The 144,179-nt window shown below is 43.0% G+C and overlaps 2 protein-coding genes across 2 annotated transcripts; one reads left to right on the forward strand and one right to left on the reverse strand.

Moving 5' to 3' along the window:
- The first annotated feature begins 9,256 nt into the window (after positions 1-9,256).
- On the forward strand, positions 9,257-31,162 carry BTBD17 (BTB domain containing 17). The gene is made up of 5 exons (XM_040436307.1): positions 9,257-9,662; positions 13,361-13,460; positions 13,780-13,891; positions 28,974-29,250; positions 29,781-31,162. Exons 3-5 carry the CDS (start codon positions 13,879-13,881, stop codon positions 30,859-30,861), a joined length of 1,371 nt encoding a protein of 456 aa, XP_040292241.1. The 5' UTR covers positions 9,257-9,662; positions 13,361-13,460; positions 13,780-13,878; the 3' UTR covers positions 30,862-31,162.
- A 3,625-nt stretch (positions 31,163-34,787) lies between these two features.
- KIF19 (kinesin family member 19) lies at positions 34,788-107,106 on the reverse strand. The gene is made up of 20 exons (XM_040437587.1): positions 106,942-107,106; positions 101,270-101,350; positions 94,108-94,218; positions 70,787-70,874; positions 64,042-64,178; positions 56,283-56,408; positions 55,742-55,936; positions 54,426-54,572; positions 54,217-54,339; positions 51,612-51,768; positions 51,344-51,518; positions 50,965-51,163; positions 50,297-50,567; positions 49,385-49,506; positions 49,093-49,262; positions 48,361-48,466; positions 40,038-40,122; positions 37,426-37,826; positions 36,953-37,100; positions 34,788-36,729 (listed from the first exon to the last, which is right to left on the reverse strand). The coding sequence occupies exons 1-20, from the start codon at positions 106,978-106,980 to the stop codon at positions 36,566-36,568; spliced, it is 3,045 nt and encodes a 1,014-aa protein (XP_040293521.1). The 5' UTR covers positions 106,981-107,106; the 3' UTR covers positions 34,788-36,565.
- Positions 107,107-144,179: the final 37,073 nt, after the last annotated feature.

The following is a 144,179-nucleotide window of genomic DNA, read 5'->3' on the forward strand; positions in this document are numbered from 1 at the left end:
GGGATTGCTCCTATATACAGGGAGTGCAGAATTATTAGGCAAGTTGTATTTTTGAGGATTAATTTTATTATTGAACAACAACCATGTTCTCAATGAACCCAAAAAACTCATTAATATCAAAGCTGAATATTTTTGGAAGTAGTTTTTAGTTTGTTTTTAGTTTTAGCTATTTTAGGGGGATATCTGTGTGTGCAGGTGACTATTACTGTGCATAATTATTAGGCAACTTAACAAAAAACAAATATATACCCATTTCAATTATTTATTTTTACCAGTGAAACCAATATAACATCTCAACATTCACAAATATACATTTCTGACATTCAAAAACAAAACAAAAACAAATCAGTGACCAATATAGCCACCTTTCTTTGCAAGGACACTCAAAAGCCTGCCATCCATGGATTCTGTCAGTGTTTTGATCTGTTCACCATCAACATTGCGTGCAGCAGCAACCACAGCCTCCCAGACACTGTTCAGAGAGGTGTACTGTTTTCCCTCCTTGTAAATCTCACATTTGATGATGGACCACAGGTTCACAATGGGGTTCAGATCAGGTGAACAAGGAGGCCATGTCATTAGATTTTCTTCTTTTATACCCTTTCTTGCCAGCCACGCTGTGGAGTACTTGGACGCGTGTGATGGAGCATTGTCCTGCATGAAAATCATGTTTTTCTTGAAGGATGCAGACTTCTTCCTGTACCACTGCTTGAAGAAGGTGTCTTCCAGAAACTGGCAGTAGGACTGGAGTTGAGCTTGACTCCATCCTCAACCCGAAAAGGCCCCACAAGCTAATCTTTGATGATACCAGCCCAAACCAGTACTCCACCTCCACCTTGCTGGCGTCTGAGTCGGACTGGAGCTCTCTGCCCTTTACCAATCCAGCCACGGGCCCATCCATCTGGCCCATCAAGACTCACTCTCATTTCATCAGTCCATAAAACCTTAGAAAAATCAGTCTTGAGATATTTCTTGGCCCAGTCTTGACGTTTCAGCTTGTGTGTCTTGTTCAGTGGTGGTCGTCTTTCAGCCTTTCTTACCTTGGCCATGTCTCTGAGTATTGCACACCTTGTGCTTTTGGGCATTCCAGTGATGTTGCAGCTCTGAAATATGGCCAAACTGGTGGCAAGTGGCATCTTGGCAGCTGCACGCGTGACTTTTCTCCGTTCATGGGCAGTTATTTTGCGCCTTGGTTTTTCCACACGCTTCTTGCGACCCTGTTGACTATTTTGAATGAAACGCTTGATTGTTCGATGATCACGCTTCAGAAGCTTTGCAATTTTAAGAGTGCTGCATCCCTCTGCAAGATATCTCACTATTTTTGACTTTTCTGAGCCTGTCAAGTCCTTCTTTTGACCCATTTTCCCAAAGGAAAGGAAGTTGCCTAATAATTATGCACACCTAATATAGGGTGTTGATGTCATTAGACCACACCCCTTCTCATTACAGAGATGCACATCACCTAATATGCTTAATTGGTAGTAGGCTTTCGAGCCTATACAGCTTGGAGTAAGACAACATGCATAAAGAGGATGATGTGGTCAAAATACTCATTTGCCTAATAATTCTGCACGCAGTGTAATGATGTTCCCATTACCCCCAGTCCTGCCACGCTGCCAGTCCCTGCCCGCTGATGGACAGGACAGCGCTGGCATCAGGAGGATCTGGAGATGTTGGACAATGTCTTATAGGATATTCTGTCTATAATAAGAAGTAATAACCACCATCTTGTTTCTTTATTACCAGTCACAAGCTTTGCTGTGAATCTGTACCGGCAATATCAAGTATACTTACCTTCTTGGGCATCATTACATGCTGGTGAGTGTCCATCTTCTACTTCTCTACAGATCACATTCTTCTCTATAGGGAACTGCTATATAACATGGGTCTGCACTTTACTGTCTGACCTACAGGGGGCGCAATGACTGGAGCAGCCAGGCTATACCCCAGGGGCTGGATCAGGCGGTGCTATAATCAGATGTCCGCTGCTCTTCCTCTCCTGGTATTATGATGTAATATACACCAGGACCCCATATCCTTCCTGCCTGGTATACACTGCACCTTTATATCTGCCCCTCTGTAGTGGGGGAGGGGATCAGGGGTATATTCTGGGGGTAACTGAATATTGTCATATCTGCCAGTTTATGTAAGGACATTTCTCTGTGTTACAGCTACAAGTGTATAAAAAAATACCAGCATGTCATACTAGACCACCTAATGGAAGTGGTGGTGGAGCGGACAGGTTGGGGTCAGGTTAGGTCTGCCTCTTATAACCAGGGGTTCAAACATTGGGGGGTCCTTCTAGCACCATAGAAATCGGCAGAATGCAGCGGTCAGACATCTTGTGTTTGCTGATGAGAGACACTGAGAACGTTCCTGCAACCTCCTTGCTCATATTCTTACAAGGATAGCTTCTGCTACATCAGCAACCTACTGATAGTTTCCTTTTACACTGCAGTTCGAGAAGCTGTGACTAAGCTGGAGAAAACAGCCCGATATTTGAAACCTGGCCACTTTCCAGGAGCTGGATTAGAAACACCAATGATCTGTGCAGGAAAGATAGGCCTGAAACACATACAGAAATGTATGAACAAAAAGAAAGATCAGAAGAGAAGAGGAAGCGGCTGAGAAATATACTGACGAAGATGTGCGGCATATCCCTTTACCATCACTACACATAAGAGATAAAAGCTGTGTGAAAAATGTCTGTAAAAAGCACACAAACAAAAAATATATATAAAAAAAAATCTTTTCCAGCACCTAAACTTTTACTAAAGAAAACATTGAAACAGTTCTTTATCAGGATTCGAACCGCAGACCTTCTGTATGGTAGGCAGAAGAGGTACCATTACACTACAGACCTGCTGGGTTTTCTATGCTTAGAAAGCTACTTTCTTCAGAGGCATGACACCAAATAAATAGTATATTCCTGAAATGAAGAGAAAAAACAAAACAATCACGCCATTTGCTAATCACCATAAACAATGTATTCACTTTTTTATACAGCTTATTATGATAGAAGAGGTAGGAGCCTAAACACTGCATTTTTATAAATACCGAGGACTAAACAGGGGAGGATGGGGAACTTAAAGTGGCCCTGGGTAAAAAAAACTAAAAGTGGCCCCATGTTGTAGGCATGTCTAAATTGACGGGACAACCCAACTAGGCGGGGTCAGCAACACCACAGCGCAAAATACCATCCCAGCAGAACCATGAACCACAGTGCAGCACAACATATTGCCCCAAAAGTTGTCCCTACGTGGTGCCCATCAATAGCTGCCTTTTTCTGTCCTCCTTATCCAGTTGTCCCTGATTAAGATATGGAGACAGGGGCTTAGGAGTTGAAATGCCGCCACAACAGTTGAATTGAGGAGCGCAGTCACTGCCCGTGTACATGAGTACCTGATTCTCCGCTGAGAGCCCCATATGTACCTGGCCAGCGGCAGAGAGGAGGGCTTGGGTGGCCCCGTTGAGCATCGGCCCACCGGAAAATTTCCCTGTAGGGTCTATGGCCAATCCTCACGGGGACCAAATATACTATCCCTGGAGTACTGTGGTCCCTTCTACATGTTATTATGATTACAGGCATAGCAAATAATGTTTTGTGATATTTCATAGTATGTTACAAACACTGGATTGGTTCTTCCTTTTTTTTAGCCATTATGGCTGTGCAGAAAATTGTAACTTTTACCTTAAGAGAAAAAAGCTGGAAAGTAAAAATGTTATTTCTCTGCCATAACTTTTACCATAAAGATTGTTTTACAGACCCTCTATGGAATAAACAGGTGCATTGCCCACTGTTGCATCAGTCATAATATAAGTGGTGTCCATGTGCACAGTTCAGATTATGAACATATTATTTACAGTTATTGGTAAACAGCTTAAAATGAAGTGTGTGTGTGTGAGAGGGACACGGTTTGCCTCTATAGAGCCCTGAAATTCCAGATGGCAGCCATGGATCCAAGCCTGGAAAACCCCTGCCCTAAGGCACAGCATCATTGCTGACATCATGAAATCATGTCTACATGGTAGGGTCCAGGAGCAGAACACCACCCTGAAAGGCAAAGTCTTTGATGATGTTCAGTCTACAGAGCAGAGCCTTACACCTGAGATGTGATGTCATCGGGATAGGGAGCAACTGGAATACGTCATGTGAACATGATAGAGTTCAGGAAAATATATACTATCTGGGTGCTGGATACATTATTTATCTGATTGATGTATACATTACAGTATTTATCTGGATGCTGGATACACTATTCATGTGGGTGATGTATACACTGTTTATCTTGGTGATGTATACATTAAACTATTTATCTGGGTGCTGCATATACTATTTATCTGGGTGCTGTATACACTATTTATCTGGGTGCTGTATACACTATTTATCTGGGTGCTGTATACACTATCTGGATGCTGTATTCACTATTTATCTGGGTGCTGTATACACTATCTGGATGCTGTATTCACTATTTATCTGGGTGCTGTATACACTATCTGGGTGCTGTATACACTATCTGGATGCTGTATTCACTATTTATCTGGGTGCTGTATACACTATCTGGGTGCTGTATACACTATTTATCTGGGTGCTGTATACACTATCTGGATGCTGTATTCACTATTTATCTGGGTGCTGTATACACTATCTGGGTGCTGTATACACTATTTATCTGGGTGCTGTATACACTATATATCTGGGTGCTGTATACACTATCTGGGTGCTGTATACACTATTTATCTGGGTGCTGTATACACTATTTATCTGGGTGCTGTATACACTATATATCTGGATGCTGTATACACTATTTATCTGGGTGCTGTATACACTATTTATCTGGGTGCTGTATACACTATTTATCTGGGTGCTGTATACACTATTTATCTGGGTGCTGTATACACTATTTATCTGGGTGCTGTATACACTATTTATCTGGGTGCTGTATACACTATCTGGGTGCTGTATACACTATTTATCTGGGTGCTGTATACACTATTTATCTGGGTGCTGTATACACTATATATCTGGATGCTGTATACACTCTATATCTGGGTGCTGTATACACTATTTATCTGGGTGCTGTATACACTCTATATCTGGGTGCTGTATACACTATCTGGGTGGTGTATACACTATTTATCTGGGTGCTGTATACACTATTTATCTGGGTGCTGTATACACTATTTATCTGGGTGCTGTATACACTATTTATCTTGGTGCTGTATACACTATTTATCTGGGTGCTGTATACACTATTTATCTGGGTGCTGTATACACTCTATATCTGGGTGCTGTATACACTATTTATCTGGGTGCTGTATACACTCTATATCTGGGTGCTGTATACACTATTTATCTGGGTGCTGTATACACTCTATATCTGGGTGCTGTATACACTATCTGGGTGGTGTATACACTATTTATCTGGGTGCTGTATACACTATCTGGGTGATGTATACACTATTTATCTGGGTGCTGTATACACTATCTGGGTGATGTATACACTATATATCTGGGTGCTGTATACACTATCTGGGTGCTGTATACACTATATATCTGGGTGCTGTATACACTATCTGGGTGATGTATACACTATTTATCTGGGTGCTGTATACACTATCTGGGTGCTGTATACACTATATATCTGGGTGCTGTATACACTATCTGGGTGATGTATACACTATATATCTGGGTGCTGTATACACTATCTGGGTGCTGTATACACTATATATCTGGGTGCTGTAAACACTATCTGGGTGCTGTATACACTATTTATCTGGGTGCTGTATACACTATTTATCTGGGTGCTGTATACACTATCTGGGTGATGTATACACTATTTATCTGGGTGCTGTATACACTATATATCTGGGTGCTGTATACACTATCTGGGTGCTGTATACACTATCTGGGTGCTGTATACACTATTTATCTGGGTGCTGTATACACTATTTATCTGGGTGCTGTATACACTATCTGGGTGCTGTATACACTATTTATCTGGATGCTGTATACACTATCTGGGTGATGTATACACTATTTATCTGGGTGCTGTATACACTATCTGGGTGATGTATACACTATTTATCTGGGTGCTGTATACACTATATATCTGGGTGCTATATACACTATCTGGGTGATGTATACACTATTTATCTGGGTGCTGTATACACTATATATCTGGGTGCTGTATACACTATCTGGGTGATGTATACACTCTATATCTGGGTGCTGTATACACTATCTGGGTGATGTATACACTATTTATCTGGGTGCTGTATACACTATATATCTGGGTGCTGTATACACTATATATCTGGGTGCTGTATAAACTATCTGGGTGATGTATACACTATTTATCTGGGTGCTGTATACACTATCTGGGTGCTGTATACACTATATATCTGGGTGCTGTATACACTATCTGGGTGCTGTATACACTATTTATCTGGGTGCTGTATACACTATCTGGGTGCTGTATACACTATTTATCTGGGTGCTGTATACACTATCTGGGTGATGTATACACTATATATCTGGGTGCTGTATACACTATCTGGGTGATGTATACACTCTATATCTGGGTGCTGTATACACTATCTGGGTGATGTATACACTATTTATCTGGGTGCTGTATACACTATATATCTGGGTGCTGTATACACTATCTGGGTGCTGTATACACTATATATCTGGGTGCTGTATAAACTATCTGGGTGATGTATACACTATTTATCTGGGTGCTGTATACACTATCTGGGTGCTGTATACACTATCTGGGTGATGTATACACTATTTTTCTGGCTGGTGTATAGATGACAGTATTTATCTGAATGCTGTATAAACTATTTATGTAGATGTTGTATACACTATTTATCTGTGTGGTATATACACTATTTATCTAGGTGCTGTATACACTATCTGGGTGCTGTATACACTATCTGGGTGCTGTATACACTATCTGGGTGATGTATACACTATTTATCTGGGTGCTGAATACACTATCTGGGTGCTGTATACACTATTTATCTGGGTGATGTATACACTATTTATCTGGGTGCTGTATACACTATCTGGGTGCTGTATACACTATCTGGGTGCTGTATACACTATCTGGGTGATGTATACACTATTTATCTGGGTGCTGTATACACTATCTGGGTGCTGTATACACTATCTGGGTGCTGTATACACTATCTGGGTGCTGTATACACTATCTGGGTGCTGTATACATTATCTGGGTGCTGTATACACTATCTGGGTGCTGTATACACTATCTGGGTGCTGTATACACTATTTATCTGGGTGCTGTATACACTATCTGGGTGATGTATACACTATTTATCTGGGTGCTGTATACACTATCTGGGTGCTGTATACACTATCTGGGTGCTGTATACACTATCTGGGTGATGTATACACTATTTATCTGCGTGGTGTGTAGATGACAGTATTTATCTGAATGCTGTATAAACTATTTATGTAGATGTTGTATACACTATTTATCTGGGTGCTGTATACACTATTTATCTGGATGCTGTATTCACTATTTATCTGGAAGCTGTATACACTATTTATCTGGATGCTGTATACACTATTTATCTGGGTGCTGTATACACTATTTATCTGGATGCTGTATTCACTATTTATCTGGGTGCTGTATACACTATTTATCTGGATGCTGTATTCACTATTTATCTGGAAGCTGTATACACTATTTATCTGGATGCTGTATACACTATCTGGGTGGTGTATACACTATTTATCTGGAAGCTGTATACACTAGTTATGCTACATTCATACTAGCGGCACAGACCTCCGGGAGGCTGTTACGTCGGGTGAACAGCCTGTCAGATCCGTCTAGTGACCGTGTGCCTTCGGACTGCCGCTCCGTCCCCTTCGACTATAATGGGGCGAGGGCGGAGTTCCGGCGAGGCACGGCAGCACACCGCGAGAGGCTGCCGGAATAAATGTTGGACATGTCGTAGTTTTATTCCGGCAGCCTCTCGCCGTGCGCTGTCGTGCCTCTGCCGGAACTCCGCCCCCATTATAGTCAATGGGGACGGAGCGGCAGTCCGGAGGCACGCGGTCACTCGCGGCAGGACGGATCCGACAGGCTGTTCACCCGACGGAACAGCCTGCTGGAGGTCCGTGCCGCTAGTGTGTAAGTAGCCTTATCTGGATGCTGTATACAATATTTATCTAAATGCTGTATACACTATAGCGGTCATTTATTAACCTGAAATACTCCTACAATGATACCACATTTAAATAGTTTTTCTTGTGTTTTAATCTAAAAAAAATTTTTTTTTTTGCTTTACATCACCATATTGTGACCCTCATATCTTTTTTTTTATCACCTTATATTACATTTTTGGTATGTGAAGCTATGGAAAAAATGGTAAATTGGCCATTTTGAGTTTTTTTCCTTTTATGCCACGGACGCTCAACCTGTGGCCCTCCAGCTGTTGCAAAACTACAACTCCCAGCATGCCCTAATAGCTGAAGGCTGTCCAGGCATGCTGGGAGTTGTAGTTTGGCAACAGCTGGAGGGCCGCAGGTTGGGCATCTCTGTGTTATTTGCCATATGGGATAAATGATTTTTATATTAGTTCAGGCACTTTGGGATGTGGCGGTGCCCATGATCTTTATGATTTTTCTTGTTTATTTTTATTTTAATTCTGGGAAAGTGGGGTGCAATTTTTTTTTTTTACGTTTTTTTAAAACTTCTTTAACTTTGTTTTTACCCTTCTTTTTTTTTTTAGCTCCCCCTCCCCTCCCAAATCCTGCCACCAGCAGGCCTCCATAGTAATAACAGCTCGGATACGCTGGGTCTCTCCATAAAGCTAAAGTGCATCAGGGCAAAGGAACGGCTCCCCCGATCACTACATGGGGGAGCCATTCCTGACCCGGAAATGCCGCGGTCACATTTGGCCACAGCATCTACAGGGTCAAATGTCTGCATTCGGCATTATCGCTGGTCGCAGACATTAGTCCTAGGCCTCTGCTGTTTGAAACACCAGAGACCCTGGAAGCTCGCGAGCAGGCACCATATTTAAAACCCCTGACTGTGTATACTCATTATCTGGACTCTGTATGATCACATTTTACCCTATTAGGGCTCATGCACGCGGCCTTAGCCGTTTTTGCTGTCTGCCAATTGCGGTGTGTGCTGTCCGCATCTTTTGCGGCCCTATTGAAATGAATGGGTCCACATCCGATCCACAAAAAATAAGGATTGAATGCGGACAAAAACCATGGTCGTGTGCATGAGCCCTTATGCTGTATACACTATTTACTGCATTATTATTTTTGTACTATTCTTTTGCCCCACACAATACATCTTACAGTTTTCAATCAGGATCAATATTGCAGTTACATCCATGTCATGGAGTCCCAGAGCCACCAGATTGGTCATTTCCCTGTGACATCTCACCTTCCTGCTGCCCTTGGATTAGATTTCTCACCCTTTTTCTCCTCTACCCTAGATTAATTAGTATATTAAGTCCCTGCGGTGAGAACTCTGTGTGGATCACACATCACAGGAGAACAGTATCTCTGCCGTCATCCTCCATACTGTAAGATGAGAGAAGGGTGGAGGCCGTGTAATACAGAACCAACGGCACTTGCTGCGTCAGATGGTGGCTGGCAGATGGTCAATGTAATTTTACCAAAAAGTGTATATCTTAAATAGGTTGTTGTCTGATTTTTTATATTAATGACCTATCCTCAGGATAGGACATCAATATCAGATCTACGGGGCTCTTCTTACGAGCGCTGCCTTTTCTTCTCTGCTTAGCTGCTCGCCATTGCAACTGCGGTGGTGAGCAGGTGTAATTACAACAATGGCGTTCCATTCACTTCAGTGAAACGGCTCCTTCCTGTTCAACTGAATGGGACAGAAAACATCCCACTGAAGTGAACGGGGGCGCCATAGTTGTAATTGCACCTGCGCACCACAGCAGTTGCAATGGCGAGCAGGTAAACATCAAAGAGAAGGCAGCGCTCGCTTTCTCTTCAAACAGCATGGCTATATTAAAGGGGTTGTCCGCTTTTTTATATTGATGACCTATCCTCCTGACGCCTGATAGATGGCCCCGACACACGTTTGATCATAAAACCACTTTAATTCAGAATAATCCCTATTCCCCAGTTTCATTGTTTGTATGTGTAATGTGCTGCCGTACATTTTTTTGTTTGCTTTCTGCATCCTAGCTTTATGGATGTGGACCTGCGACTATGAATGTGCTAGTCTGAATGTTCTTGTACTATCCTCAGGATAGGTCATTAATATCAGACCGGCGAGGGTCTGACTCCTGGCACCTCCGCCCATAGGCGTGCGCACGGGGTGTGCCGGGTGCGCCTGGGCACACCCTAATCAAGCCAACTTGAGGTTCTATCACCTCTGTGCTGCCCTAGCTGTCTCGTTTGTAAGCAGGGCCGGGAAGCGCTGAAAGCACTATACTCACCTCGTCCTGGTCCTGGGCGCTCCACTGTGAAGGCTGCGCACAGTGTGAAGCTGCGCTGTGACCTCAGACTGTGCGCGCCCACACAGCAGACTGTACAAGAGGATTACCGAGCGCGGGCAGTGAGGAGCGGCGGCGTCCAGAGCAGGAAAGATAAATGTTTTTTTTATTTTATTTGGGGGCTGATGAAGCCACTGGGGGCTAAAGAGGAGCACTGGGGGGCTGATATGAGGCACTGGGGGGCTGAAGAGGAGCATTGGGGGCTGAAATGAGGCACTGGGGCTCTTATCTGAGGTCTGATTGGGGGTCATTCACATTGGGGTCTGAGCTGAGGTCTTATTGGGGTCTTATTAACATTGGGGGTCTTATTGGGGCTGTCAGCTGAGGTCTGATTAACATTGGGGGTCTGATTGGTGGTCTGGTGTAATGAAAATTTTTTTTTTCTTATTGTCCCCCTCTAAAACCTAGGAGCGTCTTATAGGGCGAATAATACAGTAAGTTTAAAAATATTTTCCTCTCCCTTCATTATATTGATAGTGCTGGTCTGTATGTATGCCGAGTGTATTTGTGTATGTATATATATATATATATATATATATATATATGTGTTTCTATGTGTATATAATATATACATAATAAAGCCCACTATAATGCCCCCCCCCCCAGTAGTAATAATTCTCCTTATAATGTGACAGTGCAAAAATACCCCCTTGTAATGCCCCCAGTTGAGCTAATGTCCCCATAGTGCCCCCATAGTGCCCCCATAATGTCCCAGTATAAAATACCCCTATATAGTGCCCCCAGTAAATTCCCCCATAGTGCTCCTCTCCCCCCTTCCTGCTAGTGCCCCCCATAATGTACCAGTATAAAATGCCCCATATATAGTGCCCCAGTAGATGCCCCTCAGTGTCCGGCCTCTGATAGGCTGCCGGCCTAGTGTCCCCCATAATGCCCCCCAATAATGTGCCAGTAAGTGTCCCCATAGATGCCCCCCATCATGTGCCAGTATCAAGTGCCTCTCTCCTCCCCCCCACATGTCCCAGTATCATAGTGCCATCTCCCCCCCCCCCAATGTGCCAGTATCAAGTGCCTCTATCCTTCCCACCCCCTATGTGCCAGTAGCATAGTGCCAAACCCCCCCATGTGCCAGTATCAAGTGCCTCTCTCTTCCCCCCCATGTCCCAGTATCATAGTGCCATCTCCCCCCCCAAAAAAAGTGCCACTATCAAGTGCCTCTCCCCCCCATGTGCCAGTATCAAGTGCCAACCCCCCCCACATGCCAGTATCAAGTGCCTCTCTCCTCCCCCCATGTCCCAGTATCATAGTGCCATCTCCCCCCCCCCACACAAAAAAAGTGCCAGTATCAAGTGCCTATCTCCCTCCCCCCATGTGCCAGTATCAGGTGCCAACCCCTCTCCCCCCCCATGTGCCAGTATCAGGTGCCTCCCCCCCCCCCCAGGTGCCAGTATCAGGTGCCAACCCCCCTCCCCTCCAGGTGTCAGTATCAAGTGCCTCTCTCCTCCCCCCCATGTCCCAGTATCATAGTGCCATCTCCCCCCCCCCCACAAAAAAAGTGCCAGTATCAAGTGCCTCTCTCCCTCCCCCCCCCCATGTGCCAGTATCAGGTGCCTCTCTTTTTTCAGTCAGCAGCAAGGCAGCTTTTATGGCCTTGTGGTTAGGTGCTTTGCCTCTGATACAGAAGGTCGTGGGTTCGAATCCTAGCAGAAACTTTTCAGAAATACAAGCACTGAATCCATATATGGACATACAGGGCGGGACACAGGAAGAGGCTGCATCGCATCACTGACATGGAGGTAAGTAGAAGTGTTTATTTTTATTTTTTTTATTACCCGACTGTTACTGCCATGGGGTGCCAACCCCCCTCCCCCCCCAGGTGCCAGTATCAGGTGCCAACCCCTCTCCCCCCATGTGCCAGTATCAGGTGCCTCTCTCCCCCCCCCATGTGCCAGTCAGTATCAGGTGCCAACCCCCCCCCAGGTGCCAGTATCAGGTGCCAACCCCCCTCCCCCCATGTGCCAGTATCAAGTGCCCCCCCGCTCCCCCCATGGCAGTAACAGTCGGGTATTAAAAAAAATAAAAATAAACACTTCTACTTACCTCCATGTCAGTGATGCGATGCAGCCTCTTCCTGTGTCCCGCCCTGTATGTCCATATATGGAGTCAGTGCTTGTATTTCAGAAAAGTTTCTGCTAGGATTCGAACCCACGACCTTCTGTATTAGAGGCAAAGCACCTAACCACAAGACCATAAAAGCTGCCTTGCTGCTGACTGAAAAAATATGAGACTTCTACTGTTATAGCTGGCTAAGTGTACATCTATACACATGACAGCTGCTCATATATAGAGATATAGCAGAGCTGAGTGTGCTGGGACAGCTGTCATATAGAGTTATAGCAGTGCTGGGTGTGTTGGGGCAGCTGTCATGTGTATAGATGTACACTTAGCCAGCTATAACAGTAGAAGTCTCATATTTTTTCAGTCAACAGCAAGGCAACTCTTATGGTCTTGTGGTTAAGTGCTTTGTCTCTAAAACACTAATACATTGGAGGTTGTGGGTTCGAATCCCAGACACATTAGGAGACAGTAAGATTAGATCACATTAGCGAGGGGGCCTGGTCAGCTGCTGCTGCTGTGAAGGCCCTGAACATTAAGACAAGAATCGATATTTAACTAACTTGAAAATAAACTGTCACACGGGCCCCGAAGCAGCTGCTTCCCTGGTAGTTACGCCGCTGTCTGTGTTAATAAAAATAAAGAATGCGGTCCGGACGGGCCCCATAGCCACTGCTATGGTTGCTATGGTGATTCCTACGCCACTGTCTGATCTGAGCTCTGATAAAAAATTATTTTCTTCTTTTCCTCTAAATCCTAGGTGGTCTTATAGTTCAGTGCATCTTATAGTCCAAAAAAAACAAACGGTAATACCTGAATGCCATCAGGTCATACAGCTGACATCTGAAATATCAAGTGAAGTAAGTGCAGTAAAAGAATATATATATATATCAGCATTGTCGTCTTTTAGTCATTTCGCCTTTCCAAAAAAATGTAATAAAAAATTATCAAAAAGTTGCATGTCCTCCAAAATTGTATCAATATAACTTACAACTAACAGTGCTAGGGAGTGGAAGTATCAGTCTTTCCTTCATGTTTCTTCTTCTTTTTGGATCCACTCCTGGCACTGGATCAAAAAAACAACGCACCATATTGTAAAATCTAACATGAAGCATTCAAATAATACCGCCATATAGTTCCCGCATAAGACTATAACTCAAGGATTATCATATTCTTCGGGTGAGAAGACCGATGCCAGAGCTGTGGTAAAACAATTCAATCATTTCCGATCCTGGTCCATCTGACCTTTGACCTTCCAATTACAGACTGTAAAGAGAGATGTTTGCACAAGGTAAACACCAGATCATTTCCATCTCACGTAGGTTTAGTAACTCACCCTAGATCTGCCACATCATCAGCGGGAGGGTCACTAGGCCTGATGGGAATGATATTTGCGCACATATTACGGTTAGCGGTGGTCTGTAAGGTGCGCTAACGTCTGGTAGCCTCTCGTAAAGCCTCCAGCATTTTTCAGTAGATCACATCTGGCTCTGCAGCTCCCAAATGTGGCATCTCTGGGCATGGGGCACAGATGTGACATCATGACGGCATAGTCGGCAGCTGTGCCCAGTGTCAGCCAAATGCTTTTGGTGGTTCTTTGCCATTAGGCCAAATATTAGCAAAGCTGAGCAACAATATTACTAAAAAATAATGTGATGATGCTAGTAATTATGTTAAATGACACTGTAGTAAACCCCAAAATCCCATTACCTTTATTTAAAACAATGGTCCAGGAAGCTGAGATATGAGGAGCTGTTTGATAAGGTTCTCACTCTGTTGAGCTCCTGTAGCTGTCACCCCCTCCAGTATCAGGATGTAACCCTTGGCACATAGATCAGTACCCTAGATGAGGCAGAGTGGCTTTTTGGCCATGCCACACTGGACCCATCCACTAGCTAAGCCCCTGTTGCAACACCCTTACAGTGGTGTACCTCACAACCAGACAATGCAACCACTGCAGGGCCCATGGTGGCAAGTAGCTTAGTAGATACACAATCACAGGATTTACCTGCAATCACCACTAGGGGGAGCTCACTGCACACAGATTGGTTTTTTTTTACAGCCTGCTGTAAAAACCCATATACAGTGAGCTCCCCCTAGTGGTGGCAGAAAGAATCCAATTCTACAACATTATGGCTGTGAATGGAAGCAGGGAAGCAAATAAAAATTTTTGTATGTAATTATGGTGGGCATTAAAATGGTGCATATCGCTGAGCTACCAGTGGTGGGTTTTTTGCTGTCAGGCCCTATGATTACTGTGATCGCCCCTGACCAATATCGCATTTTCTTGGATCAATATGAGTATGGTAGAAAAAAGAGATATTGCAGTAATCTACAATCAGTCTATTCATAGGGTGTGAGTCCTGTGCATTCGCCTAGGGCTGCTCCTGCTGAAGGGAGCACCACTAATTACTGTACAGGGTGGGCCATTTATATGGATACACCTTAATAAAATGGGAATGGTTGGTGATATTAACTTCCTGTTTGTGGCACATTAGTATATGTGAGGGGGGAAACTTTTCAAGATGGGTGGTGACCATGGCAGCCATTTTGAAGTCGGCCATTTTGAATCCAACTTTTGTTTTTTCAATAGGAAGAGGGTCATGTGACACATCAAACTTATTGGGAATTTCACAAGAAAAACTATTGTGTTCTTGGTTTTAACGTAACTTTATTCTTTCATGAGTTATTTACAAGTTTCTGACCACTTATAAAATGTGTTCAATGTGCTGCCCATTGTGTTGGATTGTCAATGCAACCCTCTTCTCCCACTCTTCACACACTGATAGCAACACCACAGGAGAAATGCTAGCACAGGCTTCCAGTATCCGTAGTTTCAGGTGCTGCACATCTCGTATCTTCACAGCATAGATGGTATTAAGCACTGTGAGGCACTTGCAGTGCTACATATTCAGGCAGCTGTATGCAAGTGTTATTTTGGCCAACATAAGGCACTGTTATTTGGGCACTAGATTGTATGGCACTAAATAGGTACGGTATTATATGGTTATTTGTAAACTGTATTGCAGTGCAACATATTGCGGAAGACGGAAACAACAGAACACAAGTCATCATTCAATTTAAGCCTGAACAGGATTTAGCATTAAAAAAAATCTGCAATTTTGCTGCATGTGATATTCTTTTTACCTTTATGCTATATTTCCCTATTTAGTTTCATGGAGATAATGAAAAATTCTAAGGCGTCCCGGTTTTCTATAAAGGCAGTTCTAGGTAATTTAGTCATTAGAATATGTAGATATTTTTTTATTTGATGCAACTTCACCTTTAACGACCGGCTAGAACGGATGCAAATATTTCTAGGGATGAGCGAATCGACTACGGATGAAACATCCGAAGTCGATTCGCATAAAACTTCGTTCCAATACTATATGGAGCAGGAGCTCCGTACAGAATTAGAATGTATTGGCTCAGATGAGCCGAAGTTATTGCTGCGTAAATAAATTTGTTCTGTAAAAAAACATTTCCCGAACTCGGGTTCAGTTCCAAGGTACCACTTGGAACCGAACCAGAGTTCGGGAAATGTTTTTTTACTGTACAAATTAATTTATGAAGTTATTACGCAGCAATAACTTCGGCTCATCGGAGCCAATACATTCTAATACTGTACGGAGCTCCTGCTCTACATAGTATTGGAACGAAGTTTTATGCGAATCGATTCGCTCATCTCTAAATATTTCCATTGTGGCTTCTGTTAGTTTTATTCCAAGCAGCTACTGCCATCTAGTGGTCACTGTATGTAAATACTCAAACATATATAGCTTTCAATAAAAGCCTTGACGGAGTGGGGTCTGGCTGCAGGGATCCCCAATAAATATGCAACATGCTAGTGCAAATGTATTCAGCCTCAAGGCACGCATACAGGACACACACTTAGTGGCATTGTCCATGGAGCACATGTTTAAATGGGGATGTACAGTAAAGAAGGAAAACAGTAAATAGGAGTTAGATTTAGACTCTGCTGTAATTGGAAAACTTGCTAGAATCAAGCAAACAACACACAAAGAAAATCTATCAAACCTTAGTTTGTTGCTCCTTGTCCTAAACTCCAGTTCTTTAAACTCCACTTATTCAGAAGTCCACTTAGTAAAAAAAAAATGTATTTATTTATTAATAATATCGAGGACGGGATTAATAGCACCATTTCTATTTTTGCAGATGACACTAAGCTGAGTACTGTACAGTCTATGGAAGATGTCCATAAACTACAAGCTGACTTGGACACTCTGAGTGATTGAGCATCAACTTGGCAAATGAGGGTCAATGTGGATAAATGTAAAGTTCTGCATCTTGGTAGTAATAATCTCTGTGCTTCATATGTTCTAGGGGATGTAACACTGGGGGAGTCACTTATAGAGAAGGATTTGGGTGTCCTTGTAGATGGTAGATTAAATAACAGCACACAATGTCAATCAGCTGCTTCTAAGGCACCAGGATATTGTCATGCATTAAACAAGGCATGGACTCGCGGGCAGGGATGTGATATTACCACTTTACAGGCGTTGGTGCCGCCTCATCTGGAATATGCAGTTCAGTTCAGGGCACCAGTCCATAGAAAGGACGCCCTGGAGCTGGAAAAAGTACAGAGGAGAGCGACTAAACTGACAAGGGGCATGGAGGGTCTTAGTTATTAAGAAAGATTAAAAGAACTGAATTTATTTAGTCTTGAGAAGAGACGTCTAAGAGGGGACATGATTAACCTATACAAATATATAAATGGGCCATACAAAAAATATGAAGAAAAACTGATCCATGTAAAATGCCCTCAAAAGACAAGGGGGCGCTGCCTCCGACTGGAGAAGAAAAAGTTCAGTCTCCGGAAGCGTCAAAGCTTCTTTACTGTAAGAACTGTGAATCTGTGGAATAGACTTCCTCAGGACGTGGTCACATCAGGAACAGTGGACGGTTTTAAAAAGGATTTAGATGAATTCTTAAAAGTAGAAATCTGAGTCTCACTTCCTTCTGGGATTCCCATCCCCACTGATCCCTTGGTTGAACTTGATGGACTTATGTCTTTTTTCAACTGTATTAACTATGTTAGAAAGGGCGCCAAGCTTTGATTTCCAGGGAATGATGACCCCCATTCTTAAAGTGCTACACCGCGTTTCATGTTTGTTCCCCCAGACTCAAAATCTGAACAGTCACGTGTGGCTGTAGTTACCCCAATATCCCCCACCCATCCTAAATCTGACATATGGGGTGCTGTTTGTGTGGCCCTCATAATATAGAGCTGCTATATATCATGTTTGTGGGGCCCTCATAATATAGAGCTGCTATATATCATGTTTGTGGGGCCCTCATAATATAGAGCTGCTATATATCATGCCAACATTTGAATTGCAGAATATTTGGGCTGAGCTCCGCTTAGAACACCCCGAAAAATGGCTAGTAATTGCCCTAACCACAAAAACTAGCACACAGGTTCTCTTTTTGGGGTCCATTTCATGGGGCAAGTATATACCAGCCCCTAAGATGAAGGGGACATATAAGGGTGCCCAAAGACCCCTCTGCCCCATAAGAAGGCACCAGTTTTATGACCCTGGGCCCCTGCAGTACCAGCTTCAGACGAATGGTCATCCGTGTAATACACTGAGAGTTGGAGTTCGCCATCAAGGAGCTCCTCTTACAGAGCATTTCTCCATTATGGCTTACAAAGTGGGGGTCCCGAGCGGTGGGACCTAAATCTATCTGCTCAGATAAGGAGGTTGTAAGGCAACCCCTTTGCACCAGCTTTTCAGTGTGAGCACCCCATAGCTCAGCTTCCCTGTGAGTAAATTGGGGTGTCAGGTGATCCCCATTCTACTAGTTCAGGAAGCATTACCTTGAATCGCTCTGTCTGACCTGAGCAGTGGGTACAGAGGATGCCAGTCACACCAGCTGGCATCTATGGGCACGCATGGCATAGAGAGCAGCTGTCTGCTTTGGGTTGCGTTGCTGTTGTTGGCACAGAAAGCACTGCCCGCAGGACAACCACATCTGACAGCGCCTGATCAATGGAAAGCAGGACAAACAGCATTAGAGGGCAGCATAGGACGCAGCCATTAACCCTTTCATGAAGCAGAGCAACTTGGATCTGGAAAAAAAAAACTGAGGGTGGGAGGTTAGTATTAACCATGAATTTACTTTCTAAGGGATTGTATGAGATTTGTTTTTCACAAACAGCGCCACTCTTCTCCACTGGTCATGTCTGGTATGAGAGAATCCTGCAATACCAGAGTCAGGATGTAACTCAGGATCAGTACAGGATAAGTAATGTATGTACACAGTGACTGCACCAGCAGAATAGTGAGTGCAGCTCTGGAGTATAATACAGGATGTAACTCAGGATCAGTACAGGATAAGTAATGTAATGTATGTACACAGTGACTGCACCAGCAGAATAGTGAGTGCAGCTCTGGAGTATAATACAGAATGTAACTCAGGATCAGTACAGGATAAGTAATGTAATGTATGTACACAGTGACTGCACCAGCAGAATAGTGAGTGCAGCTCTGGAGTATAATACAGGATGTAACTCAGGATCAGTACAGGATAAGTAATGTATGTACACAGTGACTCCACCAGCAGAAGAGTGAGTACAGCTCTGGAGTATAATACAGGATGTAACTCAGGATCAGTACAGGATAAGTAATGTAATGTATGTACACAGTGACTGCACCAGCAGAATAGTGAGTGCAGCTCTGGAGTATAATACAGGATGTAACTCAGTATCAGTGCAGGATAAGTAATGTAATGTATGTACACAGTGACTGCACCAGCAGAATAGTGAGTGCAGCTCTGGAGTATAATACAGGATGTAACTCAGGATCAGTACAGGATAAGTAATGTAATGTATGTACACAGTGACTGCACCAGCAGAATAGTGAGTGCAGCTCTGGAGTATAATACAGGATGTAACTCAGGATTAGTACAGGATAAGTAATATACAGTACAGACCAAACGTTTGGACACACCTTCTCATTCAAAGAGTTTTCTTTATTTTCATGACTATGAAGGCATCAAAACTATGAATTAACACATGTGGAATTATATACATAACAAACAAGTGTGAAACAACTGAAAATATGTCATATTCTAGGTTCTTCAAAGTAGCCACCTTTTGCTTTGATTACTGCTTTGCACACTCTTGGCATTCTCTTGATGAGCTTCAAGAGGTAGTCCCTGAAATGGTCTTACAACAGTCTTGAAGGAGTTCCCAGAGATGCTTAGCACTTGTTGGCCCTTTTGCCTTCACTCTGCGGTCCAGCTCACCCCAAACCATCTCGATTGGGTTCAGGTCCGGTGACTGTGGAGGCCAGGTCATCTGGCGCAGCACCCCATCACTCTCCTTCATGGTCAAATAGCACTTACTTTCAAAGTTTTCCCAATTTTTCGGCTGACTGACTGACCTTAATTTCTTAAAGTAATGATGGCCACTCGTTTTTCTTTACTTAGCTGTTTTTTTCTTGCCATAATACAAATTCTAACAGTCTATTCAGTAGGACTATCAGCTGTGTATCCACCTGACTTCTCCTCAACGCAACTGATGGTCCCAACCCCATTTATAAGTCAGGAAATCCCACTTATTAAACCTGACAGGGCACACCTGTGAAGTGAAAACCATTTCAGGGGACTACCTCTTGAAGCTCATCAAGAGAATGCCAAGAGTGTACAAAGCAGTAATCAAAGCAAAAGGTGGCTACTTTGAAGAACCTAGAATATGACATATTTTCAGTTGTTTCACACTTGTTTGTTATGAATATAATTCCACATGTGTTAATTCATAATTTTGATACCTTCATAGTCATGAAAATAAAGAAAACTCTTTGAATGAGAAGGTGTGTCTAAACTTTTGGTCTGTACTGTATGTACACAGTGACTCCACCAGCAGAATAGCGAGTGCAGCTCTGAAGTATAACACAGGATGTAACTCAGGATCAGTACATGATAAGTAATGTATGTACACAGTGACTGCACCAGCAGAATAGTGAGTGCAGCTCTGGAGTATAATACAGGATGTAACTCAGGATCAGTACAGGATAAGTAATGTATGTACACAGTGACTGCACCAGCAGAATAGTGAGTGCAGCTCTGGAGTATAATACAGGATGTAACTCAGGATCAGTACAGGATAAGTAATGTAATGTATGTACACAGTGACTGCACCAGCAGAATAGTGAGTGAAGCTCTGGAGTATAATACAGGATGTAACTCAGGATCAGTACAGGATAAGTAATGTAATGTATGCTCACAGTGACTCCACCAGCAGAATAGCGAGTGCAGCTCTGGAGTATAACACAGGATGTAACTCAGGATCAGTACAGGATAAGTAATGTATGTACACAGTGACTGCACCAGCAGAATAGTGAGTACAGCTCTGGAGTATAATACAGGATGTAACTCAGGATCAGTACAGGATAAGTAATGTAATGTATGTACACAGTGACTGCACCAGCAGAATAGTGAGTGCAGCTCTGGAGTATAATACAGGATGTAACTCAGGATCAGTACAGGATAAGTAATGTAATGTATGTACACAGTGACTGCACCAGCAGAATAGTGAGTGCAGCTCTGGAGTATAATACAGGATGTAACTCAGGATCAGTACATGATAAGTAATGTAATGTATGCACACAGTGACTGCACTAGCAGAATAATGAGTGCAGCTCTGGAGTATAATACAGCATGTAACTCAGGATCAGTACAGGATAAGTAATGTAATGTATGTACACAGTGACTCTACCAGCAGAATAGTGAGTGCAGCTCTGGAGTATAATACAGGATGTAACTCAGGATCAGTACTGGATAAGTAATGTTACACCATCAGAGCCTAATATGGGAATACCCCTTTAAGGACAGAAGCTGATATAATTATATACAATACACAGATGTATGGATGGTCCTCCAGTGACTTTGTTCTTTGCATTATGTCCTGCTCATGTAGGGGAAATTGATTAAATGTTTCCACCCTGCTGGAGAGCAGAATTAATGGCAGAGCAAATATCTCTCGTTCAGTGACATTCCCCCTGGCTAGAGACATGGGACGTGGAGCCACCTCTGAGCATGCTGCCGGCTCTGTCTGTGTGAGGGGAGTTCAGTCCCCGGAGACAGTCATCCTAAGCTGACCCAGACTGTCCCCCTGGGGTGTGCGCTCCATCTGCTCCCTACGTGCAGCTGTGCCTCGCTGTAACCGCACATCGCCCTGTCACATTATAACGCTCTCCCATGCTCCTGCTCTGTGTCATCCATTATACATACACCAGGGGCCAAACATGGGACCCTCAGGGGGTGTAGCTATAGAGAGCGCATCTGGGCCTAGTACATGTGGCGGTCCAAAGGCTCCTCTGCCACATACATCGCCAGTATTATAAATAGTACATGGTAGGCGGGGGCCTGCACACATTTAAAGGGCATGTATATACTGTACTCATGTCTATGTCTGGACTTGCCCTTTAATATACAGATGCCACAAATATAAGTGTGTCTTCTTTTCTTAACAAAGTGTCCCAGTTAAAGGGGTATACCAACAGTTGGGGGGCTGTGCACCCCTATTCTAGCCTTTGTCAGAGCCCCTCCAATCTAATATTTATGACCTATTCAGTAGCAAGGTGTTAAATGTTTGTGGCTGGAATATCCCTTTAAAATCTAAAAAATTACATTTAAAGGGGTTATCCAGGAATTTGATATTGGTGGCCTATCTTCAGGACAAGTCATTAATATCAGATTGGCGGGGGTCCGATTCCCGGACTGTTTGAAGAGGCCGCTGAGGAGGCTGATGGCACTCGCCGCTTACCTAGCATAGTGCCGTGCACTGTATAGTGGCTGTGCGCGGTATTGCAGCTCAGCCCCATTCACTTGAATGGGACTGAATTGTGCCTAGGACATGACTGATGAAGGTGATGTCACTGGTCTTACGGAGCACTGTGGTCACTACAAACAGCTGATCGGCGCGAGTTCTGGGAGTCAGACCCCTGCGGATTTGATATGGATGCCCTGAGGATAGGTCATCAATATCAAATTCCCGGATAACCCCTTTAAAGGAACATTACAGGCTAAGCTGATATATTGTTATGTATAGGACGGCTCAGGTAATTCAAAGTCCCCCATAGAGACAATACTAGTGTCATGCTGAGCCTAGCTGCATTGCCTATTGGAGTCTGCGGTAGTCTGGAGTTCCTTTTCTGCCTCATTAGAGGCTCAGCCTGCTGCCCCCTTGCTTTACACTGCAGATCTGCTTTTTAAAGGGGCTTAAGATAGGTGATAAGTATCTGATCAGTTGGGGAGCAAACACTTAGACCCCCAGCGATCCCAAAAACAGGACCCCAAAGTCCCTGGAGTGAAGAGAGCAACGGTTGGACATGTGCCCTGCGGCACCATTCATCTCTGTGGGAGATAGTCGAGGGCTGTACTCGCCTTTGCTTTGGCCGATCTGTAGTCGTGGTGGAACAGCAGCGCACCTGTCTGACCATGGCTCCAGGAGCCCTGTTATTAAGATTGGTGGGGGTCCCAGGAGTCAAATCCCCCCCCCCCCACTGTGATCGTGTAGATAGGTTATAGGCTCTTAGGGTGGGACTATCCCTTTAAGCTACATCTAGTTCATGAATACAAAGAAAAACTACAGTAGGGACTGACACAGTGCAGTAGAACAGATGGAAGTGACAACCCTAATGGCTCCATTAGTGGTTGTCACCCAGCACTTTACATTTATATGGTAAACCCTCGGTTATTAAAGGAATCAAACCCTCTTGAGGTTAAGCAAATTGTTAATCTTCAATTTTCTGTGCAAGTGGATGCAATCTATTGTTCCCTGTTATCAGTCATATTAGAATAAGGGCTCATGCACACGACTGTATGTATTTTGCGGTCCACAAAAAAACGGATCCGCAAAAAAAAAACAGAAAGAAAATACGTTTGTGTGCGTGAGCCCTAAGGAGGAGGCTGACTCTTGTACCAGAAGTCCAGGAAAAAATCTCGGCCCCTCTATGATCTCTGCTGCTTCTCCAGGGCTGAGAACATGGAGTACTGATTTGGGTTAGTACCACTTTAAATTGACTGTCTCTTTCATGCAAATTAGCCTTAATCTCCCCAAAGGGGAGAGGAAGCTTCTGTTACATTAAGAATGGAACTTTCATAGCATCATGAATGCAAACACTGGTTGCCATGACAACCGGCAGAAGCACCAATGACTGACGAGTGACAACCCGAGAGGATCAGAGCCCAATATAAATAGTGAGAGCCCAGACTTCTGCGAGAGAAGAGGTGACAGGATGGAGAGGGGGGATCGCCGTGTCCGGGGAGGGAGGTGGCTGGCCTTGCTACCACTGCTTTTCATTACTGCAGAAGCAGGTAAGCTGGCTAGGAGGACTACAAGTCTCAGCAACCCTCGACTATGGTCTGGCTGCCATCATATGTCATTTGTACTGGGGCCTAGCTATATGATCATTCTGCATATTAGAATGTAAAAACGACAGTAGAAATAGATAATTTATGGAAAAATAGTAGGGCGATTATTTTTTTATTTTGTGCTTTATTTTACTCTGCGGATCTTTTCAATCTACTCCTGGTTCAAGATTAGAATGCAAAAACTACAGTGAAGACTGACACCCAACAGAAATAGACATGTTCAAAATTAGGATTTTTTTTTTTAAGTTCTAGCCATGTATTTTTTTGTTTAGTTCAACTGTGGTTGAATATTTGTATTTCCCAGTTTTAGGTTTAAAAATAAATAAATAAATTAAAATATATATATATAAATGGCTATATTTGTAATATTTTCTTGATTGCAAGTGTGATTTAATTTACTGTTAAACATTGGACGGGAAATTTTTATCTTCTGGTTTTAGGTAAAAAAAAACAAAAAAAAACTTTAAAAATATCCATGATTTTTTTTATTTTTTATCTATTATTTTGGAGGAGGTTGTCTTAACTTTTATGCTGTAAACTTTTTAATTTATACATATATATATATATATATATATATATATATATATATATGTGTGTGTGTGTTTTATTTATTTTCTTTTTGTTTCAGTTATTTACTAATATTTTTCTAATATGTTCCTCTATTATAAAACAGCATATCATTTTTATTATTCCACGTATACACAATTTTTAAGTGAAAATAATAAATAAAAAATGCCTATTTAATATATATATATACTGTATATATATATATATAAATATTTTTATTTATTTCTTCTGGAAGGAACTGGTCTTTCACGATGCAAACTTTATTTATTTATTTTTTTATCTCCTTTTTTTTATCTCCTTACTGTTGTCTTTATCTTTTTTTATCACCTTTTTCTCAGCTGTTTTTTATCTTTTTTAGCCCCCCTTTGCCCTTTCTAAATGTCCCTCTGATATATAATTTGCTCCATTCATTTATTTTTAGGCTGTTGCCACTTTATATCATGGCGTATCAATTTATTATTTCATCTATATAGTAAGAAAAAAAAAGTTAGATATATACTGTATGTACACCGTATGTATTTGCTCGCATATCATGTATCATTAGATAATGTCTGTGGCAAGGAAGAGGTTAAGGATGGGGGGAGTAATCTCATCACCAGCGCTTTGTACCATCTATCCGCCAGTCTGAATGGGATCGGGGGACAGGCCTGATGACAGAGTTTGTTTGTGTTGCCTCCTGTGAATAGATCCTAATCCTTTGTATGTCGCCCAGTTGACTCTTAAAGCCAAATTGTGAGGGGTGGTGGGCAGGGAGGTGGGGGCTTGTGCCCGTTCTACCACCACCACCACCACCACTGAGATGAACGTAATGGGTTACTGGGTTGGGAACCTCTTTTGTGCTGTCATTTATGGGATGTAAATGAGTTTTTGGCAGAGATGGACCTGAAGAGCAGATTGTGCGGCCATCAAAACAAAGCTCAATATTCAATGCCCTGGGAACATGTGGCGAGGGGGGCAGCCTCCTCCGGTTTAGAGGGCAGTATAAAGGGCATAAAGCTTTAATTTTAAGGATTATGCACTTGGGCGATATTTTGGGTTTTTCTCTGCCGTTGAATGCTCTCTGTTATCAGCCATGTCAGGCTGGAGCAAGGCGGTCACTATAATGTTCCTCAATGAGATGAATGACAGGAGGTCAGTGGTCAATTGGCTCACCCACACATTCAGATTTTTGGCCATGACTCCATAAAACTGTGGCAAAATAGCACGGTGGGGGGGGGGGGGGGGGGGAGACCATTGGCTGCACAATCGTGAAGGTATTTCCTGTTTTACTTGGAAAATTGTGTGGCTCTTGGCCACCACATGTTGAGCCACACCTAGATGCCACAACGCGTGGCCATACCCCGCGCCAACCTTCAAAGTCACTTGTTGATTGGTCACATGTGGATGCCACAACATCTGTCCATACACTTATTACATAGTGTCTAACAGTGCCTAACTTGCCAAGATGATCCAAAAAATGGACGGGGCTTATTTAGCCCATAGGTGGCCATTCGCAATTGGATATGGTACGTGAGTCCGTCACAGGTTGAAGACCTCTGATGCATATAGTAAGCCATATACGTAGGCCCAAGTAGCAGAACTTGGTAAGGAACCCTTACTTATAGAGCGGCTCTATAGCTGAACCTAATTTGCTGTACAGGCAAGATTTATGGTGACTATATGACCAAATGTATGGGACAGAAGAAGGAAGTTCAAGCAGGTTTGGTTCTGTAGTCCACACCACACCTGAGACCTACCTGAGCAAGTCAGCAACTACAGTAAATTAGGGGCATGCAAAAAAATGCCACAGTAAAGTACTGCCATACTGTACAAATAACTAATGAGATCATACAGTACTGCCATACTGTGGACATAACTAATACCACAATACTGTACTGCTATACTGGACACATAATGACATAATATAGTACTGCCATACTGTACAAATAACTAATGAGATCATACAGTACTGCCATACTGTACAAATAACTAATGAGATCATACAGTACTGCCATACTGTACAAATAACTAATGAGATCATACAGTACTGCCATACTGTGGACATTACTAATACCACAATACTGTACTGCTATACTGGACACATAATGACATCATATAGTACTGCCATACTGTACACATACGTAATGACATCATACAGTACTGCAATACTCTCATAACTAGAGAGGAGCGAATTTCAGGTTATGAAATTCGTTCATGCTTCATATACTGGTAAAAGGTGAATTGCGTTATGGATTCCATGACCACGGACCATAACGCAGTTCTATGACGGAATGCCTGTAGAGACATTCCGTTATTCATTCCGTCATAATAGAAGTCTATGGGCTGCAAAACGGATCGAGTCCTCTCCTTCTCTTTCATAACGGAAACAGGACGGATCCGTTTTGCAGCCCATAGACTTCTATTATGATGGTATGAATAACGGAATGCTTTTAAAGGCATTATATTATGCATTCCGTCATAGAATTGCGTTATGGTCCGTGGTAACGGAATCCATAACATAATTCACCTTTTACCAGAAAAGGAAGCGTGAACAAATTTCATAACCTGAAATTCGCTCATATCTACTCATAACTAATACCACAATACAGTACTATCATACTGTATATATAACTAATACCACAATACAGTACTGCCATATTGTACACATACTGTAATTAATGCTACAATACAGTATTGCCATACTGTACACATAACTAATACTACAATACAGTGCTGCCATATTGTACATAATACCACAATACAGTACTGCCATACTGTACACATAACTAATACTACAATACAGTGCTGCCATATTGTACATAACTAATGTTACAATACAGTACTGCCATACTGTACACATAACTAATACCACAATACAGTACTGCCATATTGTACTCATATCTAATACTACAATACAGTGCTGCCATATTGTACACATACTGTAATTAATGCTACAATACAGTATTGCCATATTGTACACATAACTAATACTACAATACAGTGCTGCCATATTGTACATAATACCACAATACAGTGCTGCCATACTGTACACATAACTAATACTACAATACAGTGCTGCCATATTGTACACATACTGTAATTAATGCTACAATACAGTGCTGCCATATTGTACACAAAACTAATACTACAATACAGTGCTGCCATATTGTACACAAAACTAATACTACAATACAGTGCTGCCATATTGTACACAAAACTAATACTACAATACAGTGCTGCCATATTGTACACAAAACTAATACTACAATACAGTGCTGCCATATTGTACACAAAACTAATACTACAATACAGTGCTGCCATATTGTACATAAAACTAATACTACAATAAAGTGCTGCCATATTGTACACAAAACTAATACTACAATACAGTGCTGCCATACTGTACACATAACTAATGCCCCAATACTGTACTGCCATACTGTACACTTAATTAATGACATCATACAGTACTGCCATACTGTACACATACCTAATGCCACAATACTGTACTGCTACTGTAAACTTTGCACAGCAGACTGAGGAGTAGAGAGATTCCCTATACCCACAATACCCTCCTTTGTCTACACTTCCCCGCTACTGTGTAGTGACTAACACCAAGGCTAACTGTCTGGCATTTTAGTGTTAAGTTTAATCGCTGGCTCTATGGTCAGAAAATATTAACATCTAGCAAGAGAAAGTTTGACTGTTTTCATTGACTTTTCAGTGACTTTAGTATTGAAAAATAAAAAATCACTCATTGCTACCTGGAAACCATCAGCAAGCATGTTACCTGTTGCTTATGGATCTTATTAAGACTTTATATTAATTGCAGAGTGGCTTAGCTCAATATCACATGGATACTATTGGTTATTAGGACATTATTTGGGGGGTTAATGAGACAGACAGGTCAACTGGAAACCATCAAATCCCCTGTATGTAATGATTATGTGACAAAATATGAATCTGTGACAAACACACAAGAAATATTCTTCTACACTACAAAAAGTAATATTAAACCAGAACACAGAGCAGATCGGATGCATCATGTGATGCCTAAGGGAGCGGTGCTTGACACAGGGAGTCTTTTCTGATTTTCTTAGAATTCTTTTTGTCAAGCACCGTCCCCTTAGGCACAACTTAATTTTTTCCTGAAGTGCTCGTTTTCTTACTTATTATCCACTATTGCTTCTGGAGCTCCTGCTCCCATTTTGGGTGAAGCAAAAAGCAAAGTAAAAATCCAGAAGTTTAGAACTGGACATGACTGCTCTGTAATACCTTGGTATTCCTGTGGGGGTGCTATAGATAAACTGTGCATCTCAGGTGCTGCAAACAGTAGATCTAAGACTTTGGAAAGAGGTCAAAACTGTGATCCGTCTAGAGGCATAGAACATATAAACATGTATCTTCCTATTTTCTTCCTCCTGCAGCTCACAAGTCTGATGCAGGCGGTGATGCCGCAACCACCCTCATTAATCACTCCTCCATGGTCATCCAGCGCCTGCAGGAGCTGCTCCAGAATGGCAACGCCAGTGACAGCACGCTACGTGTACGCACCACCAACTCGGATGAGGTGAAGATCATCCACACCCATCAGCTCTTGCTTATTCTGCAAAGTGATGTCTTTGAAGGACTCTTAGGAAACCAAAGCGTGGTGTCCCTACAGGAGCCCCCAGAGTGCGCTGTTCTGTTTGAGAAATTCATGAGGCAAGTTCCAAAGCACTTCAATAAACATATACAGTGATATATTGAGTAGTACGGGCAGAAATTAATGCTACTATGTGATACTAAGAGATGGAAACCATCAACAAGCTGCCATTGACAGATTATTTCTTTTTACATCACAGTTGTGCGCCTTCGGTCTTTAATAGTGACTGAATGAGTAATAAAATCTTAAAGGGGGATGTCTGATCCGCAGCAGGTGAAATATATTTTTGCATGGCAGCCATTCAGTCCAGTATATGGACTTCTGGGTCCTAGAGGGAGGTGCCAGACCAGGAACACACCCTCTATGACAACCATATGCCCTAATAGGGTATAAGGATAGGGTTTGTCTTCATGTAACGACTCCTTTAAGACCCCCATACCTCATATACACATAAATTGGTTTGTTAACAAGACTATTTGGATTTATATGTTTTAATCATCCAGGCTTGTTCATGGTTTCAAGGAACCAAAAGATCCTGAAAACAGTAAGATCCTATCAAGTGAACTCAGTATTCATGTCTGTCTTGTAGGTATTTCTATTGCGGGGAGATCTCAGTCCAGTTAAATCAAGCCATACCGCTGCATCGTTTGGCCAGCAAGTACCATGTCTCTGCTCTACAGAAAGGCGTTAGTGATTATATGAAGACCCATCTTGCCAGTGAGTCAACTCAGGGCCACGTAGTCAGCTGGTACCATTACGCTTTAGGGATTGGTGATGAAACACTGCAGGAAAGCTGCCTGAAGTTCTTGGCCTGGAACCTTTCCACGGTGATGAATAGCAACGAGTGGGTGACGGTGAGCGACGACCTCATGGTTTCTCTTCTACAAAGATCAGACTTGGTATTGCAGAGCGAGTTAGAATTGTTTGCTTCAGTTGAAGAGTGGGTGAATCGGAACAACCCGAATGTGTCCATTATTGAGAAGGTCCTGAGATCTATCAGGTACCCCATGATTCCTCCAAGTCAACTTTTTCAAATCCAGAAGCAGTCGATGTTATTGGCATCCTATCAACATCTTGTCCAGGATCTTCTCTTCCAAGCCTTCCAGTTTCACTCAGCTTCCCCTCTACATCTTGCAAAGTATTTTGATGTTAACTGCAGCATGTTCATTCCTCGGAATTATCTATCTTCATTTTGGGGGTCCCAATGGATCATTAACAACCCTGCCAGGGATGATCGAAGCCTCAGCTTTCAAACTCAACTTGGCCCGAGCAACTATGATTCCAGTAAGAAGATTACCTGGAATGCGCTCTTCTCTCCACGTTGGCTTCCCGTCAGTCTCCGTCCTGTCTACTCAGAGTCTGTGTCTGCTGCTTCTCAAACAAACCGTCTAGAAGATGGAAGGCCACGGTTGGTGATCACTTCGGCCATGAGCGGCCTAGATTTTGCGGGAGTCACTTTCCAGAAGATTATACTGGTGGGAGTGAGGAGACAACAAGGCAAAATCTTTGTGAAGCATGTGTACAGTGTCCACCAGAGCACAGATGAAGTGTCTGACTTCCTGGCCCATGCCGATCTGCAGAAACGGACCTCGGAGTATCTGATCGACAACTCCATTCATCTCCATATTATCATCAAGCCCATCTACCATTCTCTAATCAAGGCCAAGTGATACAGAAATTCAGCATTAGCTTATCTAGGGGTGTGATGCTCAGTGCAGGACCTGCACATTACCATGGACCCTTATTGCTAAAAAATGCTGTTTCTCCAGTATGGTTGGTTAAGATGTGCTACTTGCCAGGTCCAAGCCTGACCAAAAACTTGGAAGGGTATCTGGACCATAAAACATCATCTGACATGCTACTGACAAATAATCTTTGTTGAAGGCTCAATAATTGATAGGACGGCATGACCCCTCAGCTTCACCCAATCAAAGATTTATAGTCCTGCAAATTTTAACAGGAACTTAGTTTTTCGCATCTCTGTTTATAGATATGGAAACCTCGTAGTGAAGCCAACAGACATTAAAAGGACATGGCACTCACTGGAGGTCTTAGCTTCTAGATTCTGATGGCAGAGGATATATAAAGGAACACATACCCTTTAAGACAAAAAATAGAATTTGGGCCATAGATCAGTGGTAGGTAGCGCTCCAGCTGCTATGAAACTGCGATTTCCTGCATGCCTTGACAGCCTGAGAATCAGGCCCCTTTCACACGAGCGTGACGGATTAGGTCCGGATGTGTTCAGGGTGTGTTCAGTGAAACTCGCACCATTTTGCAAGCAAGTTCAGTCAGTTTTTTCTGCGCGAGTGCAATGCGTTTTGATGCGTTTTTCACATGCGTGATAAAAAAAACGGAAGGTTTACAAACAACATCTCTTAAAAACCATCCGTTAAAAACGCATTGCATCCGCAATTGCTTGAGGATGCAATGTGTTTTTCACTTAAGCCCCATTCACTTCTATGGGGCCAGGGCTGTGTGAAAAACGCAGAATATAGAACATGCTGCGTTTTTCACGCAACGAAGAACTGATGTGTGAAAAAAAAAACGCTCATCTACCCAGACCCATTGAAATGAATGGGTCAGGATTCAGTGCGAGTGCTATGCGTTCATGTCACACATTGCACCCGTGCAGAAAACTCGCTTGTGTGAAAGGGGCCTTAGGCCCCTTTCCCACGGGCGAGTATTCCGCGTGGATGCGATGCGTGAGTTGAACGCATTGCACCCGCACTGAATCCCGACCCATTCATTTCTATGGGGCTGTTCACATGAGCGGTGATTTTCACGCATCACTTGTGCGTTGCGTGAAAATCGCAGCATGCTCTATATTCTGCGTTTTTCACGCAACGCAGGTCCCATAGAAGTGAATGGGGTTGCGTGAAAATCGCAAGCATCCGCAAGCAAGTGCGGATGCGGTGCGATTTTCACGCACGGCTGCTAGGAGACCATCGGGATGGAGACCCGATCATTATTATTTCCCCTTATAACATGGTTATAAGGGAAAATAATAGCATTCTGAATACAGAATGCATAGTACAATAGCGCTGGAGGGGTTAAAAAAAAAAAAAAGATTATTTAACTCACCTTAATCCACTTGATAGCGCAGCCGGCATCTCCTTCTGTCTTAGGCTACTTTCACACTTGCGGCAGAGAGATCCGGCAAGCAGTTCCGTCGCCGGAACTGCCTGCCGGATCAGGCAAAATGTATGCTAACTGATGGCATTAGTGAGACTGATCAGGATCCTGATCAGTCTTAAAAATGCCTGATCAGTCGAAAAAATGCATTGAAATGCCGGATCCGTCTTTCCGGTGTCATCCGGCAAAAACGGATCCGGCATTTATTTTTTCACCTTTTTTTTCAGTCTGCGCATGCGCATACCGGAAGGACGGATCCGGCATTCCGGTATTCTGAATGCCGGATCCGGCACTAATACATTCCTATGGGAAAAAATGCCTGATCCGGCATTCAGGCAAGTCTTCAGTTTTTTTAGCCGGAGATAAAACCGTAGCATGCTACGGTTTTCTCTTTTGCCTGATCAGTCAAAACGACTGAACTGAAGACATCCTGATGCAAACTGAACGGATTACTCTCCATTCAGAATGCATGGGGACATACCTGATCAGTTCTTTTCCGGTATAGAGCCCCTGTGACGGAACTCTATGCCGGAAAAGAACAACGCAAGTGTGAAAGTAGCCTTAGCTGTGTGCAGGAACAGGACCTGTGGTGACGTCACTCCGGTCATCACATGATCCATCACATGATCTTTTACCATGGTGATGGATCATGTGATGGACCATGTGATGACCGGCGTGACGTCTCCACAGGTCCTGTTCCTACAATCAGCAAAGAAGGAGACAGAAGGAGATGCCGGGCTGCGCGAGCAAGTGGATTAAGGTGAGTTAAATTATTTTTTATTTTTTTTAACCCCTCCAACGCTATTGTACTATGCATTCTGTATTCAGAATGCTATTATTTTCCCTTATAACCATGTTATAAGGGAAAATAATACAATCTACAGAACACCGATCCCAAGCCCGAACTTCTGTGAAGAAGTTCGGGTTTGGGTACCAAACATGCGCGATTTTTCTAACGCGAGTGTAAAACGCATTACAATGTTTTGCACTTGCTCGGAAAAATCGCGCGTGTTCCCGCAACGCACCCGCACATTTTCCCGCAACGCCCGGGTGAAACCAGCCTAATAGTTTTGCAGCAGGTAGAAGGCCCAGGTTTGGAGACCTTTGCTGTAGACCATTTGTTAAAACATTGTTGTAAGGCCTCATGCACACGATCGTTGTGTGTTTTGCGGAACTGCACGGACAGCCAATAATATAACTGCCTATTCTTGTCCGCAAAAAGCGGACAAGAATAGGACAGGTTATATTTTTTTTGCAGACGACGGAACGGAGCAACGGATGCGGAAAGCACAAAACAACGGCCGTGTGCATGAGGCCTAAGTCACATCTCCCACATTTTACCATAACAAAATTCCCTCTATGCAGACACTGAACCAGCAGGGGCCGGTGTGAAGTATAAGGTTTTGCTGCCTCATTATGAATACCACAGAAAGCGTGCATAATAAAAATAGTTTATCAAAACAGGCTATTTTGAGGTAAATCATTAAAGAGGTTGCCCAGGATTAGACAAATATGGCTACTGTCTTCCAAAAACAGCATCACACCTGTCCATGTGTTGTCTCAGGTATTGCAGCTCAGCTCCATAAAAAAACAGTGCCACTACCCATGCACAGGAGTCGCACTGTTTCTGGAAGAAAGCAGCCATGTTTTTGGAATCCAGGACAACCCCTTTAAGTATATAGATGTAAAACTTGAAAAAGGTCCAGTCCAGTGATGTCACTGAGATTATTTTATTCAAATTAAATTTATATAAAAAGACAGTCAACAACAAAAAAAAAAATCAGTACAAAGAATACAAAGTTGTGATCCAGATACTGAAGATAAAAACTTTCAGACCAGGGAGGATAGTAAAAGGCTAGCACGGTAAGGATGTTCAATCTTGGGTAATTTAGATCCTGATTATGTGTTTTTTTTTTTTAGTTTATAATAAAACACATTGGTTTACAAGGGTGTGAAATTCTTTAACATAAAGTACTAAAGGGGTAATATTTTAATAAATAATATCCCTGGTGGACTAGTGGGGCTTTCAGGTCTGTATTAATAGCACGGATGGTTTCTTGTGGCGAAGAGGGTTATTTTAAAGGGGTTTTCCGGTTAAAAAACTACTCTTTAAAAGGGCATCTGTCAGCAGTTTTGTACCTATGACACTGGCTGACCTGTTACATGTGCACTTGGCAGCTGAAAGCCTCTGTGTTGGTCCCATGTTCATATGTGTCCGCATTGCTGAGAAAAATGGTTTAAAATTATGCAAATGAGCCGTTACACCTAGAGGCGTCCTCTCCACATAAACGTGATCACACCTGGTCCTGTCAATGAAAGTGCAGAGGGCGCAGCAATTACAGAGCGAGTAAAACCTCTAGGTGTAATGGTAACGCCCCCGTTGCACCTAGAGGCTCATTTGCATTCTTCTCAGCAATGCGGACACATATGAACATGGGACCAACACAGATGCCTTCAGCTGCTAAGCGCACATGTAACAGGTCAGTCAGTTTCATAGGTACAAAACTGCTGACAGATGCCCTTTAAATGGACTGGAGAAACCACTCCACTCATGTATGACATAGCCGGTTTATTGATTTTAATGGGTGCAATGTAATAGTTCACTGAGGACTGGGTGAGGGGTTTTCAAGCAGCAGGTCTAGTGTGATTTAGGGTCTAATCCATATTGTCCCTAGATATTTAGTGAGGTTTATTAATACTTCTGGTGGTACAGTGTGGTTCAGAGACTAATCCAGAAAATCCCTGGTGGTATAGGGTGGTTTAGATGTTAAGATTAATGTTACCATCAAAGGCCCTGGTGGTATAGGGTGGTATAAGTGTTAATATTAATACTTTTGGTGGAGTTTACTCCAGAAATTCCCTGGTGGTATAGGGTGGTTTATGCTCTAATTCAGTAAATCCCTGGTGGTATACCTGGAAATTCCCTGCTCATTTGGGATGGAAATATAAGTCACATGTTGAATTTTGGACCATAACAATTTGTATTGTAAGTGCTGTAAGTATTGTTAAACCACACCAACTGCAGTACATATCACCATACTATCACCATACCTTACTTCTTCCCAGGCCTATATCTACCAGACCTCCATTAAATACATTTATACCAAGACAATACCTAGGCATTTTTGGTATAGGTTGGTTTAGGAGTTAATCCAAAATATCCCTGGTGGTGTAGGGTAGTTTACAGAGTGATATTAATATCCCTGGTGGCCTAGGGTGGTTTAGGTCAGGTAAAGGCTCTAGTTGCCTGGGCCTAACAATGTCCATGTCATATTCAGGCTTTACTAGTAGCAAATGATGTTACAGAGATACACTGGACCAGATCCATCCAGTGACTGTAAAATCCTTATTGCCAAACCATTCCCATTGTAGTACATGCTGCCCTTCTATGAGATTTGGCCCCTTCTTGTGGGCCAAAAACCACAAACAAGATTAAATTGGGTCAGAATTCGCGTAAACCTATATCAGACCAGCCGATTATTATTATGATCCATTTTTCACTCTCTTCGATATCAACTTTGACCAAAAAAGTAGACGTTTCATAGCAAAGTTCTAGTAAATTTGCATAGTACCAAGGTTTCCTAGACCCTGCAGAGGTATTCAGCAAATGGTTGTCCGCACTATCCCCAGTAGTTCAATCGTCTTCTCCTTAGTCCATTGCATATATGAAATGCTCAATGGCATCATCTTGGATCGTGTGCTCTCCCAAACATGGAGGCTCACAGCAGGAGAAAGTTGCTGCTTGTGGAAATACCATAATGCCCATTGTGCCCAATAACGAAGGTCAACGCCTTTGTCCTGGTGCGTTCTGAGCTGGCAGAATACAGCACTCCATGTAGAATAATCCAGAGATAATAAAATAAAATAAAAACACACAAATTTTACAATAAATCTACAAAGAACAAGAATTTGATAAATTTGAGGTGTTTGTATAAATTATTCACTTTGCCTGAAAATTATTGTGATATCCAAGGAGAAGCAGGCACTCTATGGAACAGAAGGTCTACATAGCAGCAAGTATGAGTCTCCACTAGTACCAAAGTGGGATTCGGGTAGGTCGTTAATTGGTGTGCCCATAGCACAAGGTAAGAGACAGGTTGTGAAACTACCTTCTGAAATACAATGTTCACACCGGTGACAAAAGGCTTTGCTGTCACTTTCACCTTCCGCAAAAAGTTCACTGGTCAAAAGGTTCCAGAGATGTCATTGTATTGGACTCATAGGTACGTCCCAACCCTATTAATATTTCCGTACCCGAATCTCCTTCCCGCTGATGCCACCGGCGTTTCCAGTGTTGTAATTAAAACGTGGCCGCTGATTGGTGGAAATTTGCTTCTTGGCATTGCCTGGTTGGTTGTGTTGGAATCCTGCTCCTTGATGGTCTACACCTTTAGCCATGTTGCCTGTGTAGATTAAAAACAATTTTAAAGAGGGTTTACACTATGTGTATATAAGGCGTTGTGATTGTACGTGCTATAAATGTCTGATCAATGGGGGACAAACAGCTGGACCTCCACTGATCCCAAGCATGGCAAAGACGTAGAGTGTGGAACTCACTTTATGATGTCCATATGCCACAACTGGGCTGTGCATATGTACTGTACCTGGGCTTTATGTAACACCCACCAGATTGGTTCTGAGGAAGTTTGACCTGTGCTATAGGTAGCACGATTTTCCCACGGCTGTTGATCTGAGGAATGTTACTCTGGATCTTGTGGTCCGAGTTGCTTTCAAGGGCTCTATTTCGAGAAGGATGGTTCTTTGGTCGCACCAGCTGCAAAAACAAAAAGAGATAATAAATAAAAGAGTCATTTTCAATACCCCCTCCCGGCTAGGGAGTTTTAATTCTAGTTCTAACTTTAATTAAGCTGAATATCTACTAGGCTGCTGCCCAGACTCCCCATATCCTCCTCCCAAGAGCAGACTTACCATAAAATCCTTTTACTGACCTAGACCACCAAACCCGTCTCTAACTTGGACCACCATAGATTTTGAAATTACAAGAAAAACTGTTTAAAATGTTGACTGGGGGGCCCTTCTTTGCTTTTTGGACAGGTCCTCATTATCCATACATTCAACCATATTTTGTAAGCACTTACCCCTTGTCCAGTGACCTCAAATGACCTTGACCTCTTCTTTCTGCGCTTAACCTCTAAAGACTCCTCCCTTTTCTCTAGCTTCTGGGCTCCTTTCTTTTGTGCTTGGTTCCAAAGTCCTGGGGAATCTCTCCGTTGGTGGCCTCCTCTTCCGAGGGCTACCACCATCTCACCAGTGCTGGTGGAGAGGTTGTCTTCACTGGCTGCATGGTGGAGGGGAGAGCTTGGTATTGGCTGATCTCTGAAAGGATTGTCCTCACTCTCGCTCAGAGAATGAACCGACAGGTTACTCCTCTCTTTCATCGGTTGAAGTAGTTGTAGGCGGTCACCATCTATAGCTCGGGAACGTCTCCGTGCTGCCTTTACCGAAATACTTTTAATGCTGCTCAGAATTTCTTTTTTCTCTGGGTGGAAAAAAAATAGGGACAATTCCTCAACAGGTCCCTACCAAATGTCCTACAGCATCACTTCAAAAACCAGGTCCTCTGAGACCCACAATTCTGTCTATGGTAGGGTTGTTGCGGGTATCGAAATTTCCATACCCAATCGATTTCCATTTTTTCGATACTGGCCTGCGCAGTCTAGTATCTCTGAACATGAGTGTGCTGCTGTCAGCGCGCTCATGTTCCCTCAGCAGCACAGGGGAGAAGGAAGCAGTGTCTCCCTCCCCCCTGTGCCGCTGCCACCAATGAACGGAGAGAGGGGCAGAGGAGGGGCGGGCGCACTGCGCCACCAATGATAGGACTTTTCCTTCACAGAGCGGCACCCACAGAAGTCCCAGCACTCACCATTATTCCTGGGCCCTGCTCCGTTCGCCCCGCAGTGCCCCATTACTGCCTCCTGCTCCGTATGCTAATTACTATCGGAGCAATGGGGAGGAGACATTGGCCTCTCTAGTGGGCGTTCCTTCTCCCTGCGCTGCGATTGGACAGCGCTACAGACAGGGAGAAGGAACGCCCACTAGAGAAGCTGATGTCTCCTCCCCATTGCTCCGATAGTAATTAGCATATGGAGCAGGAGACAGTAATGGGGGCACTGCGGGCGAACGGAGCGGCGCCCAGGAATAATGGTAAGTGCTGGGACATCTCTGGGCGCCACTCTGTGTAGCCTAATACTTAGTCTGGACTCATATAAAGAAGTATTTAACACATAATACAGAAGGCGGGTGCCGGCAGAAAAATCGCATTGCCGGCACCCTGCCACTGACAGGGAGCTGCGATCAGCGGCAGTTAACCCCTTAGGTGCGGCACCTGAGGGGTTAACTGCCGCTGATCTGCTGCCAGTACCCGTCTCCTGTATTAAGGGGTAATTATCATTGGTGGCGCAGTGTTCCCTTTCCCCCCCCTCAACCCCCCACCCTATTAAAATCATTGGCACAGTGCCCCCTCCCCCACCCCCCAGTATTAAAATCATTGGTGGCAGTGGCCACAGGGTCCTCTCCCCTCCCCCTCATTGGTGGTGCAGTGGCAGCTTCTAATCGGAGCCCCAGCAGTGTAAGCCTGGGGCTCTGATCGGTTACCATGGGAGCCAGGACGCTACTGAAGCCCTGGCTGCCATGGTAACATCCCTGATGCTGTGTGCACAAAGCACAGGGCAGCAGGGAGAGTGTGAAGTCCTATTCACCCTGATAGAGATCTATCAGGGTGAATAGGACAAGAGATGAAAAAAATCCCAGGTTCTGGCCCCTAAGGGGGGAAATAGTTATTAAATAAAAAGTGTAAAAAAAAAGTTAAAAAAAACAACAACAAAATATTAAGTATGAATCACCCCCTTTCCCAATTTCACATATAAAATGTATAAACAATAAATAAACATATCACATATTGCCACGTCAGAAAAGTCCAAACTATTAAAATATAAAAAAAATCTATGCGGTGAACGCCGGAACAGAAAAAATAAATAAAAACTGTGCGATTCGCCATTTTTTAAAATGCGGAATGCACATGGCTTCTTTGGTTTATTTTTTCGCGTTGTATCGAATGGTATCCAGTATCGCAATACTTTTTTATGGTATCGAAACCGAATCAAAAATTTGGTATCGCAACAACTCTAGTCTATGGTGTCTTCTGCCTCCATGGTTACACTGGCATCATTATGTGGGGAGCAAAAAAGTTCTGGCAGCACCTTCTCCACCTATTTGTCTTGCATGTGGGCCTAGACTACGACCTGGACCAGACACAGCAGTTGTCAGTACAACACCATAGGAGGTTACATCCTTAGATGATTATTGACCACAGAGGAACAAGTCCTTGTTTGTTTGTTTTTTTGCCTGGTGCCACATATGTTCCAGAGTTTGCCATATTTTATCAGAAAATGGACCCAACTGAATTCTATATCCGGAGTCACGTGGTCTAGAACGATCATGAGACTTCCTTGTATTTACCTTCTAGGTTTTGCACTAAGGAGCAAGGTTTTGTTGCCTACTGGGGCAAGTAAAGTGCTCATGGCTGAAAATTTTAATACCGGGAGGTAGACTTGTATGTAGTAGTTCGGCATGTCAGAGGCATGCATACGTCACTTCCACCTGGTTGCCATAGGAATGATACGGTATCAAATAGTTGCGGCAGAGATTACTAAAGCAGAGCCCCTTAAATTCCCCATCTGATGTTTCTTACCTTTCCGGGTTAATGCCACCTTGTCACTGCTGTCAGGAGAGGAGTTGATGTGGGTGCTTCTCACTAGACTGTCACGTGGAAAAGACTAAAAAAAAAACTGAGAATTATTATATTAATAAGTTCAAACAAAGTCTTATCATCAGATCACAGATACATTAATCTTCCTAATAGACCTTAACCACCTAACTGTTCTGCCCGAGTTCAGCTATCCTGAATGGTAGCAGCTAGAAGCATGGAACTGGTCTTGTTTGAAAGCTCCAATAAAAGTAAACAGCAGCCTTAGATACTGATGCTTGGGTACATTTATTGATGTTAGTTTAAGTTTCACATGCGACAATATGTATAACGTTTCGGCATAACAATGCCTTCGTCAGATACTATAGAAAGAAAATTGAAAGTCATATTAAATCAAAGGAAAAACAAAAAGAAAAAGAAAGAAAAAACATAATACATGACCAGCGATTATACACAAAAGATTGTACAAGGTCAAAATACAAAATACATTATGGCGAATACATCAGACATTGCAGGGACATCTGGAGACAATGAGAATAATTCATATATCCGGTGCTGTAAACTGTATATAGGTAAAGAGTCCAGATAGGCGATGAGGTCTCTACATAAATAGAGCCTATTGAAACACTCTCTGTGATTTAAGTGTTAAGGAAAAAACATACGGTCATCACAAAAACAGAGAAAATGTATAGATATGATAAAGGCTATATAGCCACTTACCTATGCCGCAGGGTGAGGGAGCAGACAGGTAGAAGGACGCATGTGGAAGTTAGCATGTGTATAACATGCTCAGACTGGGAATGGCGTCTGGGGGTGTGGATGGTGGCCAAACATTTTAAAGAGGCGCCTGAATGCACGTGGGGGCGGCGCAATCGAAAAGCGCCGATGCGTTCCAGCTTGGAACGCATCGGGCGCATGCGCCGCAGCAGCGGAAGTGCGTCACAGGAAGTGACGTCCTAGAGTCACAGCAAGTGGATGTAGGCCCGAAAGACGGTGCGTTTCAGCGTGGAACGCACCGCGTCGGGCAATGCAGAACAGGCATTGCAATGCAGAGACGGCAGTCCTCTTAACATGTTGGCCATACTATCGCTACATATCAGTGAAATGGGAGTAAGAATAGAAAATAAGAGTAAGGAAAATGAAAGAATAGGAAAGAAGGGGAATAAGGAAAATGAGGATGAAAGAATAGGAGACATGTGAGAGAATTATTAAGCACTTAAAGGGTACAGTTAACGAACAGACATAGATATAAGGTAGGAACACCATAAGGGGTGACTTCTTAAATATCGAATACCGTTGCTATAGTGAATAGTATCAGGTTATGGTGGTGCACCGATCTATATAAGGTGAATTGTAACAAAGGATACCCATCTGCGGCATGGAAGTATTCTAATGTGCCTAAAAAGAGGAGGAACAGGAGAATTAGAACTGTTTCATTATCACAAATACACAGTATTCATATGTCCTCATGGTTATGTAATATTCGCATATTCTCTATTAAATAAAGCTCTGAATCTCATATTCACGATTAAGGCCGTTAGGTGTTAAACTATCCAATCTGTGGATCCAATATGCTTCCCTAATTTTCAACAAGCGAATTCGGTCGCCACCCCGTCGTGGTAGTGGCACCTGTTCTAACACCTGGAATTTCAACTGTGCAATATTATGGCGCATTTGATGGAAATGGGCAGGGACCGGGAGTAGTAAGTTATTGTTTCGGATTTTGGATTTGTGTTGACAGATACGCTCCCGTATCTTTTGTGTAGTCTCTCCGACATATATAAGTCCGCATGGACATTTCAACATGTAAACCACATGATCTGAGTCACAAGTAAAAAAAATCTCGTATAGGTATAGATTCTCCTGTGCGGGGATGTGAGATATGTGACCCTTTTTGTACATGTGAGCATTGCATACACCGCAGGCACGGAAACGTACCTTTCTTGCGTGTTCTCAGAAATGTTTGTTGGGGCGAACTTTTTGTAGAGCCTTCATCAGCGCGGACCAATAGGTCCCGTACGTTTCTTGGCCGTTTATCACAATACCAGCGAGTTAATAGAATAGTACAAGACAGTTCCACAAGAGAGATACGCCTAAAAGAGATGGCGAATAGATTTCAGGATAGAGGCTATCCTAAATCTATCACCCAATACAACGTGACTCCAAAAATCAAAATCCGACCTCAGGCCCCACGGATACCCTTTGTCCACACATATCACCCATGTGCACAAAAGATCCTGAACATCATTCGGGGCCATTGGTCCATTTTGGGCAAAGCGTATCCGGATATTCTTGAATTCAGTCAACCCATTTTACCTTGTAATAAACGGCCAAGAAACGTACGGGACCTATTGGTCCGCGCTGATGAAGGCTCTACAAAAAGTTCGCCCCAACAAACATTTCTGAGAACACGCAAGAAAGGTACGTTTCCGTGCCTGCGGTGTATGCAATGCTCACATGTACAAAAAGGGTCACATATCTCACATCCCCGCACAGGAGAATCTATACCTATACGAGATTTTTTTACTTGTGACTCAGATCATGTGGTTTACATGTTGAAATGTCCATGCGGACTTATATATGTCGGAGAAACTACACAAAAGATACGGGAGCGTATCTGTCAACACAAATCCAAAATCCGAAACAATAACTTACTACTCCCGGTCCCTGCCCATTTCCATCAAATGCGCCATAATATTGCACAGTTGAAATTCCAGGTCGGGGTGGCGACCGAATTCGCTTGTTGAAAATTAGGGAAGCATATTGGATCCACAGATTGGATAGTTTAACACCTAACGGCCTTAATCGTGAATATGAGATTCAGAGCTTTATTTAATAGAGAATATGCGAATATTACATAACCATGAGGACATATGAATACTGTGTATTTGTGATAATGAAACAGTTCTAATTCTCCTGTTCCTCCTCTTTTTAGGCACATTAGAATACTTCCATGCCGCAGATGGGTATCCTTTGTTACAATTCACCTTATATAGATCGGTGCACCACCATAACCTGATACTATTCACTATAGCAACGGTATTCGATATTTAAGAAGTCACCCCTTATGGTGTTCCTACCTTATATCTATGTCTGTTCGTTAACTGTACCCTTTAAGTGCTTAATAATTCTCTCACATGTCTCCTATTCTTTCATCCTCATTTTCCTTATTCCCCTTCTTTCCTATTCTTTCATTTTCCTTACTCTTATTTTCTATTCTTACTCCCATTTCACTGATATGTAGCGATAGTATGGCCAACATGTTAAGAGGACTGCCGTCTCTGCATTGCAATGCCTGTTCTGCATTGCCCGACGCGGTGCGTTCCACGCTGAAACGCACCGTCTTTCGGGCCTACATCCACTTGCTGTGACTCTAGGACGTCACTTCCTGTGACGCACTTCCGCTGCTACGGCGCATGCGCCCGATGCGTTCCAAGCTGGAACGCATCGGCGCTTTTCGATTGCGCCGCCCCCACGTGCATTCAGGCGCCTCTTTAAAATGTTTGGCCACCATCCACACCCCCAGACGCCATTCCCAGTCTGAGCATGTTATACACATGCTAACTTCCACATGCGTCCTTCTACCTGTCTGCTCCCTCACCCTGCGGCATAGGTAAGTGGCTATATAGCCTTTATCATATCTATACATTTGCTCTGTTTTTGTGATGACCGTATGTTTTTTCCTTAACACTTAAATCACAGAGAGTGTTTCAATAGGCTCTATTTATGTAGAGACCTCATCGCCTATCTGGACTCTTTACCTATATACAGTTTACAGCACCGGATATATGAATTATTCTCATTGTCTCCAGATGTCCCTGCAATGTCTGATGTATTCGCCATAATGTATTTTGTATTTCGACCTTGTACAATCTTTTGTGTATAATCGCTGGTCATGTATTATGTTTTTTCTTTCTTTTTCTTTTTGTTTTTCCTTTGATTTAATATGACTTTCAATTTTCTTTCTATAGTATCTGACGAAGGCATTGTTATGCCGAAACGTTATACATATTGTCGCATGTGAAACTTAAACTAACATCAATAAATGTACCCAAGCATCAGTATCTAAGGCTGCTGTTTACTTTTATTGGATCTATTGGGGTGGAACCCTACAGTCAGTCTCCATACAGAGTGCGCTGAATACAGATTCAAGCTTGTTTGAAAGCTGACATTCCAGGCAAGGCAATGATAGCATTAGTCCAAGCTCAATAGGAGATATCACTGTTAGTTATTAAGTTGGGAATAATTGTGAGCAAAACATTCTTTTACTTTCACTTTCAGCTGTATTCACTGCATCCCGATTTCTAACAGCAATATCTTCCCATGTACTAGAGATAATGCTGTAATTCTGGTATTGTTTGAAAGCTTGGAATGACAGCTCTCAAAAGAACACAATACAAGCCCATATCTCTAGCTGCTACCAAACCAGAGATATGAGCATCTAAAGCAGCCTCCCCTTCAGTCTGGAGGAGCAGGGGGAGCAGTTGCAGAGCTGAAAGCCTGCGGGAGGAAAGGAAAAATAGTAACACATATACAGAAACGTGGCATTATCATCATTGTACGGACGCACATAATAAAATTATGTTAGTTATACCACACAGTGAACGCCATAAATAAATTCCACAAAATAATGTAACAAATTACTGTTTTTTTAAATCTTTCCCCCTTAAAATAAAATAATAAAAGTTATTTAATACTCTATATATACCCCAAAATGGTTCCTAAAAAACCTACAATTCATCCTGCGAAATAAAAAAAATTTTAGAAGAAAAAGTTATGACTGCTGGAAGTATTATTGGTCCTTAAAGGGTTTCTACCACCACATTTTGACCTAATTAGCTGTCAGACACTAGCGATCTGCTAGTGTCTGCTGTACCTAACCATGCTATTGTAATTCCTTTCTCTGCAGCGGTTACCCTAAAAAACGTAGTTTTATTGGTATGCTAATGAGCCTCTAGGTGTTATGGGGGCGTCTTTTCAGCACCTAGAGGCTCCGTCCACTCACCATTTCTGCCGCCCAGCGCGCTCCAGCCCGCCCCTCTCCTCTAGATTGACAGCCTACTCGCGCCTGCGCCTTGTGCTTCTGTATTCGGCGCAGGCGCAGTGACTGTCTCCCTGCGTCGGCATCTTCACTGCGCCTGCGCCGATTACGGCGCAGGGAGCAGTCCAACAGTCACTGCGCCTGCGCCGAATACAGAAGCACAGGCGGGCGAGAGTAGGCTGTCAATCTAGAGGAGAGGGGCGGGCTGGAGCGCGCTGGGCGGCAGAAATGGTGAGTGGACGGAGCCTCTAGGTGCTGAAAAGACGCCCCCATAGCACCTAGAGGCGCATTTGCATACCAATAAAACTACGTTTTTTAGGGTAACTGCTGCAGAGAAAGGAATTACAATAGCATGGTTAGGTACAGCAGACACTAGCAGATCGCTAGTGTCTGACAGCTAATTAGGTCAAAATGTGGTGGTAGAAACCCTTTAAGGCTAAAATTAATTAAGTCAATAAAGGGTTAAAAATGCAATTATTGTGTCCCCTGAGTTGTGCGCCAACAAGATTTACTGCAGACACACATTAAAAATATACAATAAAAAAGCAACATTTTTGGTAGGGTTATTCCAATTTTTATGTGACAGGAGGTTAAAGGGGTTGTGCATTATGGACAATCCTTTTTTTTTTCTTAAAAGGGCTTTTCAACAATAAGATGATTACACTGTAGAGACCTCCAGTGATCAGCTGATTGTAGCAGGACCTGGCAGCAAGTGCTCATTTTCTCTGCAGTGCCTCCAGAGGGGAAATTAAGTATTACATGGCACTGATGTGATGGGTCCTCCAGGATGAGAGACACTATTTGTAGCTACTCTCCGCTCTGGCTTTGAGATATGGGACCCCTCTACTAACTTAAAATTTCAAGATATTCCCATTTTTTTAATCCTGAATGTCCATCCATCAATGTTCATGGTGAATTATGTCTTTTTTATCCTAGGAAGAATTGTTTCCTATTTACTGTCACCACCTCCCTCTATTGGCCTAAAAACCCTAGAATTAGAAAAATTAGAATAAAATTATGGTATTCAGTTACCCCCGATGAGACAACCCATGTCTTTATTTTACAGAGGGGGCAGAAAGCCACTAAATAAGAGCAGCTCTCATACTGACAGACCTGGTCTATGTTTTAGATGGCCGACCATCATTTGAATGGCTGCCTGATCATTGTGTAATTCCATAATCAGAGGTGGTGATGAGGTGCTTATTCACTTATTTTGAAATAGGTTCCCTGAGCGATATGTGCAGGGTATTGGCTTAAACCAGACCAGTAGTCATTCAATGTCCATGGCCAGAGGCGGCTCTTCATTAGGCCACTTAGGCAGCCGCCTAAGCCTCGCGCTGGTGGGGGCCTCGCTCTGGCTCCCACCAGCACCTGACACCCGCCGCAATTAATTGTTTGCTCCTCCGGACTGGACGGACCCGTCACCTAAGACACACACACACTAGTAGTAACTAAGACGAGCCGCCGCGGCCAGGCCGCTCGAGCCCCTCTGCTCTCTGCCTCTTTAAGAGAGCAGAGGCTGCTGGCCGGCTCAGAGCGTGCCGCCGCACAGGCACGTCTCTATCCAACAGCAGACACGCCCCCTTCCCTCAGAGCGCTGCGCAGGCAGGGAGAGAAGAAGCGCCATCTCACCTCACCGCCACCGGCTGTGTGCCTGTGTCTGTTGTCCGGTGACCCGACGCCGACCCAACTGTTCTGGCTGCTGCCAGCGCCGCCCTGAAGACAGTGTCAGTGGGTGTGACTCACTGGACTGTCTGTCACTTGTGGATTGTGGAAGAATTAGAATCCTCCAAGGACCAAGGTGGTCAGGTGTGTGTCCCACTCCCTGTCCTGCTGGCCGCTGTACCCCTCCTCCGAGTCCCCCCTCCCTGGCTGTCGCCTGATCTGATATTAAGAGAGAGAATAAGTTGGGGACTGAAAAATGTTTTTTGGGGGGGGGGGGGAAGATGTTGCTGCAAGGCAAGCCTCATGATGAGGGGGGGGTCTAGGGGACTGAGAAATGTGCAATGGGGGGGCATGGGGGGGGGGCCTTTCTCAGTCCCCTAAACCCCCTCCATGAGGCTTGCCTGGCACCACACCTTACCCCCCCCCCCCCAAATGCACAGTTCGCAGTCCCCTTCCATGTGTGCTTGCCTGGCGGCACTTCTTACCCCGTGCAATTTGGGGGGGGGGGGGGGGGGGGCGGGGGGGGGGGTGGGGGGGGGGGGGGGGGGGTAGGATGTTGCTGCCAGGCAAGCCTCATGGAGGGGGTTAGGGGACTGAGAATGTGTCAATTATGGGGGGGGGGGGGGTAAGAGGTGCTGGCCGAGCCTCATGGAGGGGGACATGTAATAGACAGTCTAAGGCTTCGTTCACACTTGCATTGTTGGCGGATCCGGCGTGCTACTTCCGTTGCCGAGGTGCCCGCCAGATCCGGAAAAATGCAAGTGTACTGAAAGCAATTGAAGAAGGATCCGTCATCAAAATGCCGTTCAGTGTTACTATGGGCAGCCAGGACGCACATTAAGTCCTGGTTGCCATAGTAGTCAGTGGGGAGCGGGGGAGCGGTATACTTACCGTCCGTGCGGCTCCCGGGGCGCTCCAGATTGACGTCAGAGCTCCCCATGCGCATGGATGACGTGTCCATGTGATCACGTGATCCATTCGCGTGGGGCGCCCTGACGTCACTCTGGAGCGCCCCGGGAGCCGCACGGACGGTAAGTATGCTGCTCCCCCGCTCCCCACTACACTTTACCATTGTTGCCAGGACTTTAGCATCCTTGCAGCCATGGTAACCACCCTGAAAAAGCAAAATGTCGGGTCCGGCAATGCGCCGAAACGACGTTTAGCTCTGGCCTTGCGGCAAGTGTTCAGGATCTTTGGCCGGAGCAAAAAGCGCAGCATGCTGCGGTATTTTCTCCGGCCAAAAAACGTTCCGTTCCGGAACTGAAGACATCCTGATGCATCCTGAACGGATTTCTCTCCATTCAGAATGCATTAGGATAATCCTGATCAGGATTCTTCCGGCATAGAGCCCCGACGACGGAACTCTATGCCGGAAGAAAAGAACGCAAGTGTGAAAGAGCCCTAAGGATACTATACCAAGTGTTTTTGTTTGTAGTTAATCTTTATTAGCGCTTGCATATCTTGTGTTCGTGGGGGCCTCATGTTCGAGTTTCGCCTAAAGCATCACAAAGTCTAGAGCCGCCTCTGTCCATGGCTAACTATGATAATACATTTTGATGTCTCCACATCATACATCCACAGAAGTAAAATCCTCCTACCTACCTCTTTGCTGACCATCCCATTCACATGTATCGGAGGTGGAGTCACCACCGTGGAGTTTTTAATGTGTCGGGCCCGGGGACTTGTTTTAAACACTTTGTTTGCATCACTGGTGAGAAAGAGAAGACATGAAATAAAAGGTTAAACCTTTTCACATCCAACAAGAATCACTAGAAGATGCCGGTAACCAGTCTCCAAAAAACTTGGTCAATGGAAGAAACGTTATGTACGATTTTGCACACATATATCAGTGACTGGCCCTATTCAAACAGGGGGTTGTTCCTGGTTATTACTTCCTTCCTGGTTGTGTTTGGCATCGCAGCTCTGCTTTATTGACTTGAATGGAGATGAGGTGCATTACCTGACACAACCCACGGACAGGTGAGGCGCTGTTTCTAGACTAAAGTAGCCAGGTTTTTCTTATACCAACAACCCCTTTAAAAAGTAAGGAGAGGTATTCATGGACTTCATCTCATCCTTCAAGGCTCGGTTAATTTTTTGGCATCTAAGATTACCTGTCCCCCTCCAAAAAGCTGATGGCCAGGCTGCCACTGGGTGCTACTCAGGCAATTGACCAGCAGAGCATCAAATAATAATTTCAAACAGTCTCATTACTTTTCTCCATCTCCTGCATGAGGAGAAAGGCCTTAGTTCCTGGTCACTTAGTCAATGCTGGACTACCTTAAAATCTTATGAGAATCTATTGAAAATAAAGGAACCTATTGGGTCTCCAACCTTTCTGTCTCAGACAGTAGTCGAGGAAGTATTCTTCTGTAGGACTCTCTTTGATTCAGATTCCTGCTGTCTGATCCAAATGTCCGAACACTCTCTTGGTCTGAGTCTGGTTCCTGAGATGTCTCTTCTGCTGTGATCTGAGGAATTTTCGGCAAAGAGGTTTGGCTGTCCTGCAAAAAAGTAGACATTAGAAGATGTTGTAGAAGAAGGGACTTCAAATCTTCTAATTAGGTAGAAGAAAGAGCTGCAGGCTCAGATCTGATTTACGGTACCATGTCTTAGCTTTACTTACTTTTAGGGCCAGAACAGAAGCTCTGTCTATTATGGCTATTCGATCTAATGTGCCGTCTTCCAGCTCTCGAAGATAGAGCTCATACAAGTCCTCCAGGCGATGAGGAACAGTCAGGTTGTGCTCTACAAATAGAAGAACTATTTAGGAAAAACCACCAACCAAAAAATGACCCCAAAAAAGTATCCTTTTTGAAACTTATAGAAAAATGAATTTAGGCTATTTTCACAATTGCGGCAGTGTAATCCGGCAAGCAGTTCCGTCGTTGGAACTGCCTGCCGGAACCCGCCGATTTGGATGTGACTGAAAGCATTTGTGAGATGCATCCGGATGCGGATCCGTTTCACAAATGCATTGCAAGAACGGATCAGTCTCTCCGCTTGTCATGCGGACAGACGGATCCGTCTTGCATCTGGCATTCCGGTATTTTGAATGCCGGATCCAGCACTAATACATTCCTGCAGGGAAAAATGCCGGCATTCAGGCAAGTCTTCATTTTTTTCCGCCGGAGATAAAACCGTAGCATTCTGCGGTTTTCTCTTTTGCCTGATCAGTCAAAATGACTGTACTGAAGACATCCTGATGCATCCTGAACGCATTACTCTCCATTCAGAATGCATGGGGATATGACTGATCAGTTCTTTTCCGGTATAGAGCCCCTAGGACAGAACTCTATGCTGGAAATGAAAAACGCTAGTGTGAAAGTACCACTTGTAAGTGCTCACAATTTCCACTTTTGAGGCAATTGGATCCATTTCCACTTCTGTCACTTGAGACTGTTCAGCCTAGACAGAAGATCCACCCACCACAAATTGTCCGTAATAGTCCCTATTTTGCTGTGGTTGACCAAAAGAGAACCAACACATTGAGGGAACGGTTCTTCAATCGCATTCAAAGCCTGATGGTAATCCTCACCAATGATGATGCGTCTCTGCTGCTTGATGATCTCATCACACAGGCACCGATGTTGCTCGAATTTCTGCACCATGTAGTTCTTCTGCCGGATCATGTTGTCTTTGAGCAACGCGTGGGACTGCATCTCTGTATTTTCAATCTCCAGTTCATGGACTTTACACAAAAGGCTTAAGACCTCCCTCTGTTCCTCCGAGCTGATCCTTTTGGGTAAAATTTCTTCCAGTCTTCTTGCTCGTTGCCGGATTTCTTTAAATCGCTTCTCCAACTCCATCTGAAGAAAACATGATACAAATTGAAGAACAGACTCAATCTGACAATAGCTGACTTCATTCTACATCATCTGAATGGCGTGTGTTTCTACATTTTTCCTGCAGAGGCTGATGCATGGGAAATGTCTGATTGACCGTGGCTTTACTTCATGGGAGCCGGACTGGCAGTGATCTGCTGATGGCTATGCCCACACGCATATGATAGGGGTTGTCTCCTGAAACCAATTTTATTTTTGCAGTGGTTCAAATGTTTTAACAAAAAATTTAGCATCTACGCAGATCTATTTCTATCTCCATGATTCAATACAACTTACAAACCCTATAAGGTGGAAATCAGCAGAATTCTCAAGATATCTGCAGATGTGACTAGAGCTACTAAACCGATCTTCCTACTGATACCTTTTGGTGACGTAGCTTGCTTTGATCAACTACCAGTGCGTGAACATTCTCTCTGGCCACCATCACCTCTGGCGGCTCCATGATATCAGACTGGTCATCTCCGGTGTCTGAGTCCTTCTCACTGTCATCTTTGCCAAAAGATTCCCTCCTCAGTTCTTCTCGCCACTTGCGGACACGACGTGTTTTTTCTTGCTCCCAGCTGTAACCATAATATAAGACAAACTGATTGTTTGTGGCCTGTAGGGAATTCGCTATTAGATCCTTCGGCAAACAGATAAAATTATATGTCCGATTTAGGGCAAGGGACCTCTTTGTGATGTATACAAAATGGCAAGAGGATACAAAGGGCATCCTACAAAAGCTAAAATTCTACACCTACTCGGCAATGATGAGGAAGTGACGTGAAGTCTCCATCTGTAACTCCATGTTGTTGTTCTCCAGGTCCATAAGCTGTTTGCGGATCTCCATCTGTTCCCTAAAAGCCCTTATGAGCTGCTCCCTGAGCTGGTCCATCTCCTGTCTGTCATAGGGTAATGTATGGAGCTGAACCTCAGCTGATGGGCATCAAATTGAAGATGTTAGGGTATTTACTGCTTGGACTTTATGGGATGTACCTATGTACCTATAAAAAGATGCCAAGTAATTACCTTGGATGTTGCGAATGTCGCTCTTCTCATTCCTTATCTGCTTCAAGCCCTGCTCATCAATCTTCTCCTTGAGTCTTTGGATCTCATGTCTTAGGTCTGCTATGATGCTGGTGTACTGGGCAATGTGATAGGAGACATTGAGGAGGTTCCGCTTCACCTGGTGGACAGAAGAAAAACCAGTATGATTCGAAGGAATACTATTTATTTATATTGCATTATGGGATATTCCTAAAGTCTGTGTTTCCCAGTTGGGGTTCCTTAGAAATTGGTAGGAGGTTCCTTGGAAGTGCAAAAGCTGTCAATATGACTGTAATGATACTTATCTGTCCCTGATCTACATGGTTCAGATCCAGACTGACTCAGAACAGGTTACAGGAGGTCAAGGATGATGTAGTCTGGGACCAGGGAGATGCAGCACATTTTAGTGCCAGATTCTTCTGACTACCATCTGATACAACTCACCAGTTTAGGAATATCACCCCAGAGTGCTAATACTGTCTACCATTCTTTGCTCCAGCTCATACATCTCACCAGTCTATGAATGCTACTCCACAGTGCCAACCACCATGTCTCCGATGCTCTGCTCCAGATGCCTCTACGCTCCCGCTGATATACAGTACAGACCAAAAGTTTGGACACACCTTCTCATTCAAAGAGTTTTCTTTATTTTCATGACTATGAAAATTGTAGATTCACACTGAAGGCATGAAAACTATGAATTAACACGTGGAATTATATACATAACAAACAAGTGTGAAACAACTGAAAATCTGTCATATTCTAGGTTCTTCAAAGTAGCCACCTTTTGCTTTGATTACTGCTTTGCACACTCTTGCCATTCTCTTGATGAGCTTCAAGAGGTAGTCCCCCTGAAATGGTGTTTTCACTTCACAGGTGTGCCCTGTCAGGTTTAATAAGTGGGATTTCTTGCCTTATAAATGGGGTTGGGACCATCAGTTGCGTTGAGGAGAAATCAGGTGGATACACAGCTGATAGTCCTACTGAACAGACTGTTAGAATTTGTATTATGGCAAGAAAAAAGCAGCTAAGTAAAGAAAAACGAGTGGCCATCATTACTTTAAGAAATGAAGGTCAGTCAGTCAGCCGAAAAATTGGGAAAACTTTGAAAGTAAGGGCTATTTGACCATGAATGAGAGTGATGGGGTGCCTGCGCCAGATGACCTGGCCTCCACAGTCACCGGATCCTGACCCAATCGAGATGGTTTGGGGTGAGCTGGACCGCTGAGTGAAGGCAAAACGGCCAACAAGTGCTAAGCATCTCTGGAGAACTCCTTCAAGACTGTTGAAGACCATTTCTGGGGGACTACCTCTTGAAGCTCATCAAGAGAATGCCAAGAGTGTGCAAAGCAGTAATCAAAGCAAAAGGTGGCTACTTTGAAGAACCTAGAATAGGACATATTTTCAGTTGTTTCACACTTGTTTGTTATGTATACAATTCCACATGTGTTAATTCATAGTTTTGATGCCTTCATAGTCATGAAAATAAAGAAAACTCTTTGAATGAGAAGGTGTGTCCAAACTTTTGGTCTGTACTGTACCTCAATAGTCTATGAGTGCCAATGCTGTCAACCATACTCTGCTCCAGCTGTTGCACCTCACCACTCCATCAGTGCAGCTCCAGTGCCACCACTATTACCTACCATACTTTGCTCCACCACATACACCTCAACAGTCTATGAGTGCTACTCAACAGTGCCAACCACTATGTCTACCACACTATGCTCTAGTTGTCTTCATGCTCCTGAGGTCTACCATACTCTGTTCCAGTTTTCTTTACCCTCCAATAATATGCCTCACCACTCTGTGAGTGCCACTGTCTAATACACACACTGCTTCAGCGGTCTCTACTCTTGGGCTAGTATAGGTTGCCACTACGTGAGTGTTATCTTGCTGCTGTCTCCCTATTTTGCTGAACTTATTTTTACTCTACATGTAATATGCCACAAAAATCTGGCAGTGCCACTCTAGAGTGCCATTCTGAGGCAGACAAGTAGACATTCCAGCTGTCACATCTCACCAGTCCTAGAATGTCTACTTGTCTGCCTCAAGCCAACAGATTTTCATTGGTAGTCCTATTGCTTCAGTCTCTGTACCCACCCACGGAGAGTCTGTATGGGCAGGCAAGATCTTGCAGAACTTGTCCTGCAGATCATTACACCTCTCAGTTACAAAATGAATGGGGTAATTTGAGGGGTTTTACTGCCCTTCAGGCGCCATCAGTACATTACAGGTGAATGGGCTGTGGCAATGGTCACCATTAAGCTGCAACTACACCTGAGTGGGTATATAGTGACAATACCCTACTGACTAAACGGCAACGAAAGGAATTCTAGTAAGGGTCCATTCACACGTCCACAATTCCGTTCTTCAGATACGGAATTGCGGACCCGCACTTCCGAGTCCGCATTTCTGTTCCCGAAAAAAATAGACATGTCATTGCCGGTGTCCGTGTTTTGCGGATCCACGGATCCGCAACACACATACGGATGTGTGAATGGACCCTTATAGGTAGTGATACTGAAAAAAAAAAATCAACACTTCTCTAAGGCAGAACTTCCCTTTAAGTAAGGGCACCTATACATACCCGGGTCTTGATATTTTTGGCACGGTCAGCATAGGCGAGAGTGTTCCGGGACTCTTCGAAGGCACTGCTGGCCGGACTTATGTGAGCGATCATCACAGTGCGGCTATTCCCACCCAAAGAGTCCTGATGACGAAAACCACGGAAAGTAAAAGGGTGCAATGATGGACCACAGAGCTGACAGTCTTAAGATGAAGGAGAAGACACTGTACCTTCAGGAGTCTGGTCAGCTTGCTGTCTCTGTAGTTGACGTATTTATTGCCCCCTCGCTCACTGAGGGCGTTGATACAGTTGCCCAGCGCCAGCAGGGAGCGGTTGATGTGAGCCCCTTCCTTCATCCGCTGACCTCGGTTCTGAGTCTGCAGCAAGGAAAATAATAAGACATTTTAACTGGTTCCGTTATGGGGGCACTGTGCAGGGGCCCTATGGCTGATAATGCGGCACTGTCTCTATTTCTACTGTCCGGGCACTTTTAAAAAAGTGCAATTATGGGGCTGTTATGGGGTCAATGTGGCTAGCAATGATGATGGGCACTACTACTGGCTCTGTTGCCACTGTTACGCGAGCACTGTGTTTGGCAGTTATAGCGGCACTGAGTTGGCTCTGTTATAGCGGCATTGTGGTTAGCTCTACACGTGGGCACTAAGGCTGGCTCTGTTACAGAGGCACTGGGGCTAGTTCTGTTATGGGTAATCTATGGCCCACTCTTTTATTGGGGCACTGTAGAAGACATTGTTCTTGTAGGTGAATTATTACTTATGGGGGCACTGTGGCTGGTGCAATTCCTGAAGGCAGAGTCACTTATGGGGCCATTATGACCGGCACTGTCAGGGTACATCACATCGGAGGGCCCGCTACATAGCAGAAAATCCATATTATTTGGATGAATTTGTAGTGTACATACAGATTTGACAGATCTTACCCTCTGCAGCATATCCATCCCATATGGCCATACCTTTACAGTGGCCCCATGGCACTAAATTATTTATCGTGGTGCAGGTAGTGTGAGCCCTCGTGCAAGTGCAGTCATCAGGGCCATAGTGTTGACGAGAACCAATGTAAACGGTCACGCTCTCTGCATGGTGTAGCAGTATATACGGTATTATTACAAACTCATGCAGCTTATAAGAATACTGCTTAGACCCAGCAGGTGGCGCTGTCTAGCAGTGTAAGTCCCATCACTATGGCCAGGATTACACTGGAGTCTTTGTCCTCAGCAAAGTGTCAGGTTTCAAATAAAAGGGCACGATCATTAAAAGCTTCGAAGAAGGAGAACAAATTCTCTATAGCCTTTTGTCGGTCAGGGATACAGTGCAACAATTTGAATAGAAGGCACGCTCTCTCTCCTCTGTACCCATATAATACACATATGTAAAATCAGTCGATCAATGAGTAGATCGGGCTATGTGGGCCCTTGGTTGAGGATATGCTCCCTTTGGGGTGTATGGGATATGCTGCTTGTTATACCATATACATGATTGTTTATGCTTTTATTACATTGCTTAGAGCCTTGGGTTCCTCTCGTTACCTGAGAAGCCCTTTCTGACCCGGCCAGGTCAATCATGAAGAGACGTCCCACGCGGACCTCCTGCGTGATGTTTTTGATACGGTTCTTCTGCCGCACCGTGACCTGGAGGATGGCATGAGAGCGGGACGAGGTTTTATTGGCCGCGGTGGGTTCCTGGGTCCTTTGCTTGTTTCCTTTCATTAGCAGCTGCATGATCTAAAAGCGCAAGAAGATGTAAGTTCTGGCAAGGACTTCCTTTGATTATACAGTATGGCAAGCATAGCTGGTATAATTTGTGTGCTATATGGTCCCCCTTAAAATATTTTGCATACAGACCCCCAGAGACCTAGGTCAGGTCCTGCTCATACCACCCGTATAATAATTTACCGAAAATGTATAACGCACATATCTAGTTATCTGCGTTTCGTGACATAAATATGATCTCGATGAGAAGGGAGGTGAGTGTGGGGTTGGGGGTGCAATATTTAAGTGAAAAGGTACGGTTGATGCAAATTATGGTCTCTGCGCCCCCTGTAGGTCATAAAAAGCATCATTCTGGCACCTCTTTGGCGTTAATGGTGGACACCTCGGTTATCCCAGCTACTTGAATTACTCCCTTCGAGTCCTCCCGTAGATCCAGGTAGCCCAGGGCCGGATTCAGTAAGTCTCGGATCATTTCATTGTAGATCTGTAAAGAGAACAAGATGGATTGAGCTGACTAGAAATGATGATATGTGTAGGCATGGACCATGTATATGTATCTGATGAGTACAGTGCATTCAGAAAGTCCTCAGACCCTTTCACTTTTTTTCACATTATGTCATGTTGCGGCCTTGTTCTAAAATAAATTTTGAAAAAGTTTAACTTTTCCCCATCATTCTGCACTCAAGGAAAAACTAAAATATTGTATTGACATAAGTATTCAGACCCTTTACTCAGGACTTTGTTGGAGCCCCTTTGGCAGAGATTACAGCCTCCAGACTTCTTGGGGATGATGCCACAAGGTTTGCACATCTAGATTTGGGGATTTTCTGCCGTTCTTCTCTGCAGATCCTCTCAAGCTCTGTCAGGTTGGATGGAGACCGGTGGTGGACAGCAATTTTCAGGTCTCTCCAGAGATGTTCGATTGGGTTCAAGTCAGGGCTCTGGCTGGGTCACTTAAGGACATTCACAGCGTTGTCCCTAAGCCGCTCCTGTGTTGTCCTGGCCGTGTGCTTAGGGCTATTGTCTTGTTGGAAGGTGAAATTTCAGCCCAGTCTGAGGGTCAGATCAGTCTGGGTCAGGTTTTCATTAAGAATATCTCAGTCCTTTTTTCCATTCTACTTTCCCTCATCTCTGACCAGTCTTCCTGTCCCTGCCATTGAACCCCCCCCCCCCCCCCCCCCCCCCCTCAGTATGATGTTGCCATGACCATACTTCACTGTAGGGATGGTATTGGGCAGTGCCTGGTTTACTCCAAATATGAGGCTTAGAAGTGAGGCAAAAAAGTTCAATCTTGATTTCATCAGACCAGAGAATTTTGTTTCTCACAGAGTCCTTCAGGTACTTTAAAAAAAATTGTTTTTTACTGAGGAGAAGATGCTTTCTGGCCCAGATTGGTGCTGCAGTGACCATTGGGTTCCTGGTTTAGCAGCTCTAAGAATAGTCCAGGTTGCTCCAAACTTCTTCCTTTTAAGAATTATGGAGGATCTTGGCAATTTTCAGTGCTGCAAAAAATGTTTTTGTCCCCTTCTCTAGACCTGTGCCTCCACACAGTCCGGTCTCTGAGCTCTATAGGCAGTTCTCCTCATGGCTTGGTTTTTGCTCTGATAGGCATTGTCAGCTGTAAGACAGGTGATGCCACTCAAGGTGTAGAAACATCTCAAACTTGATCAAGAAAAGTAGGAGGCCCCAGAGCTAAATGTCAAGTGTCACAGCAAAGGGTCAACTTTTAGTTTTGCAAATATTTCTAAAATTCTGTTTTGACTTTCTCATCACAGGCTATAAAGTGTAGATTGACGGGGAAAAGTTTTCTATTTTAGCACAAGGTGCAACGTGACAAAATCATAGGGTCGGAAGACTTTCCAAATGCACAGTATGTCTTAGAGGGGTATTCCCAATAAAAATGACATAATTTATTCTTAGTGTGCCGTAAATGTCTAAGATTGGATCACCTCTTTAGGTATATATGAATGTGTGTGGATGCATGTACATCTGTGTATGAATCCATGTATGCATGTACATGTATGTGTCTGTAAATGTTTAATACTGCTAGTGTATATATGTTGTGTATGAACACATTTGTGTGTGTCCAAAAACACTTGTGTTTATAAATATGGGTATGGTGTATGCATGAAGTTATACATACTGTATGTGTGGATGTATGGATTGTATATCACTGCATCAGTGCATGTACTGTGCATATGTCAGTGACTGTATGTATGTTTGTGTGTTGTCTGTGTGTATGTGCATATATGTGTGTATCAGTGAGTGTATATAAATGCATGTACATGTGTAAAATATGAATAATTGATTGTATTACATGTGTCAGTGTGTATGTATGAATCTAACTATATATATCTGTGTGTGTGTATAAATGTATATGTGTGTATGTATGCATATCTGTGCATGAATGAATGTAGTACAACATGTGTCAGTGTGTATGTATGTATATGTGAGTATGACTGCATGTAGGTATTTGTAAAGATGAATACGTGTCCGTGCGTACCAGTGTGTGTATCTGTATGATTGTTTATATGTATATATGTGTATCTATAGATATATATGTGGAGTATGATTGTGTATATATAGATATATATGTATATATGTGTATATATAGATATATATATGTATATATATATATACACACACACTCACCTAAAGAATTATTAGGAACACCATACTAATACGGTGTTGGACCCCCTTTTGCCTTTAGAACTGCCTTAATTCTACGTGGCATTGATTCAACAAGGGGCTGATAGCATTCTTTAGAAATGTTGGCCCATATTGATAGGATAGCATCTTGCAGTTGATGGAGATTTGAGGGATGCACATCCAGGGCACGAAGCTCCCGTTCCACCACATCCCAAAGATGCTCTATTGGGTTGAGATCTGGTGACTGTGGGGGGCCATTTTCGTACAGTGAACCCATTGTCATGTTCTAGAAACCAATTTGAAATGATTCGAGCTTTGTGACATGGTGCATTATCCTGCTGGAAGTAGCCATCAGAGGATGGGTACATGTTCTCATTCTGTTTACGCCAAATTCAGACTCTACCATTTGAATGTCTCAACAGAAATCGAGACTCATCAGACCAGGCAACATTTTTCCAGTCTTCAACAGTCCAATTTTGGTGAGCTCGTGCAAATTGTAGCCTCTTTTTTCCTATTTGTAGTGGAGATGAGTGGTACCCGGTGGGGTCTTCTGCTGTTGTAGCCCATCCACCTCAAGGTTGCGCGTGTTGTGGCTTCACAAATGCTTTGCTGCATACCTCGGTTGTAACGAGTGGTTATTTCAGTCAACGTTGCTCTTCTATCAGCTTGAATCAGTCGGCCCATTCTCCTCTGACCTCTAGCATCCACAAGGCATTTTCGCCCACAGGACTGCCGCATACTGGATGTTTTTTTCCCTTTTCACACCATTCTTTGTAAACCCTAGAAATGGTTGTGCGTGAAAATCCCAGTAACTGAGCAGATTGTGAAATACTCAGACCGGCCCGTCTGGCACCAACAACCATGCCACGCTCAAAATTGCTTAAATCACCTTTCTTTCCCATTCTGACATTCAGTTTGGAGTTCAGGAGATTGTCTTGACCAGGACCACACCCCTAAATGCATTGAAGCAACTGCCATGTGATTGGTTGACTAGATAATTGCATTAATGAGAAATAGAACAGGTGTTCCTAATAATTCTTTAGGTGAGTGTATGTGTGTGTATAGATACAGGGAGTGCAGAATTATTAGGCAAGTTGTATTTTTGAGGATTAATTTTATTATTGAACAACAACCATGTTCTCAATGAACCCAAAAAACTCATTAATATCAAAGCTGAATATTTTTGGAAGTAGTTTTTAGTTTGTTTTAGTTTTAGCTATTTTAGGGGATATCTGTGTGTGCAGGTGACTATTACTGTGCATAATTATTAGGCAACTTAACAAAAAACAAATATATACCCATTTCAATTATTGATTTTTACCAGTGAAACCAATATAACATCTCAACATTCACAAATATACATTTCTGACATTCAAAAACAAAACAAAAACAAATCAGTGACCAATATAGCCACCTTTCTTTGCAAGGACACTCAAAAGCCTGCCATCCATGGATTCTGTCAGTGTTTTGATCTGTTCACCATCAACATTGCGTGCAGCAGCAACCACAGCCTCCCAGACACTGTTCAGAGAGGTGTACTGTTTTCCCTCCTTGTAAATCTCACATTTGATGATGGACCACAGGTTCTCAATGGGGTTCAGATCAGGTGAACAAGGAGGCCATGTCATTAGATTTTCTTCTTTTATACCCTTTCTTGCCAGCCACGCTGTGGAGTACTTGGACGCGTGTGATGGAGCATTGTCCTGCATGAAAATCATGTTTTTCTTGAAGGATGCAGACTTCTTCCTGTACCACTGCTTGAAGAAGGTGTCTTCCAGAAACTGGCAGTAGGACTGGGAGTTGAGCTTGACTCCATCCTCAACCCGAAAAGGCCCCACAAGCTCATCTTTGATGATACCAGCCCAAACCAGTACTCCACCTCCACCTTGCTGGCGTCTGAGTCGGACTGGAGCTCTCTGCCCTTTACCAATCCAGCCACGGGCCCATCCATGTGGCCCATCAAGACTCACTCTCATTTCACCAGTCCATTAAACCTTAGAAAAATCAGTCTTGAGATATTTCTTGGCCCAGTCTTGACGTTTCAGCTTGTGTGTCTTGTTCAGTGGTGGTCGTCTTTCAGCCTTTCTTACCTTGGCCATGTCTCTGAGTATTGCACACCTTGTGCTTTTGGGCACTCCAGTGATGTTGCAGCTCTGAAATATGGCCAAACTGGTGGCAAGTGGCATCTTGGCAGCTGCACGCTTGACTTTTCTCAGTTCATGAGCAGTTATTTTGCGCCTTGGTTTTTCCACACGCTTCTTGCGACCCTGTTGACTATTTTGAATGAAACGCTTGATTGTTCGATGATCACGCTTCAGAAGTTTGCAATTTTAAGAGTGCTGCATCCCTCTGCAAGATATCTCACTATTTTTGACTTTTCTGAGCCTGTCAAGTCCTTCTTTTGACCCATTTTGCCAAAGGAAAGGAAGTTGCCTAATAATTATGCACACCTAATATAGGGTGTTGATGTCATTAGACCACACCCCTTCTCATTACAGAGATGCACATCACCTAATATGCTTAATTGGTAGTAGGCTTTCGAGCCTATACAGCTTGGAGTAAGACAACATGCATAAAGAGGATGATGTGGTCAAAATACTCATTTGCCTAATAATTCTGTACAGGGTGTATATATGTGGAGTATGATTGTGTATATATATACACTGCTCAAAAAAATAAAGGGAACACTTAAACAACACAATGTAACTCCAAGTCAATCACACTTCTGTGAAATCAAACTGTCCACTTAGGAAGCAACACTGAGTGACAATCAATTTCACATGCTGTTGTGCAAATGGGATAGACAACAGGTGGAAATTATAGGCAATTAGCAAGACACCTCCAATAAAGAAGTGGTTCTGCAGGTGGTGACCACAGACCACTTCTCAGCATGTGTCTGCTCATACGGTCAGAAACAGACTCCATGAGGGTGATATGAGGGCCCGACGTCCACAGGTAGGGGTTGTGCTTACAGCCCAACACCGTGCAGGACGTTTGGCATTTGCCAGAGAACACCAAGATTGGCAAATTCGCCACTGGCGCCCTGTGCTCTTCACAGATGAAAGCAGGTTTACACTGAGCACATGTGACAGACGTGACAGAGTCTTGAGACGCCGTGGAGAACGTTCTGCTGCCTGCAACATCCTCCAGCATGACCGGTTTGGCATTAGGTCAGTAATGGTGTGGGGTGGCATTTCTTTGGAGGGCCGCACAGCCCTCCATGTGCTCGCCAGAGGTAGCCTGACTGCCATTAGGTACCGAGATGAGATCCTCAGACCCCTTGTGAGACCATATGCTGGTGCGGTTGGCCCTGGGTTCCTCCTAATGCAAGAAAATGCTAGACCTCATGTGGCTGGAGTGTGTCAGCAGTTCCTCCAAGACGAAGGCATTGATGCTATATGGACTGGCCCGCCCGTTCCCCAGACCTGAATCCAATTGAGCACATCTGGGACATCATGTCTCGCTCTATCCACCAACGTCACGTTGCACCACAGACTGTCCAGGAGTTGGCAGATGCTTTAGTCCAGGTCTGGGAGGAGATCCCTCAGGAGACCGTCCGCCACCTCATCAGGAGCATGCACAGGCGTGGTAGCCAGATCATACAGGCACGTGGAGGCCACACACACTACTGAGCCTCATTTTGACTTGTTTTAAGGACATTACATCAAAGTTGGATCAGCCTGTAGTGTGTTTTTCCACTTTAATTTTGAGTGTGACTCCAAATCCAGACCTCCATGGGTTGAAAAATTTGATTTCCATTTTTTTATTTTTGTGTGATTTTGTTGTCAGCATATTCAACTATGTAAAGAACAAAGTATTTCAGAAGAATATTTAATTAACTCAGATCTAGGATGTGTTATTTTTGTGTTCCCTTTATTTTTTTGAGCAGTGTATATATGTATAGATATATATGTGGAGTATGATTGTGTATATTTTTGTATATATGTATAGATATATATGTGGAGTATGATTGTGTATATTTTTGTATATATGTATAGATATATATGTGGAGTATGATTGTGTATATATGTATAGATATATATGTGGAGCCGTGGCATAGTTTTTCAGCTAGGGGTCTAATTTACGTAACACTGTGGTCTGTGCCCCTCTGGGTGACATTTCAGCAGAGGCAGATCCCATCATAACCTCCTGGAGACATCTACGTCTTCAGCTCCCGCCTGGCATCCTTATACCTGCGGTAACACGATCCGCCATCTAAGTGATTCTCTTCTCACTTTACACGACTTTCTTGCGGTTTCCTGGCTCCCTGTTTGTCTTCTGGGTTGTGCAAATAGTGTGCGGGCCATAAAGTCATCGAGGCCACATGAGATGGAGCTCACATGCGAGGCCCATCCGTCACCATGGGAATTATCTGTCCTGCTCACATGAAGGATGCAGCCAAACACGCAGTAAATGTTATCAGCGCTGCTGGTGAAACAAGAGCGGGAGCGGGCACAGGAAGGAGGCAGATAGCGGCTGCACATGCCATGGAGATGCCTGTTTATCTAGTAAATCTGATCCCCAGCGCTCTCCATGTGAACGCCGTGTCCTTCGTACTGCAGTACATGACGTTATGTACACGGCATACGTCCTGATACAGCAGGCGCCGAGTCTGGAGTTACACCAGGACACCCTCAAATTACAGACATGGGGACCCCAGGAACAAACTAAAAACTTTTGAGGGGGAATTATTTAGCCACTATATAGTGGTATTATGTGGATTTTATATGTTAGTAGTATTTTGGCACGATATGGCAACATTGTGTGGACTTTTGAGGGGGTATTGAAGTACTATATAGTACTATATAGTTATGTGTGTTGCATATGTTAGTAGCATCTTAGCACAATATGGTAGTATTACAGGGACTTTTGAGCGGGCATTATTTTGGGCACTATAAAAGGGTACTATGTGGGTTGCATATGTTAGTAGTATCTTGCTACTACATGGTGGTACTATGTGGACTGTTAACAATAGTGGTATCAAAGCACAATAGGCGAGTATTACGTGGACTTCTTAAGGGATTTAGATACTATATAGTGGTATTATCTGGTCAGTATATGGCAGTATTATGTGGCCTCTTATTTGTAAACTATATGTCAGGAATATCTTTGCACTATATGGCACTATTATGTGGGCTTTTTAAGGGAGTTTTATTTAGATACTATATTGTGGTTTTAAGGGTGTTGTATATGTTAATAGTACCGTGTCACTATATGCTGGTATAATGTGGGCTCTTTAAGGGAATATTTGGGGGTTGTAAGGTAGTATTATTTGGGTTATCGTGATAGGATGACCAGTTCTTGTCTTGGGCTGACCATAGTTGACCACCATACAACCATGCAGCATACCCATATGGCGATCAGGTCACGTCGTTGTCAGGGTCTACAGGCATCCTCAGCCTTTACCATCAATATAATTTGCCAACTTTTTAATTTATTGCAATTATTTAATCGTTTCCACCACTAACCTCCAAGTAGGACATGAGGACTTCATACTCCATGTCATCGCTGGTCTCCTCAATGGCTTTAAAGAGATCATTCAAGGTCCTGATATATATCCCAGGCTCTCGGTCTGTGCCAAGCATCGTGTAGGTCTTGCCACATCCTTAGGAGACAGTAATTGAAAAGTGAGCACTAACTAGGAGCAACGTACGCCAGGAATACGAAGCACCACCATAATACAGGTATGGAAGAAGGAACCAACCCAGAAGAGAAGAGGCCACCACATGCTGTGCCCTTCACTAACTGGATATTGAATTTGCGTTTTGTACCTATGACACTGGCTGACCTGTTACATGTGCACTTGGAAGCTGAAGACATCTGTGTTGGTCCCATGTTCATATGTGCCCGCATTGCTGAGAAAAATGATGTTTTAATATATGCAAATGAGCCTCTAGGAGCAACGGGGGTGTTACCATTGCACCTAGAAGTTCTGCTCTCTCTGCAACTACCTCTGCACTTTGACAGGGCCAGGTGTGATCACCTTTTCACTGTCTGGCCCTGTCAATTAAAGTGGAGAGGGCACGGCAGTTGCAGAGAGAGCAGTGCCTCTAGGTGCAACGGCAACGCCCCCGTTGCTCCTAGAGGCTCATTTGCATATATTAAAACATCATTTTTCTCAGTAATGTGGACACATATGAACATGGGACCTACACAGATGCCTTCAGCTGCCAAGTGCATATGCAACAGGTCAGCCACAAATCTGTAGACAGGTGCCCTTTAATGGACATAATGGTTGTGAAGGGCCCCCGTCTCACCTTTAGATCCTGCCACCACCTCACTCCTATAGCAGTCATATATAGAAGATGTGGCCGTGTATTTGCGTACCCCTGTCCACTGAAATCTATGGGAGTTATGGGGATAGCTCAGCCAGTGACTCCCTTAGGTCGGGGTCCTGCAGGCCTTAACTCCTCAGTGTAGGTCCCTTGGTCATAAATTTCTACTTAAAGGGACATTTAAAGAGGACCTGTCACTTCTCCCGACATGTCTGTTTCAGTAAATGCTTGTATCCCCAATAACATAACAATCCTGGAGCATCCTTTATGCCGTTCCTCTGTTATTCCTCCTAGAAATATATCAATAAATTGACAGTTGGGGGTTGTGTTCCCTCGCAGTCTGACACTGTCCAATCAGTGCTGAGAGTGTCAGGCTGTGCAGGGACACACCCCTCTGACAAGGGGAATGGTAACATCCAATTTCTTCATACATTTCTAAAAGGAATAACCGAGTAAACGGACAACCCAGAGTTAAATTGGCCATACACATTAGAAAAATGCCTTTTGTGTTCAGGAAAGGTGTGTGGCGGTGGTCTGTAAGGGTTTGGAGCGGTCCCTTTAACCTCCTCAGGACCGCCGTACGCAGGATTGCGTCTTTGCGGCGGTCCTGTTACTCTGGGTGGACGCATATACGCGTCCTCTCGCGATAGCCGAGATTTCCTGTGAACGCGCGCACACAGGCGCGCGCGTTTACAGGATCGGAAGGTAAGCGAGTGGATCTCCAGCCTGCCAGCGGCGATCGTTTCCTGGCAGGCTGGAGATGTGATTTTTTTAACCCCTAACAGGTATATTAGATGCTGTTTTGATAACAGCGTCTAATATACCTGCTACCTGGTCCTCTGGTACACAGGCAGCTCAGGACACAGGCAGCTCAGTAAAGTAGCACCAAACACCACTACCAAGCACCAAACACCACTACACTACACTACACCCCCCCCCCCCCCCGTCACTTATTAACCCCCTATGAACCACTGATCACCCCTGATCACCCCATATAGACTCCCTGATCACTGATACATGGATCGGATCCGCAAAACACATACGGACGTCTAAATGGAGCCTTACAGGGGGGTGATCAATGACAGGGGGGTGATCACCCCATATAGACTCCCTGATCACCCCCCTGTCATTGATCACCCCCCTGTCATTGATCACCCCCCTGTCAGGCTGCATTCAGATGTCCGTATGTTTTTTACGGATCCACGGATACATGGATCGGATCAGCAAAACACATACAGGCGTCTGAATGGAGCCTTACAGGGGGGTGATCACCCCATATAGACTCCCTGATCACCCCCCTGTCATTGATCACCCCCTTGTAAGGCTCCATTCAGACGTCCGTATGATTTTTACGGATCCACTGATACATGGATCAGATCCGCAAAACACATACGGACATCTGAATGGAGCCTTATAGGGGGGTGATCAATGACAGGGGGGTGATCACCCCATATAGACTCCCTGATCACCCCCCTGTCATTGATCACCCCCCTGTCATTGATCACCCCCCTGTAAGTCTGCATTCAGATGTCCGTATGATTTTTACGGATCCACTGATACATGGATCGGATCCGCAAAACACATACGGACATCTGAATGGAGCCTTATAGGGGGGTGATCAATGACAGGGGGGTGATCACCCCATATAGACTCCCTGATCACCCCCCTGTCATTGATCACCCCCCTGTCATTGATCACCCCCCTGTAAGGCTGCATTCAGATGTCCGTATGATTTTTACGGATCCACTGATACATGGATCGGATCTGCAAAACACATACGGACATCTGAATGGAGCCTTATAGGGGGGTGATCAATGACAGGGGGGTGATCACCCCATATAGACTCCCTGATCACCCCCCTGTCATTGATCACCCCCTTGTAAGGCTCCATTCAGACGTCCGTATGATTTTTACGGATCCACTGATACATGGATCGGATCCGCAAAACACATACGGACGTCTGAATGGAGCCTTACAGGGGGGTGATCAATGACAGGGGGGTGATCACCCCATATAGACTCCCTGATCACCCCCCTGTCATTGATCACCCCCCTGTCATTGATCACCCCCCTGTAAGGCTGCATTCAGACATTTTTTTTGGCCCAAGTTAGCGGAAATGATAATTTTTTTTCTTACAAAGTCTCATATTCCACTAACTTGTGTCAAAAAATAAAATCTCACATGAACTCACCATACCCCTCACAGAATCCAAATGCGTAAAATTTTTTACACATTTATATTCCAGACTTCTTCTCACGCTTTAGGGCCCCTAGAATGCCAGGGCAGTATAAATACCCCACATGTGACCCCATTTCGGAAAGAAGACACCCCAAGGTATTCCGTGAGGGGCATATTGAGTCCATGAAAGATTTAAATTTTTGTCCCAAGTTAGCGGAAAGGGAGACTTTGTGAGAAAAAATAAATAAATATCAATTTCCGCTAACTTGTGCCAAAAAAAATAAATTCTATGAACTCGCCATGCCCCTCATTGAATACCTTGGGGTGTCTTCTTTCCAAAATGGGGTCACATGTGGGGTATTTATACTGCCCTGGCATTCTAGGGGCCCTAAAGCGTGAGAAGAAGTCTGGGATCCAAATGTCTAAAAATGACCTCATAAAAGGAATGTGGGCCCCTTTGCGCATCTAGGCTGTAAAAAAGTGTCACACATCTGGTATCGCCGTATTCAGGAGAAGTTGGGCAATGTGTTTTGGGGTGTCATTTTACATATACCCATGCTGGGTGAGATAAATATCTTGGTCAAATGCCAACTTTGTATAAAAAATGGGAAAAGTTGTCTTTTGCCGAGATATTTCTCTCACCCAGCATGAGTATATGTAAAAAGACACCCCAAAACACATTGCCCAACTTCTCCTGAATACGGCGATACCACATGTGTGACACTTTTTTGCAGCCTAGGTGGGCAAAGGGGCCCACATTCCAAAGAGCACCTTTCGGATTTCACAGGTCATTTACCTACTCACCACACATTAGGGCCCCTAGAATGCCAGGGCAGTATAACTACCCCACAAGTGACCCCATTTTGGAAAGAAGACACCCCAAGGTATTCCGTGAGGGGCATGGCGAGTTCCTAGAATTTTTTATTTTTTTGTCAAAAGTTTTTTTTTTTTTTTTTTTCTTACAAAGTCTCATATTCCACTAACTTGTGACAAAAAATAAAAACTTCCATGAACTCACTATGCCCATCACGAAATACCTTGGGGTGTCTTCTTTCCAAAATGGGGTCACTTGTGGGGTAGTTATACTGCCCTGGCATTTTAGGGACCGAATGCGTGAGAAGTGGTTTTAAATCAAAATCTGTAAAAAAATGGTCGGTGAAATCCGAAAGGTGCTCTTTGGAATGTGGGCCCCTTTGCCCACCTAGGCTGCAAAAAAGTGTCACACATCTGTGTCACACATCTGGTATCCCCGTATCAGGAGAAGTTGGGCAATGTGTTTTGGGGTGTCTTTTTACATATACCCATGCTGGGTGAGAGAAATATCTTGGCAAAAGACAACTTTTCCCATTTTTGTATACAAAGTTGGCATTTGACCGAGATATTTATCTCACCCAGCATGGGTATATGTAAAATGACACCCCAAAACACATTGCCCAACTTCTCCTGAATACGGGGATACCAGATGTGTGACACTTTTTTGCAGCCTAGGTGGGCAAAGGGGCCCACATTCCAAAGAGCACCTTTCGGATTTCACCGGCCATTTTTTACAGATTTTGATTTCAAACTACTTACCACACATTAGGGCCCCTAGAATTCCAGGGCAGTATAACTACCCCACAAGTGACCCCATTTTGGAAAGAAGACACCCCAAGGTATTCGCTGATGGGCATAGTGAGTTCATGGAAGTTTTTATTTTTTGTCACAAGTTAGTAGAATATGAGACTTTGTAAGAAAAAAATAAAATAAAAAATCATCATTTTCCGCTAACTTGTGACAAAAAATAAAAAGTTCTATGAACTCACTATGCCCATCAGCGAATACCTTAAGGTGTCTACTTTCCGAAATGGGGTCATTTGTGGGGTGTTTCTACTGTCTGGGCATTGTAGAACCTCAGGAAACATGACAGGTGCTCAGAAAGTCAGAGCTGCTTCAAAAAGCGGAAATTCACATTTTTGTACCATAGTTTGTAAACGCTATAACTTTTACCCAAACCATTTTTTTCTTACCCAAACATTTTTTTTTATGAAAGACATGTAGAACAATGAATTTAGAGAAAAATTTATATATGGATGTTGTTTTTTTTTGCAAAATTTTACAACTGAAAGTGAAAAATGTCATTTTTTTGCAAAAAAATCGTTAAATTTCGATTAAAAACAAAAAAAGTAAAAATGTCAGCAGCAATGAAATACCACCAAATGAAAGCTCTATTAGTGAGAAGAAAAGGAGGTAAAATTCATTTGGGTGGTAAGTTGCATGACCGAGCAATAAACGGTGAAAGTAGGGTAGGTCAGAAGTGTAAAAAGTGGCCTGGTCATTAAGGGTGTTTAAGCTATGGGGGCTGAGGTGGTTAAATAGTACTGTCCTTTTTTGTTGCATGCTAGAATATCTGACAACAGCGATAAATGGAGGTTTGTATAAGTAGGAAATTTTTTAGGAAAAATAAGGATTCCTCAGGACTCGTCGGCCTTGTTGCCTTAGTAACAGGAGATGCAGGTAATCTCAGGCAGAAAACAACCTGTTCACACATGAATAAGCATCCCTTTAACCTCGTCCGTGCCAGCCGAGCCGCCACCAGCTGGTGTACCCTTACTGAGGCCCAAATGTAGCACAAATCCCTTTTATCGTGAGGCACGTGGTACAGGGTGCCTCAGCATATCTTAGCAAATTCCAGCCCTTCAAAGGGGTTATCCCATGACTGATGTAAAAAAATGAAAATCAGACAAACAAAGCTAGAACCAGCCCTGTACCTCACATGGGTCCAGAGATCTCCCCATTCAGTGCTGCAATTGCTCTGCTAGATTATCGTCGGCCTGGCACCTCAGGGGTGTGTCCTTTCTGCTGCAGATTCTCTCTCCCTGTAAGTGCCACAGCTTCTAACCTAACATATGGCTTGTAGCAGTTCAGGATTTAAACTGAGCGCGTGCGACCAGCTCAGCGAGACAGACAAAAATAAAGAAAAGAACAAACAGCAGGTGGCGCTATTGTCACGAGGGTATCTAGAGCCACGTCTGACTCCGTTATACCCGGGGTCAGGAGGTCGCAGCGGGTGGCTGCGCGCTCTATATCTAAAGATCACGTTGTTTCTTAGTGATTGTTTTCTGTGTTTGCCTTGCTATCCTTTTTGTCTCAATCAGGGATCCGTAGCTTCTCCTCCTCAGCTGTCTCTTGTCTGCCACTCCCAACCTCCTTATATTCTCCCCTCACTCTTCTCTAGTTGCCAGTTATAGAGCTTCCTGCCTGGACTTCTATACTGACCCACTGGAGTTGTGAATCCTGGTTGTCGTTCCAGAGTGCTACCCTCCGGATCCCTGTTGGGCTTCTTGTTGTCTCCTGTTGTCGCCCACCTGGGATTATATGTTGAGTTTGTATTGTCTGTCCTTCCCTTGGTGTTTTCCTTTAGAGCTAGTGGTGCGGACTAGTGTTCCCACCGCCCTGTTCACTATCCAGGGCTCAGCTTAGGGAAAGCCAGGGCTTTAGGCACGTGATCGGCGTACGGGTGAGGAACCCGTCTAGGGACGTCAGGGCAGCCAGGTGCCAGCCGCTAGGTGAGTCAGGGGTCACCACCTTCCCTCTCACTTGGTCAGGGCCTTCCTTGTTCCCTCCCTCTGTGTCACGTATGTGATAGTCACGCCGACCGTGATAGCTATACAGCTACATTTTATTTAAAAAAAATCACTGGCTATACTAAATTTTCGAGACAAAAGTAATAATAATGTAGAATATGTTATGTGACACAACCCCTTTAATGAACAAAACTCACCGGTGGGGCCATAGGCAAACACTGTGGCGTTATAGCCCGAGATGACCCCTTCAATCAAACCTTTGGTGGTGAGACGGTACACCGTGTCCTATAGTGGAGGAAAAAAACTACAGATTAATGGCCGGGCATGACCCAATTAAAACGTGTGTCCGCCTGAAATAAAAAAACACACTCAGTAAACGGGAGTCCTCCAGTCCTTTTCTTTCATCAGGTTGCTAAAAATTCTGTTCACCCATTTCTTCCTGAAGTTTTTCAAAGGTGATGACAGGAATGGCGGCCATTACGACTCCTGTAGTGTAGTCGCTCAGTTCACTCAAATGCCTAATCGTGACAGCATCATCTGTTGGGCAGTATATCTCTTCTCCGGGGCACTATCTGTTGGGCAGTATATCACTTTTTGGGGGTGGGGACTATCTGTTGGACACCATGTTCCTTTTGGGGTGCACTATATCCCTTTTTAAGGGGTGGGTACTATATCCCTTTTGGGTGTGGGCATTAACTATTTTTTGGAGGCACTATCTGTTGGACTTGGATTCCATATCCTTTTTGGAGCACTATTTGATGGGCCCTATATCCCTTTTGGGGGCACAATTTCCCTTTTTAGGAGTGGGCACTATATCCCTTTTGGGGGCACAATTTCCCTTTTTAGGAGTGGGCACTATATCCCTTTTGGTGGCACTATATTTGTTTTTATGGGTGGGCACTATGAATAACCCTTTTGAGGGTGGACACTATCAGTTGGGCACTCTATCCCTTTTTTGAGGAGGCATGATCTATTGGATCTGGGGACTATATCCTTTTTAGGGGACACCATCTGTTGGCCACTACATCCCTTTTGCAGGGTACTATCTGATGCTATATCCCTTTTGAGGGGCACTATCTGTTTGACACTATATCCATTTTAGGAGACACTATCTGTTGCCCCTACATCTCTTTTGGGGGCACCATTTATGCTCTCAAAAGGAATATAGAGTCCAAATAGAAGGCATAAAGATAAGGTCCTCAGAAAAAGATATTATGCCTAACAGATCGTGCTCCCCTAAAAGGACATAATGCACAACAGATAGTGCACCTCAAGAGGACTTAGTGTACAACAGATAGTGCCCACCTAAGAGGTAATAGTGTACAACAGATAGTGCCCCCCCAAAGGGAAATAAGGGCATAAAGATAAGGTCCACAGAAAAAGATATTATGCCCCACAGATAATGTGGCCTCATATAGTTTTCTGAGGACCTTATCTTTATGCCCCTATTTCCCTTTTGGGGGCACTATCTGTTGTGCACTCTGTCCCCTTGGGGGGGGGGGGGGCACTATCTGTTGTGCACTCTGTCCCCTTGGGGGGAGGGCACTATCTGTTGTGCACTCTGTCCCCTTGGGGGGGGGGCACTATCTGTTGTGCACTCTGTCCCCTTGGGGGGGGCACTATCTGTTGTGCACTCTGTCCCCTTGGGGGGGGGCACTATCTGTTGTGCACTCTGTCCCCTTGGGGGGGGGGGCACTATCTGTTGTGCACTCTGTCCCCTTGGGGGGGGTGCACTATCTGTTGTGCACTCTGTCCCCTTGGGGGGGGTGCACTATCTGTTGTGCACTCTGTCCCCTTGGGGGGAGGGCACTATCTGTTGTGCACTCTGTCCCCTTGGGGGGGGTGGCACTATCTGTTGTGCACTCTGTCCCCTTGGGGGGGGGCACTATCTGTTGTGCACTCTGTCCCCTTGGGGGGGGGGCACTATCTGTTGTGCACTCTGTCCCCTTGGGGGGGGCACTATCTGTTGTGCACTCTGTCCCCTTGGGGGGGCACTATCTGTTGTGCACTCTGTCCCCTTAGGGGGGGCACTATCTGTTGTGCACTATGCCCCCTTGGGGGGGGGGCACTATCTGTTGTGCACTATGTCCCCTTGGGGGGGGGGGCACTATCTGTTGTGCACTCTGTCCCCTTAGGGGGGCACTATCTGTTGTGCACTATGTCCCCTTAGGGGGGCACTATCTGTTGTGCACTCTGTCCCCTTGAGGGGGGGGGCACTATCTGGGGACCTGATCTTTATGTCCCTATTTACCTTTTGGGGGCACTATATCCCTCTCTAGTGCACTATACACCTTTTTGGGGCACTGTATCGATTTTGGTAACACTACAAGAGCTTTAGGACCACTGGCCATAATCTTTTAAAACCCTAGCAATGCTCTTGGCAGCCATGTTACATGTTACCCGGGTTTTCCTGAAACAGAAATACATCCAAGCATTTTCATCAGCAAAGACGCCTCTTTCATATAGCATCTTGGCATCACATCAAGTACCAGCGGCACATCCCGTCCATCTTTAATGTAATGATTACACTTCAGGCATACGGCACAAGGAAGCAATCTCAGTAATTATGTGCTTAAGATGTTATCACAGCTTAACCAGTTAGTATGTGAGGGCCATTAATGCTCACTGGAGCCTCCCTAAGTGATATTTGACAGGGCTTTCCAATTACAACAGTGCAGGAATGGTGTTTTACAAGATCATACAGCTGACGGGAATCTATGTATTTTGTTATCTCTTAAAAAAAAATTCAAATAAAAGGTATTTTTCATGATTTTACCTCCGTCATGCAAATTTGGCCACTAGAGGGCGAACATGCATAAAACCCTTTCCATGGAGGCCATGAAGTAAATATAACTTTCAATCTCTCTGAAGTGGGGCAGTCGCCCATTCAAGGGGCTGTCGAGGACTAAAGAAAGATGACTGCTTTCTTCCAAAAACAGCACAACACTTGTCTACAGGTTGTGTGTGGTAATATAGCTCAGGCCCATTCACTTCAATGAAGCTGAGCTGCAATACAAACAACCCATGGGTAGTCCTAGACAAACCCCTTAATTGGTAATATGATGATCCTAATTGTTTTAAATCCAATTGATTAAATGGTTGAAGAAAGTCAATTAGCCTCCTGAATTCAACTGTATCGCCGCCGGTGAGACAGTTGAATACTGCAGCGGGGGTGGCAGTATTTTGTGCTGCACTGTGATTTTTGGTTCTGCAGGGGCGGTATCTTGCGCTGCACTACAGTATTCCTGGCCCCACCTACTTCCGTTGTCTCCACCTGCTTCTGCTGCCCCACCTGCTTACAATTTGGACCTGGCCACTTTTATTTTTTTTCACGGCTACTTTAAGCTCCCAGTTCGTCCCTGTCAATGGCAGATGTTGGAGAAGATGGGCACTATCTGCTGAACACCATGTCCCTTTTGGGGGGCACTGTATCCCTTAACTCCTGGGGTTGGGGACTATCAGTTGGGCACTATATAACTTTTGGAGGCACTATCTTTTGGACTTGGATACTATATCCTTTCTGGGGACACTATTTGATGGCACTATACCCCTTTGGGGGGCACTCATTCAGGTTTTAAAGGTGGGCACTATCTGTTGAGCACTATAACCACTATATCTCTTTTTTGGGGGGAAAAAGTTTATATTTAATTTTGCTGGGGTGGTATTTTGTGTTGGTATTCCTGGCCCAACCTACTTCTGTTGTCCCGCTTGCTTCAGTTGCCCCACCTTATTTTAATTTGGACCCGCCTACAACATGTGGCCAATTTTAGTTTTTTTCCAGGGCCACTTTAAGTACCTGTCTCCCCCAATAGCAGATGTCAGAGGAGATGAGGATCAGGCTGTTGGATTTCAACATGTCCAAGCTTCTGTTCTCGGTAGATAAGCCGCTGCCTTAGATCAAGATCTATGGATTCCCTTGGCCATATTTTTGAAGGAACCTCTACCATTTACCCCTTTTTCCTATGTTATAATCCAGACTTGGCAAGATGTCCATACCATGATTGGTGGTGAGATGGAAAGTTGCCCTTCATAGCAGGAGCACTGGAAACTACCCATGCTACTGAGGTGATATTTCTTGGTTGGCCTACGTGTCTCTGTATACCTACTGGTTGCTTGCTTGGAGAAAGCTGCAAATTTAATAATGCCACAGCAGTAATCTTTAGGCGGAACAGATTTGTTTGCATTCACCGTAGACCAGTAATACCCAATGACAACCTCAAGAGTCACACATACATCAAGACACGGTTTTAGAGATAACAAAATCCAAGGAACAAAGAGGCAACATGATCCCAAGAAAGTAACATTATCTCCGAGCAGTCTTATGTTTCCTCTGTCCTTGTTATCAGGGCAAAACCGTCACGAGAAGAAGGCATGGAAAGTAAAAGTGTAATGGAATAGGAAGTGAAGACTAATAATGAGAGTAAACAGGAATGAAGGAAAGAAGGGCGAGCCTGTACAAGCTGGACAATTAAGAAAGAGAAGGACAATGACCGACCCGGGGGATGCTAAGGGAATGTGTAACTCTGGACAGAAGACAACAGACAGCAAACCTGTAAATCAAGAGGTCACCTCCACACATGAATGAACCCATAGAAAAACAAATGCAACCTTGAGATTGCGAGTAGGACATTGCCTCTGGAGAGCCTTTATGGAGATACTTCACACCTCCAATTATTCACTAGAGTAATGGAGGTGATTTGGGCAGGAATCATCATAAGTTCCTAAAGGATCAACTACATCGTTTTTCTGAGTGTCCACTTGGAGTCAAAACATTTTCTAAGCATACGTTCGGTGGACGACCCAAAAGATCTGTTGTCTTAATTAGATTGCTGTGGCCCAAAAAGTTAAGAGTAGCTGTATAGAAAATACTGGTATGGGTTCTTCCAGTAGTTATTTATGCTTTAAATGGTTTCCAGGTGCGTTAATAAGATGTGGTGGTGATCAAGCCTCTTCAACTTTCACCAAACTCTGGGGTTTTGATGTCATACCCTCAATGTTGGGTGGCTGTGGACTTTCCTTCAAAATGAATTCAAGTTATGAAAGTCTACTAGTGGCCACCAGCAATTTAAGTATGGATTTTTGGGGGATTTAAATTTTTATTCTAATGGTCCCACCTGACAGAAACATGTCAGTCTGGCTACAAAATTAATCCAATAATTGCTAATTTACATAGTAATCAGTATTTAATGCTAATTGTGTGCCTAAAAGGCAAATCTGCTCATTGTGATCAGTTATAAGATTATCTGGAGACTGGTTTATGCTAAGGCCACGAGGAGACAACCCTGGGACTCAGACCTTGGGTTGAGAAGTAATTTCTCTGCTGGAGGGTTCGAGAACATGCAGACATGTCACCAACCATATTAGTTGGTGAGACATCCACCTGATAATGACCATTCTAACATTCAATGGTATGGTCCACCTATTACCAACACAAAATGGAAGCCATCACCATGACTGGACTCGATTATTCCCGATAGATGCAAGTTATGACATCATGAGGAACCTGAGATTAACTCCTTCAGGACCCTGCCATTTTTCACCTTAAGGACCAGGCTGTTTTTTGGAAATTTGACATGTGTCACTTTATGTGGTAATAACTTTGGAACGCTTTTACTTATCCAAGCCATTCTGAGATTGTTTTCTCGTGAAAATAGTGGTAAATTTCAGTCAATATTTTTCATTGGATTTTTTTTTTCCAAAAAATTGGAAACATTCTCAACTTTCCAAATTTTCTCTGCTTTAAAAACAAATAGCGATACCTCATATAATAGTTATTACTTTACATTCCCCATATGTCTACTTTATGTTTGGATCATTTTGTGATTGACATTTTATTTTTGGGGACGTTAGAAGGCTTAGAAGTTTAGAAGGAAATCTTTAAATTTTTCCGAAAATTTCCAAAACCCACTTTTTAAGGACCAGTTCAGGTCTGAAGTCACTTTGTGAGGCTTACATAATAGAAACCACCGATAAATGGCCCTAATTTAGAAACTACAATTCAAAACTGAGTTTACAAACTTTGTCATCCCTTTAGGTGTTCCAAAAGAATTAAATAAAAATGCAGATGGAATTTCGGAATTTCACATTTTTGGCAGATTTTTCCATTTTAATCCATTTTTCCAGTAACAAAGCAAGGGTTAACAGGGTTAACAAAACTCAATACTTATTACTCTGAATCTGTAGTTTACAGAAACACCCCATATGTGGTCGTAAACTGCTGTATGGGCACAGAAGAAAAGGAACGCCATATGGTTTTTGGAGAGCAGATTTCACTGGAATCATTTTAAGTTGCCATGTAGGGCTGCAGCTTCAACTATTTTTGTAATCGAGTATTGTATTGATTAATCCAACGAATTATCAAGTACTCTAATAACAAAAAAACTAATTAAAAGAACGTTTTTCTTAATAAAAACTCATCTGCCCCCCGTGCCATCAGCTGCCCCCCAGTGCCATCAGCAGTCCCCCAGTGCCACCAGATTGCCCCCCAGTGCCACCAGCTTGCCTCCCAATGCCATAAGGTGTGCCATCAGGCTGCCCCCAATGCCACCAGCTTGCCTCCCAGTGCCATCAGGCTGCTTCCCAATGCCACTAGCTTGCCCTCCAGTGCCACCAGCTTGCCCCCCCAGTGCCAACGGCTGTCCCACTAGTGCCATCAGCTGTGCCACCAGCTTGCCCCCGAGTACCATCAGCTGCCTCTCCTAGCCATGTCCCCAGCGCCAGTGAAATAAAATACTTACCTCTACTGTAGGGGCGCCGCTCCACAGCTCCTCCATCTTCTTCTCCGCGTGCTGCACTGTTGTCCTGACGTCTGACAGCGTCGGATCATAGTGCACGCTTACGTGTCAGGATACAGCGCGGTGCGGGCCGGCGGGTGATTTGCATCCAGGATTTTTTTGTGTCGAATTACTCAATTCAATTGGGTAATCGTTTCAGCCCTATTGCCATGTCACATTTGAAGCCCCCCTGATGCACCCATAGAGTAGAAACGCCAAAAAAGTGACCCCATTTTGGAAACTACAGGATAAGGTGGCAGTTTTGTTGGTACTATTTTAGGGTACATATGATTTTTGGTTTACACACTTTTTGTGAGGCAAGGTAATATAAAATTGCTGTTTTGGCACTGTTTTTATTTTTTGTTATTTACAATGTTCATCTGACAGGTTAGATCATGTGCTATTTTTATAGAGCACGTTGTTTGTTTCAGTTTTACATAATAAAGCATATTTTTTTTAATGATTCTTTTAGTGTCTCCATATTCTGAAAGCTATAGTTTTCTTTATTTCTTGGGTGACTGTCTCATGTAGGGGCTCATTTTTTTTGGGATAAGATGACGGTTTGATTGGTACTATTTTAGGGTGACTTTTTGATTGCTTGGTATCACTTGTAAGGTGACAAAAAATGGCTTTTTCGACATAGTTTGTATTATTTTATTTTTATTATTATTATTTTTTTTACGGTGTCCACCTGAGGGGTTAGTTCATGTGATATTTTACGCCTTTTTTATCACTTGGTGTTGCACTTTTTGTACTGTAAGGTAATGATTGTTTTAGCACAGTTTTTATTTTATTTTTTCTACGGCACCCGCCCAATCAGCCCGCCGTACATGTACGCCTCTGGTCCCTAAGTAACGTCCACCAGCGCCGTACATGTACGGCGCGGATCCTCTACGGGTTAAAGTTCTTATCAGGCAGATATTTCACAAAGAAAAATGGTTGGTGATATGTCTTCAAGTCCTTGCACTTCTAACATGCCTAATCATAGCCATACCCAAAGCCTTTCTAATCCCCTATTGCTAAGCATCACTCAAGTCATCCTCACCCCAGAGCAAAGGAAGAAAACAATAGAAGCGCTTATGCAGAGAGTTCGGCAAAGCCAGCCAAACTGTCAGCTGTCAGTCACGGCGAAGGGGCAGGAAAGGGGGCATGGTTACCGTGACTTGAAGCGAGGAGGCCGCTGCCCCCTTGACTTCAAGCATGTGTGAAGAAGCGCGGCGGGCAGGGGACAAAACAACGTTTTCAGTAATTTTGCTGCATCTGCCTCCAGGAAGAAAGGCATCATCAGAAACACACTGCTGGCTACACGCAGGTACTGCTGGCGGCTTGGGACGGTTTTGGGAGGTGACAGGTTCCCTTTAATGTTACAATCTAAACATATTGAGGCTCAGGAGAAACAAGAAGACTAGAGAATACAAGACATTAACCACAAAATTTAGAAAAGCTTCACTGTACATGGTAACCAGATGTTGAAATCGACTGTAAGATATTGATGACAAAATAGACGGACATAAATGTCCAATTAGTGACACACTGACCACAGTCACAGGAAAGTCGGCTACAGTCGGCTTCGGAGGCCTCATGTTTTCCGGGATTCCAGAAGCTAGACCTATTATTTGGACAGCTTAAAAAAAGGAGTTGTCATGAGGGACACAAAATAGTGTACTTGTGTATTCACTCTTGCTGAGTGATGTACAGTTGCAAGAAAAATTATGTGAACCCTTTCGAATGATATGGATTTCTGCACAAATTGGTCATAAAATGTGATCTGATCTTCATCTAAGTCACAACAATAGACAATCACAGTCTGCTTAAACTAATAACACACAAAGAATTAAATGTTACCATGTTTTTATTGAACACACCATGTAAACATTCACAGTGCAGGTGGAAAAAGTATGTGAACCCCTAGACTAATGACATCTCCAAGAGCTAATTGGAGTGAGGTGTCAGCCAACTGGAGTCCAATCAATGAGATGAGATTGGAGGTGTTGGTTACAGCTGCCCTATAAAAAACACACACCAGTTCTGGGTTTGCTTTTCACAAGAAGCATTGCCTGATGTGAATGATGCCTTGCACAAAAGAGCTCTCATAAGACCTACGATTAAGAATTGTTGACTTGCATAAAGCTGGAAAGGGTTATAAAAGTATCTCCAAAAGCCTTGCTGTTCATCAGTCCACGGTAAGACAAATTGTCTATAAATGGAGAAAGTTCAGCACTGCTGCTACTCTCCCTAGGAGTGGCTGTCCTGTAAAGATGACTGCAAGAGCAGAGCACAGACTGCTCAATGAGGTGAAGAAGAATCCTAGAGTGTCAGCTAAAGACTTACAAAAGTCTCTGGCATATGCTAACATCCCTGTTAGTGAATCTACGATACGTAAAACACTAAACAAGAATGGATTTCATGGGAGGATACCACAGAGGAAGCCACTGCTGTCCAAAAAAATCATTGCTGCACGTTTACAGTTTGCACAAGAACACCTGGATGTTCCACAGCAGTACTGGCAAAATATTCTGTGGACAGATGAAACCAAAGTTGAGTTGTTTGGAAGAAACACACAACACTATGTGTGGAGAAAAAGAGGCACAGCATACCAACATCAAAACCTCATCCCAACTGTGAAGTATGGTGGTGGGGGCATCATGGTTTGGGGCTGCTTTGCTGCGTCAGGGCCTGGACGGATTTCTATCATCGAAGGAAAAATTTATTCCCAAGTTTATCAAGACATTTTGCAGGAGAACTTAAGGCCATCTGTCCACCAGCTGAAGCTCAACAGAAGATGGGTGTTTGTTGAAACAGGACAACGACCTAAAGCATGGAAGTAAATCAACAACAGAATGGCTTAAACAGAAGAAAATACGCCTTCTGGAGTGGCCCAGTCAGAGTCCTGACCTCAACCCGATTGAGATGCTGTGGCATGACCTCAAGAAAGCGATTCACACCAGAAATCCCAAGATGAAGATCAGATCACATTTTATGACAATTTGTGCAGAAATCCATATCATTCCAAAGGGTTCACATACTTCTTTTTACTGTACATAGTTTTACCTACCAGGAGGATGGGGAGAAGGACTGACAACAGCTCAGAGCACATTTCTGTCCTAGAGAAGTGGTTGTCACTATGGACACTAATGTAACAGTACACCAGAACAAACTACTATAATAATACTAATATTATATTATAATACTACTTCCGGTGTACAAGTATATAACTACTATAATACTGCCTCCTATGTACAAGAATATAACTACAATAATACTGCTCCTATGTACAAGAATATAACTGCTATAATACTGCTCCTATGTACAAGAATATAACTGCTATAATACTGCTCCTATGTACAAGAATATAACTACTATAATACTTTCTCCTATGTACAAGAACATAACTACTATAATACTGCTCCTATGTACAATACTATACCTACTATAATACTGCTCCTATGTACAAGAATATAACTGCTATAATACTGCTCCTATGTACAAGAATATAACTACTATAATACTTTCTCCTATGTACAAGAACATAACTACTATAATACTGCTCCTATGTACAATACTATACCTACTATAATACTGCTCCTATGTACAAGAATATAACTGCTATAATAATGCTCCTATGTACAAGAATATAACTACTATAATACTGCTCCTATGTACAAGAATATAACTACTATAATACTGCTCCTATGTACAAGAATATTACTACTATAATACTGCTCCTATGTACAATAATATAACTGCTATAATACTGCTCCTATGTACAAGAATATAACTGCTATAATACTGCTCCTATGTACAAGAATATAACTACTATAATACTTTCTCCTATGTACAAGAACATAACTACTATAATACTGCTCCTATGTACAAGAATATAACTACAATAATAATGCTCCTATGTACAAGAATATAACTGCTATAATAATGCTCCTATGTACAAGAATATAACTACTATAATACTGCCTCCTATGTACAAGTATATAACTACTATAATACTGCCTCCTATGTACAAGAATATAACTACAATAATAATGCTCCTATGTACAAGAATATAACTACTATAATACTGCTCCTATGTACAAGAATATAACTACAATAATAATGCTCCTATGTACAAGAATATAACTGCTATAATAATGCTCCTATGTACAAGAATATAACTACTATAATACTGCCTCCTATGTACAAGTATATAACTACTATAATACTGCCTCCTATGTACAAGAATATAACTACAATAATACTGCTCCTATGTACAAGAATATAACTGCTATAATACTGCTCCTATGTACAAGAATATAACTGCTATAATACTGCTCCTATGTACAAGAATATAACTACTATAATACTTTCTCCTATGTACAAGAACATAACTACTATAATACTGCTCCTATGTACAATACTATACCTACTATAATACTGCTCCTATGTACAAGAATATAACTGCTATAATACTGCTCCTATGTACAAGAATATAACTACTATAATACTTTCTCCTATGTACAAGAACATAACTACTATAATACTGCTCCTATGTACAATACTATACCTACTATAATACTGCTCCTATGTACAAGAATATAACTGCTATAATAATGCTCCTATGTACAAGAATATAACTACTATAATACTGCTCCTATGTACAAGAATATAACTACTATAATACTGCTCCTATGTACAAGAATATTACTACTATAATACTGCTCCTATGTACAATAATATAACTGCTATAATACTGCTCCTATGTACAAGAATATAACTGCTATAATACTGCTCCTATGTACAAGAATATAACTACTATAATACTTTCTCCTATGTACAAGAACATAACTACTATAATACTGCTCCTATGTACAAGAATATAACTACAATAATAATGCTCCTATGTACAAGAATATAACTGCTATAATAATGCTCCTATGTACAAGAATATAACTACTATAATACTGCCTCCTATGTACAAGAATACAACTACTATAATATTGCCTCCTATGTACAAGAATATAACTGCTATAATACTGCCTCCTAATGTAAAAGAATATAATTACTATAATACTGCTCCTATGTACAAGAATATATCTACTATAATACTGCTCCTATGTACAAGAATATAACTACTATAATACTGCTCCTATATACAAGAATATAACTACTATAATACTGCTCCTATGTACAAGAATATAACTACTATAATACTGCTCCTATGTACAAGAATATAACTACAATAATAATGCTCCTATGTACAAGAATATAACTGCTATAATAATGCTCCTATGTACAAGAATATAACTACTATAATACTGCCTCCTATGTACAAGAATACAACTACTATAATACTGCCTCCTATGTACAAGAATATAACTGCTATAATACTGCCTCCTAATGTAAAAGAATATAACTACTATAATACTGCTCCTATGTACAAGAATATATCTACTATAATACTGCTCCTATATACAAGAATATAACTACTATAATACTGCTCCTATGTACAAGAATTTAACTACTATAATACTGCTCCTATGTACAAAAATATAACTACTATAATACTGCTCCTATGTACAAGAATATAACTACTATAATACTGCTCCTATGTACAAGAATATAACTACTATAATACTGCTCCTATGTACAAGAATATAACTACTATAATACTACTCCTATGTACAAGAATATAACTACTATAATACTGCTCCTATGTACAAGAATATAACTACTATAATACTGCTCTTATGTACAACAATATAACTACTATAATACTGCCTCCTATGTACAACAATATAACTACTATAATACTGCTCCTATGTACAAGAATATTACTACTATAATACTGCTCCTATGTACAACAATATAACTACTATAATACTGCTCCTATGTACAAGAATATTACTACTATAATACTGCTCCTATGTACAACAATATAACTACTATAATACTGCTCCTATGTACAACAATATAACTACTATAATACTGCTCCTATGTACAACACTATTACTACTATAATACTGCTCCTATGTACAACAATATAACTACTATAATACTGCTCCTATGTACAAGAATATTACTACTATAATACTGCTCCTATGTACAAGAATATAACTACTATAATACTGCTCCTATGTACAAGAATATAACTACTATAATACTGCTCTCATGTACAAGAAAATAACTACTATAATACTGCTCCTATATCCAAGAACATAACTACTATAATACTGCTCCGATGTACAAGAATATTACTACTATAATACTGCTCATATGTACAAGAATATAACTACTATAATACTGCTCCTATGTACAAGAATATTACTACTATAATACTGCTCCTATGTACAACAATATAACTACTATAATACTGCTCCTATGTACAAGAATATAACTACTATAATACTGCTCCTATGTACAAGAATATAACTACTATAATACTGCTCCTATGTACAAGAATATAACTACTATAATACTGCTCCTATGTACAAGAATATAACTACTATAATACTGCTCCTATGTACAAGAATATAACTACTATAATACTGCTCCTATGTACAAGAATATAACTACTATAATACTGCTCCTATGTACAAGAATATAACTACTATAATACTGCTCCTATGTACAAGAATATAACTACTATAATACTGCTCCTATGTACAAGAATATAACTACTATAATACTGCTTCCTATGTACAAGAATATAACTACTATAATACTGCTCCTCTATACAAGAATATAACTACTATAATACTGCCTCCTATGTACAAGAATATAACTACTATAATACTGCCTCCTATGTACAAGAATCTAACTGCTATAATACTGCTCCTATGTACAAGAATATAACTACTATAATACTGCTCCTATGTACAAGAATATAACTACTATAATACTGTTCCTATGTACAAGAATATTACTACTATAATACTGCTCCTATGTACAAGAATATAACTACTATAATACTGCCTCCTAGCTGTGAGGACGTGTGTGAGTAGCTCTCCTGAGCCTGTGGATGTCTGTCCAGAGCCCAGGGTGTGGCCAGCCCGGGCGGGGAACTTCCCTCAGCAAGGCCCAGGCTTCCAGGCCTACACTGGGAGAAAACTCCCAAACCATTCCTAAAGTGGATACTAATCCCAAAGTTTCCAGTCAGCAGCAGAATGAAGGAAATATTGTTGTTCTGAAGAAAGAAGAAGAGAAGAAAGTGAGTGCAGTGAAGATGCAAGCGGATCCCAAGTCCAGCCAGCAAGGTGCAGAGGTGATGAGCACAGGTCGTGCAGCAGGTGAGCAGCTCCCCTCTCCTGCACACAGACAGAGACGGACATCACTGGAGAAACAAACATTGCAAGAAAACCTGAAACAGCAAGTTGTGGCTTCCAGCATGGCCTGCCAAGGCCGCACCAGATCTGCAGCAATGCCGCTACAGGTAACCAGGAATGCCATGTCTACAAACACTGCAAAGTGTGAACAGGCCTCAGCAGATGCAACTGCAAGTACTAGCAGTAGAGCTGGAAAGGCAAAGCTGCAGGAGACCAGTGAATCCAAACAGCCTGGACCCCTGGCCCGACCAGGACAGCAGGTGAAGGAGACCACGCGAGCACCTGAGCTGCAGATGGCGGAGGAGATCCCGGCTCTGGTAAGGAGAATGGGGGAGTTAAAGCACCACAAACAACTGCTGCAGATGCAGATAGACTGTGTATATAACCTGAAAACTGCGCACCCCGATAGTAACACATTGTACGATACCAAGCTGCACTCACTGAGCATAGAGCTGGCACAGGTGGTGAAGGAGATGGACTGTGCCCTGGAGAGGATGGGGCCCCTGGCCGAGTCCTACGGGAACCAGGAACGCTTCTCACAGCAGAGACAGAACAGTGACTCTGGATCCCGCTCCTCTAGAGCACAATCAGGGTCCGTGTCCCCAGATGAGCCCCGGCATGTGACACAACCAATACTGAAGCCTGCAAGTTTCTCTTTCCAGAAGGGAGGTGGGCAAGTGCAGCCGCAAGAACCTTCAGCTGTCCCTGAGCAACATCCTGGATATGTGGCACCACAAGTCCCAGCAGAGCCAGCCCAACGGCAGGACAGTGGACATGTATCCATGGGTCAGGGTGATGCGGAGACGCAGGAGAGCTCTGTTACTGGGGCACAGACCGGGGACATTGATATTGTACCTGAGGGGTTGGGGGCTGGGGATACTGTACAGTCTGTGTGGGATATAGAGGTGGATGGTGGTCAGGAAGGTGTACAGAATGATGTCTGTAATTTCCCCCCCTTAACACAACCCACATCGGATGAGACTGTCCCCTCTAGTGCAGACACGCACCCCAATACTCAGGGTAGTGCCCCCCCCGTCAGGCCCCTCTAGTGGAGACACTCGCCCCAATACTCAGGGTAGTGAGGCCCGTCAGGATCCTCCCAGAAATGCCTGGAGCCGCGGCGCTCCATCCTTCACCTCCAGTGCAGGCTATACAGGCCAGGCGTTTAAGAGGAGGAACGTGGTGAGGTTTAAACACCGAGGCACCAAAGAAGACCTCCCTGATAGGAGGTTTGTGGTGAGGGAACTCCTGTGCCACCAGATGGGGTTTGCTCCAGAGGACATCCTGGCGGTGATAAATCTACCAGACAGGCAGGGCTATGATGTCAGCTTTAAGCTTATGTCTAGTCTGGACAGGTTCTGGGCAAACTTTGCCAGGGTTAGAGACACCGAAGGCTGGAATAAGTTCATTTTCATTCCCATTTCCAAGCCAGACACTGCTATTGTGAATGTTATTTTCTGGAATGAATCTGTCCCTCCCCAGGACATTGTGGTGTGGCTCCGGAGGCACTGTGACCTCGTGTCCGACCTCACTAAGAACAGGGACGATGATGGTGTCTGGACTGGAGGGTGGAAGGTGCTGGTGAAGCTGCGCCAGCACAATAACATCACCTTACATCTCCCTAACTCCTTCTTTATCGGTAGAGAGAAGGGCGTCTGTTTCTATCCTGGGCAACCTAGAAAGTGCTTCAAGTGTGGCAAGGTCGGTCATGTGGCAAATGTGTGCACAGTGGTCAAGTGCAACCTGTGTGGTGAGCTCGGCCATCTGAGTGCCACGTGTAAGAACGTTAGATGCAATCTCTGCGGACAGATAGGCCACTCACATAAGGATTGCCCAGATGCCTGGCATAACGTATGCAGGGAGCTTCCAGATGAGGAGTTAGTGGAGGCCGCAGACGCTATAGAGGAGGAGGCTTTGATGTCAGGGACCATACTGACGAGGCACGAGGTACAACAGGGGTCAGGTGAGACAACACCCGAACCTCAGCCTTCAGAGAACACACAGGGCACCATGGAGGTGGTCACTCAGGACCAGTCTCAGGCAGCCGCCTCTGTATCACCTTCTGTATATGAAGAGGCCAAGAGGAACAAAAGGAGGAAAAAAGATAAGTCTTCCCGTAAGTCTGAGGAGGAACATAACCTGGGCCAAAACACCAGGAAAAAAGTCAGTACCGGTGCAGGCGTCATGGTCCTGTCAAACAGATATGAGGCGTTATCAGAGTCTGATGGGGATTATGAGGAAGAGCAACAGAGAATAGATAATGAGTGTGAGGCAGACACAGGGGACCCCCCAACAAAGAAGAAGCCCCCTCCTGTAGAAGCCCCTGTAGAGTCAGATATGGAGACCGGTGGTAGGCAGGAAGCCTCTGATCCTGACCTATGATGATGGGAGTCACTTATCTGCTCTTTCTCTGTTGTCTTGTGATGGCTGGGTTTTTTCTAAAAGTTGCTTCGAGCAATGTGAACAGCATCAAAGTAAGAAGGACCAGACACGCGGTATACGATCACCTCAGATACCTGGATGCAGATGTCATCTTTCTGCAGGAGACACGTTTGAACACCTTGGGGCATCTACGTGAGGCTGAGAGTGAATGGCGGTCTGGTCCTTCTTGCTGGTCGCTGGCTGTGGAGCCTTATGCCGGGGTGGCCATATTGTTTAATACCAATGATGTCACTGTGCACAGGTTAACGGAGGTAGCTATGGGAAGGTGCCTGGTGCTGGAAGTGACCATCCATGGTAGACGGCTCCGCTTTATTAACATCTACGGCCCACAGACAGTGGCTGAGAGAATCCAGCTGTTTAATGATGTGAAGCAGTATCTTTTTACCTCTATACCTGTGGTAATGGCGGGGGACTTTAATGTCACTTTGTCATCAGGTGACCGGTCCTCGGGCAGAGCGGTGGTCAGAGACTCCAGAGTCTTAAGTAACATAATATCGCAGGCTGGCCTAAGTGATGTCTTCACATGGGGTGGCAGAAAGCCAAACTTCACATATTCTTGTGCTGACAGAAGCAGTAGAATCGACATGGCGTTTGTGAACCCCACAGAGACTGTTAGCGGGATAAGTGAGAAGGTCGTCCCCTACTCTGACCACCTGGCTTTGTTTCTTTGCTTGGGAGCCACTAGACGCTCTGATATTGGTAGAGGGCTATGGAGGCTTAATTCCAGCCTCCTGGATGATGTCTATGTCCAGGATTGTGTCCACTCTCTTTTCCAGGTTCAGCTACAGAGAGTGGACTTTTATAACAACGTGGCCGACTGGTGGGAGGATGTCAAGGTGGAGATCAGATCCCTCTTACAGAGACTGTCAGTTAAAAGAGGGAAGAGTAAGTATAGCCAGTATCTCAGGCTGCGGAAAGAATTGGAGTCACTGTATTCGGCGGGTGGGGATGAAAAACAAAAGATCGACCGACTGAAATCTGAGATAAGGCAGTATCAGTACAGCAGGTACACCTCCCTGGTTCTGGAACGGGATTATGGGACCTTAGGGGCTCCTGATCCCTTTGAGAATTGCAGGGAACGTGTGGCTAATAAATCGGTGGCAGGTCTCACTGACTCCCAGGGTGTTTTACAGGAATCTCGGGAGGGTATCCTGGGGGTGGTGAGATCTTACTATGCTGACTTATTTCAGAAGAAGGTTTTGGATAAAGAGAAGATGACTCAATTCTTGGAGGCAACTCCAGGCCCTGATACTAATGATGTGGACTTTTCTCCTTTGACAGCAGAATTAACGGTGGAGGAAGTTAAAGTGGCCATTGATCAGTTACATCTGAAGAAGGCACCAGGTCCAGATGGTATAACAGCAGAATTCTATAAGAAGTTCAGAGACCACTTGGCCCCAATCCTCGTGGACGTGTACAAAAATTGTCTAGAAAATCACCTGATGCCTCTGTCCATGAGGGTGTCCTCGCTAATTCTGCTGTCTAAAGGTAAGGAGCCTAGTGACATCAAGAACTGGAGGCCGATTGCCCTCTTGAATGTCGACAGGAAGATTCTGGCAAAAATCCTGTTCTCTAGGTTAGTCTGTTTGTCCCGGGCACTGTTGGCAGGCTGTCAGTTTGGCACAGTAAAAGGGCGGAACATCTCTGGAGCAGTCATCTCGATAAGGGAGATGTTTGAGAGATGTAAAGCTCTGAGGTGTGGGAGATATGTTGTAGGTCTGGACCAGGCTAAAGCTTTTGACAGAGTGGATCACGAGTATCTATGGGCCACTTTGTCAAAGTACGGTATTCCAGGACAATTTGTAGATTGGCTGAAAACTTTATATTGTGAGGCGAAGAGCTTTCCTCTAATCAATGGTTGGCAAGGGGACACTTTTGAAGTAGAGGCAGGGGTGAGACAGGGTTGCCCTTTGAGTCCACTGCTGTATGTGTTTGCCTTGGACCCGTTCCTGAGGTCACTACAGGAGTGTGATTTTCAGGGGGTGCTGGTCCCCCACTGCTTGCCTTTGAAAGTAGTTGCCTATGCGGATGATGTGACTGTGGTGATATCTGAGCCTCGAGAGGTGGAGATGTTGTCTGCAGCCATCAGAAGCTACTCGGAGGCCTCAGGGTCTCTAGTCAACCTTGAGAAGAGTCAAGCTCTCTGGACTTTAAGTACTGATCCAGACTTTGATCTGCCACAATTTGCAAAGGCCTCCACCTATATTAAAATCCTTGGGGTCAAATTTGGGAGGGAAGATAATGCCAAACTAAATTGGGAAGAAAAGTTGGATTCCGGAAATGCAAAGGTTCAGCGATGGAAGAACTGGAGGCTGACCTATAGAGAAAGGGTTACTATGTTGAAGACTTACCTGGTCCCCGTCTTCTTGTACGTCTCTGTTGTCTTTCCTTTGCCAGAACCTTTCTCGGCTAGGCTCTTTAGCCTGTTCTTCCAACTTTTGTGGGGGAACAGGTTGAACCCAATAAAAAGAGGGATCACCTACCTACAGAGGAGAGAGGGTGGGCTGGATATGTTAAATCCAAGGGTGTTCTTTGACTCCATGTTTCTGAAAGTTAATTTTGGTTGCCTGGACTCAAACAGCAGCTCCCTGTGGGTGAACAGTGTCAGGGACTGGATATTGCCTTTTGCAGAGTCTTGGGTGCGAGGCGGCAGTCTCAAGAGGGGTCGGTTTACTCGTGGCTTCCTCCCCCAGTACCTGGAATATGGTCTAAAGTGTGTGAGGAAATGGGAAATAGACAAGGTGTATCTGGAGACTAAGACCAGGAAGGATCTCTATATAAGGATCTGTAGGACCTTCTATAACTTGCAGCCAGCACTGAGAGACTGCACAACAGCCACCTTGCAGAAAAGTCTTAGGTTCCTCAACGGACCAAGGCTTCCTGCAAAGTTGTTTGACATTGCCTGGCTGTCATTCCATGGGAAGCTTTTTGTCAGAGGCAATTTAAAGTTCCTGAGTGTTCTAGATCGCATGTGTCCCTTGGGCTGTCAGCAGGAGGAGACTATGGAACATTTTATAACCGAGTGCTGGGGAGGGCGACAGATATGGCAGGAGATAACCAGCAAGCTAAAAATCCCAAGACTGCAGTCTCTGACCTACCCAGACATTGTATATGGTGTGACATCACAGGTAGCTGACATTGACCGGGGGACCATGCATCTGATTATTACTATCGTTAAATACTATCACTGGCATACAAGAACAAGAGTGTCCATCCACAGTGAGCCCTTCAATCATGAGAAAGCCGTAAACCTCATCCTGTCGGAGCTAAGGTGGGTCAGATCTATAGAAGTTAGGAGAAAGGGCGAGAATGAAAAATTATGGAGGAATGTATATTTGGAGTAATTTTTGGTTCATGTATCCTGAAATTATGTTTATTTATTCATCTTTTCTCCCATTTATTTGCAATGGACTCTTAAGTTAAAGTTATTATAAATTTATTATTTTGATGATATGTATGATTTCAGTTTAATAATTGTTTGTTCATTCTTATTTTGAAATGTACTATTGCATTTTTGCTTGTTTATACTAATAAAAATTGCCTCCTAATGTAAAAGAATATAATTACTATAATACTGCTCCTATGTACAAGAATATATCTACTATAATACTGCTCCTATGTACAAGAATATAACTACTATAATACTGCTCCTATATACAAGAATATAACTACTATAATACTGCTCCTATGTACAAGAATATAACTACTATAATACTGCTCCTATGTACAAGAATATAACTACAATAATAATGCTCCTATGTACAAGAATATAACTGCTATAATAATGCTCCTATGTACAAGAATATAACTACTATAATACTGCCTCCTATGTACAAGAATACAACTACTATAATACTGCCTCCTATGTACAAGAATATAACTGCTATAATACTGCCTCCTAATGTAAAAGAATATAACTACTATAATACTGCTCCTATGTACAAGAATATATCTACTATAATACTGCTCCTATATACAAGAATATAACTACTATAATACTGCTCCTATGTACAAGAATTTAACTACTATAATACTGCTCCTATGTACAAAAATATAACTACTATAATACTGCTCCTATGTACAAGAATATAACTACTATAATACTGCTCCTATGTACAAGAATAGAACTACTATAATACTGCTCCTATGTACAAGAATATAACTACTATAATACTACTCCTATGTACAAGAATATAACTACTATAATACTGCTCCCTATGTACAAGAATATAACTACTATAATACTGCTCTTATGTACAACAATATAACTACTATAATACTGCCTCCTATGTACAACAATATAACTACTATAATACTGCTCCTATGTACAAGAATATTACTACTATAATACTGCTCCTATGTACAACAATATAACTACTATAATACTGCTCCTATGTACAAGAATATTACTACTATAATACTGCTCCTATGTACAACAATATAACTACTATAATACTGCTCCTATGTACAACAATATAACTACTATAATACTGCTCCTATGTACAACACTATTACTACTATAATACTGCTCCTATGTACAACAATATAACTACTATAATACTGCTCCTATGTACAAGAATATTACTACTATAATACTGCTCCTATGTACAAGAATATAACTACTATAATACTGCTCCTATGTACAAGAATATAACTACTATAATACTGCTCTCATGTACAAGAAAATAACTACTATAATACTGCTCCTATATCCAAGAACATAACTACTATAATACTGCTCCGATGTACAAGAATATTACTACTATAATACTGCTCATATGTACAAGAATATAACTACTATAATACTGCTCCTATGTACAAGAATATTACTACTATAATACTGCTCCTATGTACAACAATATAACTACTATAATACTGCTCCTATGTACAAGAATATAACTACTATAATACTGCTCCTATGTACAAGAATATAACTACTATAATACTGCTCCTATGTACAAGAATATAACTACTATAATACTGCTCCTATGTACAAGAATATAACTACTATAATACTGCTCCTATGTACAAGAATATAACTACTATAATACTGCTCCTATGTACAAGAATATAACTACTATAATACTGCTCCTATGTACAAGAATATAACTACTATAATACTGCTCCTATGTACAAGAATATAACTACTATAATACTGCTCCTATGTACAAGAATATAACTACTATAATACTGCTTCCTATGTACAAGAATATAACTACTATAATACTGCTCCTCTATACAAGAATATAACTACTATAATACTGCCTCCTATGTACAAGAATATAACTACTATAATACTGCCTCCTATGTACAAGAATCTAACTGCTATAATACTGCTCCTATGTACAAGAATATAACTACTATAATACTGCTCCTATGTACAAGAATATAACTACTATAATACTGTTCCTATGTACAAGAATATTACTACTATAATACTGCTCCTATGTACAAGAATATAACTACTATAATACTGCTCCTGTGTACAAGAATATAACTACTATAATACTGCCTCTTATGTACAAGAATATAACTACTATAATACTGCTATGTACAAGAATATAACTACTATAATACTATCCCTACATGCATGTAGCTATTATGGGCCTGGCAGACATACTAGTTCATTACAAGCCACGAAACAGTTAAAAATAATTAGTCGCCGTGGAGACACCAGGGACTCAGCATCCGAGGAATCATTCCTGAAAGAAACATCTAATGTGCCTAGTCTCTATAGATGCCACCTGAGCACCATGCTCTCTATAGACACATTATAGTATGCAGCAAAGGAAGGTTTGGTGCCTTCGCAATCATTCGCAATGTCAACTGAAGACTCTGGAGGTGACCTTCTGCAGTGGATGTGGACGCAGAAGGCCTTCTGAGAGATTCACCATCATTACCACTAACACATTTAGACGCCAGAATAGAGGCAGACTACAAGGCTGCTTTGGGACCACTGGAGAGAGAGATAGATAGGGTCCAGCCTTACCCTGGTAGGTCCCACCTCTCTGCTATTGAGTGGTGGGAACATGCGCAGGACTCTCCAGAGGAACTGCATTTTTAGCAATAAGGGGGTGAGCAACGGGAAGAAAATGTCATAGGTGAAAGCAGCGGGTAGATTAACTGTTGTATACTCCCAGTGTCGGCGCTTCCTTGCTGGCACAGGTGCAGCTATGTAGTCTCTGGCATCCTCCTTCCAGTTCCAGTTGCGCTCTGGCTCAGAGTCCTCTACTGTTTGTTAGGGCGTGCGCAGGCGTGCTCTCCTCCTTTTGTGAGGCAGCATGAGCATGCCCTGTGTCTTCCCCAGACTATGGCTGGTCTGCAATGTGTATGAGGGAGGTGTCTGAGAAATTAGGTTCCTAGCTAGTCTAGTTTTCTGTTTGAGCTACGGTGTTCTGCTGATTCTTGTCATTCTGTGTGCCAGACTTTGGACCCTGACTACGCTTCCGCCTGATCAGCCTCTGGCCTCCCAGCATCCACTGGGTCTATTGTGTCACCTGGAGGTCACACTCAGGTCCCAATTCCCTCGTGTTCCAATTTCCCTCTGAGGTAGCACCCAGCACACCTCTCCGGAAAATCTCTCCTCACCATCAACAGTACTGTGTGAAGAACGATGGGTGTGCTCAGACATTGCCCTCAGATGGAGTTGGCACGCTGGTCATAACAGTCCTGAGTGGCAGAAAATTGGCACCATGATGTATCGCCCATTTTGATGATAGATGTGGGACCTCCTATGTTCCATGTTCACCATAATGTCCTGGCAGGGCTAAAAATAATCAGTTCTGAAGTCACAAAGACAAAATTGAAAATCGACCCAAGGGGCTTCAAAAAAACAGCTTAGCGATTTGGATGATCCTCATTTGGAAGATGCCTACTGGATGGCAATAGACCCCTATCACTTGTTTCTCACTATACTGGTAATACTTAGAAGCAAATTTGCTACATGGACATATCTCCTGGACCTCCATTATAGAAGCGTAAGCACCCTACCTGGGTTGCTGAGTAGTCAAACGTCACGTCAAACATGTAGGACTTCTCCCTGGAACGATTGGCTCTCAGAATGTCATCTGGGTCTTCCATTGGATCCATAAGGACCACCATCTGCAAGAAGTCATTAAATAGTTTTAGAACACTGAACAACTGCATCATGGGAACCCTTATGATGATCACTGCATATACTATACTTACTGGTGTGTTGACTGCACTATTATGGGCCTCAAATAATGGGCCAACCATGCCTTTCCCCCCTGGCACAGATTTTTATTTTTGAAATCAGGATAGGTTTACCTTGATCAGCAGATCTGTTGGAGGACATCATGGGGACACAATAGGAGGAATAGGTGGCCTGCGGAGCTTATATATTGGGAGGAGGAGTTGCTGATACATTTTAACTAGCTGTCTGGCCAAGCGACAGCTAGTCCTCCCAACTCCTCCGTCGCACACTTGGCTCTCCCATAGGAAAAAAACGACCAGGGATTCTGAAAACCAACATGCCTAATCCTTTATCAGGGGAGAGTTGGGACAACTCCATACACAGTAGTCAACTTGTCTCCCCAGTTTGCCCAAATTGCAGTCACAAATGCCCCTGAGTTTCACCCTCTCTAAGAATTAGTCTTCTTTAATACCGTCCTAACTCATCATGGCCACCACTAGCAGCAGGTCATCTCAGTAAATGGAAAGGTTACGGTCTTCACACTGTCCCCTTTAGTTCCTTTTCTCCTTTCTCCAGCACAATTTCTTGCTCCTCATCTATCAATAAGGATTCCTTAACAGTTGAGGTGGACCTCCATAGAAGATAGTCCATCTTTTCGTATCCTCAATATTCTACAGTTTGCTCCTTTAAGAGTCGGACATACAGTAATGTGACAAATGTTCTTCAGACCAAAAACATCAAATATTCAGAGAAAAGCCCCATGTCAGCAGATGAGTGGGCAGATGGAATTAGGAAAGCATTGTCTCTCAATTCTTCTAAATCGGATAAGGGATTATTTCAGAAATGACGCCAGGTTGTACAGACGGGATTCTGTGCCAGACTCAAACCTGGTTCATCTGAGCACAGGTCATACAATGGCCACCTTCACTCCATGACCAGATGGTGTTACCTCAGCGCAACCTGGAACAAAGGCAACTATTTAACTCAACCAGTCCCAGCTGTTCACGGAGAAGATACTATTATAACTGGTTTTCTGGCCAAATCATGTTAAAAGTGCAACCACAGAGGTAGGAAGGTAGACTACTGGTAGGCAGATGCCAGGGTCAGTAATAAGGTCTGAATCTGAGTTACTGTTTCTCAAAGTTCTAAATTATTACCTCAGAGGCCTCATTTATTAGTACTAGGCACTGACTTACTACTAGTATAGACATATTAGCTGTGGACAGCTCAAGGAACTAACATATTATTAGCTCCAAGTATAGTGTTATAGACTTACTAGCTTTAGGTCAATGGCTTATTAGCCCGATACAGTGATCTATTACTGCTAGATATGGATTCACTGGCTGTAGGCACTGAATTATTAGTTTTAGGTAAGGACTTACTAGCTGTGGCCACTGACTTAACAGCTCCAGCTATGAACAGCTTAATTATTATCTCCAAATATGTAGCTATTAGCTCTGGGTATGGACTTATTAGCTCTATGGCCATGGCTTATTAGCTTAATACACATCTATTATTTCTAGATATGGCTTATTGGTTGTAGGCACTGACTTATTGGCTCTGGATATAAAAATTATTAGCTTTAGATAATGACTTCTTGGTTTTGGTTAATAATTCATAAGATTCTGGCACTGACTTATTAGCTCCAAGTACTGATGTATTAGTTCAAAGTATGGACTTATTAGCCCAGAGTAGGAACTTATTAAAGCGGAGAATAAGCTTATTAGCATGGAATATGGGCTTATTAGGGTGGACTTAGCAGCTCAGAACATGGACCTAGCAGCTCAGAGCATGGACCTAGCAGCTCACAGCATGGACCTAGCAGCTCACAGCATGGACCTAGCAGCTCAGAGCATGGACCTAGAAGCTCAAAGCATGGACCTAGCAGCTCAGAGCATGGACCTAGAAGCTCAAAGCATGGACCTAGCAGCTCAGAGCATGGACCTAGAAGCTCAGAGCATAGACCAAGCAGCTCAGAGCATAGACCAAGCAGCTCAGAGCATGGACATAGAAGCTCAGAGCATGGACCTAGCACCTCAGAGCATGGACCTAGCAGCTCAGAGCATGGACCTAGCAGCTCAGAGCATGGACCAAGCAGCTCAGAGCATGGACCAAGCAGCTCAGAGCATGGACCAAGCAGCTCAGAGCATGGACCAAGCAGCTCAGAGCATGGCCCAAGCAGCTTAGAGCATGGACCAAGCATCTTAAGGCATGGACATAGAAGCTCAGGGCATGGACCAAGCAGCTCAGGGCATGGACCAAGCAGCTCAGAGCATGGACCAAGCAGCTCAGGGAATGGACCTAGCAGCTCAGACCATGGACCTAGCAGCTCAGACCATGGACCAAGCAGCTCAGACCATGGACCTAGCAGCTCAGACCATGGACCTAGCAGCTCAGAGCATAGACTTAGCAGCTCAGAGGATGGACCTAGTAGCTCAGAACATGGACCAAGCAGCTCAGAGCATAGACCAAGCAGCTTAGGGCATGGACCAAGCAGCTCAGAGCATGGACCTAGTAGCTCAGAGCATGGACCAAGCAGCTCAGACCATGGACCTAGCAGCTCAGAGCATGGACTTAGTAGCTCAGAGCATGGACGGATTTAATTTTGAAAGTGATGGAAATATATTATCCTGTCATTTTCTGATTCCACTTCTGATATTCAGCTCCCTCGGTCTCTGCTGTGCACAGACCTATCCAAGCTCCACAAGTGCTGACTTCAGCCTTCATCACACCTTGATCAAACATCACCCACCAGGAAGAGATTGCAGCCAACGAAGACCCTCTGACTTAACACTATAATCTGCACCTCTGCCTGCACGTCAGCTGTCACTACTTATAGAGGGCAACTCTTTAAGAGGCAACAGGGGGCACTGACTGACACGTATATGCCCCTTTGTGGCAGAAAAAGGTGAGGAACACACACAGGTCACATCAAGGGTCTGCATCCAACACCAACCCGATAGAGACACAAAGGGTCCACATCTAACCCTAACCTTCATCCAACACCAATCTACAAACTGGAAAATCCACAGCATACACTTCCGTGTGCTGCTAAAACAAAATGCAGGAGAAATTGACCCGCAATTTTCTTAATTTGACTCTAACAGACTTTCTGAAGTAAAACAGATCGATTTACAGCCACATGGCCGGTGCCACTGTGGTAGAGCCCCAGAAAACTCATATAAGACAATCCCCCACTAGTACAATCCAGTAAAAACCCATCGATGGTACCCCAGATACTTGTTGGAGATACAGAGAAAGAGGAACATATCTACACATACGGTGGTCGTGCCCTCAACTTAGACCCTTCTGGGACCAAGTTTTATCTTTGATTAAAACTATGGGGGGACATTTATGAAGACCGGCAATTTAGACGCCGGTCTCCGTCTCTCCCGCACTGGCGGTTCTTCATCTGCCTAAATTATGTAGAGGTGCCGGCCTTTACATAACTTAGGCGGACTTTATGGTGGCGTAAATGACCCCCTATGTGCTCCATCCATGATCCAATACCCCTAACAACCATCTATATACCTGTCATCGGCTTCAATAACTCCCGAAACATTTTCCTTTCCTTCTTCTTAGCAGGATCTGTGGCGAAACCAACCTCGCCACTGGGTTTTGGAGAGGACTGGCTGCTGGCCTCTTGCCCCTGGATTATGGGCCATATACTAACTTTTAAACCCCTGAACCTATTCAAGTGAATTTTGGATAGGTTTGTCCCCACGTTATACTGTTTAAATTGATGTAAGTTATATGTATGGCCAATGTAAACTCACAAAGTTGTAACAATTTATAATAAGTGAAACTTGTCAGCTTGGGAGGAAAATGCTGGGTGTGTTTCTATTGTGCCATTGTCCCATTGTGTGTTTAAATGGTGATGTCTGTTCTGTTGTCCTCACATGTGTATTGGCGATCTCCCTTTGTCCTCAGAGATAATTGGATTGCTCCTCAGGTTGTCTCTGTGACAGAGAGGAGGAAACCATGATGCATTGTGGGGATATGTTGTCCTATGTCACAGTCTTCATTCTGGTCCTCTGGGGGCGTGGACAATTAGTTGCTGTAGTTACATTGTATGTGTTGTAAATTACTGATTGGTTGTATTTCAAACCCCTGTGGGCAGTACTATGTTTGTGGTTTATGAATAAAAGAGGCTGTACGTGAAGTACAGTCAGACCACTGCTTGACCCTCAACACGGAGCCTTGTCTCGTTATTTGGGGGGATTCACTGTATGCTGTTAGAAGACCGATTGCCAGAAGTGTAAGCTGATTCCTGTTCGTCTGCTAGCAGCTATTCGTGAGGTTCCAGTTCGGAGTACTACTTTGTATCCAGTTCGGGAGTTTGGTGTATCCTGCAGTAGCTGTGCCTGTCTCTCAGAAAGGGGCACATCGCCTAAACGGATTTTAACCCCTTGTCTGCGGAAACGGACCGTTACAGGATCAAAACTACTCGTTCCACCATTGTAGAGGGTCCACTAATTGTCCTTTTATTCCCCAAAATAGACCAGCGGTGTCACAGTAGAAGAACTACCAGCTTTCTCTAATCTAATGGCAAGTTTATCATAAAACTTGATTCACATATCACAATCCTAGCAAGCTCGACTTACATCTTGACCTAGCTTACAACCCGCTTCATGTACTCCAACTTTTCACCCGCTTTCTTCCATCTCTCACTTCACAGGTGCAACACCCTTCCTCTCACTCGTCCCTGTCATCTCTAGCCTTTGTATGTTTTTGTTAAAGGGCATCTGTCAGCAGTTTTGTACCTATGAAACTAGCTGACCTGTTGAATGTGCACTTGGCAGCCGAAGACATCTGTGTTGGTCCCATGTTCATATGTGTCCGCATTGCTGAGAAGAATGATGATTTAATGTATGCAAATGAGTCTTTAGGAGCAACTGGAGCGTTGCTGTTACACCTAGAGGCTCTGCTCTCTCTGCAACTGCTGCGCCCTCTGCACTTTGCTTGACAGGAACAGGAGTTATCAAGTTTACATCTCCGGCCCTGTCAATCAAAGTGCAGAGGACGCAGCAGTTGCAGAGAGAGCAGAGCCTCTAGGTTTAATGGTAACGCCCCAGTTGCTTCTAGATTCTCATTTGCATATATTAAAACATAATTTTTCTCAGCAATGCGGGCACATGTGTACATGGGGGCCAACATAGATGACTTCAGCTGCCAAGTGCACATGTAACAGGTCAGCCAGTGTCATAGGTACAAAACTGCTGACAGATGCCCTTTAAGCCATAATAGCTGCACTTGATGACAGCCCAGCACGAGGCATTTCACGATTGTTCCCCTGAACTGGCTGTTTACTCTGCTGTGCGTCTATTGTATATGATACATAATAACTCTGTAATCCTCCTTTATTAGTCGCGCCTCTATTTGTATTACAATGTTTCCAATAAAAAGAACATTTAAAAAGAAAAGAGCTGAGCTCTTATGATAGAGCTTCAGGGTTGGTCAGGCCAAGCTGGCATGACGGGCACGGGTACTACTCAGTCCAAGCAGTACCAATAGCTGTGCTCCTGCCATGTGGCTTGCCCAGGTGATGCTGACCCCCCCGCACCCCACCTGACACACAGAGCGTTCCACCACCTCAGAGAAGCTCCACCGCCTTAGTCCGTGGCTTGCTGAGTGCCCCGGGTAAACTTGCAAGTCTGCGGGCGACTGATGTGAAGACCACGTACCGGGGCCAAGCATGCACGGAGAGCAGCCTCCCCTGGGTGAACATCCGAGAGCTCATCCTGGGCCGCTGCACTAGAAGCAGAACTAAAGGCGCGCCCCCGCCGAATTCCTGAGGAACGTTGTGACCACGCACAGGGCTTGCGTGGTTCAAACCACTTACCCCGTGAGGTTCCCTTGTTGTGATGGCGTAGAAGTGAGCGGATTAGAGCGAAGCTGTGCGTAACAGAACCAAGACAGCCAACACGGCGAAGATTACGCAGGTTAATCAGGATATAATTTTTTTTAATTTTTATTAATTGCCCGGCCCTAACTAACACTAACTAACTAATTAATTATTTTTTAATTAATTGCCTGGCCCTAACTAACACCCTACGGAAATAAAAGGGTTAAAAGCCAACCCTAAATGATCCGCACTGTATGAGCAGCCATACCCCATACACATGCTTTACGTGCAGGCTTTCCATGCCCAGACTTAGGACGCTATATCCTTAATTATCCTTTGCAGATCACAAGGAGCTGTAGTTATAAGATGTCTCAAGAAGCCATCTGCTTGTTACATGGGCTCCGGTGTAATCCTTTGTCTGGAGTCTCACACCTCAAGGGTCTTATACCTGCCATATGTTATGGAGGGGTGGCGGGGGCACTAGAGCATGCCCGCGGTGACAGCAGGAAGGGCTGATCCGCACGCATCCACTCAGACCCTCATCATTGTGCAGGGAAATCAGATCTAGGCTTTAATTCAATAAGACGATGAAAAATTTATTCTACCTGGCGGCCATGGTTCTATCCCCCATAGAGTATTGTATCAGGACTAGAAGTCCAGTGGTTGGATGCATCTATAGTGCAATTCCATACTGTTTCTCATGTCACACCTACTAGGATTCAGGAAGCTGAGATATGGGGTGCTGTCTGTGGGCCTGCCTGTGACTGGGGCAGGTTCCAGCATCCATGTTACAGTCCATGGCCCCCAAATCAATACAGTACTGGAGGGGGCACTGGTCTGCTAGAGGGGGGCACTGGTCTGCTGGAGGGGTGCACTGGTCTGCTGGAGGGGTGCACTGGTCTGCTGGAGGGGTGCACTGGTCTGCTGGAGGGGTGCACTGGTCTGCTAGAGGGGTGCACTGGTCTGCTGGAGGGGTGCACTGGTCTGCTGGAGGGGTGCACTGGGCGGCGCCTGCTTTCAGGAATTACCACGGTATAAGTATTGTTCCTCAGTATGGAGGCGTTTGACGTTGATCGCAATCTTGAATGCTTTAGTATCTCTGCCGTACTATGCCCAATATACCCAGGAATAATCCAGAAGGAGAAAGACCGTACCTGTTCATCCACCTTGTGGGCGATGATGGTGGCTCCTTCTACCAGCTCCATCTCATTGATCGGACGGATGCGGAGAGCGACCTGTAAAGGACAAGTATTAATGGCAACAGCATAACTCAGTTCTGTTATACTCCATACACAGAAGACTACAACCCCCAACATAACCATAATACAATTCTGTTATACTCCATACACAGAAGACTACAACCCCCAACATAACCATAATACAATTCTGTTATACTCCATAAACAGAAGACTACAACCCCCAACGTGACCATAATACAACTGGTATACTCCATACACAGAACACTACAACCCCCAACGTGACCATAATACAATTCTGTTATATACCATATATATAACACTACAACCCCCAACGTGACCATAATACAATTCTGTTATACTCTATACATAGAACACTTCAACACTACAACCCCCATCATGACTCAATCACTGAACATGACCATAATACAATTCTATAAGGGTAGCGTTTTTTCTTTTCCGGTATTTAGTTCCGTCACAGGGGCTCTATACCGGAAAAGAACTGATCAGGCATATCCCCATGCATTCTGAATGGAGAGCCTTGCGTTCAGGATGCATCAGGATGTCTTCACTTCAGTCCCTCTTACGTTTTTTGGGATGGAGAAAATATCGCAGCATACTGCAGTTTTCTCTCCGGCCAAAAATCCTGAACACCTGCCGGCATTAATCTCCTTTGAAATGTATTATCGCCGGATCCGGCCCCAAGTGTTTCGGCAAAACGGATCCGTTATTTCCATCCACGCATGCGCAGACCATTAAATCTGTGAAAATAAATAAATACCGGATCCATTTTTCCGGATGACAACCGTCTCACAAATGCATCCGTTTGCGTCCAGAACTGCCTCCCGGAATCCTCTGCCGCAAGTGTGAACGTACCCTTATACTCTACATACATATATGTACAGGAGTGTGTATACGTCCTGTATGTATGGTGTATACCAGTGTACATGTATGTATAGGAGTGTATGTATACGTCCTGTATGTATGGTGTATATCAGTGTACATGTATGTATAGGAGTGTATGTATACGTCCTGTATGTATGGTGTATACCAGTGTACATGTATGTATAGGAGTGTATGTATACGTCCTGTATGTATGGTGTATATCAGTGTACATGTATGTATAGGAGTGTATGTATATGTCCTGTATGTATGGTGTATACCAGTGTACATATATGTATAGGAGTGTATGTATACGTCCTGTATGTATGGTGTATACCAGTGTACATATATGTATAGGAGTGTGTATACGTCCTGTATGTATGGTGTATACCAGTGTACATGTATGTATAGGAGTGTATGTATACGTCCTGTATGTATGGTGTATATCAGTGTACATGTATGTATAGGAGTGTATGTATACGTCCTGTATGTATGGTGTATACCAGTGTACATGTATGTATAGGAGTGTATGTATACGTCCTGTATGTATGGTGTATATCAGTGTACATGTATGTATAGGAGTGTATGTATACGTCCTGTATGTATGGTGTATACCAGTGTACATGTATGTATAGGAGTGTATGTATACGTCCTGTATGTATGGTGTATATCAGTGTACATGTATGTATAGGAGTGTATGTATATGTCCTGTATGTATGGTGTATACCAGTGTACATATATGTATAGGAGTGTATGTATACGTCCTGTATGTATGGTGTATACCAGTGTACATATATGTATAGGAGTGTGTATGTATATGTCCTGTATGTATGGTGTATACCAGTGTACATATATGTATAGGAGTGTGTATGTATACGTCCTGTATGTATGGTGTATACCAGTGTACATATATGTATAGGAGTGTGTATGTATATGTCCTGTATGTATGGTGTATACCAGTGTACATGTATGTATAGGAGTGTATGTATACGTCCTGTATGTATGGTGTATACCAGTGTACATGTATGTATAGGAGTGTATGTATACGTCCTGTATGTATGGTGTATACCAGTGTACATATATGTATAGGAGTGTGTATGTATATGTCCTGTATGTATGGTGTATACCAGTGTACATATATGTATAGGAGTGTGTATGTATACGTCCTGTATGTATGGTGTATACCAGTGTACATATATGTATAGGAGTGTGTATGTATATGTCCTGTATGTATGGTGTATACCAGTGTACATATATGTATAGGAGTGTATGTATACGTCCTGTATGTATGGTGTATACCAGTGTACATATATGTAGAGGAGTGTGTGTGTGTATATGTCCTGTATGTATGGTGTATACCAGTGTACATATATGTATAGGAGTGTGTATGTATACGTCCTGTATGTATGGTGTATACCAGTGTACATATATGTATAGGAGTGTATGTATACGTCCTGTATGTATGGTGTATACCAGTGTACATATATGTATAGGAGTGTGTATGTATACGTCCTGTATGTATGGTGTATACCAGTGTACATATATGTATAGGAGTGTATGTATACGTCCTGTATGTATGGTGTATACCTGTGTACATATATGTATAGGAGTGTGTATGTATACGTCCTGTATGTATGGTGTATACCAGTGTACATGTATGTAGAGGAGTGTATGTATACGTCCTGTATGTATGGTGTATACCAGTGTACATGTATGTATAGGAGTGTATGTATACGTCCTGTATGTATGGTGTATACCAGTGTACATGTATGTATAGGAGTGAATGTATATGTCCTGTATGTATGGTGTATACCAGTGTACATATATGTATAGTAGTGTGTGTATATGTCCTGTATGTATGGAGTATACCAGTGTACATATATGTATAGGAGTGTGTGTATGTCCTGTATGTATGGTGTATACCAGTGTACATATATGTATAGGAGTGTATGTATATGTCCTGTATGTATGGTGTATACCAGTGTACATATATGTATAGGAGTGTGTATGTATACGTCCTGTATGTATGGAGTATACCAGTGTACATATATGTATAGGAGTGTGTATATGTCCTGTATGTATGGAGTATACCAGTGTACATGTATGTATAGTAGTGTGTGTATATGTCCTGTATGTATGGTGTATACCAGTGTACATATATGTATAGTAGTGTATGTATATGTCCTGTATGTATGGTGTATACCAGTGTACATGTATGTATAGTAGTGTGTGTATATGTCCTGTATGTATGGTGTATACCAGTGTACATATATGTATAGGAGCGAATGTATACGTCCTGTATGTATGGTGTATACCAGTGTACATATATGTATAGGAGTGTGTATGTATACGTCCTGTATGTATGGTGTATACCAGTGTACATGTATGTATAGGAGTGTGTATGTATATGTCCTGTATGTATGGTGTATACCAGTGTACACATATGTATAGGAGTGTATGTATACGTCCTGTATGTATGGTGTATACCAGTGTACATATATGTATAGTAGTGTGTGTATATGTCCTGTATGTATGGAGTATACCAGTGTACATGTATGTATAGTAGTGTGTGTATATGTCCTGTATGTATGGTGTATACCAGTGTACATATATGTAAAGGAGCGAATGTATACGTCCTGTATGTATGGTGTATACCAGTGTACATATATGTATAGGAGTGTGTGTGTGTGTATGTCCTGTATGTATGGTGTATACCAGTGTACATGTATGTATAGGAGTGTGTGTGTGTGTATGTCCTGTATGTATGGTGTATACCAGTGTACATGTATGTATAGGAGTGTGTATGTATATGTCCTGTATGTATGGTGTATACCAGTGTACATATATGTATAGGAGTGTGTGTATACGTCCTGTATGTATGGTGTATACCAGTGTACATATATGTATAGGAGTGTGTATGTATACGTCCTGTATGTATGGTGTATACCAGTGAACATGTATGTATAGGAGTGTATGTATACGTCCTGTATGTATGGTGTATACCAGTGTACATATATGTATAGGAGTGTATGTATACGTCCTGTATGTATGGTGTATACCAGTGTACATATATGTATAGTAGTGTGTGTATATGTCCTGTATGTATGGTGTATACCAGTGTACATATATGTATAGTAGTGTGTGTATATGTCCTGTATGTATGGTGTATACCAGTGTACATATATGTATAGGAGTGTATGTATACGTCCTGTATGTATGGTGTATACCAGTGTACATATATGTATAGGAGTGTATGTATACGTCCTGTATGTATGGTGTATACCAGTGTACATGTATGTATAGGAGTGTATGTATATGTCCTGTATGTATGGTGTATACCAGTGTACATGTATGTATAGGAGTGTATGTATACGTCCTGTATGTATGGTGTATACCAGTGTACATATATGTATAGGAGTGTATGTATACGTCCTGTATGTATGGTGTATACCAGTGTACATATATGTATAGTAGTGTGTGTATATGTCCTGTATGTATGGTGTATACCAGTGTACATATATGTATAGTAGTGTGTGTATATGTCCTGTATGTATGGTGTATACCAGTGTACATATATGTATAGGAGTGTATGTATACGTCCTGTATGTATGGTGTATACCAGTGTACATATATGTATAGGAGTGTATGTATACGTCCTGTATGTATGGTGTATACCAGTGTACATGTATGTATAGTAGTGTATGTATATGTCCTGTATGTATGGTGTATACCAGTGTACATGTATAGGAGTGTATGCATATGTCCTGTATGTATGGTGTATACCAGTGTACATATATGTATAGGAGTGTGTATGTATATGTCCTGTATGTATGGTGTATACCAGTGTACATATATGTAGAGGAGTGTATGTGTATGTCCTGTATGTATGGTGTATACCAGTGTACATGTATGTATAGGAGTGTATGTATACGTCCTGTATGTATGGTGTATACCAGTGTACATGTATGTATAGGAGTGTATGTATATGTCCTGTATGTATGGTGTATACCAGTGTACATGTATGTATAGGAGTGTATGTATATGTCCTGTATGTATGGTGTATACCAGTGTACATATATGTATAGGAGTGTGTATATGTCCTGTATGTATGGAGTATACCAGTGTACATGTATGTAGAGGAGTGTATGTATATGTCCTGTATGTATGGTGTATACCAGTGTACATGTATGTATAGGAGTGTGTATATGTCCTGTATGTATGGAGTATACCAGTGTACATGTATGTAGAGGAGTGTATGTATATGTCCTGTATGTATGGTGTATACCAGTGTACATGTATGTATAGGAGTGTATGTATATGTCCTGTATGTATGGTGTATACCAGTGTACATATATGTATAGGAGCGAATGTATACGTCCTGTATGTATGGTGTATACCAGTGTACATATATGTAGAGGAGTGTGTACGTATATGTCCTGTATGTATGGTGTATACCAGTGTACATGTATAGGAGTGTATGTGTATGTGTCCTGTATGTATGGTGTATACCAGTGTACATATATGTATAGAGCTGTATTTGGTGTATACCAGTGTACATATATGTATAGGAGTGTGTGTATGTCCTGTATGTATGGTGTATACCAGTGTACATATATGTATAGGAGTGTATATATATGTCCTGTATGTATGGTGTATACCAGTGTACATATATGTAGAGGAGTGTGTGTGATCACAGTCATGCTGTGTATATATGTATGGTGTGTACAGGGTATAAGGTAAGTACTTACCGTCAGCTGCTGGTCCTTGGACTCTCCTCCGTCCTTCATGGCTGGATGTGGAGGGCGCAGCGGCTTTATCCGTCCATGTCAAGGTTCAGAGCAGTCGCCTGTGCAGCCCCTGAAAGCCGCAGCTGCCCCGGAATACCGCATGTCTGACCACACGGCAGGAGGCGATGGCCGCTACTCCTTCATCTCTCCGATTCCCTGGAGATTTGGAAACCCAACACAACAAACCAACCCCGGCTGTCACTGCCGCGCCCCCGCGCGCCTCCTGGTGGCCGCTGCTGGTAATGCAGCTCACGTCAACCCATTATTTCTGATCGTGCAGCTATTTTCCCTGGTATCAGCCATTTCATATAATGTTCTTAAATGTGACAAAAAAACAGAAAAGCCTTAAACATGTCTGCACCCTCCCCATGATCATGACTCTACATATCTACAATGCAGTGGACCTTAGGAATGTGGCCCCTCAATTTAAGCTCCAGATGACAGCTATGTGGCCCCTCCATTTAAGCTCCAGATGACAGCTATGTGGCCCCTCCATTTAGTCTCCTGATGACAGCTATGTGGCCCCTCAATTTAAGCTCCTGATGACAGCTATGTGGCCCCTCCATTTAAGCTCCAGATGACAGCTATGTGGCGCCTCCATTTAGTCTCCTGATGACAGCTATGTGGCCCCTCAATTTAAGCTCCTGATGACAGCTATGTGGCCCCTCCATTTAAGCTCCAGATGACAGCTATGTGGCCCCTCCATTTAGTCTCCTGATGACAACTATGTGGCCCCAACATTTAAGCTCCAGATGACAGCTATGTGGCCCCTCCATTTAAGCTCCTGGTGAAAGGGATGTGGACCCTCAATTTAAGCTCCTGATGACAGCTATGTGGCCCCTAAATTTAAGCTCTTGATGACAGCTATGTGGCCCCTCAATTTAAGCTCCTAATGACAGCTATGTGGCCCCTCAATTTAGTCTCCTGATAACAGCTATGTAGCTCCTCCATTTAAGCTCTTGTTGACAGCTATGTGGCCCCTCCATTTAAGCTCCTGATGACAGCTATGTGGTCCCTTTAACTCTTGATGGTCCTGTAAAGGGTACTTCTATACTCAATATATGTAGGTTCTAAGTCACTAGTGGATCTCATGTTGAACAATGAAACTGAGCATGTGCAACCACCTCAGTGAGCCGGACAAAGAAATAAGGAAAAGAACAAACAGCAGGTGGCGCTGTACAGATACATCTTATTGAATAGCTCAGCGGCTATAATATATTTTTAATGACATGCAATTACAAAAGTATTCAGATCCAGGGGCTGGTTTGAAAAGTGTAGAATATTTTCATGACACAACCCCTTTAATATACAGTAGTATTACGTATTTGGGAATATAGAGGTATGACTTGCAATACCAGATATAACCATTGACAAGAGTGGCGCTGTTTCTGGGGAAAAAAAATCTGCGCCCATTTCTACAATTTCTTAGGAGCTGTCATTATCAGGATTACATTTGTTGGGAGACGTTCAGGGATTTACATTCTGCCAAAAATCAAGACAATAATGTAAGAGCAAAGGGAGCCAGATGGGGCGCTGACGTCACACCAAGACGTGGGCTCATAACAAGACAGAAGGGGGTACACAGGACAGCGCCAAATCCTCAGTCGCCAGATACATAACCGCAATATTGTCACAGAATGGAATTCAACTGCATGGTTAGAGGGAAACAGGAAAATTATATAACTCATTAAGTATCATGGCATAGTACATAGGAGCAGTATTATAGTAGTTATATTCTTGTACATAGGAGCAGTATTATAGTAGTTATATTCTTGTACATAGGAGGCAGTATTATAGTAGTTATATTCTTGTACATAGGAGCAGTATTATAGTAGTAATATTCTTGTACACAGGAGCAGTATTATAGTAGTTATATACTTGTACATAGGAGCAGTATTATAGTAGTTATATTCCTGTACATAGGAGCAGTATTATAGTAGTTATATTCTTGTACATAAGAGGCAGTATTATAGTAGTTATATTCTTGTACATAGGAGGCAGTATTATAGTAGTAATATTCTTGTACACAGGAGCAGTATTATAGTAGTTATATACTTGTACATAGGAGCAGTATTATAGTAGTTATATTCCTGTACATAGGAGGCAGTATTATAGTAGTTATATTCTTGTATATAGGAGGAAGTATTATAGTAGATATATTCTTGTATATAGGAGCAGTATTATAGTAGTTATATTCTTGTACATAGGAGCAGTATTATAGTAGTTATATTCTTGTACATAGGAGCAGTATTATATTACAGTAGTTATATTCTTGTACATCAGAGCAGTATTATAGTAGTTATATTCTTGTACATAGGAGCAGTATTATAGTAGTTATATTGTTGTACATAGGAGCAGTATTATAGTAGTTATATTCTTATATATAGGAGGCAGTATTATAGTAGTTATATTCTTGTACATAGGAGGCAGTATTATAGTAATTATATTCTTGTACATAGGAGCAGTATTATAGTAGTTATATCCTTGTACATAGGAGCAGTATTATAGTAGTTATATTCTTGTACATAGGAGGCAGTATTATAGTAGTTATATTCTTGTATATAGGAGCAGTATTATAGTAGTTATATTCTTGTACATAGGAGCAGTATTATAGTAGTTATATTCTTGTACATAGGAGGCAGTATTATAGTAGTTATATTCTTGTACATAGGAGCAGTATTATAGTAGTTATATTCTTGTACATAGGAGCAGTATTATAGTAGTTATATTCTTGTACATAGGAGGCAGTATTATAGTAGTTATATTCTTGTACATAGGAGGCAGTATTATAGTAGTTATATTCTTGTACATAAGAGCAGTATTATAGTAGTTATATTCTTGTACATAGGAGCAGTATTATAGTAGTTACATTCTTGTACATAGGGGCAGTATTATAGTAGTTATATTCTTGTACATAGGAGGCAGTATTACAGTAGTTATATTCTTGTACATAGGAGGCAGTATTATAGTAGTTATGTTCTTGTACATAGGAGCAGTATTATAGTAGTTATATTCTTGTACATAGGAGCAGTATTATAGTAGTTATATTCTTGTACATCGGAGCAGTATTATAGTAGTTATATTCTTGTACATAGAAAGCAGTATTATAGTAGTTATATTCTTGTACATAGGAGCAGTATTATAGTAGTTATATTCTTGTACATAGGAGCAGTATTATAGTAGTTATATTCTTGTACATAGGAGCAGTATTATATTACAGTAGTTATATTCTTGTACATCAGAGCAGTATTATAGTAGTTATATTCTTGTACATCGGAGCAGTATTATAGTAGTTATATTCTTGTACATAGAAAGCAGTATTATAGTAGTTATATTCTTGTACATAGGAGCAGTATTATAGTAGTTATATTCTTGTACATAGGAGCAGTATTATAGTAGTTATATTCTTGTACATAGGAGCAGTATTATATTACAGTAGTTATATTCTTGTACATCAGAGCAGTATTATAGTAGTTATATTCTTGTACATAGGAGCAGTATTATAGTAGTTATATTGTTGTACATAGGAGCAGTATTATAGTAGTTATATTCTTATATATAGGAGGCAGTATTATAGTAGTTATATTCTTGTACATAGGAGGCAGTATTATAGTAGATATATTCTTGTACATAGGAAGCAGTATTATAGTAGTTATATTGTTGTACATAGGAGCAGTATTATAGTAGTTATATTCTTATATATAGGAGGCAGTATTATAGTAGTTATATTCTTGTATATAGGAGGCAGTATTATAGTAATTATATTCTTGTACATAGGAGCAGTATTATAGTAGTTATATCCTTGTACATAGGAGCAGTATTATAGTAGTTATATTCTTGTACATAGGAGGCAGTATTATAGTAGTTATATTCTTGTATATAGGAGCAGTATTATAGTAGTTATATTCTTGTACATAGGAGCAGTATTATAGTAGTTATATTCTTGTACATAGGAGGCAGTATTATAGTAGTTATATTCTTGTACATAGGAGCAGTATTATAGTAGTTATATTCTTGTACATAGGAGCAGTATTATAGTAGTTATATTCTTGTACATAGGAGGCAGTATTATAGTAGTTATATTCTTGTACATAGGAGGCAGTATTATAGTAGTTATATTCTTGTACATAAGAGCAGTATTATAGTAGTTATATTCTTGTACATAGGAGCAGTATTATAGTAGTTATATTCTTGTATATAGGAGCAGTATTATAGTAGTTATATTCTTGTACATAGGAGCAGTATTATAGTAGTAATATTCTTGTACATAGGAGCAGTATTATAGTAGTTATATTCTTGTACATAGGAGGCAGTATTATAGTAGTTATATTCTTGTACATAAGAGCAGTATTATAGTAGTTATATTCTTGTACATAGGAGCAGTATTATAGTAGTTATATTCTTGTACATAGGGGCAGTATTATAGTAGTTATATTCTTGTACATAGGAGGCAGTATTACAGTAGTTATATTCTTGTACATAGGAGGCAGTATTATAGTAGTTATGTTCTTGTACATAGGAGCAGTATTATAGTAGTTATATTCTTGTACATCGGAGCAGTATTATAGTAGTTATATTCTTGTACATAGAAAGCAGTATTATAGTAGTTATATTCTTGTACATAGGAGCAGTATTATAGTAGTTATATTCTTGTACATAGGAGGCAGTATTATAGTAGTTATATTCTTGTACATAGGAGCAGTATTATAGTAGTTATATTCTTGTACATAGGAGCAGTATTATAGTAGTTATATTCTTGTACATAGGAGGCAGTATTATAGTAGTTATATTCTTGTACATAGGAGGCAGTATTATAGTAGTTATATTCTTGTACATCGGAGCAGTATTATAGTAGTTAGGAGGCAGTATTATAGTAGTTATGTTCTTAACCAAATTTCTTTTTATTAAAAGAATAAAGTACACCATACAATCACATACCATCATACTTTGATGAAAGGCAGTATGACAAGCATTTCATGGAAGTGAAGTGACAAATAAAGCAAATCAAAGCTGTACATGGTGTCTAAAATAAAACCATTAATGGCAAAATAATAACAGTAGGGGACAACGGGAAAGGAAAGGAATGGTAAGGGGGGGGGGGGGGGGTTTGGGGGGAATCAAGAGATATCTAACTCCGTCAAGTAAATGTCATAACCAGACAGTTGAGAAGCTCTGACAGGAGCTTTCCAGATCCTCCTCCTTGAGTTTCTTTGTTTTGGTTAAGTTCCTCATCTCGTTAGTCTATCTCAGCTGTCATGCAGTTGGACTGATTGTTTCCCTTTAAGTTCCTCCCCATGATGCATTAGGTTGCGGCTTATACAACTTCCTGGAGTGTGTGTGCATGCTGTTTTCTGTTTCCCAGACCTCTGCAAGATAAGTGCTGTTCCTTTATTTGTTATTTTCTGTCTGCTGGATTTTTAGGTGACCCTGACTCCCTCCGTGTCTAGTGTAGGGAGCCGGTGGTCGTGTCCCCTCACTATTGTAGGGTCTTCAGGTATTAGATAGCCGAGGTACGTGGATATGCGCCCATCCACCTTTGGGGTGTTCGCATAGGCTGAGCAATTAGGGAGAGTGGCAGGTCTCATGCAGGGGTCTCCCTTTTGTTCCTTAGTTGTTGATCCAGTAAGTCATTAATTGTATTGCATTGTCTTGTTTCCTGTACACCATCCGTGACATTATAAGCCACCTTAAAACCGTCTCAAGCATGGATCCGGTTTCACTTTTGGCTGAGCGCTTCCAGGGTCTTTCATTGGAGGTAGCTGATCTCCGTAAGACTTTTTCTCAGTTTCAAGTGACCGGTTCAGCTTGCGTTCATGGAGTTTGTTCTGAGCCTAAGATCTCGCTCCCGGATACGTTCTCCGGGGGTAGTGAGTATTTTGTGCGTTTTAGAGAGGCTTGCAAATTCCATTTTCGCCTTCTTCCCCATTCCTCTGGTGATGAGGAACGGAGGGTGGGGATCATTATATCGCTGCTCAGGGGTAACGCTCAATCCTGGGCCTTTTCGCTGCCGGAGGGGGCACGGCCCCTCCGTTCAGTGGATGAATTCTTTTTAGCCCTGGGTCAGATATATGATGATCCGGATCGTATTGCTCTGGCTGAGTCTAGACTACGTCTGTTATGCCAGGGTAAACAATCCGCAGAGACATACTGCTCAGAATTTCGGAGATGGGCAGCTGATACTGGTTGGAATGATGCTGCACTCCGAAGTCAATTTTGCCATGGTCTTTTAGAGGGATTGAAAGATGCATTTTCCTTTCATGAGAGACCTACCTCCTTCGATTCTGCTATGTCTCAGGCCGTTCGTATTGACAGGCGTCTTAGAGAGAGAGGAGAGATCTCTCCTTCCTGTCATACTCAGTCCCGGGACAGTGCAGCGGTCTCTTTCTGTGCGCAGGGGTCTCAGTCGCTGTCAGCCCCTTCTGAGCAGGAGCCCATGCAGCTGGGGTTGATTGACTCTGACAATAGAAGATTCAGCCCGCATGGGAGGGTTTGTTTTTGTTGTGGAGGTATAAATCATTTGGCAAATGTTTGTCCCTCTAGGAGATTCAGGCAGTCTTCTGGGAGTAATAAAGAAACAGAAAGGAAAAAATCTTTTAAAAATGTTCCGTCTGTTACTATTGGCAAGGTTGAGGCGGAAATTGAAGGTTTTCCGTTTGCTTGTAGTTCACGTTTTGTCCTGCCTGCTAGGGTGGCGCTAGAGAGCAAGAGCATTTTTTGTGCGATTTTTGTGGATAGTGGAGCAGCTGTCAATCTCATTGATAATCAATTTGCAATAACTCATGGTTTCCAGGTATGCACTTTGGGAAAGGATATTCCTGTTTTTGCTATTGATTCCGCTCCACTTTCTCAGAAATCATTAAAGGGCATAGTTCACAATATCCGTTTAATTGTGAGTGATGCTCATGTTGAGGATGTGTCATGTTTCGTTCTTAGCGGTTTGCCTACTCCTCTAGTGTTGGGGCTACCCTGGCTCACTAAACATAACCCCACCATTGATTGGCAAGCGAGGCAAATAAATGGTTGGAGTGACTTTTGCAGAGAGAATTGCCTCATGACATCTGTTTCTGAGGTTTCTACTAAGACTGTACCACGTTTCCTCTCTGAATTTTCGGATGTCTTCTCTGAGAGTGGAGTTCAGGATTTGCCCCCGCACAGGGAGTACGATTGCCCTATTAATCTCATCCCAGGCGCCAAGCTGCCTAAATCTCGTTTATACAATCTTTTCCAACCTGAGAGGGTCGCTATGCGTACTTATATCTCTGAGAGTCTGAGAAAAGGACACATACGACCCTCGAAGTCACCTGTTGCCGCTGGTTTTTTCTTTGTTAAGAAAAAAGATGGTTCTTTAAGACCTTGTCTGGATTTCAGGGAGCTGAACAGTATCACAATTCGTGACCCTTATCCGCTTCCTCTGATCCCGGACCTGTTTAACCAGGTTGTTGGGGCTAAAGTCTTTTCCAAATTAGACCTAAGAGGGGCATACAACCTGGTCAGGGTCAGAGAAGGAGACGAATGGAAGACGGCTTTCAATACCCCTGAGGGCCATTTTGAGAATTTGGTTATGCCTTTTGGTTTGATGAATGCCCCAGCCGTTTTTCAGCATTTCGTGAACAGCATTTTTTATCATTTAATGGGAAAATTTGTATTAGTGTATTTGGATGACATTTTGATTTTTTCTCCTGATTTCAAGACTCATAAGGAACACTTACGTCAGGTCTTGCTCATCCTGCGGGAGAATAAATTATACGCGAAACTGGAAAAATGTGTGTTTGCGGTTCCATAAATCCAATTTCTGGGGTTTCTTGTCTCCGCTTCTGGTTTTCGCATGGACCCCGAGAAGGTCCGCGCTGTGCTTGAGTGGGAGCTTCCTGAGAATCAGAAGGCGCTGATGCGTTTTTTGGGCTTTGCCAATTATTACAGGAAATTTATTTTGAATTATTCCTCTGTTGTTAAACCACTCACTGATATGACCAGAAAGGGGGTAGATTTTTCTTCCTGGTCGGTAGAGGCGCGTAAGGCCTTTTCTAATATCAAGGAGAGCTTTGCTTCCGCTCCCATCCTGGTACAACCTGATATTTCGTTACCCTTCATAGTTGAGGTTGATTCTTCTGAGGTAGGGGTGGGTGCGGTCTTGTCTCAGGGTTCCTCTCCTGCCAAATGGCAACCATGTGCCTTTTTCTCGAAGAAACTCTCCTCCGCAGAGAGAAATTATGATGTGGGAGATAGGGAATTGTTGGCCATCAAGTTGGCTTTTGAGGAATGGCACCATTGGCTAGAGGGAGCCAGACACCCTATTACTGTGTTTACTGACCATAAAAATCTGGCCTACTTGGAGTCAACCAAGCGTCTGAACCCGAGACAGGCCAGATGGTCTTTGTTCTTTTCAAGGTTTAATTTTGTTGTCACGTTCCGCCCTGGGGTTAAGAATGTGAAGGCAGATGCCCTGTCACGTTGTTTTCCGGGAGGTGGGAATTTTGAAGACCCGGGTCCCATTTTGGCTGAAGGTGTGGTGGTCTCTGCTCTTTTTCCTGAATTGGAGGCAGAGGTGCAGGCAGCCCAGTCAGAGGCTCCTGATCTTTGTCCTCCTGGGAGGTTGTTTGTGCCTCTCGCTTTGAGACACAAGATTTTTAAGGAACACCACGATACGGTCCTTGCTGGGCACCCGGGGGCAAGAACCACACTGGATCTCATCGCTCGGAGATTCTGGTGGCCTGCGCTTCGTAAGTCGGTTGAGGGTTTTGTGGCAGCTTGCGAGACTTGCGCTCGTGCCAAAGTCCCTCATTCACGGCCATCAGGCCCTCTCCTTCCCTTACCCATTCCTTCCCGTCCTTGGACACATCTGTCCATGGACTTCATAACGGACTTGCCTCGTTCCTCGGGGAAGACTGTGATTCTGGTGGTGGTGGACCGTTTTAGCAAAGTGGTGCATTTCATCCCTTTTCCTGGTTTGCCCAATGCTAAGACGCTGGCGCAGGCATTTATTGACCACATTGTCAAATTGCATGGTATTCCTTCAGACATAGTCTCTGATAAGGCACGCAGTTTGTTTCCAGATTCTGGAAGGCTTTCTGTTCTCGATTGGGGGTTCGGTTGTCATTCTCCTCTGCTTTCCACCCGCAGTCGAATGGCCAGACGGAGCGCGTCAATCAGAATCTGGAGACATATCTGCGCTGTTTTGTGGCGGAGAATCAGGAGGATTGGTGTTCTTTTTTGTCCCTTGCTGAGTTTGCTTTAAATAACCGTCGTCAGGAGTCCTCTGATAAGTCACCATTTTTTGGTGCATATGGGTTTCATCCGCAGTTTGGGACTTTCTCGGGAGAGGGGTCTTCTGGTTTACCTGATGAGGACAGATTCTCCTCGTCTTTGTCATCTATTTGGCAAAAGATTCAGGATAATCTAAAGAGCATGAGTGAGAGATATAAGCGTGTGGCAGATAAGAGACGTGTGCCTGGTCCGGACCTGAATGTTGGTGATCTGGTGTGGTTGTCTACCAAGAATATCAAATTGAAGGTTCCCTCCTGGAAGTTGGGTCCTAGGTTTATTGGGCCTTACAAGATCCTGTCTGTCATCAATCCTGTTGCCTACCGTCTTGATCTTCCTCAGACTTGGAAGATCCATAATGTTTTTCATAAGTCCTTATTGAAACCTTATGTTCAACCTATTGTACCTTCGCCTTTGCCTCCTCCTCCGATTATGGTTGATGGAAATCTTGAATTTCAGGTCTCTAGGATTGTGGATTCTCGTCTTGTCCGCGGTTCCCTCCAGTACCTCGTTCATTGGGAGGGTTATGGTCCTGAGGAGAGGATGTGGGTCCCAGTGACGGACATTAAGGCCACTCGTCTCATCAGGGCTTTCCATAGGTCCCATCCTGAGAAGGTGGGCCCAGAGTGTCCGGAGTCCACTCGTAGAGGGAGGGGTACTGTCACAACCAGACAGTTGAGAAGCTCTGACAGGAGCTTTCCAGATCCTCCTCCTTGAGTTTCTTTGTTTTGGTTAAGTTCCTCATCTCGTTAGTCTATCTCAGCTGTCATGCAGTTGGACTGATTGTTTCCCTTTAAGTTCCTCCCCATGATGCATTAGGTTGCGGCTTATACAACTTCCTGGAGTGTGTGTGCATGCTGTTTTCTGTTTCCCAGACCTCTGCAAGATAAGTGCTGTTCCTTTATTTGTGATTTTCTGTCTGCTGGATTTTCAGGTGACCCTGACTCCCTCCGTGTCTAGTGTAGGGAGCCGGTGGTCGTGTCCCCTCACTATTGTAGGGTCTTCAGGTATTAGATAGCCGAAGTACGTGGATATGCGCCCATCCACCTTTGGGGTGTTCGCATAGGCTGAGCAATTAGGGAGAGTGGCAGGTCTTATGCAGGGGTCTCCCTTTTGTTCCTTAGTTGTGGATCCAGTAAGTCATTAATTGTATTGCATTGTCTTGTTTCCTGTACACCATCCGTGACAGTAAACTTTCTAAAGTTTTTCCATGGTGACCAGATTTTAAGAAATCGAAGGCGGGTGAAGGATTCCCAATGGGCCAGCTCTTCAAATCTATAAATCTGATCCACCTTGTCTCTCCACATCATTACAGTAGGAGGTTCAGCATTCTTCCAAAGCAGCGGTATCAGCAATCTCGCCGCCGTGATGAGCATAGTGGGAAGATCAGATCTACAGGGGGACAGCGAGTCATTGGGGCACCAAAGTAAGATCAGTTTGGGATCTAGTTTGACCTGCGTAGCACAAACCTCATTGATCAATGCTTCTATGCTTAACCAGAACGCTTTGATCCTCTCACAATACCACCAAATGTGTGATAGGGAACCTATATCCTTCCCACACCTCCAACACTCACTTGAGATGTCTGCGTTGAGCTTGTGTAGAAATTCTGGGGATTTGTACCATCTGGTAAGTAGCTTATATGAATTATCTTGTATTCTAATACAGCGACTAAAGCCATGGGAGTGTGATAGGATAAAAGCCCTTTCCGGATCTGAGAGCCGAATAGAGAGCTCCCTTTCCCAAGAATTAAGGAAGTGTAGCTCAGGAGGGGAGGATGAGAGCAATTCTTTATATATGGTAGACAGCGGTTTAGGAATCTTACATGTGTCTGAAATCCGTTTTTCTAACCAAGAACGGGAGCTCGTGGTAGTTGAAGGTGGAAGTTTAATTAATTTAATATCTTTCTGCAGGGCGAACACCTGAAGAAAGTGGGCATTTTTAATTTTGAGGTCATTCAAGACTGGAGTCCAATCTAGGTTCCCATCTGGAGTCTGGATCTCACTAATGGGAGTCTCAGCCAGGAGAGGCCAGATGCCTGAAGGCGTCTTAGATTCCGGGTGAACGTGGAACTGTAAGGAGGAGAGTGGTGTGCCTGGGATAGGAAATGTAAGCACTTTGGCTTTGTATTGCCTGGCCCATTCAACCAATAGGCTCTTCCATAGGGGCAAGAAGGAGGAGCTACCAGGTGAACAAGGGGATAGACCCCAGAGTATCCGTCTCATTTTAGTGGTAAGCAGAGAGCGCTCTAGACGTACATATGGCGCATCATAGGAGTTATTAAGAAGAGACAGACCTCGGAATAGTTGATAAGCCGCATAGTAGGAGCGCATGTCAGGCAGACCAAAGCCGCCAAACCTTTTCTCTCTGGTCAGCACAGAATAAGCAATTCTGGCAGGTTTGTTGCCCCACAAAAAGAGTGAGAAAACTCGCCGAGTGTCGACAAAAAATGAGTGCGGCAGCCAAATAGGCAAAACTTGTAGTAGGTACAAAAATTTAGGGGCTATAAATGTCTTGAGGTAGCTCCTCCTTCCACGCAAGGAGATAAACGGGAGTTTGATAGATTGTAAGTGTTTCCTAACCGATGAGAGTAAGGGGGCATAATTAAGAGCAAACAAATCCTTTGCTTGAGCAGGGACATGTACTCCTAAAAATACTATATCTTTTGTAGCCCATTGAAAGGGGGTAATTTTCTGAAGGGCCTCTTTCACCGAGTCAGGGCAGGTGACATTGAGGGCCATGGACTTACTACAGGGAGTGCAGAATTATTAGGCAAGTTGTATTTTTGAGGATTAATTTTATTATTGAACAACAACCATGTTCTCAATGAACCCAAAAAACTCATTAATATCAAAGCTGAATATTTTTGGAAGTAGTTTTTAGTTTGTTTTTAGTTTTAGCTATTTTAGGGGGATATCTGTGTGTGCAGGTGACTATTACTGTGCATAATTATTAGGCAACTTAACAAAAAACAAATATATACCCATTTCAATAATTTATTTTTACCAGTGAAACCAATATAACATCTCAACATTCACAAATATACATTTCTGACATTCAAAAACAAAACAAAAACAAATCAGTGACCAATATAGCCACCTTTCTTTGCAAGGACACTCAAAAGCCTGCCATCCATGGATTCTGTCAGTGTTTTGATCTGTTCACCATCAACATTGCGTGCAGCAGCAACCACAGCCTCCCAGACACTGTTCAGAGAGGTGTACTGTTTTCCCTCCTTGTAAATCTCACATTTGATGATGGACCACAGGTTCTCAATGGGGTTCAGATCAGGTGAACAAGGAGGCCATGTCATTAGATTTTCTTCTTTTATACCCTTTCTTGCCAGCCACGCTGTGGAGTACTTGGACGCGTGTGATGGAGCATTGTCCTGCATGAAAATCATGTTTTTCTTGAAGGATGCAGACTTCTTCCTGTACCACTGCTTGAAGAAGGTGTCTTCCAGAAACTGGCAGTAGGACTGGGAGTTGAGCTTGACTCCATCCTCAACCCGAAAAGGCCCCACAAGCTCATCTTTGATGATACCAGCCCAAACCAGTACTCCACCTCCACCTTGCTGGCGTCTGAGTCGGACTGGAGCTCTCTGCCCTTTACCAATCCAGCCACGGGCCCATCCATCTGGCCCATCAAGACTCACTCTCATTTCATCAGTCCATAAAACCTTAGAAAAATCAGTCTTGAGATATTTCTTGGCCCAGTCTTGACGTTTCAGCTTGTGTGTCTTGTTCAGTGGTGGTCGTCTTTCAGCCTTTCTTACCTTGGCCATGTCTCTGAGTATTGCACACCTTGTGCTTTTGGGCACTCCAGTGATGTTGCAGCTCTGAAATATGGCCAAACTGGTGGCAAGTGGCATCTTGGCAGCTGCACGCTTGACTTTTCTCAGTTCATGGGCAGTTATTTTGCGCTATGGTTTTTCCACACGCTTCTTGCGACCCTGTTGACTATTTTGAATGAAACGCTGGATTGTTCGATGATCACGCTTCAGAAGCTTTGCAATTTTAAGAGTGCTGCATCCCTCTGCAAGATATCTCACTATTTTTGACTTTTCTGAGCCTGTCAAGTCCTTCTTTTGACCCATTTTGCCAAAGGAAAGGAAGTTGCCTAATAATTATGCACACCTAATATAGGGTGTTGATGTCATTAGACCACACCCCTTCTCATTACAGAGATGCACATCACCTAATATGCTTAATTGGTAGTAGGCTTTCGAGCCTATACAGCTTGGAGTAAGACAACATGCATAAAGAGGATGATGTGGTCAAAATACTCATTTGCCTAATAATTCTGCACGCAGTGTATAGTTGATTTTGAAGTTTGAAACAAAACCAAATTCCTCAAAAAGAAACAAGAGCCTAGGGAAAGAAGTTTCGGGATTAGACGTCATTATTAATAGGTCATCAGCAAATGCGGCTGTCAAGTGGGTCTGAGAATTGATGGTAAGGCCCCTAACAGCAGGATCCTGCCGAATCTTACAGAGCAAAGTCTCCATAACTAAGACAAATAAAGATGGAGAGAGGAGGCAACCCTGCCTCGTCCCGTTAGAGATGGAAAAGGAGGGAGAAAGCGTACCGTTTATTTTGAGTTTGGCAGACGGGGCTAAGTACAAAGTGAAAATCGCGGATATGAACGAGTCTGGGAAACCAAACCTCGACAGGGCCCGCGACATATAATGCCAACCGACTCTGTCGAAGGCCTTCTCCGCGTCCGTGCTCAACAAGGCCAAAGGCGTGGATGAGCTTCTAGCCCAATCCATAAGATGGAGCAGGCGTATCGTGTTCTCACAGCCCTGTCTGCCCCGCATAAATCCTACTTGCTCGCTATCAATAAGATCCGGCAGGATCAGCTGAATACGCTGCGCTAATATTTTGGCCCACCACTTGACATCCGCATTTAGCAGTGAGATAGGGCGGTAGCTGCCACATTGGAGGGGGTCTTTGTTTTCTTTGTGGATTATAGTTATGTGAGCTTCTAATGTTTGGGTGGGTAAAGATCCTCCAGACAGGAGAAAATGACAGTGTCTGAAAATGAGGGGTCAAAATGTCCCTGAAGGCCTTATAATACGATATGGGAAGTCCATCTGGACCTGGACTCTTACCTGATGGTATGGAGGATAGGACCTTGTCAATCTCTTCTCTTGACACAGGGGCGACTAGCTGGGAAGCTTGGAGGGGGCTAATGGAGGGGAGCCGTAGAGTTGATAGGAACTCATCTGTGGCCTGCTCAACCGAAGTGGAACCAGGACGGTCTGGGGTGGAAAGGTTATAAAGATCAGCATAAAATGCGCTAAAAGCTTTTGCTATGTCATGGGTCGACTTGTGCTTATTGCCTTTTGCGTCCAGAATTGCGGGGATAAATGAATCCACGTGGCATTGCTTAGCCATGGCAGACATCAGTTTATTCCCTTTGTTCCCATGAGCATAAGCTTTAAACTTGGAGCGGAAGATAAGCTTCGCAGATTTAGCATTAAACAGGTTTTTCAGTTCCGTCCTGGCCTCCACCAATTCAGCAGCCACAGCCTGAGCCTGGGTTTGCTTATGAGTCAATTCTAGACTTGCTATGCGGGACAACAGGTCGTCCACAGCCTTGGAGCGCAGTCTTTTGACATGCGAGCCCAGGGCTATTAGTTCTCCTCTAACCAATGCTTTATGGGTTTCCCACAGAATGGAGGGAGAGGGAGGGGGGTCGCCCTCCGCATTAAGAGAGAAGAATTCAGACATAATCTGGGAGATTCTAGTTGCATTAGCGGGGTCAGAGATTAAGGTGTCATTAAGACGCCATATTCTTTCCCTATTAGGAAGAGTGGTCATAGACACCCGGAGAAATACTGGAGCGTGGTCAGACAGCGTGATGTTCCCAATCCTTGTATCTACCACCTGAGAAATATGGGGGGAGGATAGAAATATGTAATCCAACCTATGGAAGGACTTTTTTGCATTGGAATAGAACGTGTAATCCAGACTAGAGGGATGCATAGTGCTCCAAACATCTATAACCCGCAGTTTCTTCAGCGCGGTCTTCAGACGGCGTAGAAGTTTGTGGGATAACTCAGATCTCTGGGAGGACGAGTCAAGGTCAGGCTCCAGGGTCACATTAAAGTCACCTCCTAGTATAAGCATACCCTCACTAAAAGCTGATAATTGAGCAAGAGTCCGAACGAGCCAGAGGATCTGACCCCTATTAGGGGCATAAATGTTAGCCAGGGTGACAGGTGTGTCAGCGATGTGCCCTTTCACGAACAAGAAGCGACCGTCTGTATCTGCAAGTACAGCGGAGTGTTTAAAGGGCAGACGCTTGTGGATGGCCACGCTGACACCCCTGCAAGCTGAGGCATATGAGCTGTGAAACCATTGTGAGAATACTTTTGGGGATAGTTTCGGGAGTTTTCCCGCCTAAAATGAGTTTCTTGAAGAAATGCAATCGAAACATCATCTTTCTGTAACAATGAGAGCACCTGAGACCGCTTACATGGCTCGTTCAGACCCTTGGCATTCAATGAGGCAACTACAATAGAGGCCATAGTAAAGACAGAGGAGGCCAGTCGGCCCAGAGCAGAAGGACATCTAGTCTGGAAAGCAACGGACGGAGTAAGGAGGAGAAGGAGGGGAAGGAGATTAAAGGGAAAGTCAAAAGAAAAATAAAAGGCATAACAGATAAGACGTAGACACTATACATGTAACAAGGCATGTCTCCCCATGGACGGGGAGCTCGTGGTCCCACCCAGCATCTGATATGATGGAGATCCTTTTTCATAGCGGCGGACAGCCGGGATCTATCAGAGGGGGGCTCCTGTGGGGCCACTAGGGGGTTTAAGGAGGGGTGTGGGGTAGAGGGATTAATCAGTAACATTACCGACATAAAGGCAAACATATAACCCCAGCAAAGTTATCAGTGCTAACATTGCATCAAATCACAGCCTGTATCTTGTGCAGGAAAGGTAGCGATAAAAAGGGCAAATCCCAAAGCCCATAGAAACGGGGCAGTGGGCTAAGACCCTGATCAAGGCCACAAATAGGTAACAAACAGGCAATAAACAGCTCGGACAGAGCAAACAAAGATCCTTCAGCCTGAAACTCAAAAATGTCCCAGGACAATGGACTCAGTAGTGAACAGACATAAGCGACATCAGCTTCTCACAGAGCAGAGTCATGTGACAGCAACTTGGGAAAGGCCTTTTCTTTGCTTCTCTGGTCTGGATGGCGAGACTTGCTGCCACGAATCCACACCCGGGGGGAGAGGCAGGGGGTCCCCTTGATCAGCCGGCATCCAAGAGGAAACTGCGATGGGTGCAATCCCAAGAGGGCCCCATATAGCTTTAAGGTCTCCCGGGGTCCGCACCGTGTATTGCCTTCCATTTTTCAAGATGGCCAAGCCGAAGGGATAGAGCCACCGGAATGGTGTGGCTGTGGCTTTAAGGGCCTCCAGGAGTGGCTTTATGATGCGCCTCTTGGCTAAGGTGGAGGGGGCCAGATCTTGAAAGAATAGGATGGGGGTCTCACCATACATGATGCGATCCGCCTCTCTTCCCGCCCTAAGCAGTGCCGCAGTATCCACGTAGCTGAGGATGCCACATACTACATCCCGCGGCGGCTCACCAGGTTTCGGCTTGGGCCTCAAAGCCCTGTGAATGCGCTCAATCACAATCGGAGCTGCTCTTTCAGCACCTAGCAGGGAGGAGAAAATTTTGCATGCTGCCGAATTAAGCGCATCAATCGCGATATTTTCGGGTAGACTGCGGATGCGAATATTTCGCTGCCGGCTCAGATTTTCTTGGTCTTCAATGTGTAATAGCGCATCATTTAGCGAGTCTCTGTGAGTTTGCAGGGCCGCGCTTGTCTTACCCTCATGCACAAGGATGGCTTCCTGTGCGAGCTCCAGGGACTCCACTCCGTTTCCAATGTGTCGCAGGTCACCTTTTATTTCCTCCAAATCCTTCTTCAGAGGTGCAAGTGCAGACTCCAGGATATCTCTGAGGACTGCTTTGGAGAGTGGAGCTTTTTCTCCCAGGTCTGCAAACTGATACATCAGAGGCACTTCCCGCCTCTGAACCTTCTTCTGCATCAGAGAGCTGCCGCGCCATCTTGGACACTTCAGCAGCAGGGGTCCTGGATTGTTTCTTGAGATATTTATCCATCTCAGGCTGTCTGGAGCGAGCCCCTGTCGGCTCTGGTGTCTCAGGGTGACGATCTTTACCTGGTTTCCCCATTTGCACAATGTAAGTAGCCAGTAAAAGGGGTTATAATAGCTGCCAGGGAGAGGAGCTCAGGAACAAGCAGGCATTCAGCTCCAAGGTCAGGCTCCGCCCCCATAGTAGTTATATTCTTGTACATAGGAGCAGTATTATAGTAGTTATATTCTTGTACATCAGAGCAGTATTATAGTAGTTATATTCTTGTACACAGGAGCAGTATTATAGTAGTTATATTCTTGTACATAGGAGCAGTATTATAGTAGTTATATTCTTGTACATAGGAGCAGTATTATAGTAGTTATATTCTTGTACATAGGAGCAGTATTATAGTAGTTATATTCTTGTACATAGGAGCAGTATTATAGTAGTTATATTCTTGTACATAGGAGGCAGTATTATAGTAGTTATATTCTTGTACACAGGAGCAGTATTATAGTATATATATTTTCTTGTACATAGGAGGCAGTATTATAGTAGTATTTATTTTCTTGTACATAGGAGCAGTATTATAGTAGTTATATTCTTGTACATAGGAGTAGTATTATAGTAGTTATATTCTTATACATAGGAGGCAATATTATAGTAGTTATATACTTATACATAGGAGCAGTATTATATTAGTGATATTTTTGTACATAGGAGCAGTATTATAGTAGTAATATTCTTGTACATCAGAGCAGTATTATAGTAGTAATATTCTTGTACATAGGAGACAGTATAATAGTAGTTATATTCTTGTACATAGGAGCCGTATTATAGTAGTTATATTCTTGTACATAGGGGCAGTATTATAGTAGTTATATTCTTGTATATAGGAGCAGTATTATAGTAGTTATATTCTTGTACATAGGAGGTAGTATTATAGTAGTTATATTCTTGTATATAGGAGCAGTATTATAGTAGTTATATTCTTGAACATAGGAGCAGTATTATAGTAGTTATATTATTGTACATAGGAGCAGCATTATAGTAGTTATATTCTTGTATATAGGAGCAGTATTATAGTAGTTATATTCTTGTACATAGGAGGTAGTATTATAGTAGTTATATTCTTGTATATAGGAGCAGTATTATAGTAGTTATATTCTTGAACATAGGAGCAGTATTATAGTAGTTATATTATTGTACATAGGAGCAGTATTATAGTAGTTATATTCTTGTATATAGGAGCAGTATTATAGTAGTTATATTCTTGTACATAGGAGGTAGTATTATAGTAGTTATATTCTTGTATATAGGAGCAGTATTATAGTAGTTATATTCTTGTATATAGGAGGTAGTATTATAGTAGTTATATTCTTGTACATAGGAGCAGTATTATAGTAGTAATATTCTTGTACATCAGAGCAGTATTATAGTAGTAATATTCTTGTACATAGGAGACAGTATTATAGTAGTTATATTCTTGTACATAGGAGCAGCATTATAGTAGTTATATTCTTGTATATAGGAGCAGTATTATAGTAGTTATATTCTTGTACATAGGAGGTAGTATTATAGTAGTTATATTATTGTACATAGGAGCAGCATTATAGTAGTTATATTCTTGTATATAGGAGCAGTATTATAGTAGTTATATTCTTGTATATAGGAGGTAGTATTATAGTAGTTATATTCTTGTACATAGGAGCAGTATTATAGTAGTAATATTCTTGTACATCAGAGCAGTATTATAGTAGTAATATTCTTGTACATAGGATTATATTCTTGTATATAGGAGCAGTATTATAGTAGTTATATTCTTGTACATAGGAGGTAGTATTATAGTAGTTATATTCTTGTATATAGGAGCAGTATTATAGTAGTTATATTCTTGAACATAGGAGCAGTATTATAGTAGTTATATTATTGTACATAGGAGCAGTATTATAGTAGTTATATTCTTGTATATAGGAGCAGTATTATAGTAGTTATATTCTTGTACATATGAGGTAGTATTATAGTAGTTATATTCTTGTATATAGGAGCAGTATTATAGTAGTTATATTCTTGTACATAGGAGCAGCATTATAGTAGTTATATTATTGTACATAGGAGCAGCATTATAGTAGTTATATTCTTGTATATAGGAGCAGTATTATAGTAGTTATATTCTTGTATATAGGAGGTAGTATTATAGTAGTTATATTCTTGTATATAGGAGGTAGTATTATAGTAGTTATATTCTTGTACATAGGAGCAGTATTATAGTAGTAATATTCTTGTACATCAGAGCAGTATTATAGTAGTAATATTCTTGTACATAGGAGACAGTATTATAGTAGTTATATTCTTGTACATAGGAGCAGCATTATAGTAGTTATATTCTTGTATATAGGAGCAGTATTATAGTAGTTATATTCTTGTACATAGGAGGTAGTATTATAGTAGTTATATTCTTGTATATAGGAGCAGTATTATAGTAGTTATATTCTTGTACATAGGAGCAGTATTATAGTAGTTATATTCTTGTACATAGGAGCAGTATTATAGTAGTTATATTATTGTACATAGGAGCAGCATTATAGTAGTTATATTCTTGTATATAGGAGCAGTATTATAGTAGTTATATTCTTGTATATAGGAGGTAGTATTATAGTAGTTATATTCTTGTACATAGGAGCAGTATTATAGTAGTAATATTCTTGTACATCAGAGCAGTATTATAGTAGTAATATTCTTGTACATAGGAGACAGTATTATAGTAGTTATATTCTTGTACATAGGAGCCGTATTATAGTAGTTATATTCTTGTACATAGGAGGCAGTATTATAGTAGTTATATTCTTGTATATAGGAGCAGTATTATAGTAGTTTTATTCTTGTACATAGGAGGTAGTATTATAGTAGTTATATTCTTGTATATAGGAGCAGTATTATAGTAGTTATATTCTTGTACATAGGAGCAGTATTATAGTAGTTATATTCTTGTACATAGGAGCAGTATTATAGTAGTTATATTCTTGTACATAGGAGGCAGTATTATAGTAGTTATATTCTTGTACATAGGAGGCAGTATTATAGTAGTTATATTCTTGTACATAGGAGCAGTATTATAGTAGTTATATTATTGTACATAGGAGCAGCATTATAGTAGTTATATTCTTGTATATAGGAGCAGTATTATAGTAGTTATATTCTTGTACATAGGAGGTAGTATTATAGTAGTTATATTCTTGTACATAGGAGCAGTATTATAGTAGTAATATTCTTGTACATCAGAGCAGTATTATAGTAGTAATATTCTTGTACATAGGAGACAGTATTATAGTAGTTATATTCTTGTACATAGGAGCAGCATTATAGTAGTTATATTCTTGTATATAGGAGCAGTATTATAGTAGTTATATTCTTGTACATAGGAGGTAGTATTATAGTAGTTATATTATTGTACATAGGAGCAGCATTATAGTAGTTATATTCTTGTATATAGGAGCAGTATTATAGTAGTTATATTCTTGTATATAGGAGGTAGTATTATAGTAGTTATATTCTTGTACATAGGAGCAGTATTATAGTAGTAATATTCTTGTACATCAGAGCAGTATTATAGTAGTAATATTCTTGTACATAGGAGACAGTATTATAGTAGTTATATTCTTGTACATAGGAGCCGTATTATAGTAGTTATATTCTTGTACATAGGAGGCAGTATTATAGTAGTTATATTCTTGTATATAGGAGCAGTATTATAGTAGTTTTATTCTTGTACATAGGAGGTAGTATTATAGTAGTTATATTCTTGTATATAGGAGCAGTATTATAGTAGTTATATTCTTGTACATAGGAGCAGTATTATAGTAGTTATATTCTTGTACATAGGAGCAGTATTATAGTAGTTATATTCTTGTACATAGGAGGCAGTATTATAGTAGTTATATTCTTGTACATAGGAGGCAGTATTATAGTAGTTATATTCTTGTACATAGGAGCAGTATTATAGTAGTTATATTATTGTACATAGGAGCAGCATTATAGTAGTTATATTCTTGTATATAGGAGCAGTATTATAGTAGTTATATTCTTGTACATAGGAGGCAATTTTTATTGTAAAAAACAAGACAAATACAGTTACATGAACAAAGTTTCACTTCAGTTCAAAAACATAAATTACATTCAGTGTTCGTAAATGATTACTCCACTATAGAAAACACAAAAACATTTTTAACTTAAAAAACATCCTATAGTACAACCGAACAATAAGAGAACCATTTCTAATCCAGATGTACATTTCTCCACAATATTTTGTTGTTCTGGTTCTTACTTATCTCCAATGACCTGATCCACCTGAGTTCAGACAGTATTTGGCTGACTGTTGTTGTGTGTTGGAAGGCCTCACTGTGTAGGGACACTCGAGTTCTTGCATGCCAGTGGTAATACCTAATGGTGGATATTATTATATATAGCGTACCCTTGTCGATGTTACCATTAGTAGATGGAATACCATAGATAATCTCAGGATACTTTAGGGACTGCAACCTTGGGATTCTTAAATTGCCAGAGACTTCTGTCCATATTTTCCTTCCTCCCGAGCACTCCATTATGAAATGTTCCATGGTCTCTTCTTGTGGACATCCCAGAGGACACTTCCTATCTGACTGAGATAGGTACTTCAAATTACCTCTGACAAAGAGCCTCCCGTGTAGTGACAACCAGGCAATGTCATACAGTTTAGCAGGAAGTCTCTTCCCATTGAGGAACCTCAGACTTTCCTGCAGTGTGGTGGTCGGACAATCCCTCAGAGCAAGGGGAGAACAAAAGAAGTCCCTACATATCTTATTGTATAGTTCTTTCCTGGTCTTACTCATGATGAAAGACTTCTCTAGCCTCCACTTCCTGACACACTTCAGGGCATAGTCCAGGTACTGGGGGAGGTAGTCACTCGTCCTTCTCCTCCTCTTGAGACTGTCGCCTCGCACCCAAGATTCTGCAAAAGGCAATATCCAATCCCTGACACTATTCACCCACAGGGAGCTGTTCTCCGAGTCCAGGCCACCAAAATTGACTTTTAGAAACATGGAGTCAAAGAACACCCTTGGATTTATCATATCCAGCCCACCCTCTCTCCTCTGCAGGTATGTTATACCCCTCTTTATTAGGTTCAACCTGTTCCCCCAAAGAAGCTGGAAGAACAGGCTAAAGAGCCTAGCCGAGAAAGATTCTGGCAAAGGAAAAATGATAGATATATATAAGAAGACAGGGACCAGATAAGTCTTTAACATTTTGACCCTTTCTCTATAGGTCAGCCTCCAGTTCTTCCATCGCTGAACCTTTGCATTTCCGGCTTCCAATTTATCTTCCCAGTTTATCCTGGCATTATCGTCCCTCCCAAATTTAACCCCTAAGATCTTAATATAGATGGAGGCTTTCGTAAATTGTGGCAGATCAAAGTCTGGATCAGAACTTAGTGTCCAGAAAGCTTGACTCTTCTCAAGGTTGACCAGAGACCCTGAGGCCTCCGAGTAGCTTCTGATGGCTGCAGACAACATCTTCACCTCATGAGGCTCAGATATCACCACAGTAACATCATCCGCGTAGGCGACAACACTCAGGGGCAGGCAGTGGGGGACCGGCACCCCCTGAAAATCACACTCCTGCAGTGACCTCAGGAACGGGTCTAAGGCAAACACATACAGCAGTGGACTCAGCGGGCAACCCTGTCTCACCCCTGCCTCAACCCTGAACGTGCCCCCCTGCCAACCATTGATCAGAGGAAAGCTCTCTGCCTCTCTGTACAAAGTCTTCAGCCAATCGATAAATTGTCCCGGAATACCGTACTTTGACAAAGTGGCCCATAGATACTCATGGTCTACTCTGTCAAAAGCTTTAGCCTGGTCCAGACCTACAACATATCTCCCACACCTCAGGGCTTTACATCTCTCAAACATCTCCCTTATCGAGATGACTGCTCCAGAGATGTTCCGCCCTTTTACTGTGCCGAACTGACAGCCTGACAACAGTGCCTGGGACAAACAAACTAACCTAGAGAACAAAATTTTCGCCAGAATCTTCCTGTCGACATTCAAGAGGGCAATCGGCCTCCAGTTCTTGATATCACTAGGCTCTTTCCCTTTAGACAGCAGAATTAAGGAGGACACCCTCATGGACGGAGGCATCAGGTGACTTTCTAGACAATTTTTGAACACGTCCACGAGGATTGGAGCTAAGTGGTCTCTGAACTTCTTATAAAATTCTGCGGTAATACCATCTGGACCTGGTGCCTTCTTCAGATGTAACTGATCAATGGCCTCTTTAACCTCCTCCACCGTTAATTCTGCTGTTAAAGGAGAAAAGTCCAAATTTTTAGTATCAGGGCCTGGAGTTGCCTCCAAGAATTGAGCCATCTTTTCTTTATCCAAAACCTTCTTCTGAAATAAGTCAGCATAGTAGGATCTCACCACCCCCAGGATACCCTCCCGAGATTCCTGCAAAACACCCTGGGAATCAGTGAGACCTGCAACAGATTTATTAGCCACACGCTCCCGGCAGTTCTCAAAGGGATCAGGAGACCCTAAGGTCCCATAATCCCGTTCAAGAACCAGGGAGGTGTACCTGTTGTACTGATACTGCCTCATCTCAGATTTCAGTCGGTTTATCCTTCGTTGGTCCCCCCCATCTGCCGAATACAGTGACTCCAATTCTTTCCGCAGCTTGAGATACTGGCTATATTTACTCTTCCCTTTTTTTAAAGACAGTCTCTTTAAGAGGGATCTGATCTCATCCTTGACGTCCTCCCACCAGTCAGCCACGTTTTCGTAAAAATCCATTCTCTCTAGCTGATCTTCAAGAAGGGAGTGGATGCAACTCTGGATGTAAGGATCATCCAAGAGGCTGGAGTTGAGTTTCCATGACCCTCTCCCGAGATCAGGGCGCTTGGTGGCTCCCAAACAGAAGTACAAAGCTAGGTGGTCAGAATAAGGGACAACTTTCTCTCTCCTCTCACTGATGTTTTCAGAAGGACTCACCAGAGCTAAGTCTATCCGACTACTTCTGCCAGCACAAGAATAAGTGAACTTTGGCTTTCTACCACCACATGCAAACACATCGGACAGACCAGCCTGAAGAATCATCCTGTTCAGGACCTTAGAATCTCTAGTAAGCGGCCTGTCAGTAGGTCTGTCACTGGGCATCATAACAGCATTAAAGTCCCCCGCCATGACCACAGGAAAAGATGTGAACAGGTATGGCTTTACCTCATTAAAAAGGTCAGTCCTCTCAGTCACTGTCTGTGGACCATAGATATTGATGAATCGGAGCCTTCTACCTCGGATTGTGACCTCCAGGACCAGACACCTTCCCATGGAAACCTCCGTTAATCTATGTATGGTCACATCCCTGGTGTTAAACAGTATGGAGACCCCAGCATATGGTTCCACAGCCAGCGACCAGAAGGAAGGACCAGACTGCCATTCTCTCTCTGCCTCTCGTACTAGACCCAAAGTATTTAGATGGGACTCCTGCAAGAAGAAGACATCGGCATCCAGATACTTCAGATGTTCATACACAGCATGCCTTGTTCTCCTCACTTTCATGCTATTTACGTTGCTGGAAATGACTTTAATATAAAAATCAGCCATTAAAATGAAACAAAGTGGAAGAAACAGAGAGATGGACCCCATCATCATATATCAGAGTCTGAGCACTCCCGCTGACCCCCACCAGTTTCCATGTCTGAATCATACTGTTCCTCAACTTGAAAAGGTCTCTTTTTAGAAGGAGGATCATCACTTGGGTCCTCATCATACTCGGCCATCATACGTTTTAACTCACTTTCCATTTCTGCCTCTGCGTCTGACTCCGACAAGACACTGAATCTATTGGCGGTCACTGTCCCATCTGGTCTACTGTCCACTTTCACCTTACTTGGCTTTCGGACAGTGGTCCACTCACCCTCAGGCTTACGGCTGGACTTATCTTTTTTCTTTCTTTTAGGCTGCTTATTCTCCCCAGTGGTGAACACTGGAGCAGAAGAAGAGACAGCCTCTGTGTCTACAGCCTGTGTGACCACCTCCATGTTCCCCTCAAAGATATCCGACTGGGGTTGGGTTTGTACTGGATCACTGTCTGGTAAGTCCTGTTGAGGCTCTGGCCCTGTTGGTACTGACCCCGATAACAACGTGTCCTCCTCTAGGTCATCTATCCCTTCCGGTAAGTCATCATCAGGAAAGTCATTGCTTATGTTGTGCCAGGCGATGGGACAGTCCCTGTGGGAATGACCAATCGTACCACACAAATTACACCTAATGACCTGGCAGTTGGCACTGACATGACCAATCTCACCGCACAGGTTGCACTTCACCATGGTGCACGCACTCGCTAAGTGACCGGTCTTCCCACACTTAAAGCACTTTCTAGGCTGACCCGCGTAGAAGCACACACCCTTCTCCCTGCCAATGAAGAAAGAATTGGGCAGATGTTGGGTTATATTGTGGTGCTGATGGAGCTTCACCAAGACCTTCCACCCCCCAGTCCAGATACCGTCTTCATCTCTGGTTTTAGTGAGTTCGGACATAAGGTCACAATGTCTCCTCAGCCAAACTACAATGTCCTGGTGGGGAACCGACTCATTCCAGAAGATGATGGTGACGTTAACAGTATCTGGCTTAGAGATGGGGATAAAACTGAACTTATTCCAGCCTTCTTCTTCCCTGAACCTGGTGAAGCTAGCCCAGAAGAGATCGAGATCAGACATAAGCTTGAAGCTGATGTCAAAACCCTGCCTGTCCGGGAGGTTTATGACAGCCAGGATGTTGGATGGCTGGAAGCCCATTTGCTTACATAGCAGCTCTCTGATGACATACCTCCTATCGGGCAGCTCTTCCTTGGTACCTCTATGCTTGAACCTGACCACGTTCCTCCTCTTAAAAGCCTGGCCGGTATAACTGGTGTTTGACCTAAATGATGGTGAGCCACGGCTCCAGGCATTCCCAGAGGAGGTGTGACCAGGTCCACTATTTTGCTGTCCTTGTGAGCCTTGTGTAGGCTGCTGGCCTCCTGTACTAGGGGGTTCTGGTGCTGTCTGTGTAACTAACGGGGGAAACTCCTGTACATTAGATTGTACTGACCCCTCCACACCATCAGTGTCACCAACATTAACAGAGGGATCCACAGACTGGCCTGATTCCCCAGAGGATCCCAGATCCCAAACAGACTGTGGTGCACCCTCCCCTGACAGAGCAGTATCACATAGCGTATTATCACACACAGTATCATCAACATCATCAGACACTTGAATGTTCTTAGCAGTATCCTCAGACACATGAATATGCTCAGCAGTACTGTCCTGTACATGGATGTCCTCAGCAGTACCGCCCTGCACAGCACAGTCCTGAGGACCTGGCTCAGTAATAGCAGTTTCATGTGCTGCTGCACTGTTACCTTCTGTTAGGAGTCCACAGTCCATGTGCTCAGTGCTGCCCCCAGACTCTTGTGGTGACTGCACTGTTACTACAGGGTTACCTTCAGGTCACATTCCTCCTGCAGAGTAGTGGATGCTGGGACTTGTAGTGCCATGCTAGGAACTGCTTCAGGTGCTTGCTGCTGCTGGACGCTTGCTTCCCCTTTGTACAGACTTCCTTCTTTAAAGGAAAAACTTGCTGGCTGCAGTAAGGGTTTTCCATGGGACTGCCGGGCGCCATCTTGGAAAAAATCTGATACAAAGCGCTGCTGGTTCTTATAAGTCTCTCCAACTGGTCCTAGTTGTTCCAGGACAGAGTCCATCTCCCTTACGGTGCCAGCGAGCTGTATGGCCAGGGAGCTCAGCTTGCGGTCGTGCAGCTCCTGGTGGTCAGGGTTTGCTGCCTTCAGCTTGTACATGCAGTCTATCTGCTTCTGAAGCTGCAGTTTCTCTCTTCTCAGAGTCTCCATTCTCTGCACCAGTGCTGGGATTTTGTCAGCGAGGCTCAGCTCAGGTGCGCGCTCTCCCCCTCCAGCAGACTGTCCATTGCTGGGTATTGCAGGCTGTGGACTCACAGGTGTAGTGGCTCCGCTTGTGTCCAGCCCAGGTCTCTGCACTGCTGGTGAAGACACTTGTGGCTTTGGACTTGTTGCGGTCACTGCGGTGGGGGCACAATCCCCAGTTTGGAGACCGGCTCCCAGGTTTTCTCCAGTGGCTGCACCTGGTAACCTTCCTGCTTTACCTTCTTTGGTTTCATCCACACTTTTTGCATCTTTCTTGCTGCTGCTCCCAGATCTCGTACGGTCAGAAGTTATCAGGACATTTTGCTGCAGATTTTGCTGTATGGTCTGTCTCTCCAGAGAAGTTCTTCTCTGTCTGCATGGGGAGGGTGAGGGCTGCACACCTTCCGGCCGCAATGGAGTCTTCACCTCCTGCACAATCTGCTGGCCTCTTCCCTCAGGGTATTCTGGACGCTGCACATTCACACTGGTCGATGGCTTCATCACACTCTTACTTACTGCGGCTGCTTTCTTTTCTGCTGTTACTTTCTTTACTTCTTGGCTTCTTCCTCCATAAAGACTGCTGACACCTTGACTTGGACCGCTGACGACATTACCGCTGACATTCATTTTCTTCACAAGAACTTTGGGATTTTCATCCACAGGTTGAGATGTCTGGGAATTGTTTCCCAGAGTAGGCCTTGGAGCAGGGGCCTTGCCTGGGGAGTATCCCCGCCCAGGGTGACCCCTCCCTGGGCTAGCTCCTGACATGAGGAGAACCACCTACACACGTCCTCTCAGCTAGGAGGCAGTATTATAGTAGTTATATTCTTGTACATAGGAGCAGTATTATAGTAGTTATATTCCTGTACATAGGAGCAGTATTATAGTAGTTATATTCTTGTACATAGGAGCAGTATTATAGTAGTTATATTCTTGTATATTGGAGCAGTGTTATAGTAGTTATATTCTTGCACATAGGAGCAGTATTATAGTAGTTATATTCTTGTATATAGGAGGCAATTTTTATTAGTATAAACAAACATAACAATACATTAAATCGGAATGAACAGAAACAATGGTCATTTACCAGAAATCATACATATCCAACAGTATAAATAATAATGATAATAACTTAACAATAGCCCATCGCTGTTAAAGGGAAAGAAAGTAAATAAATCAGCAATAAACACAATTCCATTATGAAGATAAGTCCACATCCACCATATATACATTCCTCCGTAACATCCTGTTTCTCTCCTTTTTCCTACATTCTAAGTTCTTTATCCACCTCAGCTCTGACAGGATCAGGTTCACCGCTTGCCTGTGATGAAACGGCTCGCTATGTACGGACACTTTTGTTCTGGTATGCCAGTGGTAGTATTTAATGATTGTTATAATCAAGTACATTGTCCCCCTGTCAATGTCAGGTATACTAGCTGGTACCCCATAGACAGTGCAGTTTCTAGGTAAAATTTCTCTCAGGGCGAGTGTCAAAAAAACTCCCCCCCCCCCCCCCATCAAAACTGCTACTCATATCAGAAGAGTACTTGCAACCGTCTCACTATATATATATATATATATATATATATATATATATATATATATATATATTTTTTATGCTTAACACAAGATTTATTGAGAGCAAAAGAAAATCATAAATCACTGCTTAAACTGCTAAAAGTGGCAGGCAGAGTGGTAGAGGAGAACTGCAGTATAAAGGAAGGCAATACCCTGAGAAGAGTAGTCATGAAATACAATCATCAATAATGTGCAAAACCAAAAAACTGTCATGTTAGCATTTAATAACTAACTAAAACCCAATCCCAGCAGGTCTCAACTAGCACACGCAAGTAAATGCACAAAAACCAAGTAACATATAAAACCAGATTCAAAGCATAGATGGCGGATTACTGTATATTGTACATAAAATGTATGGAGGTTCCACCATGCCGGACAATATAACCTCTGTGCCATGCTGTACAATATACAGTATAACCCCTACACAGTGTAGAGGTATACTGTATATTGTGTAGCACAGTGTAGAGGTATACTGTATATTGTGGGGCACAGTGTAGAGGTATACTGTATATTGTGTGGCACAGTGTAGCGGTATACTGTATATTGTGTGGCACAGTGTAGCGGTATACTGTATATTGTGTGGCACAGTGTAGAGGTATACTGTATATTGTGTGGCACAGTGTAGAGGTATACTGTATATTGTGTGGCACAGTGTAGAGGTATACTGTATATTGTGTGGCACAGTGTAGCGGTATACTGTATATTGTGTGGCACAGTGTAGAGGTATACTGTATATTTTGTGGCACAGTGTAGCGGTATACTGTATATTGTGGGGCACAGTGTAGAGGTATACTGTATATTGTGTAGCAGTATACTGTATATTGTGTGGCACAGTGTAGAGGTATACTGTATATTGTGTGGCACAGTGTAGCGGTATACTGTATATTGTGTGGCACAGTGTAGCGGTATACTGTATATTGTGTGGCACAGTGTAGCGGTATACTGTATATTGTGGGGCACAGTGTAGAGGTATACTGTATATTGTGTGGCACAGTGTAGAGGTATACTGTATATTGTGTGGCACAGTGTAGCGGTATACTGTATATTGTGTGGCACAATGTAGAGGTATACTGTATATTGTGTGGCACAGTATAGAGGTATACTGTATATTGTGTGGCACAGTGTAGAGGTATACTGTATAGTGTGGGGCACAGTGTAGAGGTATACTGGTTATTGTGTGGCACAGTGTAGCGGCATACTGTATATTGTGGGGCACAGTGTAGAGGTATACTGTATATTGTGGGGCACAGTGTAGAGGTATACTGTATATTGTGGGGCACAGTGTAGAGGTATACTGTATATTGTGTGGCACAGTATAGAGGTATACTGTATATTGTGTGGCACAGTATAGAGGTATACTGTATATTGTGGGGCACAGTGTAGAGGTATACTGTATATTGTGTGGCACGGTGTAGAGGTATACTGTATAGTGTGGGGCACAGTGTAGAGGTATGCTCTACATTGTGTGGCACAGTGTAGCGGTATACTGTATATTGTGGGGCACAGTGTAGAGGTATACTGTATATTGTGTAGCGGTATACTGTATATTGTGTGGCACAGTGTAGAGGTATACTGTATATTGTGTGGCTCAGTGTAGCGGTATACTGTATATTGTGTGGCACAGTGTAGCGGTATACTGTATATTGTGTGGCACAGTGTAGCGGTATACTGTATATTGTGGGGCACAGTGTAGCGGTATACTGTATATTGTGGGGCACAGTGTAGAGGTATACTGTATATTGTGTGGCACAGTGTAGAGGTATACTGTATATTCTGTGGCACAGTGTAGCGGTATACTGTATATTGTGTGGCACAGTGTAGAGGTATACTGTATATTGTGTGGCACAGTATAGAGGTATACTGTATATTGTGTGGCACGGTGTAGAGGTATACTGTATAGTGTGGGGCACAGTGAAGAGGTATACTGTATATTGTGTGGCACAGTGTAGTGGCATACTGTATATTGTGGGGCACAGTGTAGAGGTATACTGTATATTGTGGGGCACAGTGTAGAGGTATACTGTATATTGTGGGGCACAGTGTAGAGGTATACTGTATATTGTGTGGCACAGTATAGAGGTATACTGTATATTGTGTGGCACAGTATAGAGGTATACTGTATATTGTGGGGCACAGTGTAGAGGTATACTGTATATTGTGTGGCACAGTGTAGCGGTATACTGTATATTGTGTGGCACAGTGTAGCGGTATACTGTATATTGTGTGGCACAGTGTAGCGGTATACTGTATATTGTGGGGCACAGTGTAGAGGTATACTGTATATTGTGTGGCACAGTGTAGAGGTATACTGTATATTGTGTGGCACAGTGTAGCGGTATACTGTATATTGTGTGGCACAATGTAGAGGTATACTGTATATTGTGTGGCACAGTATAGAGGTATACTGTATATTGTGTGGCACAGTGTAGAGGTATACTGTATAGTGTGGGGCACAGTGTAGAGGTATACTGGTTATTGTGTGGCACAGTGTAGCGGCATACTGTATATTGTGGGGCACAGTGTAGAGGTATGCTGTACATTGTGTGGCACAGTGTAGCGGTATACTGTATATTGTGGGGCACAGTGTAGAGGTATACTGTATATAGTGTGGCACAGTGTAGAGGTATACTGTGTATTGTGTGGCACAGTGTAGAGGTATACTGTATAGTGTGGGGCACAGTGTAGAGGTATACTGGTTATTGTGTGGCACAGTGTAGCGGCATACTGTATAGTGTGGGGCACAGTGTAGAGGTATGCTGTACATTGTGTGGCACAGTGTAGCGGTATACTGTATATTGTGGGGCACAGTGTAGAGGTATACTGTATATAGTGTGGCACAGTGTAGAGGTATACTGTGTATTGTGTGGCACAGTGTAGAGGTATACTGTATATTGTGGGGCACAGTGTAGAGGTATAGTGTATATTGTGTGGCACCATGTAGAGGTATACTGTATATTGTCTGGCACAGTGTAGAGGTATACTGTACATTGTGTGGCACAGTGTAGAGGTATACTGTATATTGTGTGGCACAGTGTAGCGGTATACTATATATTGTGTGTCACAGTGTAGAGGTATACTGTATATTGTGTGGCACAGTTTAGAGGTATACTGTATATTGTGTGGCACAGTGTAGAGGTATACTGTATATTGTGTGGCACAGTGTAGAGGTATACTGTATATTGTGTGGCACAGTGTAGCGGTATACTGTATATTGTGTGGCACAGTGTAGAGTATACTGTATATTGTGGGGCACAGTGTAGCGGTATACTGTATATTGTGTGGCACAGTGTAGAGGTATACTGTATAGTGTGGGGCACAGTGTAGAGGTATACTGTATAGTGTGGGGCACAGTGTAGCGGTATACTGTATATTGTGTGGCACAGTGTAGCGGTATACTGTATATTGTGTGGCACAGTGTAGAGGTATACTGTATAGTGTGTGGCACAGTGTAGCGGCATACTGTACATTGTGTGGCACAGTGTAGAGGTATACTGTATATTGTGTGGCACAGTGTAGAGGTATACTGTATATTGTGTGGCACAGTATAGAGGTATACTGTATATTGTGTGGCACAGTGTAGAGGTATACTGTATATTGTGTGGCACAGTGTAGAGGTATACTGTATATTGTGGGGCACAGTGTAGAGGTATACTGTACATTGTGTGGCACAGTGTAGAGGTATACTGTACATTGGGGGGCACAGTGTAGAGGTATACTGTATATGTTTTGTGTGGCACATTGTAGAGGTATACTGTACATTGTGTGGCACAGTGTAGAGGTATACTGTGTGGCACAGTGTAGAGGTATACTGAATATTGTGTGGCACAGTGTAGAGGTATACTGTATATTGTGGGGCACAGTGTAGAGGTATACAGTATATTGTGTGGCACAGTATAGAGGTATACTGTACATTGTGTGGCACAGTGTAGAGGTATACTGTGTGGCACAGTGTAGAGGTATACTGAATATTGTGTGGCACAGTGTAGAGGTATACTGTATATTGTGTGGCACAGTGTAGAGGTATACTGTATATTGTGTGGCACAGTATAGAGGTATACTGTATATTGTGGGGCACAGTGTAGAGGTATACTGTATATTGTGGGGCACAGTGTAGAGGTATACTGTATATTGTGTGGCACAGTGTAGAGGTATACTGTATATTGTGTGGCACAGTGTAGAGGTATACTGTATATTGTGTGGCACATTGTAGAGGTATACTGTACATTGTGTGGCACAGTGTAGAGGTATACTGTGTGGCACAGTGTAGAGGTATACTGAATATTGTGTGGCACAGTGTAGAGGTATACTGTATATTGTGGGGCACAGTGTAGCGGTATACTGTATATTGTGTGGCACAGTGTAGAGGTATACTGTATATTGTGGGGCACAGTGTAGAGGTATACTGTATATTGTGTGGCACAGTGTAGAGGTATACTGTATATTGTGGGGCACAGTGTAGAGGTATACTGTATATTGTGTGGCACAGTGTAGAGGTATACTGTATATTGTGTGGCACAGTGTAGAGGTATACTGTATACTGTGTGGCACAGTGTAGAGGTATACTGTATATTGTGTGGCACAGTGTAGAGGTATACTGTATATTGTGGGGCACAGTATAGAGGTATACTGTGTATTGTGTGGCACAGTGTAGAGGTATACTGTGTATTGTGTGGCACAGTGTAGAGGTATACTGCATATTGTGGGGCACAGTGTAGAGGTATACTGTATATTGTGGGGCACAGTGTAGAGGTATACTGTATATTGTGGGGCACAGTGTAGAGGTATACTGTATACTGTGTGGCACAGTGTAGAGGTATACTGTATACTGTGTGGCACAGTGTAGAGGTATACTGTATATTGTGGGGCACAGTGTAGAGGTATACTGTATATTGTGGGGCACAGTGTAGAGGTATACTGTATATTGTGTGGCACAGTGTAGAGGTATACTGTATATTGTTGGGCACAGTGTAGAGGTATACTGCATATTGCGGGGCACAGTGTAGAGGTATACTGTATATTGTGGGGCACAGTGTAGAGGTATACTGTATATTGTGGGGCACAGTGTAGAGGTATACTGTATATTGTGTGGCACAGTGTAGAGGTATACTGTATACTGTGTGGCACAGTGTAGAGGTATACTGTATACTGTGGGGCACAGTGTAGAGGTATACTGTATATTGTGTGGCACAGTGTAGAGGTATACTGTATATGGTCAGGTACAGCTCTTTCCTGGTCTTACTCTCAATACATGCTCTATCAATCCTCCAGTTTCTCAAGCCCCAGACCATATTTCAGGTACTGGGGTAGGAAGCCACGTGTCAACCGACCCCTCTTGAGACTGCCGCCTCTCACCCAAGACTCTGCAAAAGGCAATATCCAGTCCCTGACACTTTTCACCCACAGGGAGCTGTTCTCTGAGTCCAGGTCAGCAAAATTGACTTTTAGGAACAAGGAGTCAAAGAACACCCTTAGATTTAACATATCCAGCCCACCCTCTCTCCTCTGTAGGTAGGTGATCCCTCTTTTTGCTGGGTTCAACCTGTTCCCCCAAAGAAGCTGGAAGAACAGGTTAAAGAGCCTAGCCGAGAAAGATTCTGGCAAAGGAAAAATGACAGACACATATAAGAAGACAGGGACCAAGTAAGTCTTCAACATAGTAACCCCTTCTCTATAGGTCAGCCTCCAGTTCTTCCATCGCTAAACCTTTGCATTTCCGGCTTCCAACTTCTCCTCCCAATTTATCCTGGCGTTATCGTCCCTCCCAAATTTAACCCCTAAGATCTTAATATAGGTGGAGGCTGGATCAGAATTCAGTGTCCAGAAAGCTTGACTCTTCTCAAGGTTGACCAGAGACCCTGAGGCCTCCGAGTAGCTTCTGATGGCTGCCGACAACATCTGCACCTCACGAGGCTCAGATATCACCACAGTCACATCATCCGCGTAGGCAACAACACCCCCCCCCGAAAATCACACTCCTGCAGCGACCTCAGGAACGGGTCTAAGACAAACACATACCGCAGTGGACTCAACGGGCAACCCTGCCTCACCCCTGCCGCAACCCTGAACGTGTCCCCTTGCCAACCATTGACCAGATGAAAGCTCTCTGCCTCTCTATACAAGGTTTTCAGCCAATCAATAAATTGTCCCGGAATACCGTACTTTGACAAAGTGGCTCATAGATACTCATGGTCTATTCTGTCGAAGGCTTTAGCCTGGTCAAGACCAACAACATATCTCCCACACCGTAGAGCTTTACAACTCTCAAACATCTCCTTCAGGGCTAATTTAGACAGCCGTATGCGGATCCGTTTTTTTGCGGACAGTTCAGCATGTCCACAAAAAAATGGATTGCATTCCTTTTTTTGCTGATCCATAGACTTTAATAGGGCCATGTCCTGATTTTCACTGACAAGTATAGGACATGTTTAATTTTTTTGCTGAGCCGTGCAATAGGAGAAAAGTGCCTCATAGAAGTGAATGAGACAGCATCTAATCTGCGAAAAAACAGATCCGCATTTTGCGGACAGCATACGGCTGTCTGAATAAGCCCTTATTGAGATGACTGCTCCAGAGATGTTCGGCCCTTTTACTGTGACGAACTGACAGCCTGCCAACAGTGCCCGGGACAAACAGACTAATCTACAAAACAGGATTTTTGCCAGAATCAGTTATTTTCCGGTATAGAGCCCCTAGGACGGCACTCTATGCCGGAAAATAAAAACGCTAGTGTGAAAGTACCCTAAGACCTGTCCTAGGTTGCTGATACAGCTTATATGTTTATACAGCTAGACCTGCCAATAACCTTAATATACTGTAGTTCCTATGTTTGTGTGTTAAAGACAAAAGCAGAGTTATTTACAGTGACTTCATGTTTGGATGTCATATAACTGTTATATATATTGTTTTCACAGAAGCAGAAAAGAGAATATGCCTTTAAGATTCATTATATGGATGTGAGGTAAGCTCAATGACACAGCAGAAACAACAGAAAGCATAGCGTTAAACTGTTGTTGCTGGGCAGGAGTCTAGACCAATCACAGCCAGCCTCACACACAGCAGGAGTCTTGACCAATCACAGCCAGCCTCACACACAGCCTGTGTGGAAAATTCCCTAGCAGGAGCTGCTAGAATCATTACATTAGCTGAACAGACATTCACTCCACTAAGAGCTGTGTTTTATGGAAGCAGAGAGGCCAAAATAGGTATTTAAAACAGTTATATAATGTTCCTACTGTTAATATAGTGATTAGAACTGTATACTGAACCAGTTATATGTGTGTTTACTTACAGTTCCACCAATTGCAAACTACAAAGTTCGCAATCCAAATTCCATATTGCAATCTAAATTGCATACAACCATACCAGATCATACTCAACCAATCTGCAAATAGTTACTGCTAACTGCATATTGCAAATTGCAACCAAATTCAGCATGTGAACTATTAGTTAGACCTCAGATACACCTCTCAGAGAGATCATAAAGTGCTTAAATAACTTAAAGTGAGAGTACAGATACTCAAGAGAGAAATATATCCACCATTTTATGTTGAATGACAAGATTGAACAGTTGAACCACCATCTTATGCATACCGCCATTTTGTGATATCTTTTCAACACGTGTTATGTACATGGACTATCTGCTGCGGAGGCGGAAGTGTTATATATAATGAAATATTTAAGTTAATAAAGAAGTTATTTCAAGCATTTGGTGTGCTCTTTAAACCTACTGTTTCCATAGAACGGTGCTAGAGGAATTACAGAGTAATAGGCAGTCTGGTTAGACTAAAAGTCAGAGATATCAAAATTCTTCTAATGCCACAGTGCAAAAGGCACTTCATAGTGCTGCGCCTGCCACAGCCTTCTTTAGATGTAATTTATCAATGGCCACTTTAATCTCCTCCACCGTCAATTCTGCTGTCAAAGGAGAAAAGTCCACATCATTAGTATCAAGTCCTGGTTGCCTCCAAGAATTGAGTCATCTTATCTTTATCCAAAGCCTTCCTCTGAAATAAGTCAGCATAGTAAGATCTCACCACCCCCAGGATACCCTCCCGAGATTTCTGTAAAACACCCTGGGAGTCAGTGAGACCTGTGAACACTTTGTTCGCCACACGCTCCCGGCAGTTCTCAAAAGGATCAGGTGACCTTAAGGACCCATAATCCCGCTCAAGAACCAGGGAGGTGTACCTGCTGTACTGATACTGCCTAATTTCAGATTTCAGTCGGTTTATCTTTTGTTGATCCAGCCCATCTGCCAAATAAAGTGACTCCAATT

This window comes from Bufo bufo, chromosome 6 (assembly GCF_905171765.1).
Source record: "Bufo bufo chromosome 6, aBufBuf1.1, whole genome shotgun sequence".
In the NCBI taxonomy this organism is placed as follows: Eukaryota; Metazoa; Chordata; class Amphibia; order Anura; family Bufonidae; genus Bufo; species Bufo bufo.

What these genes read in the sequence shown, in the direction of transcription:
- KIF19 (XM_040437587.1), bottom strand. Translation starts at nt 106,980, where the DNA reads ATGAAGGACGGAGGAGAGTCCAAGGACCAGCAGCTGACG. An exon ending in CCCACAAGGTGGATGAACAG is followed by an intron (nt 94,219 to 101,269) that starts GTACGGTCTTTC and finishes GACTTCTTGCAG; the next exon opens with ATGGTGGTCCTTATGGATCC. An exon ending in GTTTGCCTATGGCCCCACCG is followed by an intron (nt 64,179 to 70,786) that starts GTGAGTTTTGTT and finishes CTGTCTCCTAAG; the next exon opens with GATGTGGCAAGACCTACACG.
- BTBD17 (XM_040436307.1), top strand. An exon ending in CTGTTTGAGAAATTCATGAG is followed by an intron (nt 29,251 to 29,780) that starts GCAAGTTCCAAA and finishes TCTGTCTTGTAG; the next exon opens with GTATTTCTATTGCGGGGAGA.